Source organism: Anopheles coluzzii, chromosome X (genome assembly GCF_943734685.1).
Source record: "Anopheles coluzzii chromosome X, AcolN3, whole genome shotgun sequence".
Classification (NCBI taxonomy): Eukaryota; Metazoa; Arthropoda; class Insecta; order Diptera; family Culicidae; genus Anopheles; species Anopheles coluzzii.
Window position 1 is genome coordinate 12,289,617 of NC_064669.1, and position 121,896 is coordinate 12,411,512.

Below are 121,896 nucleotides of genomic sequence, written 5' to 3' on the forward strand. Positions count from 1 at the left end.
TATATATATATATATATATATATATATATATATATATATATATATATATATATATATATATATATATATATATATACTTATATATACATTTATTCATATAGTATATAATATTATAATATATATAATATACTATATATAAGTTGTTAATATTATTATTTTTATATCATTATACCAATGGCGGAAACCTTTAATTTTTTCATAAAATTTTAGTAAAAGTTTCTGTTAATTTTGTTTTAAAATATGTGATCTGAATCGTTATGAAATATCCATCACTCATCTTTTCCAAATTCAGTTAGACCATCTCGCTTTGATTTGAATTCTAAGTCAGAATGTATGGGGTGCGCGGTACGGGTAAGAAGAACATAAACGCATCACAACACCAAAGTCTGGGTGAGACGGTGATGGTGTGAAACGCTTCTTGCTTCAAGCTCTTGTGGTAACAGTGTTAAAAGCAACAACAACAACAGAGAATAACGCATCGCGTAGAAACAAACACACCGTTCGTGGGTATGTCAGGGGGGGAAACAACGGGAAAAGCTCAATTCTCTCTCAGCGATGCCGCTTGGGATAGCAAAAAAAAAGCTCATCGTTGGGCGGTGGGGTAAGCTCCGTACGTACCCGCCAAAGAAGGAAGGACTAAATCCTCCCGGCTGTACGCTGCCCGGGGTGCTCGCCCGCTCGGCTGTCTCATAAATTCGTGAAGTTTTCGCTCGGCAAATCCCTACGCCCGGCGACGCCACCGTTGCACACCGGAACGTGGAACCGGACTGGCAGGGACGTTTGGGATAATCTTTTTGCTTCCACCTCACCGCAGTCAGTTCGGCCCCGTCTCGTCCGCACGGTGACGGGCGCTTGTGTAAAGCGGTTCATAATATAATCCGTTTATTATTAAAAAGACGCCGGACAAAAGAGTTGCCACATCGCCCCTGTTTCGGTTACTACTGTTGCCCACGCGAAGCGATCGGGCAGTGGGTGGGGCGTGTCTGTCCCGATCGCTTGCTACTCTTTGCCGTTTCGCCGCAAGTTATTAGTGGCAGATAGAACGGCGCTAAAACGGCGCTCCGTGCGCAGTGCGTGCTGCCGTGCTTGCGATGTTTGTCTTAATATGGTAAGCAGGATTACTGCTGCGTGGATTTGCGAACACTTGTACGCTTAATTTGATGGTAAAACCAATCAACTGGGAAGTGGGATAAAGCATTCTAATGCGAGTAAAAATGATATACGCCTAAAGGTATGCAATGCTGCTCACAAAATGTTCTTATTTTACATTTCCTAAAGCTCAACGGGGCTGAAAGCCACACAGGAAAGGATAACATTGATTGCGTATCGCTCTTCAACTAGTATTCTCTTTCTTTCCCTCCACTTTCAGAACTTCTCCTCCTCGATGGCAGATTTCAGCGCGCGCCAGGATGACTTACTGCCGTTCCTTAGTAAGTAGCTCATGCCTCATCAAACGCATAATCAATATGAATTCGAGCCCCTGCGGAAGGGAAAAAGAATCCACCTTTACCCATCTTGAAATCGCCGCTCGTTACTGATGATTTGCTTGCATGCGAAGAAAACACATACGTCACCGCAAGCTAGGAGCACATTGCTCTCTCGCTTGCCCGAGCTTACATCAGCAGGGAACTGTTTTTATTTTATGTTTCTTATTATGCTTTCCCCTGCCACCCATCATCGGTGCCGGTGGGTGTAGAATGAACCTGCCGGGCCGCACCTTGAACCGGTTTCGCCAGGGGTCATGGTTGAAAAGCGTCAAATTCAGGATAACATCACATCCACCCGCCAGCCGTGAGAACGCCAGAACACGTTAACGCAGAGCCGAAAAGAGTGTCGTTTGATGGTCGCGTCGCGTCCAATCGCTCCAATGGCTGGGCGCGGTGGCCTGGGCGTGCTACCTACCACTCTGCCCGGGAAGCAGTTTTATTTAACCTCGTGTTGCATTAAGGATTAAACCGATCCGTTTTGGCCTGGGAAGCGATACGCGAACATTTACAGCAGGCGAGCAGCAGATTATGCTGCTACATTTTGGTTCGCTGGTTGGCGGCCCGCTCCGCTCTTCCGGATTCCGTGCATGTCTGTGGGTGTGTGTGTGTGTGGGTGGGAGCTTTCGCAGACCCCGGGAATGATTGCTTGTTAAATTCTTTCGCTTGACCGCATTGATCTGTACGACTCTGTTACCTTTTCGGTTCGCTCGTTAATTTGCGGACAGGCTAGGGCGAAAGGGCGAGGCAGCGAGAAGGGCGGTACGCGGAATGTTGGAAGCGTGAGCGGAGGACGGACACAATGTGCGCGAGATGTGTTGCCGTTTGTATTTAACGAAGCAGCAGCAGCAGCAGCAGCTTGGTGGCAGTGCATTCGCACACTTGCCAGCGGTTCATTATGGGCGAACAGTCGGTGGGACATTTTCAGCATAATTAAGTGCATAAAAGTATGCCCGAAATTTCACGTCTTGCACAGTGGCCAGCGGTAGTTAGGCTTGTTAGTTAGGGCCTATCGGAAGGGTCAGCCTAAAGCGCTCGTAAAGTTTTAACGAAGCAGAAGTAATGGGTGTGAGAATGAGGGCACAGAAAAAAGAAGATAAAACAGAATGTGAGAGAACATGAGAGAGAGAGAGACTGAGAGAGAGAGAGAGAGAGAGAGAGAGAGAGTGAAAGAGAGATTCTAAGAAAAAGAAAAAGCACTGTTGATGAACGTTTGCTGACATGCTGATGTCCTCGTATGATTAGGAGTGAAATGTTACACAAATTGCATACATTTCGGCGTTTGCTTTTGCTAAAACAGTGCCAGATGGTTCATTTTCAAAAAAAAAAAACGATATTAGTAGACACAAACACACTACGTAACCGTTGAAAAAAAATTACTCATCTGCGTATGTGTCAGTAGAATCTTTCCCGTCGACTTCGAGCGACTTCCAAGACTTCGCCCTCTGGTTAGCAGGAGATAAGCGGCGTGAGGCACGTGATTCACCTTTTTGCGTCGTTCCCGTTCGTAGCAGCTGGTTTTTTTTTGTTTGAGGGGTGGTTCACTTTTATTGCACCCTCTCATCGCTATTTCATATCGTGGCGCCCCTGGTCGTGAAGCACATGTAGCTGGGTACGTCGTCGCCGCTCCAGGGCCGCGCGAAATATTTAACAGACGAATTGGTGCTGGTGGTGGTAGTTTCTCTGCACACCTAACCCCATCATTCGAGACACACACACACACACACACGGGTCCGGGCGGTACCGGAAGATGCAAGTGAAAATTGCTTCAGCAGCGCGAGACCCGATGATGGACTGGCTGAGGGCGTCTTCCTTGGGCAGGCGGGCATCGGACCCAAAACCGACGGCTCGACGGGACCAAGGACCTGCCGACGTCGCTCGCAACGTACCATTAGGTTTGGGGCCTGCCTCACCATGTGTGTGCCGGTTCCCTTCCCTGGTGCTGACTATATTCCCGGGTAACGGGGTGGCGTGGCAGATTAATCATACCGCCGAGGGTAATATTTTTGATTTATTAAATTCAAATGAAGCCAGCCGTAAATTGTAGCGCAAACAAATAGATTACCGTGTTGTGCTGCCAGAGAGAGAGAGAGAGGAGGGGGGGGGGGGGGAAGAGAGAGAGGGCTTCTCAGGTCTGCAAAAGTGTAGCAATATGTGCATGTGTATCTGTGTAGGTTCCGATCGTAAAGCGAAAGAGCTGCTTGGTGCGCTGTCCCGCTTGCAAAACCGTTGCCACATTGCTATGCTCTTTTCTGCAGCACTCCACATCCCGAGACCCGAGGCTCTAACAGGGCAAAAGGGTGCAAATCTTCTGCCCAGAATGTTTGTGTGTGTGTGTGTGTGTGTGTGTGTGAGAGAGAGTTTTTGCTCTCTTTCTTTCCTCTGACGGCTGACGGTACGCAATTATGATGAGCTAACAATCACGCTGCAGGAAGCATCTATCAAAGCTAAGAAACGCTGCCGGAACGCACACCGGCAGGCGGCGAAGTGGAAAAATACATTCCACCGTGCGTAATGCTATTCATTATTGCCATTGACCCGTTGGCGGCCGGTTTCGGTTCGGTGCCTCCCACCTAGATGGCGCGGTTTGTAACGCTCCGACCGGAACGCGTGTTTGCAGCAATTCAGGCGCTTTTCTTTCTGCCCTTGCCATCAACGGCGTAAAGATGGTTAATCCGTTTCCCTCACACTCTTTTTCTCTCTCTCTCTCTCTCTCTCTCACACACACACACACACGTTTGTTTTGCGTGTTGCTTTGCTCACCGCCTCGGTTTGCCTGTTAGTTTTAATCTCTGCCTTATTATCACTTTTTGCCTACGCGCAAAAAAAAAACCCGTTAGCTACGAGACGACACTGCACTCTGCTTGAAGATTGTCATTTGCAAAAATGTACAGCATCTTGAGGCCTTTTTTTGTCATTCGCTTATTTTTGCGTTGGGACGGTGCAAACATTTTCTTACGTACAAGCTTACGGCCGGCTTGTTCGCAGGCAGTGAACGATTGTCGGATTGTAATCGGAAATGAGCCACCCAACACTTGCTGCAAATCGTTTCCGCTGCCACGGGCCAGCGGCCGGTGGCGGCGGATTCGCTTTTGTAATGCCAACCCGCCTATCAGTTCCCATGGCATGAGCGGGATCGGTCCCATTTGCAACGTAATATTTCATCAGTATCGTTCCACTGTTGTGTCCATTGTCCGTGTGCAAGCTGTACAATAGAGGAGAGAGAGAGAGAGAAAGAGAGAACAAGAATATACTGAAACAAAAGGAAAAAGAGCGCTTAAAAAATCGGGTGTAACGTGCCGTTAAATACATGCTGGCCAGCGCACTGTGCCAGCTCCAGAACGTCCCGGCCCTGCTGGCCACTTCAGTTCCATGCAACAACAAAAAAAAAACTGCAAAACAAAACAACAAATCAACAATTGCCGGCAGACAAAACAATCGAACAAAAACAAAAAAAAGAGTATCTTACATGCTGCACAAAAACACAGCTCGGCAAACAAATCTCACAGCCTAACGCTGCTTGGAAAATGTACTTGTTTTCCTTTTTCTTTTTTTTTGCTTGTATTTGAGCTGGTTTCTGTACGTTTGCACATGATTCCTGCGCGAGATGGCGGACCGGGGAGGGAAGTTTGATGACCGTGGGGAGCACAAACATATTTCCCACGATTGCAACTGGCATCCCCCTGTGGTGCTCGGGATCTGGTGGATATGCAAAAATTGGGAGCGAACAAAAAACAACAGCCACAACAACAACTCCAACACTGCCTAGTACATAGTTCAGCTTTTCGAGAAGCCCTGCCCTTTGCTGGTACATCGCGGGCGGTGAGAGCGGCAGAGTAAATGATGGGGCCCCGTTTGCAACGAAGCACCGGGTAGAAAGCCAAACTGGTCAAGCGGTATTGAACTGTCCATTGTAAAGCTGTTGGTTTCGCTCGACACTCGTCTTTGTTTTGGGCTGTTTTTTTTTCTGTTCGCGGAATTTTCTATCCTTCTACCTACGAACTGAGCAGGGAATACAGGGGCACATAAATTTCGGCTCCATTCCTATGCCACTCTTCCCTGCCAGGAGGCCAGAAGGCTGTGGGTGGGTCTTGCGCAGGGTAACATTTTGTCGAAGAGTAGTGAAGCGTTTTTCTTTCCTGTGCTGTGTTATTTCCCCCTGCTCCCCCCACCCCCCCCCCCCCCCCCCCCTCCCCTGTGTGTTCGTGTGATTGTTTATGCTAGTCAGTGCTTTTTGCTACCGATTATATTCCCTTCCCGCCGTTCCTGTTTGGTTGTTCTGCTACCCCCTTTTTGGGGGGGGGGGGGGGGGGGGTGGCAACGGGACAGTGTAGCTCTCATTACTCTCGCTGGGGACCGGCGCCCGGGCCCGGTACTCGGATGGCAGGTTACTTATTTTAAACGCGCCGGTACACGGTTTTTGTGGAGCTATTGCGTCCGCGTGATGGATTCGACAATTGAACGACCCCGAACCATGCCCACACCGGGCGGCTGCCCGGTTGACATGATAGTTCTGCGAAAGCAAGTCCTTTTTTATGTTTGTTTATTTCATATCAAAATACATCCTTCAAAATAAACATATACAGCATGTGAAGCTGTAAGTGTGACTAGTGTAACAGGTTCAACTGTATTGCAGAATCTACGTCATCCATCAGTGGCTATATAGTTCAAATTACCGGTAAAATTGTAAAATTGAACCCTCGCTGTTTTTTGTCTGCATTGGCTTAGCGACTTGTGAGCTATACATATTTATTTGTTGTGTTTTCTTTTTATTTTTGTGGGCGAATAGTTTTTTTTCCATTTATTATATTTTTTCCACAATTTTATAACTTTTTACATCCAAATCTGTCCTAAAACTGGTGTCAAATTACATATTGCATACTTTTAGGCGTTGTTGTACCTACATTTGCATAAAAATAGACAATTACAAGCACATTGCATACCTTCAGGCGTTTCGCAATAGATAATCTTCGCTTCAAACCTATGAGGCGTCATCCATCAATAACGTAACGCAAAAATTGCAAATTTTCGATCCCCTCCCCCGCTAGTGCAACAAACTGGAACGTTCGAAGAACCCTTCTGCTTTAGAAGTTTATCAACTAATGGCTTGTTAAATTGATTAAAATTAAAATTATTATAAATTTCTCTATGGCGTCACCCACCAATTACGTAACGCAAAAATTGCAAATTTTCGACTCCCCCTCCCCCTCACCTTGGTTTAACAAACTGTAACGTTGGAAGAAACCCTCCCACTCCCACCCCTAAATTACGTAGTAGATGGATCCCACCCCCTCCTACAAAAAATAGTTTATTGTATTAATCCTATGTTTGTTGTTGTGATTTTTTTCTTTTCTACGTTATTCTGGTATATTCACAATTTTTTAATTAACAAAAAAAAGTTACATTATATTTTATATTCAAAAAAGTTGTTCAATGTAGCAATCTTGCAATGTTCATGCATCGCCATCAACAGAAGCGTTTTTCATCCAGCCATCTTCTTGGTCCTTCATAAATATGTTCTTCTTTCAAAAAAAGGTTGTTTCGGTTTTAGCTTTTCCATCATCAGCATATTGATTATTCTATTTCACAGACCATGTGATGTTTTACATGTTACGCATGTATTACAAGTTACGAACAAAGTCGGTAATGTTTGCAAAAGTTTCGGCTGCATTTTCGATGTATTTATAAAATTACGTCCAAATAACGAACTTTTTAGCTGCCTAGTACATAAAAGGTAGAGATAGTGGGCGGCATAGCCGCGTAGGTTGTTAATTTACGAAGAAGAATCCTCGTTTATTACTTATTTGTTATTCTAAAAACAAAAACAAACATTTTATTTTGCGTTACGTCCCCCTCTTCTCCATGTAACAAATCGTAACGTTTGACGACACCCCCTCCCTATCAGCGTAATTACGTATTACGCAATTGATGGATGATGCCTTACTGTGTTGGGATCGGTGATGATAAACAAAATGTAACTGATCCGTCATTGTTTGTGTTTTTTCCCCTATTATGAAGAGTGTTCATTAAATACGGCTGAGGCGAAACATATCCATGCGCGCGATCCTAGTTGCACACCGTGTACCGATCAAGCCATCCACTCGACCAGGTGATTGCGAACCGAGCGCACAACAGTACATTTGCTTCCCATCGTCACTGTACTTTTGTGTCTGGCTGAGGGTTTTTTGTTTTTTTTTTGCTGGAGCTCTTTGCCATTGCTATTACACGGCATCGTCAGAGTATCCACTTTTTATCGTGAGTTTTGCATAGTGTCTACCCCTGCCCCCGGCTCCCCCATTCTGGCTGCCACTCGTAAGTTTAATTTGAAGCCTATTTCCATTTCCACGTACGGTTCTATCGTGTTCAGTTGCACTCGGAGCGCCGGTACGCTGCTACGCTGAGCATACTTTAAGGCGCATCCGTGTGCTCGCACCGGCTTTCAATAGTCGTGCGCGTATCGGGCGAGCGGTTTTTGCCCCTTTTGCCCCTTATCGGCAGCAATCTAATGACCACGGGCTGGACCGTGAGTGGCTATATCGTTTTCCCTCCGCAGCTGGTGAAGTGTGGCTTCGGTTTTGGATTTGAGTTTTATTTTTTTTGCAATTGTTGTTTTTTTTGTTGCTTCTGTGCGCTTTCAGCCGCTGACCAGGACGATCTGCTTGCCAATCGAGTCGGCACCGTCATTGGCGCGTTTGGCAATACGCTCTCCCAGCTGCTGTTCGGCACGAATGACGTCAGCACGGATGTAACGTTCTGGTGTGCAACGACGTAAGTATGCTGCTGCTGCTGCTGCTGCTGCTACTGGTTGGAGGTTTTGACGTTCTCGTTTTCGATGCCGTCCCACCAGCAACCAGCCCGAGTACGTCCAGGCGTACGTGGACGATCCGCGCATCACGCAGAAGCTCGACCCGTCCAAACCGATCGCCTTCCTCACGCACGGCTGGACCGACAACGTGAACCGCACCTGGGTGAAGCAAACCGTCGCCGACTACGTGCGGCTGATCGGTGGCAACATCTGTGCGGTCGACTGGAGCCCGCTGGCGCTGGTCGAGTACAATCTGGCCGCCCGCAACACGCCCAAGGTGGGCCGCTACCTCGGCAAGTTCGTGCAGTTTCTGCTGACGAAGGGCTTCAGCATCAACCAGGTGACGCTGGTCGGGCACAGCATGGGCGCGCACATCTCGGGCATTGCCGGCGCGTACCTGGGCGGCCAGGTGCCGAGCGTGATCGGGCTCGATCCGGCCGGTCCGGCCTTCACCAAGCCGATCCCGGTGTCGACCGACCGGCGGCTCGATCGCACGGACGGCCGGTTCGTGCAGGCGATCCACACGGACAAGAACATCATCGGCACGACGATGAACCTCGGCCACCAGGATTACTACGCGAACAGTGGCGCCAGCCCGCAGCCGGGCTGCGAGTTCCCGCTGGTGAACAACGACACGACCAAGGCGTACCGTAAGTAAACGGAGCAATGCAGGTTGAGCGAAATGGTCCTAAAAAAAAACCGGTGCTTCCCTTTCGCACCCTTGCAGTGCAATTTATTTGCAGCCACTTCAAGGCGGTCGAATACTTCCGCGCATCGCTCGATCGGCAGAACATATTCGAGGGTACGGCCTGCTCCTCCTACTACAGCTACAAGCGGAACGACTGTTCCGCCGGCACCAAAGATGACTTCGGTCTGTTCAATAAGTAAGTGAAGCCGTTTGCAAATCGTTCGCTTGTGCTCTGTGCTCAATTTCCGGTTGTTGTTTTTTTTTTTTTGGTTACAGCAAAACTGCGTCCGGTTCCTTATTTATTGCAATCGACAAAACTGTCTACCCGTACGCACGGACAGTAGCTAGGAGTGCAAGAAAATAAAGCATCTATTTGTTACCGAATACATGTGTTTGTGTGTGTGTGTTTTAATGCAATTTTTCGAAAATATCACCTTTTTCACTGTTGGACCTTAATTTGTCTACTGTGATAAATTGCAGCCCTAATGTATGCAATCCTCTATACATTACTATCTTATTCATGGCATACTTTCTGCTCGAACGACAATTCAGAGGAACCAAACAGTGGAATTGTTTTTTTTTTGCTCATACTTTGCCACGTAAACGCTGTTCTGAAGTTCTGAAGAACTAAGCGTAATTATTTTCCGCTCGATAAACTATCCTTCAAAATGCTTTAACGGGTTTGTTGAAAACATAAGCTTGCATTTTTTTTTCTCTCTCTTTCTCTCTTCTATCAACAGCACTGTTCGGCAGCCCCGCCATTAGATCAAAACTAACTTAGCACGTCATCGTGGGCTGCACCTTCGGCGTCTTAATCCGGCCCGCAAAGCGCCTGCTGCCGGCAGGTCGAATCTGGGTGGTAATTAATTCAATAATTAATTAGTCGTAAAATTAGTGGCCTGATCGTCTGTTGATTTGCGCCCCAACACTACAAGGCGAAGCGACAGTTTTGCTATGGAGTGTACCGGGGAGGGCCGTTACGGGCATGTTTTTGAATGCAGCGGGCACTTTCGGGAAGTTTGGCATCCGGATTGTTCCGGGCAAAGTCAAAGTTTCGTCGTCTGCTTGCTGATATAGGCAGCGGGAGGGAATGGCAGGCAAGGTGCGTCGAGCGATTGGAGCACGCGAATGAACCGGAAAATTTGACCATCGCAGGCACGGGAACGTTTGGCACGAGCGCGGCAACAGCGCGAGCCGGAAAAAGGGAACAGCACGAGCTCGGGTCGCTGCTTTGCGGTTTGCCAATGGTGTGGATGTTACTTCGGCCGTTTAAGGCCCGGGCAGGCTAATGGAAATGAAATGGAAACGATGGGCACGGCGGGGCGGTAAAGGCTGGCCTCCGCGTCCATAAATACTGAAACAGAAGCACTGCGCTGGAGCATCATCCCTCCCTGACTGGTTGGCTGGCGTCGAGGGGATTGGTGCGGCTGACTGTAATGTGCCTATCTTACCGCTTGCCGCGGATCGGATTTTGCCTACCACCAGCCACGTGCACAGCCACGGCGGCGGCAGGATGAAGATTCAATTAAAGGAATGATTAATAATTAGCAGCATCTAATAAGCCTGGGCCACATTCTCCAAGGCGCGCCCGCTAATGGATCGGACTTCGATCGATTCGAGCGTTTTGCACCGTCACCGGTGAGTTGCGGCAGGTAGTGCGGTGCTGCTGATGAGGTAGTAATGCGATTGGTAATTGGTTTCCAGCTGGATGGTGGCAGTGGGCGGCGGGACGGATGGTAAGAAAATGGTGGGGTTTTTTAGGTGTTTCCAATTATCTTTTCAAAACACAACATGTTACTGTTGGTTGGATTCAACAGAGATTTATTTTATTCCCAGAATGTTACATCGTTTTTGAGCTCAAATAAAATATTGTTAGAAACATTTAAACACTGTTTAATCACTAGCAAACGTTTAGTGTTCAACTGCACATTGTTAAACTGCAACTGATTGCTTCGAGTTCGATTTTTATTATGTTTTACTTAAATTCTAATGAAGTTATGTGCTATTGAATTTCTACACGCTTTTATTTCATGATTCAAATAAAATAGATAAATATTTAACAAATTGTTTAAACTATGGAGGGTTTAACGATTCTTGCCAGCTTTTTTGTATAGAAATTGACACTTGACGGCTGAAATCATGTAAACATTTCATTAAAAAAAAACATACCGCAATCACTGATACGTCGCCAGCTTGATAAGGTTAGCTCATAAATGTTTGAATTTGTCTTGCTGGATCATAAATATTTTGCGAAGAAATGTTAAACAATGTTCAAATCGATAATTTTAAATTTCAAAAATGTTCTACAAATTTCAAAAATATATGCACGAAAAGGGGCCGGTCGGTTTTTTTTAAATAAAAATATTTATTACGTGTGTTTAATTATTTAACATTATTTACAACAGACAACAGGATGATGTGGATGATATAGTTGAAAAATATGCGAAGTATTTCACTACAAGTTGCTGCACTTGAACCACTTAACTCAGGAACGTATAGATCTTCGTAGGATAGTTGTCTTATGGGACTGATATTGTTAAGTCGTCTTTGTAAAACTGTTAATGGTGGCCTACACGATTCTAGTAAGTTTTTTGTATGGAGTTTGACAGTTGGAGGCTGAAAACATGTAAACTCTGCATACAAAACCACACACAAAACTAGCCTACAATTTTCAGTCTAGATTATTCTAGCCTCAAAGCTAGAATTAGATTCGAATACCTGCTCGAAAAATGGCAAAACATGGGTGGTGTTTACATTTATCCCAAGTTATGCATCTTCTGCACCAAGAGATCTGGTGATGGAATCTAGAATCAAAGTGTATGTAGTCCAGGTGGTCTCATAGAATGTTTTTCAAATCAAATTTGAATATCACTTTTAGACAGGATGGGTGAAAACTTGTGTTCAAAAAAGCTTTTTGGAAGCTTGACGAATACACAAAACACTCCTCAAATCTTCATTCAGAAACAGACGCGATAAAAATCAGCCTTCGAAACTCATACACCTTGGGAGAAGCTCACCTGTATTATACTCACTTTGATAGCTGCTCAAAAACTGCTATACAATGCAAACAGCTGACAGGCTGAAATTTCAGCCTACGAACTTAAAACGGAAAGGGCCCCCATGCTGGTTTTGATCGGTGACACACCGCGAACTTATGTTTGAGTGTTTCATCCATTGGGCAGTGTGGGCATTTTGGTGATGTAATGCGGTGATGACGAAAAAGATCGGTACATTTTTTTTATTTTATTATTCACCAGCAGATATAGGTGTGATCTTTGTTCAGAATTTAGCTTTCGACTGCTTATGTTATGCCAGAACCCTGCGCCAATTTGTTGTTGGTGTCTCCAAACATACTTTGGGATTGTTTTCAACGATGTTTTCGCTTGTCCTTTCTTTTAAAATAATTCGAATAGCTCATGCAGTTTCGTAACCTTCGAGCCGATCAATGTCTACAACCTAGCCTCAGTGTGCTACTACATAGGTGACCCAAAATTTAATTAATGGGCCCCTTTTCCCTTTTTAGGATCGTAGGTTGAGATTTCAGCCTTTCAGCTGTTTGCATTGTATATCAGTTTTCGAGTAGCTATCAAAGAGAGTATACAGGGTTTCCCACGATTTATTGGTCAGTTCCCATGATTTTTTGGTGCGTTCCCACGATTTTTTGGTCGTATCCCATAGATTTTTGGTTCGTTCCCATAATTTATTGGTATTTACCGATTGGATATCAATACAATTGGACCAAAAAATTCTGGGAAACGACCAAAAAATCGTGGGAACGCACCAAAAAAATATGGGAACCCACCAAAAATTGATGGGAACCAACCAATAAATCGTGGGAAACCCTGTAATATACAGGTGGGCTTATCCCAAAGTGTGTGTATTTAGAAGGTTGGTTTTTATCGCTGCTGTTTCTGAATGAAGATTTAAAAAGTGTTTTGTGTATTCGTCAAGTTACCAGAAAGCCTTTTCACCCGTCCTGTTATAAAGTGACGATCAAATTGGGTTATAAAAAAAAACAGGCTATGAGACCACCTGGTCTAGTCACACTTAGAATTCAGATTACACCACCTGTTCTTTAATGCACATTGGGATAAATGTAAACACGACCTTGTTTTGACAATTTTTTCGAGCCGATACTCGGATCTAGTTCTAGCTTTGAGATTGAAAGAATCTAGGCTGATGGAGTGTTAACATGAGTTCAGCCGCCAACTGGCAAACTCTATAAAAGCTTAGCATCGTGAAAGGCCCCATTGATGTTCGAAAATAATGATCCCAATTGTCTTTGACTTCAAAATTGTCTTGAAATTGCACGCGTCCCAGGCAATCACTAACAGCCTTAATATTCGGCTACGTATCACTGAATAAATCTCGAAAGCCTGTATAGGTCAGCATATCCGTGTTAATTGTTACACCAAATAGAAGAATAAAAGGATATAGCAGAACTGTGCCATTCCCATAGTGTTTTCCTAAACCAAACGGTCCCCTTACGACACCTTTCAATGAGACGTTATTAATATGCATCTTTGTTTTTACACAAATAATGCAATCAAATATGGCGGACTGTAACTGTCAGACGGATACGATCCGGATGATGAATATTGTTCCAGTGCTGAATTGAAATTGTTTTTCTTTCTTGTATAAATTATAGAAGGCGCCTATTTTTTTCTTTTGAACTTTAAAAATCCTTCAAACAAACAAACCAGCTGCGAGGTGTCAATTGTTGAGTTTCATTTGAACAATTTTCAGACAGACATCAGCATTCCAGTTGAGTTGCGAATGGTTACTTACGGTTGAACAGTGTGAACATAATTCTAAAAATTGTTTATTAGCGCTCCAAAACGGTGTAAAACAATTCGAATGAATTGTTTATTATTGCTATAACTACCCCTCATGGCCTGTTCTCATGATAATGAGGTCGCTGTCACTGTAGCATTTTCCAACATTTTTAATACGAAGATGCTTTTCCTAGTATTCCGCGTTGGTCCCCTCAATACTTCCTTTCCCCACAGAACAATATCCCTTTTGGGCGGCTTTGCGTGACAGATGGGAAGAACCTTTACCGATGCGTGCAAGCAAGCGAAACCCACGTTATGCTAATGCGCAACAAAGATCATCCGCTTGCATACATTTAGGCGCACCGTACAGGTAGCCGCGTTGGAGTTGGTACAGCAGAGCAGAGGCAGCGGTAAAAAAGGAAAAAAAAACGCGTGTAGCCGACATGCAGCCTTAATCTGAACAGATGTTACGCTCTCTCTCTCTCTCTCCTTCGTTATCTCTTTTTCCCTTTTTCCCTTTGTAGAATTAAAAAAACTCTAATAAAAGTGGGTTAGAAAAAATAACATGCAAAATTCAGTGCAACCGGCACTCGTGAAAAAAACAACAACTTACTCACACACACACACACACACACACACACACACACACACACACACACGCGCGGTACATTTTATCCTTCCCTTGCCCACCCGCTCCAAACCCTAGCCGAGGCGTTGTGTATTATGTGAAGGGTCGTGGGAAAATTGCGCTACCGAGTACACTCCCACCAACTCCCCCTCCTCCCGTTACGCTCTAGCTGTGCTTTGCGGGATCACGCGGCTCTCTGCCCGTGTCTAGGCGCTTTCCACCAAAACAATACCCCCACCCGGCGGGAGCTTAGGCGGCGAAGGAAGCGGAGCAGATCAAAGTGAGGGAGTGAGCGCTTAGCAGCTGCGTTTTTCCCGCACAAACTTCCCTAACCATGTGGAGCACTGCTGGTGTGGTGGGCTGAGCAGGGGGCTGAGTAGGCGCACAGGGGGGTTTGCCCAAATTATCGTTGAGGGCATTCGACATCCCAATAAAATAATAATCCCTTATGTTTGGGGCGGCTGCGGTAGCTGGGGCAAAGGGCAGCAAACGAGTCGGGAAAGTCGCTCAAAGGTCCATCACGCAGCAGGCGTTGGGAGGTTGGGTTAAGCATGAAGACTGCTGCTCCGAACGATGGCATCAGCATCCCGGAGGGCGAAACTTCTTCTAGCTGCGACGACGGAAAGGGCTACGCGGTTCGGGTTGCGTGAACGATTATTAAAACATTCTTATTATGACAAAACAGCCGGAAGTTTTCCCGGGAAAGTCAGCATTTACGCTTGGCTTGGGAAGGGGCAAGAGGTGTCAATGCTTGTTGATGTTCGTGCGCACTCACACGCCGCACGCAAATGGCGGGTTATCGTTCGGCCTCTGTCGACAGCCTTGCGACGGTCACCAATCAGTGGCCATGTGGGAAAATACAACAGGCAGCGGTAATGGCGCTGAAGGTTCGTCCCGGACGGCTATCAAGTGGGCTATCAAAACAAAAACAAATTAAATAATTGAGTTCCGTAATGAACGATAACGAGCAGTTTTGTAATCGTGAGGAAAATAGATTTACTCCAGTACAGGTTTACTGGAAAAATTATACGAACATGACACGGGCGTTGGACGTAGGGCTGCGGCCGAAATGATGGCAGCACTCGGTACAAAATCACACGCCCAACTTTGCGTAAAGGAAATCTTAGTATCAGTTGAATTTCACGACGCGTAGTTGGAATCATTTATGGGATGTATTTGGGATGTATTACGTAAAACAGTGCTTTACCTAGTGAATTTTTCATACACTGCGCGAAATAAAAACAGCACCACTATGTATTTTCCCCAAAAAATTATGGATCTAACATGCAAGGAAAAGCGGAGCATAATGGGCACCTTCTATTTGGGCATTAATTCACTACACAGATACATTCCAATGCTAAAAATTTATTCATGGGAGTGTTCTATGAACACCATGTAAGTTGTATAACCCTTGAACCGTCTTGTGTACGACCAAAAAACTCTACGTATCCGTACAACCGCCTACCCGGGTAGGCCATACATTTTGTATAGAAGAATGATGTTTTTCGTGGTTAAAAGCGTACCCACGGCTCCGAAGCTGTCACCGCTCCAGCGGCTTCGAAACTGGCTCCGCACCAACGACTCCGCATCCACGGCTCCGAAGCCAATTTTAACAAATTCGCTCAAAAAAAGCCTTTTCAATAAAGTTTCAATCGGAAAGTTCCATAAATAGCTTCTTAAATAATGTTGTAAAGGAATTTACAAAAAAAAATCGATAATTTTTGAATATAGTTCAACAACCATACAACCACATCGGGTGTTAATTTCTACACGTGCGAGAAGATAGATTCGTTTTTTACGCTATCATACAATGCCGTCTCTATTGAAACGTTAGTCCAAAGTCGTTGGTTGAATCGTCGCCGGCTCCGGAGCTGTTAGTGCGGATCCGGCTCCGTTGCCGTGGGTGCGGAGCCGGCTTCGGAGCCATTGGTGCGCTCCGAAACGCCCACCACCATTCGGCAGTAGCACTATAACAAAAGATTAAATGTGTGTGTGCTAATTATCAGCCAGCAAATTCTATTTCGTTTGCTTGTAGCGGTTGGTATCATTCTAAATAGGATGATTTCAGTGTTATTTTCAATATATTGTTACCCAAATTCTTATTTTACTACGATATGTTATAAAACATTATTATGAACCTATAAGATAGTTTTCATTCAAATCTAACAAGTAATTCAAAAGATATACGATTTTAAAAAATATATCATATCAAGAAAAATATCATTCTTCCAAACGAAAGGTATGGCCTACCCAGGTAGGTGGTTGTACATGTGAAGGGTATATAAACTTTAACAATAAAAAAATATTAAACATTTTTGGTGTTTTTGAGTTTTTGCACATGATTAGTAAACATATTTTCTGAGGCATTTTAAAAATTTGATGTCAATACGACTTCCTAATCTAAAGTTATTTTGGATGCGAAGAAAGATGCGAAACCTACCCGGGTAAGCGGTCGACCACATGACGGTTAATAACAAATAACAAAGAAAAATGCGAAATAACATTTAGTACCATATTGATGTAATTTTTCCCACTTCGAAAATAAGCTACGTGGAAGTTGAACGTAGTATGTTTTTAAAGGTATCATATTTGTAGGTAATTTGTTCGAGGAAAGCAAGGCAATTGAATTAGTATTTTTAGTAATATAACAAAAAAATACTTTTGGTGAGGCTATGGTGTTGTATTTGTTCCCACAATAATGCTAACAGGCACAGCTTAAAAAGATTTGATTGCAGAAATGCTTAAAAACTAGTTTTGAATTTTGATAAGATAATTTTGAAAAAAAATTAAGGGCTTTCCTGATCAGCAAAACAAAAAAATGGGAGGATAATACATTTCACGAAACGTGCGCAAAAGCATAGATAAATTACCTAAGCGCCGTTGTTGTGGCCCATATTGCCCCATTGTTTTGACGTTTCCCGTGTTGTTTAGATATGCCAATTTTGCCCCAGGGCTATGCCCATTTTACACCGCGTGTCAAAATAGCTTCTCGTAAAACATCAACGTTTATTTTACACTTGTTTCATGTGTTTAAGTTATTTTCAGGCTATGTGGCAATTTTAAACCATAGATAAATGCTGGAGGAATAGTCAGTAAACTGCTTAACATGCCCATTTGGCCCTGCTTTCTCTTACCCAGAATACCGTGTTTGACACCTTTCAAGCACATTTATTTTATATATTGAAGGGATATTTCTCATTTTTATTGGAATATTACTAAAAAAACAGGTGCACAAAAAATAGAAGATGGACTTATCATACATTTGTGATTGTATCATTTGAAACGTATATTTTAAGTACATAATGAATATTTTATGATGGAATGTACAACTCACGGATACAAATTATATAAATGAATCGCTAATTTATCGACAAAAATATAAATTACAGCGAGTGATACTCGATTTGTTCTAAATGACGACAAATTAGGGGTTTTAGCATGCCTCAACTGCTTTTTTAATAATTTAACAAAAAAAAAAACTCATAAGAGTAACAGAACTATTTTTTTATCGGATGTTGGAGCTAGACAGCAGGGTGATTACTTGATCACTACAATAAGCTTATCAAAAATCCAGCGTTAAGTAATACAGTGCATGCTCGTAACGACATTTTTATACTATAAATCATTTTCCAGGTCTATGTGAGTGTCAAACTGTTTAAACTAGGTAATTTCATGTATTTTGGTTCATTTTCCGACAGCTTGTGCATTTATATCCACTCCAATACATTTTTGTATGATGACAACGTATTCCAAATATTGAATGCTTCGCCATGAACGCGATGTAAGAGCACTGGCTCAATAAAATATAATCGGCTGTTTTCATTTGTAGCAACAGTAGCGTATCACACATAGTATCCAACAACTTTGAGCTTTATTTCTCCCGAAAAAGAGAAAATTTTCACAATATTTCTTAAGGAAAAAAATACTTTTAGGAATATTAATACGATTTAGCACCCCATCATCAATCGTTTACTTTGGAATGAAAGCTGTTGTTTGTTTTGATTGGTTTCCGAATTCGATAAAAACACCATTTTCAACACCGAAAATGGTAATCATGCACGATTTCGATATACTTTTGTTCACTGGTATTTTTTTTCGTACACCATTTGCTGAGATCAGTACAGTAAGTATACCAGTAGGTAGTCTTATACAAAAAAATCAATTTTTGCTTCTTTAAACTCAAAAAGAACTTATATTCTGGTGATTACTAATCCAATCTGAACCAAAACTAAAGCAAAATATTCAAAAATAAAATAAAACTGTATAATTGAGAAATATCCCATCAATATATTAAATAAATTTGCCTGATTATTTTTTTAAATTCGGAAATCAAACATCCTAATCGGTATCCATAATTGCTGTAAAAAACATCGTGCTATTCTAATTTCGTGCAGTGTATAATAAATTGACATCAACAGAAAAATCAAGTAAGAAAATGCATTTGCTTCAACTTGTTTATTTATTTATTTATTTATTTATTTATTTATTTATTCATTCCAGTTGCTCTCCACAAGCGAATGAGGTATTTAATTTTTATTGTATTTATTAATTTGTTAGTGGAGAATCTGTTTTTTTTGTGAGCCGTGATTTGGTGCGTGTGTGTGTGATATTTTAACTACCAGCAAACGCTGCACACACCTGCACACAACCACACTGCACGCTCCACTAATTGATATAGATGCCGATATAATTATTGTAGAAAGTTTTTCACACAAAATTAATTCACGCAGCGGGCGTCCGGACTAGAGGGATTGAGGGTTGGCCCTTTTTCGGTACGGTTCGCGCAGCGCGGTACATTGTTATGACGCGCAGGCTCCAGCGCCAGCGGTAGGGTGGTAAGCGGATGGGGTGTCATTTGGGGGATAGCAAGGGAGGAGGGCGATTGGAAAATGAACAAATAAGTTAAACAGTCAACCGTGGCACTGCTATCACCGCAACCGCCACCACTACACAAGCAGCACGAGGCAGGGGAGGGTGGTGGGGGGGGGGGAGGGGGCGAAGGAGGGGGTGACACATACGACGGATAATTTATGATTGTTCCATAAATTGCAAATTAATCTTCTCGAACATCAATAAGCCGCGCTCGCACATCCGTATTTGCGTACGGCGACCGCTCTAAATGCGTACCACTCTGGGTGGGTTTGGGGGAGGGGAAGGGGGAGGGGGGGGGCGTTCCTTTTTTGTTTTTATTTTTGTTGTTCAATAGTTGTTCAATTCAACAGGATTTGAGGGGATATTGTGTGTTGCGGACAGTAGACGGGTTGCCGTAGCAATGGAACGTCCTTGCATTCCCGAGGTTCTCTTCTATGCCCCAAATACACACACACACACACACACTTCTCCCTTTAACCCTTTCCCGCAAGAGCTAGAGGGTTTTCGTATCATTTTTTTTTTTGAACGGTTGCTAATTCAACTGAACGTTGAATGATTTTCGGTCAATTGGAGGAACACGCGGCTAGGATGGGTTTGCTATTCATTGGGGTTTATTTTTTTCTGCTCATTTTGTTCTTCCCTCTTTCCCCTCGCCAGTAAGCGGCTTGGCAAAATGTTTGTGCGTGAATGGGTAGGCAATGGGTCAGTGTCACTAAGTGCCGATGATTTCCATGAACGATACAGATGTAGCTCAGAAGTGCGCTCATTGCTGGAAGGTTGACAATTATTAGCCAACGATGTGTTCTATTGGATAAATACTGAAAGCGTTATTTGGATTCTTTGAAGTGGCAAAACTAACCATTGGCAATGACATACATCTTCTCAAAGGTTTTGCTTCACTTTTTCGCTAGCAACTACACTGCGTGGAATAAAAATAGCACCATTGTGTGTGTGTTTTTTGTTAATAATATTGGAAACATATCATCATTTGAGATTTTTCACAAACCCAACATTTTTTGTAATGCTCTCAAGTTTAATTTATTTATGGGGAAATTTATGATTAAACTGCAAAAAAAAAAATAGCAGCTGTTGCAATTTTTGTACATATTTTTCTATTCAAAAGATCTGTCTTGCACAGTTATTATGTTGTATGAACATGAAATCAAAATTCATTCAAACAAAATACTTCAACGAATCGCTATTCCAAGCACACATTCTGGTCAATCCGATCCATGTTTGCGCAATAAATTCTAACAAGAATAACCAAAAGTTTGATTGGGTTTAGATGGCCAACATGCTAAATATGTGATGACTGCTGTATGTTTGTCACAAAAGCAGGCTTCAGTAAGCCAACTGATTCTCGCAAAAACAATTTTTGCAATATAATTTTTCTTCTTCTAGGCATATCGTTGTAACACCGTTGTGTTTGAGCTTAATATCTAAATTCAAGCACCCTCGTCAATTGCAGGTTTTATTTATGTTTGCAAAGGAGACATAGCTATCATATAGGATAGCCAGGGATTACTGAAAACATGATTGATAACCATATTATTCAAATGATTTTCTCAAATAATGTTTTTTTCTTTTTTATTAAATATTTTAATAATAAAAGAAATGTTCAAAAATCAAAACAACATATTGAATTAAAAAACAAATTTCCTCAGAAATATATTTTGCAGCCCCAAATATTACTTAAAATATCAACTAAACGTCGACCTACTTTATTTAAATGAATGGTATTTAGGATTCTTGTTATTCAAATAAGAACTGTTATATTTCGTATTTTTTATTAATAAATAACATAAAAGTGTTATATTTCCGATTTTCTGAAAGACAAAACATAAAACGAGGAAATAACAAGACACCAAGCAAAAGAGCATTAACGTTTATTATTTTCATCACTTAGTTTGTTTTTATTCAATGACACTTCCTCGGAGTCCATGGCTATCATATCATATATGATACCCATCAAACATATAAACAAAAAGGGCTTGGCACCTGGAAAACATAAACAAAAAAGGTCTGGCATTTAAAGGGTTAATGTTTAATGAAAGACTTATGAATTTAATACAGTAGAACGTTGATTGCCCGAGCAGATTGGTACGGAACGGTTGCCGGCTAATTGATTTCCGCGGATAATGGTGCAAGAAATGTCAAATTCATAGAAAAAATATAAAATGTACTGGTTTTGCTAACAATCTATCTACTAATCCAGGGGTCTTCAAACTACGGCCCGCGGGCCACATGCGGCCCTCAATAGCCTTTAATGCGGCCCGCGATGACTGGTTGAAGGTTAAATTAAGTAGCTTTCTTTTCTGACTGACCAATCAAAACGTTATTTTTTTAATTCTGGAAGACGAAAATCAAGATTCGATAAAAGAAAGCTCCAGAAAATTTATGTATTTTGCTAGTATTTTCTTATTAAAACAAGATTTGAACTTCCACCCATTCTAAAGGTAGCATCAAAATGGTCCTCAACAAAGTTGATTGTGAAGCAATGCGGCCCGCGAACTGAAAAGTTTGGAGTCCCCTGTACTAATCGATTAGTCGTTAAACATAATATTTCAATCAATAACTATAGGTTTAACAACTGTTTATAAACAAAAATTAAGTTGCGCTGCGATTTACTTATTACTGTTAGTGTATTTTTTTTCTACAAAACTCGAAGATAGATTCTCGACACTGAATGATAACCTAAAATAAAATAGCTTAAATTATTCAAAAAAAATTTGCGTGATTTTTTTCCCCATTTTGAGTTGAAAAATCCTTATCCAGTAAGATAATTCAATGCATTCCTACGAATAAAAGCTACACAGTGCTTCTGTTTTTATTTCGCCCAGTGTCTGCTTGCCAATTGTTTTCCTTTTGCTTCCCACGCCGGACAGTATGCAACCTGCATAACAAAATCATCCTGTTATCAACACCTCGTACAGGGTTGTACAACACCGTATGGGACCCTTGGGTGTTTTCGATCATATTTTACAAAAGGCAAAACAAATTATTTATTGCTCATTGTGTTGCTGTTTACTTCCCATTTAAAACCTGTAAAAAAAAATGTAAACCAGTTCCAGCGGACTTGTACATTTTTGTACTTTTCCGTTTTCTTCCAAAAATCATCAAAAACACAAATAAGCGCAAAAAGAATAATGCCGTAAACGGGTACCAAACTTGTTCCCTGTCCCGCAAAAGTGCAAATGATACCATCCCCTTAGCTGTCGTTGCAGCACCGAGCACGGTGCATCGGAGTGGGAGGGTGCAATTCGTTTTTCCACCATTTTTTTTTGCCACCCAGCATCCCGGCGCAGGGCAAAGAAATGGTCGCCCGGAGTGGTGTTGTGTATTATTTTAAACAAATTTGATACACATTATTGCACATCGCTCAACTTCGGAGCGATAAATTTGTTTTGCCAGCAAATATAAATACGAGCGCGCCCGGCTACCCACACACTGGGCCGCGAGGGTTTCGCTGCCAGCTGTCGAATGATGGCGTTTCGGGGTTTCCTGCTCCCCTCGACGGCCGCCGCCAGCTTCCGCTTCTTATCGTTCGCTCGTTTTGCGTGATGGTTTCGTGGCTTCGTTCGACTGTTGCTGCTGCTACTGCTGCCCGTCTGCGGCCCAGAACGACGGGAAAGTTATCGGGAGGATTTTGTGTGTGTGTGTGTGTTGCTGCTGCTAGTGCTACTCCTGCTCCAAACCTCTGACCCTAGCTGCGATGGCTGCGGGTCAATCCGGATGTCGATATCCGGATGTGACAAGCGAATAACGAGCGCCGGCGTAAAGATTGATAGCCTTTCCGCTCCCGCGGGAACGACAAACATTTGGGTCGGTTTGGGGAGCTGGGGTGGGGTTAAATTTGTACCGATAGTGTAGGCCGGCGAGCCAGGGCATGTGTGATGGCATTTTTTTGTATGTTGGTCCTTTTTGGGAATGTTGTAGCTGTTGTTGTAGTGGTTGTTGCTCGATGACTAGCTGTTCGATGTTTCGTGTGCAGCATGATGAAGTTCGGGAAATGTATTATAAAAAAGAAAAGAAAATGACGTCCCGTCCCTCTCCGAACGCTTTGGTTTGCATTTTTAGTTATTCTCTTGGCATAGCGCTGAGGTAGTGGTTGGAGGCTGATTTTATCGTGCTCATAGTGAGTTAAGCTATTGTCCGAAACATGTACATTGCCAAAGCGGATTACAATTTGAAACCTTAAATACATAGTTTGTTTACAATTAATACAGCTCTGTGTTTGTGCATAGTTTAACGTAATAGCACTGAGCTCATTTTTTCAAAAGCAAGCTTTTGAACGCACAATAAAAGTGTATGGAAATTACTCTATAATAATTTATTGCTCAGTTCTGTTTTCTGGCAAAGGACATTTGAGCGACACATCACATACCTTTAGGCGTTCATGCAACCATGTAGGCTACCTTCAGGCGCCGAAACATACCTTCAGGCGCTCATTAACGCCACTCAACGCTTATTTACACCGCGTGAGACACTAACGTGCAGAGTTAATTGAGGCATTGAAGTGGCCCACGAGCAGCCAATAAACATGCCGCAATAAAAATCGAGCAAATGTGGCAGATTGTGGTTGTGCTAGCCTAGCACAAACCGCAGCCACAATAAGCCAGCCCGACCTGTTCGATGCTATCTTTAAATACTGTATCTCTGTCTCCTTCCCTCCCAGCCTCCCGCTCATCTATTCAAGCTGGGCGTGTGTTGGCGGCTCCATCCTCCACCTCGCTAAAACTCCCACCATCAATCCACGGCACAGATTGATGGATGGATGACTAAATCTGTACAGTTTTAGCTATGCCGCGCTGCTGTCCGTCCATTCTGCCCATTCGTTCGCGCTCGCTTCCGCACCCCCAGTTCCTCCCGTTTCGATTGCAAACGATCCGTGGGGATAGTACGCAGCCCATCCAATGCCCCGGTAGAAACGCAGCATATTTTAAAAACAGGACTGTATAGTGACTCTTTTTATTTTGCTCTTCTGTGTTCTTGCCTTTTCCGGAAGCAAACCCAGAAGAGTGTACCAAAAAAAAAAAAAAAAAGAAGGAAGGAAAAACAAAACACACCGATTTATAACACAAACAAAAAGACGGCAAATCTACCCAATGAAAAGGAGCGTCTGGACCAAGGGGAGGTGAGGCGGGATGAAAACTACATGTTTATTGGATCACAACATCGTCCATCATGGTCAACATGGTAGAGGAGTTTGGTCCTTTTTTTTTTTAATCTTTATTTTTGGTTTTGTTTTGGGCTTCATTTCTACCCCTCACCCACACCACGCCGCAAACTCGAATCGATTGGGCGATACTCAATTTTCTGACTGATGGTTCACAGAACAGTATGTGTGTGTGTGTTTGAGTATGTTTTTTTGTTTTTCTTCTTGTTTGTGTCCCCGTTTCCTCCACTCAATGGGGTTCGTTTGGAGGTGGATCAGATAGAGCGATTTTTTTTAAAAATATTCTAGCCATTGGAACATTGGAACGGAAGAGACACGCGTGCTCCACGTGGATGACGTCTTTATTGAAATCCGACCGTTTCTGCACATATTTTTTTTTTTGTGGAGAGCCTTCCTGGTGTCTGATGCAATACTACTCCACTCATCGCAAAATGAATATTTCGCCCGCTTTGGCAGCGGCACTGCACACAGGGGTTCGTTTCGTATCCCGTTGGTGGGAAGACATTTTGACGCCGAGGTGAAGCGTTTTTTTTTTTTGTTGGACACCGTTGGAAGTAAACAGCAAACACCTTAACATGCACCAAATTGCAACCGACCGGTTTGCAAAACGACCCGGTGAACCCGGGGCTCATTTACAACGGTTCAAAAACCAATTGCACGTTGCACGTTGCAAAAACCAATTGGATGCGGAGTGCGACCCACATGGGAGCGCACCACTTTCGGGTCCGACCGGACCGGGCTTGGTGCGCACCTTCGGGCGCATGTAGTCCGGCTTAATGTACGCTCAGCTGAAGATGCGCATTCTCTTTGTACCGTGCGATGTCACACTGTCGTCAATCAAATGCTCACACACACACATACATACACGTAAACAGGCATCATAGCTCCAGGACGCCAGGACAGTTGCATTGCAATTGCAGAAACGGTAGCTCCCGGTAGGCCCGCATTCGAGTGGGCCCCCTCCCCTAGTCCCTGTGTGCTGCCCGAAAAATATGCACTACACACACACACACACAAACGCGACTGCATCAAACGCACCACCGGTGAACGGGCTGTCGTTAGGGGCTTTTATCATTTGCAGCCCGTCGAGGGGGTAGTGTAACTTCCGCCCCATTCCGGTGCGAGGGCACGAGATCTCGTAAAAACCCGGAGACCGGTCGCCCAGCAGAAAAGGGTGAACAGAAAAACACGGCCAGAGATGCGCGGAGGGGCGGTAGAAAAACACACTGTCCACAAGCAAGTGCCGCTCGGTAGCCGGCAGGGAGGTTTTTCTTTTTTTTTTTTTTGTTGGTGCGGTTTGCCTGAAATGGGGGACTAAATGGCGCAACATCATCGTAAATACAGCAGCGCGCGGGCCTGTGCAGCCGAGCGCACGGCGTCGCTTTCAGAGCGTTTTCGGCAGTTATCCGGCCGCCAGGACAGGCGGAAGGGGGGAGGGGGGGGGGGGAGGCCCATTCGGCCTCGGAAAATATCTTCATTTTCAAAGCGAACGCCTACCGGTGCTTAACGATGTGGGCTTCGCTGAGGGTATCCGCGCGCCACCACCGAGCGCTTCCCACCGAGAGGTGGGAAGATGAAAATAAAATTTTGCAGTAACGCACAACCACACGCATCGAAATGGATGCATGTCAAATTGGAGGGACTTGTGTATCGCTTCACGCAATACGGAAATTGCAATGATAAAGTCCTGAAGCTGACACTCTACAAAACGTAACAGTGCAAACCCAAGGTGCATTTTAAATCTTATCATAGTTTTAACGAGGTTGCTACGGTTATTTTATTAAGCCTTCTTTTTTCATTGAAAAGTCGTGTATGATCTAATAAGACTGAAATAAAACCCACTAAAAACTGATCTATAGAACTCTGATAAGACTAGTAGTTAAAACCATTTCTAGACCATTATGGCATGAGGCCCAAATAAACTATCAAAATTACAGCACATTGCTATTGGTATGTTCTTCAGACGGCAATGAAGCATTTAATATGAACTCATAATATTGGTTGAAAATTTTTAATGTTGTATTGATATTTTTTCTGAGGATTTCACACGCGTATGAGCAGAAATTCATGCCAAGACAATTTCACTGTTGAAAAAAATTCAAACCGCCTCAATAACATGCATCTTTTTAGCTTTAAAAATAAATCATTAAAAAAATACAGATTCGTTTTAAGCGCCCTCAATTCGCACCTAAAGCTGAGCCATAATGAGCATGAGGTGAAGGGCGTTTTGGAAATTGTTATTTTTCTATTTTTCATGTGAACTTTTATGTTTATCAAAATATCAACATGGCTGACACATATTGGACACACAAATGAACAAACATATAAGCAAAAATATAAAAAATAAAACACGTTTTTTAGGCAATTTTATTTTGGTGTTAGCGCATTAAAAACGTGTTTTAATCTTATTTATTTAATGTTTTGTTTTTTTTTTTAATCCAAATACGTTTGATATTTTAAGCCGTAATAATGTGAATCTAAATAAATAAATTACGTTTGACATTTTGTTGAACGGATGGTTAAGGTTTTATGGTAATGGTTACTAAGATCATTTCAAGCACATTGCACCAAATCCAATAAATAGGGACAGAAGACATTCTTCACCATAGCAACGAAAAGGAAAAGTGCATTTGAGAGATTTGGTGAGAATAATGCTCGCAAAACATGGCGATGTGACGAGCATTACATTTTCAAAGCCAACAGTAAGCGACTTCAAATAAAAAACGTGTAAAAAGGAATTTCCACTGGCTTACGATCAGAAGGACTTTCCCGATCACAAGTTCAGTTGATTTGTAGTGCAAGATGTGTGGGTAGGATCTTTTTAAACAGCACATAACTTTAGGAAGGATTTGTGCAGACTAATAAGTTTTAAGACTCTCCGCGAACAGGCAGTGTCAGAGAGGTTTTCTCAGATTTATCCCACGCATAGTTTATTAGAATTAGGCAGATGTCTAATAATCTTTGCAGTGGATAAAACCACCCACTGCAAGCAAAAGGAAAAGGAAATTAAATATTCGAAAAGAAATATTATGGCTGAAAACCGCAAAATACAACGTGCACAGAAGTTAGAAATACTCGGCTTATCCACGTTTTGCGTTAACAGCGTATTTCAGGTACAACCTGTATAGCCTGCTCCAAGTTCCCTTCGTCCAAGACTTAATATGCATTTCATAAGATTGATATTGATACCTTAGTCTCAAACAAGTCTATAAACGTACTTAAGAACACATTTTCAGGTTGATTAAAATCAACCATCAAAACTCCAATTTTAGTTTTAACAGACAGTCTTATAAGCGTCTTCAGGGCGTTTAAAAGGTTTAACAACTTTAAAGACTGTTAAACATCTTCAAAAGACATGTTAAAACTATGTGCCTCAGTAAACTCATAGTAAAGAATGCTTTAAGACATGTTTAAGTGTAAAAGGTATGGGAAATGGTTCTTGGGAATGCAAGAGCAAGAGTCTTTTCTGAGAGCTTTTTGAATTTTGAAATTAAACTTTTTTTTAAATCGTAAAGTCCTAGCCAAGACGTCCAATAATTATTTTCCTTAATGGTACATTCCACGAAGAAATACAATATTCCCTCAATAAAGTTATTATGTAAACCGGATTGCATACCTTTAGGCGGCTATTTTAATTTATATCCATCAAATTGTACTTCTACAACACCGAAACCGGCCGATTGGGATCGTCGCCTCGATGCGAACCACAGTGACAACACGGGCTTGCGTGCACTATCGCACCACTGCTATCCAGACGTTCGATACCATTGCCCGAGCAGCAGTGGAAAATAAGAAGAAAAAAACACCCCAGCTAGGCGGCAATGACGTTTGCGCGCGCGGCGTACGTGTACCAACATTCCCTCCCCGCTCTTAAGTATGCGGAGTAAGGGATCATAATATTGTACGTGCGGCTGGCGCGGGCCGTACCTGGGCCGAATTTTGGGCCCGACTATGTACGCGTGTGCGTCTGTTTTGTCATATGTAGCAGCTCGGGTAGCCACGCCGGCAGCAACGCACGGACACTGTTCGGGCTTTGCCCCGGTTTGGGGATCTGGGGCCCACGCTTGCAGAAGTGCAAATTGAAAGCGTAAAAACGTGCAGAGCCGGCGCGAATAGAAGTGCACATTATTTGCATTCCAGACATTGCTCATGCAATATATAATCCGGGGGGCGAGTCTGCATGCCCTCCTCCCCCCCCCCCCCTGCCTTTTGCCACCGAAACCGGCCGAATGCGTCCATTCTGGTAGGCTGAAAGGGTTCTTTTTTTTTTTTGGCGGTCCGACCCGAGGTGGTCCGGTGGCAAGGATAAAGCAGTTAAAAGTACAGACCGGGGCCGAACCTTTTGCCAAGTTCAACGATCGAACTAAATTCATCGCAATACGCACTTAATACGCCGTACGCCTGTACGCCGGCATCCACGCAACACATGCAAAAGTCATCAGTCCCAGTGCTTCGCACCGCAGGAACCCCCGTCTGCCCGAGCTCCCTTGCCGGAACCCTAGTTGCCGCGTCGCATTAGGGTGTCGGTGATGTTTCTGCTGCTGCTGCTGCTCTGCCAATCGATCCTTGCCAATCGAATTCGAAGTACGCACAAGAAAATTATTGTTTGCGTTGAGTACGGCACCGGCCATCACCCGAACAGTAGCGGGAGTGGGGCAGAGTGGGAGAGAAGGACACGCAGGGGGTGCCTACCGAACAGGGTGGAGAACGTGTCTGAACGCTGTGTTAGGCTCCTCCTCCGCCATCCTGCCTCCCCGCTCGGATGAGCTTCGTTTGAGGGGCAGGCCTTTGCTGGTGCTGGTAAAACAGCATGCGTTTCATTGACCATTTGTCAATTTCGCTCCTGATAAACTCTAATTTGCTACATTAAATGAAAATTGACGCGTCATTTTGATTAGTCCCTCGGGCGTTAATAATTTATTTACCGTTAGACGGAAATGCTATACCCCAGCCGGCCGACAAGCCGAGCGTTTTTTGTTTTTTGTTTTGTTTGTTTTGGTTGGTGTTGTTGCTGCTGCCGTTTCGCAGTGAAGGCCGGAGTGTACACAAATAGCAAATAAGCATACATAGGACGAATTGATCGGTTTTTGGGAAGGGGGATGGGGGGATGGGGGTATGGATGTTGTTTTGGATTTTAATCTGTACTGACCGGGGCACTGACACCGTAACCGACCGGACCTTTGTTTTTTTTTTGGGCAGGTTCAGCTTTGAAACACATTTGAAACAAGGCAATTTTGTTTGGGCGTAGCATAATTTTGGGGCGTTTATGGGGTGGGGGGGGGAGGGGATGGGGAGAAAGAAGAGAATTGCAGTTCAGCTTCGCCCGATGTGCGCCGTAAAGTAGGCAAACTGTAGTGCGAATTAACTTTTAATGGCAAAAGTAAAGCTTAATACTTGCCGGCGTGGCAGAACGCCTAAAAGTATGCAACATGTTAATTGAGTGCAATTTCCTTATTTTGAGTGTGTTTTAAATAACAAGTTTGAAACTTTTACGAGTCAAGATAATAGAAAAAAACAATAAATAAACATTTGCCCGCGAGTTCTTTAGCCGAGGCAAAAAAAAAACAACCGGCCAGGGTTTTAACTCTATTTTCACAACAGAGTTCCGCTTTTAAAGATGAATCAAGCTTGTTTTATTCCCTTAACAAGAGCACTGTTAAGGCGGGCAATGTGTGGTGGATATGATCGTGTTTCTGCCACTTGCCCTGCCAGCCCCGACCGCCTTACGCTTGTACATTTGTATCGAGTAATTGAGCTGTTTGTCGCATTGCCTACATTTAGGCGCACGGAAACAACACTACCGATGCAGATTATTTTAGAACTAGGGGAAAGCGGGGCAAAATGAGGTATTCTAAATAGTTGAATGAATATTCTTTTGGATTTGCCACAGAACCCAATTATTCCTACAATATTCTATGCCTCTATATTTATTGAGTAAAATTAAAATTAAAATTCTATGCGCCATATATCTTTTGATTAAAATTGAAAACATACCCTGAAAATAACGTAAACAAACGAATAAAGTGTAAAATAAATGTTTCACTTGGTGCTATTTTGACACGCGGGGCAAAATGGGCATATGTAAACAAAACGTGAAACGTCAAAACACTGGGTCAGTATAGGCAACAACAACAGGATTTAGGTAATGGTTAAAGATGCTGCGCAAGTTTGATGAAATGTATTCTCTGCCTAGTTTTGGCTTTGATGATCAGGAAAGCTATTGATTTTTTCCGAAAAAAAAATTAACGAATTAAAACACTTTTTACACGTTTTAATTGATGAAGTCGAATCTTTTGAAGCAGTGCCTATTAGCATTATTGTGTAGATAAATAAATCCCCGTAGCCTCATAAGCGCATCTGCCCATTTCGTCACATGTGAACATTTTTTTAATATTTTATATTTAAGAAAACACGTATTTAATTGTATTAATTGATTCTTATAAATTGTAAAGAAATTGGCGATAAGATCTCGGAATCGGACCTACCTGATTCCGATTCCGTGTTAGGATTCGAAACACGGGCCGATTTCCATGTTGGAATTAAATTCGATTCCGGAGCCGATTCTGGATTTGGAGCCTATTCCGGAGTCGATTCCCAATCCGGACTCAAATTCGGAATCTGAATCGGCTCCGGAACCGGCCCCGGTATCAGAATCAACTTCGGAATCGGAATCGACATGGGAATAGCAATTTGCTCCGATTACGGAGTCATTGATCATTGAATTGATTCCAGAATTGGAATTAGCTCCAGAATGGGATGATTCAATGATTCCGTTCTTGAATTGAAATAATGTTTAAAAAAAGAAATAAGAAGCAAAATCAATCCAACAATCTCCATGCGAACGGATCTTTTACAAGTTAATTTGGTTTCTTTGCGACTATCAATTCGTAACATCATTGGACGCATTGGATTCTTATAGAGATGCCGAAACTGACTCCGATTTTGTAGCTGATTCTGATTTCGGAGCCAATTCCTATTCCAGAGTCGATTTCAATTCCGAACCCGATTCCGAAACCGATTATAATTCACGAGCTGGTTTCGAAGTCAATTCCGTAGCCGATTCCGGAATCTATTTAGGAAACTGATTCTGCTACGCGGAATCAATTTCAGAAAACTATGGACCTAACCGGAATCGATACCGACGAAAACTTCATTTTTCCCATCACGAATAGAAGAATCATACCTTTAATATTTTACCATTTTATTACAGGATATAGCACTAAACTGGTGTTTATAGAACACTCCAAGTAATACTTTTTGCGTCTTGGAATTTATACTTGTTGATAAATAATTCTGAAATAAAGGGTGCTCATTTTGTCCCGTTTACCCCTACATGTGCTCCATATAAAACAATACAACACTACACGTGTAGTAAACGAGGACTTGTGCAGATATTGTGCACAGAGTAAAAAAAAAAAACACACACACACACACACACGCTACACATGGTTATTCATGTGAAAGAGGAATCGCTAAGAACGGATGACATCTATTGGGCTCGAAATTAGCAAGCAGCTAGCCTAATCGAAGCTAGCGGTAATCGGTCCCGGTCGGCAAATGGTGGTGCGGCAAAAATGTTGAAGCGTGTCTAAAAATAGTTGTGGAAAAGGTTAGGGTGCAGGCAAAGTCACCCACAGCGGACAGGGATGGGACGTTCGGCAGACAGAGGCGCGCAGCGCGGGGAATGTTATTCGAAATTGGGCACAAGGTACGCCGTTCGGGAACGGTACGGCAATCGGAACCCGGAACCCCGAGCGCCTCATAATCGGCGGCAACCGATTGGCACCTTTTGCATGGCCGTCTGTGTGCTGTGTGGCAAAATACGCACGACAGCCGTAGATAAGGTCGTTTGATGTCTGACGTGTGCTACTACGCACATTTGCCGATCATGGTCCGGGCTAGCGTTCGGCGTACCGCCACCGGGCCGGGGGGTTGTTTGACATGCCGGCCGGAAGGAAGCGTGGCCGCGTGGAGCGTGGTTTTTGGGAAAGAAAACAACCACTATCCATCTTATCCCGGGGAGGAGGCCCGGTTAGCGTGCTGCTTGACATATTCCCAGCTCGTGCACACTAATTCACTCCAGCAAAACGGGCTGCAAAAGGGCTCGGGCGTGTCCTTGCCCTTAAGCGAGCAGGGGGCTGCTTCCAGCTGTCGCTCGTACACCTCGGCCAACCCCCTTTTGCGAAACTTCACACACACACACACACACACACACACACACACACACAAACATGGCCTCAACATCGGGGGAAGAGCAAAGCCCACACTCAATCAAGGCTAATTCGGGAAGGCGGAAAACTAGTAGCGCGTGCTGCCAGTACATGTGTGTGTGTGTATGTGTGTGTGCTTCTCGGAGAGCATGGGGATTGTAGGGATTGCAGGGAGTTTATAATTACATTACAAGCAACATACTGGCAAATGGCAAGCGATTAAATGCCATCATGTCGACAGTGCAAGATTGTGAGAGGATCGTATTCCGGCTACGGGACTACCCACAGTCACACGCAGATATACACCCACAAACATGACAGCTGGAAGTGGGTGTCCCCGTGGGTGGTGCGAGGAACGGTGCCGAAGCCAAAAGGGACGCCAATTATTATCAGCATCCCCGCGTGTGCCGGCGTGAGTGTGTGACAAAAGTCACTGATAGTATCAAATTAGAATTATACACCACCACACAGCAGACCGCCCGGTCTGGGCAGGGTGAGGATGTCAAGTAGGTCGACTTTGTAGCGGCTCTGTCGACTATGTCGACTGAATGGAAAGCAAGCCTGCTCGATAATATTGCGCACATTGGCACGGTTACACCTCAAACACGTTCCCTAAGCGTTACTGTGTGTTGCCTCGAGCGCGCTGTCACTATCGAGGAAGGTGAAAGATAAGTGTCTGAGCTGTAAACCCATCTCATCGTGGACCCCCTTCCACCAGGAAACCCATTACGCACAGGTGACGATATTGTAAACATGCCTGCCGAAGAAACTGCCCGGCCCTTCCCTTTGCCAATTTAGCACGCATTTACATAGTCATAGACACAGATCTTCCGCGCGGAGGTTCAGCGACCGGACGGTCGGCAGACCAGAGGGAAACGGGAGGATTGAAGCGGGCTTTAATGAAGGTTAGCGTGGAATTACAGACTAATTAGCGGCCCCGAACTGTGTAGCCACATAATTTGAGCGAGAAGTGTGTGGGTGTGCGTTTGCTGGAGTGGAATCCGAAGTCAAGTAGCGATGGAACTCAGGTGAATTTAAGGTGAACTGAACTGGCACAAGTGCAAACTACTTTGAAGGAAGATTTGGGAGAAGAGTTGATTAGCGTACTTGTGGATTCCCGAATTATCTTTCTACAACAAATTTTGTTTTGTAGTGAATTTTAACATGTACTAATCCCGTTCATCGCCATAATGTCTCAAATTCCCGATGGTTTCGTGGGCGTGCAGTAGCGTGCGGCGAGCCTTTACCAGCTGGCCGGTAGTGGAATCGCAAAGGTCAAAGTCCAACAAGTACATCCAGTGCGCCCTCATCGCGCACCCACCTTCCGGGTCCGGGGTCGAATGTCGATTATCTGGAATGTTTAACGCACCTTAAATTGTGCCACTCCTTACAGCCCAACAGAAGAAAGAAAAAACAAACCCTAAAGAAGGCAACATTAGAGTTAGCACAAAGTTAAAGCGCACGTTCTTTAAGCTGCCACGGTCGGTTCAGTGCCGTTCGGACGGGTTTGGGTCGACCAGGGTACCGTCAGGAATGAATTCCGTGTTCGCACGGCTTCTACCCCGGTCTATGGGCACGGTTTGGAAGGCGGCTTTGGAACGCAAACATTCACTCCGTTTGCTGCCGGCGGATTCAATCGAGCTGCCGCTCTCCCCTTTCCCCTGCCCGCTAGGCCAGCGTGAAGTGGCCATTTTCTGGCCAGCTCCCGGTCCATCGCGAAGGACCATCGACATCGACGGACTTGCACCAAAGTTGAATTTGCTCGATTTCTCGAGCTTTCTCGTTTAGTTTTGGCACGCCATTATTTCTTCGCCCCCCCCCCCCCCCCCAACGGACCGCCCTTGCATCCTTCTGCCCCAGGCGGAGCGACTATCGACACAGCGTTGAGTCAGCGGCGCGGCCGAGGAATGCTACTTGCCGGTATTTGTTTTTCAAACAGGATACACGCTTCACGAAATTCGCTGCATCGCCGGTTCGTTACAGCTCGCTCGCTGGCTCGTTCCCGGCTGGGGCGTTGATGGTGGTGCGGCGGAATGTGTGCGCTAGTGTGCGCTAGCATTAAATGCGATTCGGACATTCTTCCTCACCACTTTGGGGGCACGATTTGGACGAGCGGTGCGAGCAACTGCTTTTTGAGGTTGATGAAACTGTGGATCTTATCACGTTTGTGACTGTGTTTTTTTATGTCGTTTTTGTTGTTTTTTTCCGGGGATGGTTCGTTAGAAGTGCCACACGACCCACTTTCTAGGACCAATCGTTCCGCATACGGTCGTGGGAAGCACAAAGGGTGAGGCGAATTTATGAGATCAAAATAAACGGTTGCTGGTAATGTTTTATATTGCATTTAGTACTTGAAGAGTTTTTTTTTCTCACGCTGAATTTTAATGTCCACGCCTAAATGTATGCAAGGGTCTTTGTGGGCATGTCATTTGATCTTCTTCTTCTTCTTCTTCTTCTTCTTCTTCTTCTTCTTCTTCTTCTTCTTCTTCTTCTTCTTATTCTTCTTCTTCTTCTTCTTCTTCTTATTCTTCTTCGATATATAAAAATCTCGTGTAAAAATACTAATTTCACACATCAAATGTCGAACTCCAAATAAATTTCCTTTTGGTCGAACTTCAAAAACCATTTTAAATGGTACAACATTGTAGTTTCCAGTTGAAATCAGATCAAATAAATAATTTAATGGATAAAACCTACCCCTTCAAGCAGAATGATACGAATATTTGCTATAATTTGACCGAAAACATCGAAATTCGACTTACGCTAATATTAGAGATAGGCTATTGCCTCCGGTCTGTATTAATAGCGTATATCGGGGAATACCTGTATAAGATTGGAATCTTCAGTTGAAATCAGATCATTAATTTAGTTAAAACCTAATTAAACTAATTTAGTGGTTAAAACTTATCACTTGAAGCAAAAATATAAGAAAATTAGCTATGGAGGCTAATATTCGAGATACGCCATTCCTCCAGTCCGCATCAATAGCATGTATCGGGGAGTACCTGTATATGGTACATGGTATATTGGTCCAATAAACCGTAGTAAACCAAAAACTCAGTGGTATCCAAACGGATTATATGTCATTGCAGATCTTTATTACCTACGGATATTACGACAGATAAGAAGAATCGTAGCTTTGGGATAAAATCATTGAAATCATTGTAATCATTGTTTTTGTACTCTTCGGATTGCATATTCTTCTATTTTTGATGAAAACGAGACATCAATTTTATCCTGTGTGAAACCGGGTAAAAACTTTAGTGTACAATAAATCACTGTACAAATCCTTCACATAAAAATCCTACACTATTTTCTACGCAAAATGTTGCCCCATATCGTTTGTCGACCAGCAGAATCAGTTACACTCATCGGGACTGGAATTGTATCGGTTCTAGTCCTTGAACGGAGCAGGTCCAGATACAGATCCAAGTAAAGAATAAAATTGGGAACTATTTCAAGACTAGTATGAACTCAGAATCAGTTCCAGGACCGACATGAGGTCATGATCAGTTCCTGTACCAGTGTGGCTAATGTAGCGGGGTCAGGACCAGTATAGATTTGGTTGTGGTTGTAGTTTCTGAAGGGGTTGTCATCAATTCCTCTTTCAAAATAAGTTTAGATGCCCAACATTTCGGCATACACTTCAGCGTAAAGGGCATCCTTGAAATATCGTTTCAGACCCCAGTAACATTGCCAAATTAACTAGTTTGATCAAATCCTAAGAATTACTAAAGGACGATTGTAGCCGTTTATCTTCAATCGGTCATAGGCCTCTGATATTTTCAAAATTAGCATAGTTTTGTGTCAACTTTTTTTGCTTTTTGCTTATTGGCTCAACAACCGTTGTCGGTCAAGGCCTGCCTGTACCCACCTGTGGGGATGGCTTTCAGTGACTTTTTTGGATTACCCCCCCCCCCCCCCCCCCCCCATAGAATCAATACATCAAAATAATGGCAATAACTGACATCAACTACTTTGATGGTTTATTAATTAATTTTATTTTTTTTATTTTTTTATGTTGATGTCGGCGTCTTTTTGATTATCAAAATGTTTGTGATGGTGTTGATTGTCAAACGTTGATTAGAAACATGGAGTTATTATTTTCTGATGCTGTCCAAGGTCCATGGATTACTGCAGGGAGGTTCGTCCAGTGTACTTTGACAAATTTTCATCTCAAAGTCGTAGAGTATAAGGTGTCATACAAGTCCTTAGTAACCGATACTCCCTTTTAGCCTATCTCCGTAGAAATCTGCATTCATTGTGGGGACTAAAATCAGGGTCATAAGCCCTGAAAGAAAGCTTGAAATCGTTTGTAACACCCTCAACAGTAAAATCACATGTCAACACAATCTGGTTTTAGCTGACTTCTAAACGATTATAACAAGAAGTACGATGTTCTACGCGGCAACACAAACCTAAAGAGTAGTTTGACCTGATACTTTTCCAAAACAATATGCAAAAAAAGTGTCAGAGAGAAGATAGAGCGAAACTCCAATTAGATTTTGAGATGATGGCTAAGCTGACAATTTTTTCTGAAACCTCAAAACATTACAGGTGTACGGAGTTTTGGCTCAAGAGGACGCGGGGCACACTGAAAGGCCGCCAGTTTGACATGTACGGTTTACACCAATGGTTAGTTAAATGTTTCACAACTTCAACTATTAAACCCCATATGCACGGCATCTTCAAGATCTGCATGAATCACATTTAAAGGACACGATAAGTGATGCACAGTCCTCTTTAATTTGTGCACCCTGTTAAAGCTTAAGCATCTCTTTAGCAATCAACGACATTATCGAAACTGGTTAACAGTACACTGCATTCACCAGCCTTGCCAGGTGTAGACAATGTGACACTGTAAATAATACTGCAGCGCAAAAAAAAAGGAAACGATTCCTATCTCCACTAACAGACACGTGCAGGAGAAGGTTTTCCTCGCTTTAAATGCTCCTCCAGATAGGTAGCTTTTAGCGACGACAAAACGAGGCAAATAAAGCCGTGTAACGAAGCGATTTATTTTGGGAAAGTATATGTCTCCCATCGGAATACGCGAGCGCGATCAGCGACAGTGTTGCCCTTTTTTTTCTCTTGCAAAGCAAAGCGTGTTCTTCGCGGTGCGGGTTCCATCTGACGGGCGGTTTGGGGCGACAGCAAGTTCGTGCTAGTGACGAACCGTGCTAGCGTATGCTTGGGTAAGAAGATTTGTTTCTGCGACGGTGTCTCGGAAACGGCAAAGGTACGTAACAAACTGTAGCACAACAAAAGTCGGCTTTTCGGAACGCCATCTGAAACAGTATGCAATGCAAAGGGGTTGCTCACGTGTACACGACAGTATAGTGTAGCTTATTGTACACCTTTTTTTTGTTCTTCATTTTATCTGCCTTAGCGTGCACACATCACAGGGCACACATTTGAATGTCTCCGCACATATCATCACACTGGCAGCGGCAGCGTTAGGGTTGGATTTAAGTCTGAAGTAAAGCTTTCGACTAAAGACAGCTGTTCAGCTGACTTGCATACGGTGTGTGTGTGTGTGTGTGTGTTTGTGTGTGCTCGTACTTAATTATGAATGGACATGGCTGACGCCAGCCAGAAAGACGGCAGCAGCGAAGGTGTTAACTAAGTGAAAAGCAGCGCATAATCTTATTTCGACTTCTAATTACAACCATTCACTGGAACGTGAGAGTTAAAGATGCGATACACGATCGAATCGTCTATATATGTGTGTATATATATGTGTGTGTGTGCGCGCCATGCTGTGTCTTAGTGTGTCTTTGGCACAACACTCAAACCGACCGAGAAACCGCTCAGATCTGGTAGAGCGTGCGAGCAGTGCAGCGGCATGGCAAAAAGGGGAAGAGAGTAATATTTCACGCAGCCCATACACATCAGTCTCCTTTTTCCAGCGGGGGAGGGGGTGTGGGGGTGGCTCGAAGCGTCACAAACCGGTGCTGCACACACCGGAGCATATAAACCAAATAAGAGCGCCGAGCGTCGAGGAAAACAAATTTCCACCCATAAAGATTGGCCGGATTTTATTCAATTCGGTGCCGGGTGCCGGAGTTCCTTGGCAAGCCCTGCACCGGGAGCTCTTAATCTTCGTCTGCCGTCACCTCCCTCGCGCCAGCGCGGGTACAACGAGCTAAAGCCCTCCCCGAACGGGGCGCATAGGTAGCAGAGGGGACAGGGAAAAGTTTGCTCCCAACCCGCCCAACACAGTGCAGCCCCTCGTTGGAACTCCGTTCCGGCTCGGTGGTTCTCGGGGACGCGCGTACGAGCCCATGTGAGAGGGAGGGGCCGTGTCTTCGGGCCGGGGAAAGTCTCCTCGCGGGGGAATGTTGTTGTTAGTATGGTTTAGAGAGGCTTTGGCTCCTGCGGAGTTCTTTCGCCTCTTTTTCGCGGGGGAATAACACACCGGCAGGCAGTGAATAACTTTGCCTCGAGCTTAGGGCGAGAAGGATCGCTTTGTTGCGGTTGGCCGGCGAAAAGGAATCAAACTATCATCCAACCCGGCCTCGGCGGTTGGGGGCACTGGCGGGGGAAAAGACAAAAACAAATCATCGAAAGCGTGTGAGTGGCTCCCCAAACCAGCACGTGCCTGTGCCGGTTTGGTGCTTGAAGATGAGTAAATAAATATATAAAAATAAAGCACGTTAAAGGGAAGCGCTGCTAGGAGGGCAACCGGGACAGAGCTGGACAGGATGTTTCCTCAATTCCTTACGGCCGGCAATGGTCAACATCAACTTAATTGTGTGACAGTTCCAGCGAGCAGAGGATACCACGGTCGTGCAACGGTAAAGATGGTATTATCGAATTAGGATAAAGTGATAGCGGTAAATGTACCTACCGGGGGGATATTCCAATAGTAATTCTAGAGCAATGAAGCGCGTTCCATACATACAATGGATGAATATTTTAGAAGTAGCTAATTCATTTATGCTTGAATGAAATGTTCGCTGGTATTTTACAAAGGAATTAAAAGTTGAAAAGTGCAATTCAGTATCGTTGCAGCCGCAATATCTATTATTTTGTAAAATGTATCAACATCACTGCCATTGCAGCAAAATTTGTGGAACGTATAAATCTTTAAACGAGATTTAATCGTAGAAACGTATAAATCTGATTGTAATAAGAAAATTCTAACTGAATATACCGTATTGCTTTGAACTACGGACAGTTAACGCATCTTTGGCATTCACTATTTTGTAACTAATTCAATTTTAATCGGTCAAACCTCTTTATAGCTCCCTTTACTACAGCAAACCTTGTAAATTTGAGGAAACAAATATTTCGAATAATTTTACTAGAAACATTGCAAAAAAATCATAAACTTACAACGATAATTTGATTCATATTCCGGACAGTTTCGAGCTCATGTTTCAAATTACGGACCATTTGGCTCAAATTCCGGATAACCTAAACATTTTGTTTATAATTTTCAAATTCACACTCACACTATACCTTTCTAGTTTTTAACTCGTTTAAAGTTCTAGAGACCCCATTCAGAGTGAAAGAGTCCTTCTAAACCGACGGACGGTCCTAAAAACAACGAGGTTTGGGCACTGTATTGCTCTTGTATTCGTAGATGCATACAACCGAAGAACTGCCACGCGTATTGACGAGCTTTCTCGTCACATTCAAATATCGTTGTTTTCTTGTTATTATACAATTAACCACAATTTACTTCGGCTGTCCGGAATAAAAAAAAAAGATTTGAATTCCGAACAGAATTTAATACGTGATTTCAGGAAATTTAGAACACAATATCATAAAACACTGTTTTCACGTTGATAACTACTTTCACAGTGGATCCTGATGCATTTCAATGCACTAGGGCGAAATTAATAAGGATCATCGAAGAAATAACGCTGACGTCGGTTTTTAGCAAAACTGCTAAAAACCCATCTGGCGGTCATCATCAGAACAGAGGGAAAATATCACCATCATTCTAGTACATCATGGCAATTATTAAAAAATAAAAAGCGGTATGACCAGGAACTGGATATCAAAATATTCAATACAAAAATGTCAAATGTCCGGAATTTGAAGCTGTCCGTAATATGATTCACAACGGTATCAAAATTGTACCGTTTTCTATTGTTCAAGCATTATTTTGGACTTAAAATATAAAAATAAGTAACTTGATTAAAATGTCATCATAGCCGCATTAAAGTCTCCAAACTGACGCCTGCGGACTGCCTCTGGCTCTTGAAAGCATATAATGCGGCCTACGGTGGCTTTGTAAAGGTTAAAATAAATAGTATAATAATATTATTTAGACTTTTTTTTATAACAAAAGTGTATTTTTTCCTTTTCTTTGACGAAACTCAAGCTTTAGTAATACGAAACTGTACAAGTCTCGTTAGTATTTTGTTATGAAAACGAGACTTAAACGCTCATTCATCAATCAAAGGTAACGTCCAATGGTCCTCAACACAGTTATATTCGAAGCAATGCGGCCCGTGAGCTGCAAAGTTTGTAGATCCCTGCTCTAAAGCATCAACTGCGTATGAATCTTTACCTTTAACGCACAAACAATCTGCAAGGCTACAAGTGTATACACTGGTAGAAATCATGATTAATTTACAATGTTTTTGAGCAGACTCGTAACAACTTTAAAGTTACAATTCAATGGCTAATACCTGTCTTTTTAAAACAAAACTATTTAATTTTAAAACATATTTAATGGATTGTTTATACCGCTAGCTTCACACTTGATTTTTTTACTCGATTGTTTCCTTCAACATTGGTATGACAATCGTAATATTTTTAATTCTATCGATTGAATTATTATGTTAACTAATGATATAACAAACAGATTCAGTTTGTGCGCACAGTTCTAATTAAATTTGTACAAAGAGTTTGACTTACAGTTCCAAACATGATGCCTTAGAGCCAACATTTGCAGGATAATAATTGGTGGCTTACAGACAAAAAATAGATGAAGATGAGGTCCAATTATGCGACAACGGCTGTATTCTAAATTTCTTAAAATTACATAAGGAAACCCAAGTTGTTTTAACTACGAATTAAAAAGATAACTAAAGAACTAAGAGAAATTGACGTCAGTTGAATCAAAATCAGTTGAGATCATTTTAAATGAAGAATTACTTAAAATTGTGGTAATAAAACAGCAATTCACTCTATTTATATCAGACAAGCGTCCTAACTTAGGTCCATTCCAATTTAATACAGCTCGCAGCAAATTTCTCATGTAGAACAACTGAAAACAGTATTTTAAGGTAAATAAAACAGTTACTGGAAAACCTCCCGAGAGCGGGATGTATTAGAAAGAGCCTCGAAAAATCTTGTAAATACATTAGTCTGTACCACTACAAATTGCAATTATATAGATGCTTTTACTACACTGATGCTGCAGAGGTTTCGTTACGCCTGAAAAGCTGGGAAGATGATTACGATTTTAAGCTATTCCACATTTTCTCTATTAAGTTGTGTATCACTTCGATGGCAATCAATGAAAAGGACACGTACCTACAAAAAAGTTCTAAGTAAGATCCCTGCAAAGCGTATCGCCATTGATAGTCACTTAGTACTTTACATCGGTAAAGACACATGTCAAAGCTGTCTCTGGTTGACGGTTACACCGAACCAACTGTTGTATTCGTATTCATTACGTATGGCTTGTAATCATCGTTTGATTGAAGATGCCATCCCGCGAACCCGAAACCGAAGAGGGAAGCAACAACAAAAAAAAAGAAGACTTGTACACCGCAAAGCTACTGACTTTCGGCGCCTTCCGAAATTGGGCAACATCTTGCCCGTATCCTCCCGCAAAACAACGACCAACCGCGGCCACACTGCTGAGCAGCACTCTGACTGTACGGGCTGTGTATCGAACCATCCGTGCTGTGGGCCCTCGTACTTGTGTGGCTCGGTGCCTCCGAAAAAATGGGGGAAAAAAGATGGAACGGAAGAAAAGCACGAAAACACACGAAAAGACCCCACTGCCCCTTCTGCCAGCAGCACCGCGGCACCGGTGGTGCCGAATAAGCATTTAAATTTTATGTCACGTCTTGTTTGGAGTGTCGGATTTGAGCGAACGGGGCTTCCGATTTTATTTTGATTCTTTCAACTCTCCCCCTTGCACCTTCCACACCGACACACGTACAGTGCACATGGTGGAAGCAGCTTGTACGTCACCGTACGGCACACGGGCGGTTTGGCTTCTTTTTTTCTTTTTTTTTTTTGGTTGTTGCGGAGGCAGGGCGCTCTAGTTGGAATTTTAAAATCGGTACAAACAATCGAGTTCTCGGTCGCTGTGTCAGCGATTCCGTGCAGAAGATGGTGGAAAAATTTTGCCCGCACACCCACATACACACACACACACAGTGATACACCCACAAACAAAGAGCGAAGAGGCTGGAGGATCCGATTGAACCGATGCTCTTGATCCTCGTCCTCAAGCGGTGTGTAGCACGCGCCAGTGGACAATGCAGAGCAGAGACGAGGAAGCAACTCATCTCGAAAGCCCCCGTACGCCACTTGACAGGTTAGGGAAGCAGGAAGTACTACGGCGCAAGATAGCCAACTTGAGGAGATTGTATCGCTTGCTCCCGCGGGCGGCTGTGGGCCGAAATGGGCATGGGCCGGGGGCAGGGTATTGTTCGAGTGGTCTGACAGGGCCTACCGCACCGGCACCGTTCTAGCGCGTGTACGTGACGCGCGTCGGAAAAATGCTTGTGTTTTTTATCGCCAGGTCGATGGACGACGCGGCGTCGGAGTTCCCCAGGGAAGATGACACCGTTCCGAAAGCAAGCAAGTAAAAAAAAAAAGCGAAAACAACCGCACCACCCATCCAAGGCACGCCTCGCGGTCTGACCTTCGCGCACTGAAGACTGGCCCGAGGCGTGATGCTCCGACGCGCACCGTAAGGTGGCATGTAAATGAACTTGGCACTGTTTATCGGTTCAGCAAGTCGAACGGCGCCCATTCCCGGGCGAAGATGCCTGCGGATATGATTGACAGATTTGTTTATGGAAGCCAGTGTTGGATGCCGTACGCCAGCCGACTGCTGGCTGCTGGCTTTCTGCTAAATGTAAAACGAATTCCAATGCCCGATAAAGACGACTGGAAGGCGACTGGAAGATACGGCAAATAGTGCAGCGCATCTCAACCGCAATAGTGCGAGCGTCAATTACCTTTTTATAAGGCAAGTGCCAACCGCGGGACCTGCGTTCGAAGCGGCGAAGACAACGAGAGGCAACAAAAAAAAAAGCTAGAAAGACCGGCAGCATCACAACCGTTTGCCAAGCAGCTCGAATTACCATATTGATGGAAAAAATATCAACTTGATGGCGGTGTTTTGTTGTTGTGATGCTTTGCTGGGGGATTTTTTTTGGAGTACGTTTCTTATGCGATTGCAGTTCTTGCAGGTCCATCTTGTCGCGCTTAGAACCTCGTATGGAATCTCCAGCAAAGCTAAAAAAAGGATTCCAGCAAGAAGCGGGTTTGCGGGTCTACGATCAAATGTCTTCGCATGCGGTTTAGCTGGGCGAGGAGTTAAGAGCAATCAGCAAACCAAACCAATCATTGAGATTGGTTGCAGAAGACACCACGCTTGTCCTTCCCTATTCGTCCGTCAAGAAGCAGGCAAGGGCAAGCGGTGACAATCAATCTTGGCTTGGCAAGCTCACAAAAGCACCGACAAAACCGACTCAATTATAGTGCGGGTGAGAAGGCTAATTCTACCTAGGGTCCCACAAAGCTCGCAAGTTTCCAAATGTCCAATCAGCCGAGATCGATATAACTTTAGCGCTTACTTAAGCACAGATGAGTTTTGCCGTGTACCTCCGGCGACGACTGTTATTTCTCCCTGGAATTGGTCCCCGTGTTTTGGTAAGTATCTCCAATGCCCATGGTGAGCCATTTATCTTCTCTTGGGGGTGGAGGAAGCGGGTGGCCGACAATAATTGGAACAGCTACCTGTGCAGTTACTGCCTGTACAAACAAACTCCAATGTTTTGGGATATGTTTGGGAGCTCCTGGTGGGCTCGCTTGGCAATTTGTGATGACCTCTGGCCCCAAACTTTCCCAACTGGGAGATCTTACGGCTGGAAGCAACAAAAGCAGCAAAAGACATAGTAAATGGACGGAGTTGTGTCTCCCTCGGTTGGCATTTGCTTCCCGTGCGTACCCCGAACAGGGTGGAACCGTTTTGTACCGCAGTTGCCTCAAATCGAACCCGCCTGCCCGTCCTCGCACTCGCTCGGTGGACACTCGCTCGCTCGCTGATGCATATGTCACTTGCCGGGAAATGAACGCAACGAAGTTAGCGAACAATGTTTGTCCCCTCGGTGAGACCTTTTGGTTTTTTTGCCCCCCCCCCCCCCCCCCCCCCCCCCCCCCCGGCACGTTTGCTAAAAACCATGAAATAACACAATGAAACTAAACAAATAGAGCAGTCACATTCGCTCTTTCTCTTTTTCTCTCTCTTTCACACACACACACACACACGCGCGCGCCAATCGCACAGGGAAGCGGAAAAAAGTAGTAAAAGTTTTCCCTTTTCTCAAACAAGCATACACACACACACATACACTCGTAGCCATACAAAAACGTATAGTTTGATGACCGACAATTATCCTTACGCCGGAACACCAGCGCACACGTTCGTTTGGGGCGAAAACCGCGAATTCCGGATCCTAGGGGCTTGGCTTCCGGCACTGCTTGTATCGGACAGGAGAGGGGGGAGGGGGGGAGGGAGTGAGATTTGCTGGTGGACGCGCGTAGATGCGATTTAATCTACGCGAAATGGGTTCACTTCGAAAATAGAGAAAGTTTTTTCCATGATGGCCACGACCATTAAGGACACCCCACTATTCCTTCGGGCTTCGGGGAAAGCAGCCTGGGTTGGGGCGCGGTGGGTACAGAGCGGGGAAGTGAATGAGGTAACGTGAGTTGCGGGCTGAGCGGTGGGTCAGAGATCCCGGTCCGGTCATCATCGGTCCGCAGCGGTGGCACAGCAAACCAATCAAAATTTGCTGCACGGTGACCAAAAGCCAAGAGTTCCATATTGCCATGAGACATAGTGCTGGTGGGGGGAGGAAAAAGAATACAACAGCAAAAAGTGTTTTTTCCCCCTCAAGATCTGGATTCGTTGTATGAGTGCCATGAGGACTGTAGCTTAATGTTTCGGTCTGGTAACGGCTTCAAACTTTAGCTGTTTAGAGTTTAATGGCTCAAGATCATTTTGGTCCTTCGAACACGATCACGATCACTTGCATACAAACTTGAGTTGAGTTTCAGATGTGTGGGGCATTCACATACGCGTGTACAAATTCATCCAAAAGTAAGCGAATTTAAGCAATTACTCCAGTTTTGAATTAGACTGAGCCCGGCTTTAAACCTTTATGCAACAAATAATACTCATTTCACACAACACAATCGGCCCTGAAAGCGTTACCACCCCGTTATTTGCGCTCTCTCGCAAGATCCATCGTAAGAACGTCCTCCATTTTTCGGTTGTGCAATACCGCCGCTCAAAAGGAGTGCGAAAAAATGGTGACTGATTTGGGACCTTAGGGAGCGAACCTGCTTTCGAGCTGCGTCTTGTATGGCCACGGCAATCGGCAAAGGCAGTGTGCTGTCGGCTGTCATTTTCGCGCTGGGCGGAGGATCTTGGATCTTTGAAGTATCTCGTTTCCCTCTCCCCTTCCTATCGCCCGACACACGACCGACAATGCAGCCGAACGCTGGCTGCCAGCGACCGTGACCGAAGCGGAGGACGGCGTGCCGGATAGGCTCTCGGGCTTCGGCAATTTCGCCCGAATCGGCGGCCGCGTACCGCGCCGACTCGTGGCCGCCTGCCGATTCTGGGATAAGGATGCGTGTCGGGCGCGTGCCGTTTGGCTGGAACAGCTGGAACGGCCGAGCCGGACACGAGCACGAGCCCGAGCGGCCTGCTGCAGCCGTGCTGTTAGAACGCTCTGCCGGTCTGTACCTGTATGCACACTTGCTGGCGGTAAACACACGGTCCGGTTTGAGGAGTCAGTTGTCGTTTGACTCCTGCTGTGGCTTCATGCAAGGCCCACCTGGTAGTGAGGGAGTGCGTTTGTTCCGACCGAGCCGTTAGCGTAGCTTCGATGCAGTGCTGAAAGCTAGCGGGATCTAGCATCTATAGCATGTTGCTGCAACCGATGCTGAGCCGCACCGAAGGACAGATCACGGTAGCGAGCGCATAGCCGGCTGTAAAACGCGATTGTGACACGCGATCAAAGCCTGATCGAGAACGCTCAACGGTGCCCCCAAAAGCAGTGCTGAATTGGTCGATCGCTAGTGAACGGTGCGTGAGTGTGGAACCGAAAATGAGGAACGCTATCAGTCAACCAAGCAAGGCTTCGCTCTCGCTCGTGCTAATGATATGAGCGTGATCTTGCTGACAAGTCCTTTCTAAAACCCAACAGAAAAAGGTGATTTCGTAGTGAATACCGCGCAATGTGCTGGTAAAAATATCCCCACCAAGACATATCCGAAACTCGAACGATAACAGCAATCAAACATACCAAGAAAGAGGTGATGTGGTGGTGATCTTTCCACGCCGCTTGTCCTAGCATCACAGCAGGTAGGCAACTGAAGCAGAGATTTGTGAAGAGTGCTGCCCGATACGATCGTAGACGGTGCTGTGAATTAAAAGTGTGACATGTGGCAAGTTTGATTTAAAAGAGTTCAACATTTTGGTATCGCGTAATACCTGTATGAACTGTAGGTATGCCAGCAGTTGCAGTTAAATCTATGCAAGGCTTTTTGTTAGGTTTTTGCGCTCCGGTTGCACAAGTTTAGCCGAGTCATCCCGCACGTGAGCTGTCGCCTGTCGCTTTTGCACGCTGCTGGCAGCATGATTAATGTTTATGTTTCAATTAAAGTAAGCAAGATGCTGCCGTTGCCGGTGGTCCACATGCAGCCAACGGCAAACGTCGTTAGCAGGTTGATCTCACGGGCAGGTGTCAGCTATCTGTCATTACCCTAAGCAATTATGGTTGATTTTGCCAAACATGATGATTTTTTTTTGGTACAATATGCTGAGATTAAATACGTTGGAAGTATGTTTCATATTCATGGATGGTTTGTTGGGAATGAAGTTGGTTAAATTGTTTTTAAATTTACAATTTTTTTAAAGCCAATTTAATTGTGTGGTAGATTATAATTCGATTTTTTATTAGATCTTCACATGACGAGCGCTGGGCAGCTTATTCAAGTAGTAGAGTGCTCAAAGTTATCCAACTTTTTTTTACGTCATTTGTTACAATGGTGATGCAACCGAACGTTTTCTATTGATTTGGGAAAGTTAAATATGTGACTGTTTGATAATTGCACAAAAAAAAATTTTTTATCATGAAGGTAGTATTTGAAACATCTTGCCTCAGCTTCTGCTGTGGTGTATGATGTATTTCGATGTTTTATTTGAATTTAGTGAAGGTACTAATATTAGCGATCAGCCCAAATTCAAACAATGTGATTGTGAAAAATGTGGAAAATGAGTAGTATGTTTCTAATGGTTTACAGGGTTTCCCACGATTTATTGGTTGGTTCTCATCAATTTTTGGTGGGTTCGCATATTTTTTTGGTGCGTTCCCACGATTTTTTGGCCGTTTCCCAGAAATTTTTGGTCCAATTGCATTGATATCCACTCGGAATAAACGAACCAAACCAAACCATGGGATCCAACCAAACCAACCAAACGAACCAAAAATCTATGGCATACGAACAAAAATCGTGGGAACGCACCAAAAAATCATGGAAACTGACCAATCGTGTGACCAAACCCTGTATTACCTCTTTCGATGCCAATTGTTTGAACGAATAAACTCTTGTTAATTATAACTTATTCGAAATAATTTGTTGTGTTGGTTCAAATTTGTTTTTTTCTCCCTAAATAAAAGCTGTTATCAATAAACCACTTTACTTGTATTGCTGTACGGGAGGCATTTGTCGCTCAGTTGTGTTCCTGTTGCATTTTTGAAATTTTGTTACAATTCCTATAGCATTAAAATAATCATAGGATTTTTTAAAGGATTCCAGCGGATTCTGAAGACATCGGATTGTTTGTTTTATTTTATACAATTTTAAAACCTTTTCCAATTTATTGTTGTTTTTTTTAAATTTGGATGAAAATTTAAAAAAAATACTGCTAAAACATATTCTTATTCTGTTGAAATAATTTTTTAAAAGGGGCTTCTATTATATTTACAATGATAAAAAAAACTAAAACAATGCTAGAGGAACAAAATAAAGCAACTAATATCTCCTGTACAGCAATTAAATTAAAGTTCTTTATTTATAATAGGTTGTATTTAAAAAGCTGCTTGTGAAAGCGATTGATGTAATCGCAAGATCCAAAATCAGTCATAAACCAAACATACATCCACTACTTGACTGTTTGTACAAAACGTGCGTAAAGATATTGGTTTTCTGCAGTGAAAATTAAAAACTTAGAGATGAATTGGAATGTAAAGGCTATTGTTTAGAACCTGCAAATTTAAATTCTCTTTATGGAGTGAATAATAGTTTGTTTTTTTTTGTAACGAAAAGTTCCCAGTGAAGGGAAAAGGGTGAAAAGATATTAGAAAAGTTGTTTTTTCTACCATCAATTCCAGTAGTAAGGGTAAGATTGAATGACACGACAATCTTGATTCACTATCCACTGCTCTTAATAACCTGTCAGCTGCCAAACACTTTTAACAAAATAATAATGATACAAAATATGCCTTGATAAAGCATCACTGTCTCATTGAATCTCTCCCCAGTCGATGGGTGAAAAAACTGTGAAAAAGCATATCCCGTGCAATAATTGTAAGCGGGGAAGAAATTTCACAGATCACCGATTGCCCAACGTTGCCTGCATTGCCTCAGTTATGTAATTATGTGGAGCAACTGTATGCAACCGTATGTCTTATTTTGGTCACTACTCACTAGGGATTGGACTGTGTTAGAGGAGGATGAATCGGAAGTACAAAGCAAAATAAAATAAAAAAAAAACAACGAAAACAAAGCAAAACTACCTAACGTAAAAGTAAAACAAAAAAAATCGACAACAAAATACAGAATAAAAAACACACACTAAAAGCCCGTTGTGCTAACCGAAAACACGGGAATACGAGAGCAAGGGAGAAAAAAAGAGGAATGTGCATGCATCGGTTGCCAAGGTATACATGTATGAAAGCATAAATTCCTCGTCCATGTGCAGCTCGTGGCAAATGGTGCTCGCGGGTGCATCATTTCAAGCGATACCAGGCTCGAGGTTTGCCTTATTTTTGTACCCCTTTTCGCTGTCCTCTCTCCTCTCTCTCTCTCTTTCTCTCTCTTTCTCTCGCTATGTTTTACCCCGTTCCTACCAATACTTCAGATCGCTTCAGATAAAGGTACCGCAGGAGAATGAGCGGAGCGCAACAAGGAATGTACTAGGAATCCCACATAATCGATCCCAATCTCCCGTCCCCAGTCCCCATAAAGCAGCCACAATCCACCACCCCTAACAAAAAAAAAAAGAAAATTTCGTACATCCAAAATCGGAATTCGCTAGCGTGAGGCGACCTCCCGTTCCCGGTGCAAGTGTGCAGCCAAGGGTTTAAAAGTGTTTTTCCGCAGACCATTGGTTTCCAATTCCCAAACCTAGGGAACTGGGGATGGGAAATGGGGCCGTTCACCGAAACGAATTAAACCGCAGGGCTAAGGTGTGGGTGTATGTGTGTGTGTGAATGTGTGTTTCCGTGTGTATGTGTGTGTGAGTGTGGGTGGTGTGAGTTGAGGGTGAAGCTGGTGAAACCCCCGCCTCCCGCAGTACGGTGGTGCAGTGGGGTGGGCATCATCCAGAAGTTGTGCTAAAGTTCGTGATTGTGCAAATATGAAGGAATGGAGCGAATGCGAATGAAAGGGCAAGAGGAGGGCAAATTTTCTCTCCCGTGGGGGACTGCCAAACTGCATTGATAGGGTTTAGAGAGGGGTGGGGGTTTTAAGAGAGAGAGAGAGAGAGAGGGAATCGGATATTCGGTAGAAACGGTGGCCCTGTACCGTAGTGACCGGGACGGAAATTAAAGGATATTTTTCGTAGCAGTTGGTTCCATTGCTTTTATGGTTAACCGTAATCCCTGCAAGCGCATTATGCTGATCTCTTCCCGACGATCGTCTTGTGCTGCTTTGGGCAAGCGGTCGAGTTCGTTCGCAACGTTTGATTGGCCGCCGCTGTTTGGGTTTCTGTTTGGGTCCAACAAACCTAGCTTCGGGATAACGCTAATAACTCAGTGAGCAACGTTCCAAAGCATAAATATTGGTTAACTTAAGAAGTTTAGCTTACTCAAGACCAACAATTTGCATGTAAGTTAGTGATGCCAGCTGGCACAAAATCTTGCTTTAAAATTAAGTAAAATTAGGTAAATTGAAATATCCCAAATTCCTCGCGAAGAACTTTGTAGCATGTGTCGTAGTAGTTGATTAGTGACGGCACTCTGAAGTCAAGTTCCTCATATTTTCACCCATTTTTCTGACTTTGAGACATTCCGTAGGGTTCAAAAACCGCGTGTCGAAGTACGACTTTCTTCACTTCATCGATAAGGGTACTCTATAGCTTCTACAAAAAATCAGATCAGATTTAAAAATCTTAAAGCCCTTCCGTTAATTAAATCGTAAAAAAACGAAGTACAATGGAACCTCGCATAACGACTTTATACCATACCAACGCATAACGTCTTACTCCATATAATCGGTATAAAAAGTGGAATAATTGGTTCCAGGACAGCAATTGTGCTGGTAAAAATGACATATACGTCCCTGAATATATGAATAAGTTTTTTGTTAAACTAATAATTGGGATGTTCTCTGATTTTACTATTTCTTCATCATTATTATTGTTCCACTTTCGATTGTTCCTTCTTTTCATGTTTGAAAATACGTTTTTGAACGATGTTTAATGGCTTGTGTCGGTACCTGCATGATTTTTTTTTCCTAAAATACGAAAATTTCGTCTCAATCGAAAAAATATGTATTCAGGTAAAAATTCTTCAGTACGAATAAGGATAAGAAAGATATTCATAAATGTATGTGACATCAAATCTTCAACACCGTATCTGTAGTCAAAGAAACTCCTCCAACTGGTAGCAATTGGCAGAAGAAACTCTCGCCTTCTTTTTTTACAAATACAGCCAAAAAGGCGTGCAAGAGACACTTATCAACATCTTCATATGACACACATTTGAATTTGACAATTTTCCACCAGGAATTAGTCGTATGTGAAAAGCTGCTTATGTCTCGAATCTCTCATTTGCCTGGGCGAAAGTTCAAAACTAAAGCAAATCCTCAATGCTAACCGATCGTGATCTTGATTTCGCATCGGCACCGCAAAAAATACCCAGGGCACAGATTAAACCTATTTTTGTCTTAAAGGCACCAATTTCTGACAGTGAGTCAATCGCTATCTTATCAAAATTTAACGTAATTTATGACACTGTGTGTTTCGGAATTATTGAAATTAAGTTAAGTAGTGAAGGATTTCATTGATATAATTTCAAATGTCTAAGTTGTTGTGTAAATTTTTAATCATGTAATGGAGTGAAACCTACAACATGCCCAACACAACATTTATGTATTTTTAGAGTAAAACTTGATGCGTTCTTTCAAATATTGATGTCTTAACGCCAACATTAGGTAAATAAAGGTGCAAATCATATGAGGTTGAGACTGAACAGAAAGTTGGATAGTCTCTTTTGATTAAAGAAATGGCTACAAATTGGCTGAAATAGAGTGAAAATCATGCGTTATCGTTATCAGTCATTAACATCGTTGAAAGGCTGCACTTGTTTCTCGCGTGTTTATTCGAGCACCTAAGCTAAGAGCACAAGTTCCGATAATTGATAGAATGGTTAGTTTGCCGTGAGTGTTTTAGATTCTGGCCTGATTTTCTTTACTCACATAGTCGAAGAGCATCCTCATCTATGTGTGAAGATGACATACGAGGTTACAGAATTGTTCAGAAATTCTCAAAGTTTGCACATATCCGGAGTAATGCATTCCGAGTTAGGTCCGAGTTAGGTCGACCGCAGCTGAACGTACGGGTAAATATCACTTAACTGCTTTGCTTAGTGTAATTTTATTTCCATGTGTTCTTATTTCCACATAATCAAATATTTATAGTGAAGCATTTAACATGAAAAGATTTGATGGAGGCGACGAAAAAATGTACATTTGATTCTAGGTCCAAGAATATGTCTTTAATATTTTCTTCGATCCAATGAACCATGTGCTGCAGTGAAGTAAATTAGTGCAACAATTGACCAAACAACTAAATATGATTTAAAAACTACAAGAAACCTCCACAACAACCACATTATTCATGGATGATTTTTTTAAAATATTTATAACAAGGCTAGTTTCGAAAACGTTTGAAAACAGAAATACTTAAACTGTGCAAACCTCCTCCCCCTCCCTCTCAATAGCAGACAGCGAGAAACATTTTTAACTGGAATCCGGCCTGCAAACCCAAAACAAGTGTGACATCACTGATCTACACAATCCTTAGAGGTAAATCAGAAACACAGCAGCATGTGTCAGGAGATTGGCTTGGAAAATGATCCAATAGTTTCCTTGTACATCCTTCCTTGTTGGTGTCATTATGAGTTTCGCTGCTGCTGCCCATGCCCGCCCTTGACAGATTTAGGTTACACCGGAGGGAAAAGCAGCCACTGCAAAACTGTCACTTTCAAAAGACAGCTCCGCGCTGAAATTTAAATGAACTCCACCGCCAGACTAAGGCAAACGACGAACCCACCGAGCTTGCCGCCATAATCGATATATCGATACGGAATGTTTTGTTGTTTGATTAAAAAATAGAAGATAAAAAAAACATATCTTTTCTCCTCATTTCCATCGATCAGATTGCACGAAGGATGTCATCCCGTCTCGCTGCAGCCCGCCAGACGCGCGGAAGGTCGTTTTCTTTCATCTGCACGGTCGGTTCTTTTTCGCTCTCCTCTCGCCTTTGCACTAGCATTTGATTTCCCTACGAACGGCGCCGACACAGCAGTGCAGCGCGGGCACAGTTCGAACGCGAGAATGTATAACGACGAATAATCATAAATACATTCGTTATTTGCATTGCATTAGAGATTCAGCCATTTCACAGTCGTTATCGATGCCCCCGTGCAGCTGTGTTGCAATTTGTGTGCCGAAGCATCCAGGAGCCTGTTTCCGACTACCCTGCCGGCGAACCGAGTAAGACGATTGTTGCAGCGATTCGATTTTTCGATTAAACTATCGTTTGCTTTGCGACGGCGACCGGCGACGAGGGGTTCGGAGGGCCGCTATTTTGATGGATGCCTTTGACGGATCGATAGTGACGCTTGCCCGGTCACGTTTACACCCAAAGAGCATTAGGGAAGAGAGGAGCAGGAGGAGAGAGAAAAGAGCGCCCAGGAAGAGGCGAAGATTAGGGTAACGTTTCTTTAAAACATTTCGTTTTCTTGTTGCTCACCCCGCGAAACAACCCGGCGCCGCAAACAAGCTCCCGGGTGAAGGCTAATGAAGCAACAATGATAACTCAACTAACATCGGGAACTGTTTTATCTTCCAATGGAGGAGGGAGCAAAAACAAAAAACAAACTCCCGCACTACTCTGAAACAGATGCACCGGTAAAGATTTTCCATCCACCAGCAGCACTGTGCTCCACTGCCCAGCATTCGGTACCCCGGACGGGCGAACTGTAATTGAGCGAAAAGAGCGAGAAGAAAAGTAAAAATAATAATAAAAAAAACAGAAGCAAAAAGCGCTACTCCCGCTACTACACCGGGAAGAAGCAGGAACAGGTGTGCATCTGCTTGTCCCTATTTATGTTACTACTGCCACATCCCGTCCGGGGTTTCCGGGCGGAGATGGTCGGATCCTTTCAACGCTCACCACGGCCGGGACGGGCAAGATTTTTCTCATTTTCATATTATTATAGAACAAATAATAAATTTCATCCCATTTCTCTTTCGCTCGTGCCCGTGGCACCGTTTGTGGGCTGGTAGACGAAGGCGGGCGGACCTACTCCTTGTCCGATGTCACTTTTCTCTTATTTTCTATATCCTTCTACTACATGGCAAAGCCCAAACGAAGCGATAGGACGAGAGGAGCAAAATTAAAACGTTTGTGTGTGTGTGCGCTCTCTCTCTCTCTGTCTTTCGTGATGATGGTTTTGGATTTTTTCCGAACAAGTTTTCCTCCCCACCACCGCCATGCCATGAGGTATTTGCGTCAAACTCGTGATCCATCAGAGAAGGACAGAAAAAAACAACAAAAACCAACAAACACCGGAAGCTTAGCACCGAACGTCCGGTTCGTTTCGTTTGTTTATGTTTGAGCCGGACCCATTTAACACAGCTGAAATAAAAAAAAAAAAAAACAAATCCACAAAAAAGGAAGCCAACTGTCTGTCTGGCTTTTGCATTGTGTGTCTGTATCCATTCGGTGGCGACCAATTGCCTTGTCTGACGCCCGACTCCCGCGTGCACTGAAACAGTTGACATTCGTATGAAGCCGGTGTGTCGATTGCATACATCCCGGGCGTTGTCCCAATGCTGATGGGCTTGCACATTATGCGAATTGTGTTCAGGCCGAGCTCGAACTCATTTAAGTTGGTCGTTTTGAATTTTGCCGATGGAGCGATGCCGAGGAAATAATAGTGCATTTAGGATAGAGCCGTTCGACGTACGGGTGATTTTGATTACAGCGCCTGAAGGGCAGGCAGTGCGTTACAACAGGTACGTTGATGAGGTTTGCTATGCGTATAGCTCCCGTATGTAGTGACTCACATTGCTGCAAGATCTGGCAGCGAACGTTTGGGCGCACTAAAACTCAAACTTTCTCACGAATTTTGGTATTGTTTTGGAAAACACTCAACCTGCGTGCAATAAACAATTGGCATATGTAACGCCTGAAAATTAGGCAAAGCTCGTAACATGCCGTTCCCATCACTAGCCAATTACATGCTTGTTGCCACGTTTAGATTGTATTACCGAGCAGCGAAAAGTGCTCGTATCATCCTGCAAGACCAAAAAAGCTGCTTGTATTTTGTTTTCCTCTTCTTTTTTTTTTAGCCTCAAGCACAATGTAAACGAGATGAAAACTAAATATTTATCTTTCACACTCTCCCTTTTTTTTGTGCGGTACGGTAACAACACTATCAGCACACAATGAGCCGGTGCAGTTGTGGCACACTCGTCTCGGCGGGGGCAGCTGGGTGGGTAAGACAAATAGATCAACATTTAAATTCTACCTTAGCTAGCACGATTTCAACGATTGTGATGAAAAGCCAAAAACAGAATAATCTAAATGTTCAAGAGATGGAGAGAAAGAAATAGAGAGAGAGAGAGTGAGATAGAATGAGCGAGAGAGAGGGAGATAATCAAAGCAAAAAAGCGTACCTAGAAGTCCATCGTTCTACGATTTATTTTTTCTATTTTTTGTCGTAGTTGGTCTGCATCGGTAACCAACAGGCACAGCGCAGTTCGGTCGCTCTTAAGCAAACTGCTATCATTTTCGTGCCCCGTCCCACGGCTAGTTAAGTCAAAACCCTGATGTGTGTGTGTGTATGTGTGTGTGCAGTTAGGACGTTCCCGGTTCCCGGGATCGGGATGCTGTTTTCAACATTGGCAACAACCCGCAAGGTATGTTTGCTCACCCGGAATAAACGGGTCATACGAGGGAAAAACATACAACTTTCCTTGCTGCGAAAAGCGAAGGCAGGAAAGGGCGAGTGACAGAGAACCAACATCAACTCGATGAACGGTAGTGTATGAACTTTCATCCCTGTTGCCAACAACAAAAAAAGAAAAGAAAAATAAAATAAAAAAAAAGCGTAAGCGCCATCTGTCGGGGAGTCATAGGTAAGGGTAAGAAAATAAACTAGAGCGAAAACTTTCAATTCATTAGCCGGGCGCATTTTAACCTTTGCCCGCCCTGCGAAGGTGTGGAAACATGCCGCGCTGCCAGGATGGAAAGGGAAGCACCGTGGGGGAGCTGGTTTGCTTTCGGTGCTTCAGTTTGTTGCCAAAACTAGGAGGCTGGCGGGGTTCAGTGAACCTGCATTCAACAAATTATTTCCTCATGCTGCACCGTACGCCGACGGTACGAAGTTTGTATTTGTGTTTGCGATCACTGACAGATTGTTTCCGGGGGGCAGATTTTCGGCACCAGGGAGAGAGTTCAGTGTCACGGTGAAACGAACGCTCGGGCTGCCTTGCACACTGCCGCGCCGGGACCTAACGAGTGGCCACGGATAGTGGGAAGCGTCCGCTCTAATCCGGGAATGAGCCTAAACTTATTTGTGCAACATTTTCTGCAAATGAACCGTATCATCAATATTGGTCGTTCTACGCTTCCCATCTTGTGTGAGTGTTTATGTGTGTGTTTTTGTCTTCTCTTCCTCTCCTTACTAACGCTACGCTCTGGGCAAGTAGGAAATTCAAAATTGTCATAAAAGTATTTCTCAAGCAAAACTACTGCTGCTGAAGGGCTGTTCGGAAAACAGGCCCGACAGCCATAGCCACGGTGGCCCGGTGGCTAATCCGCTTAACTTTTGCTTCCGCACAGCTTCACAATGCCTACCCTTACACCTGGACCGCAGCATCCCGCGACCGAAACTCCGGTAGCGTTTAGAGCTTCGATGGCCAGAGCCGAAAAAAAAGGCAAAAAAATCGGCACCATTTTAAAACTACTGCCTTTCGTAGCAGCAGGCAGCAGTGCCTGAGCCACACCAAGCAACTGCGCACAACTGTGACACGGCTGCGATACGTTAATTTCCAAGGCGCTGGCACCACGATACCTTGGCCCGATCCGGTGGCTCAGGGAGTGGTGAGCGGAGGTCGCGCACCGACACTGTTGCCGTATTGTTTTTTTGTTTGCAAGGGGGAGAAAACATTTGCGCGGGTCAACCGGAAAAGCAATCACTAGCACGTGAAGCTGGCACCATGAGCGGAACTAGAAAAAAAACACACACACTAGCATGAGCACTCCTGGACGGAGCAATGGGGCAAAAACACAGCGCTTTTGACAGTTTTCACAATTTTTTTTTGTTATACTTTTTCATCCCGATTGCTTTGCCAAATGTTGTTGATAAGGCGTGGGTTGCAGTGTGTGCCCTGTACCGACCGAATGTACCTTTTCGCGCGACTCGGAACTACTTGAGAGTGTTTCGTGTGCGTTGAAAACTAAGGAGCAAACCAAGGAGACAGGAAAAATAAGGTTGAGGCTATAGTTTAATTCAATCATCTGTATGTATACGACGAGCAGGTTTCCGCAACAAACACAGGCTTGCGCTACAAAATGTCGCCTGAGCGTTTCAGCGCCTGGCCGCCGTAAGTGGCTCAGATTTTCGTAAGTGGCAACGATGCAGCGGGACATCTTAACATCAGCTGGCAAAGCAACTGCTTGGATCGATAGTTTACTTCCAGCCGTGTCACAACTGTAGTTCAAGGGAGATAATCTTCAAACTTTTGCGCGACATTGCCAGGCAACACTCCAAACTACGTCGCTGGTAATAGGACGGGTGGATGAAGACATACGCAGTGACGGATTTAGGGTACCAAGGACCCTCAGGGGGGGGGGGGGATCTCGAGATCCCTCGACTACTGGGCCCCTACAGTTTATTTATTTTTTATTTTTTGTTGTATTTATTTATTAATAATTTAATTTATTTATTTTACTATTCAACACCTAATCCCTAACTTATTTCCCTAACATCTGCTGTAATCCGGTGTCGGCAAAATTTGAAATTAATAAAATATTCTCTTTAGATGCGTTGGTTGTTAAATTAAAATCAATGTGATTAGACCATGTATTGAATTGCCTTGTCATAGCTAGGAATGGCTAGAACGCCTGCTCTCACCAACAAGCAAGTTACGAGAGCGAAGAGGTCTCGAAGGTACGTAGTTGTTGTTCTTCTCTAGTGGACAACGTCTTATTCGTTTTTTTTTTATATTTTAGTAACAAATACACATTGGTTTAACTTAAAACGATGTTCGACCGTCTGTGGGCCAAGCAGAAGGCAACGCGAGCGACAACTTGGCATGGCTGTAGGTACTCTGAATTAGTCACATTATAAAGCAAGTCTTGTAAACTTCCGTTGTATTGCGTCTATTGTGTTAATCATCGTAGTGCAATTCGGGCACCTAAGACTTCACCCACCAGCGCACTAGGCTAGTAAACAACGACATAAGACTTAAGTCATGACTACATTATCGGAATTATCGAAAGATAAAACCTAGCATATCGTATGCCTTGTTAACAGTGTTGTCAACGTGTAAACGGAAATTAAAACTAGAGTCCCGTGTAACGCCTAGATCACAAACTTCCTCATGACGATCTAACACACTGCCTAACAACGAATAATTATACTTGATCATTTTTTAAAGTCTGTGAAACGATGTAAAAAAAAAAAATTCATGAACTAGTTCTAGATCATTTTTAGCCACCAAGTACCAAAAACCAAGTATGAGCCTCTTCGTCCATGGGGCCCTTATTGGGTACAGGAGTTCTAGATGAGACTACTGTACACTGTACACTTAAATCCGCCACTGGATATACGGAAAAGATGGACATTTCTCACAATTCAAGTATAAATGAAATTTTGATAAATGTTTATATTTGAGCATCCTATCCTAATGCTTTTGCATGACATCCGTCACTTTGGGCAAATTTGAGAGCAGTGCATATTTTGAATAAGGCGGCCTGCTTGTGGGTCTACTTTCACTGCTACGGATATTGGGCTCTACAATTGCATTATTTCTATTTACGGCTGCGTTTCTATGTGAATGAGTTGTTGTTAGGTTAGGTCTTGTATTCTGGTAGTTTCTGCCTCATCAAAGTGAGAAAGACGCACACTCTAATATCTATTGTTGAGTAACAGCCAGAGATCACTCTTTAACAGTAGAAAGCATTGAAATCTGTGAGGAACCGACGAAACCAACAGTCACCGTGCCTTGCACGACGCAGATGAGTCACCTCACGACTCACGAGCTATCTTGCCACAACTTGGACTGCCTCATTTTGCGTTCAATCAGGAAGAGGAACTGGTAAGGCACTTGTCATGAATAGATCAGAGACTTTAAGGGATTTCAGATGTCGATGCTTGAAAGCAGGAATTTGGTTTGGATAGAAAATATGGCAAGAGCTTTGGAATTGGACAGTTGAGCAATATCCTAAAGTGAAACTGCGAAATGTCCTTGGGTAAGCATGGATCAGCCCCAGCTGCTGATACATGAAATGTGAATAATGGTTTTGGTTCTGGGTAAGATGAATGAGGTTGTCAATTAAGGCCAGCACAAATTTCAAGTTCACTGTATGTATGTATCTCTATTTTCTACAAATATTCTCCAAAGTTTGTCTTGAGGACGTTACCTGTCTTCACTTACAAGTATGAAGTATGAATCGTTGTAGGAAGTGCAATGCATTCATTTACTGCAGTTATTGGTCTCTCGACTGAAACCTTTCAATCCATTAAACATCATTTCAGAAGTGACTTCACTAAAACAAAATCTTTGAATAAAACTGTATGTAGATTCGATGGAACGTAAAACACTTAACCTTCCATAAATAGACCAAATGCCACCGGGTAGACGTGGGATCTTCAAACAATCCGCTCTAACCCGCTCTTCCCTACGTGCATTCCTCGCCGGCGCATGCGATTAAGCATTTGTGTCCCCCTTCCCTCCATCCTACCTTACATGCTGCATACGCACGGGCCCAACTCTACATCCTCTGCTGCGATGGGTCGTCCACTCTGCCGCTTAAATCCCACGTCCGCCCCCCCCCCCCCTCGGGGGTACCAGCGTCCGACTCGCCTCTCCGGTACATTGGATAATGCGGATGTTGAAGTTGTCTTCGGTGGATCGACCCCAGCAGCACTTCGATTGCGATTTGCCGGTCCAAGTCCGAAATATTATTGCACCCCGCCTTTCCTCTTACCTCACTCTTACTCTTTTGCAAGCGGAAAGGGGAGAAAAAATCGATTGCGATTTCCATCATCACCTTGCGCCCGTTTTGGACCTCAGCTCCAACTCACTCACAGGGGAAACGCAGCACGCAGCTCGATGGTGCAGTGTTAGATGGTAAGCGGATTAGGCGAACTAGAAATGCGTCTCATCGATTGCATCGAACACACAAACACGAACATACTCGGGACTCGGGAAGCGTTTTGCACATCCGGCCAGCGGGGTAAAAACGGAAACGGACAGTCCACGAGCGCATCGGGTGTGTTCTTCTAGCGATTCTTTTTTTTTCTGATTTACTCAGAAAGAACTTCCGGCAGAATCCCAAAATGCTTACCCGCGGAGCTCCAAACAGTTGAGTTGATGGATTGGTTGTTTGTATGTTTTTTTTTTCTTCTTTCTATTCACTCCCTACTGCTGTGGAAATGGTCACCGCACCGGGTGCATCAGCATGCAGTAGGCAGCTTAGCATCATGGGGCGAACCCTGTGTGAGCCATCGCAAAAACTAAGCTAACCATTCAATGCTGGCCCCGGCATGTAAAATTGATGCAGTTTCGACGTTCTACGCGTGTAGTTTTCGGACCAAACCTTCTTGCGAGCCCGCCAGACACAACGTCCTGGTCCGGTCGAGAGTGCACCGTACATCGTTGCAGGGAGCACAGTAACATAATTTTGTTGCTGTACTTACCTATGCTAGATATATATTCTAAACGAGGCAACGCTTAGTGCGGCTTTTGGCGGACGAGCATGCGTTTCGTTGTGGGATGCTCCGAACGGCCGCTTTTGTTTATCCGAAGAAGTCCTCGGGTTGGAGTGTAGCTGCTAAAAGCCATCCTTGTGGCCCGTGGCACTAATCGCGCACATACAAATGGATAAATTGAGGCACAGCTCGCACCAGCAGCACGCACGCACGCGAGTTCCCAGCAGGTACTGAGTTCCGTCTCCGTGTGCACGTGTGCACCAGGGGTAGACAATTCGCTTTAAAAGGTAATAAACTGTCACTTAACCCCAAAACGGAGCTGTCGCAGCAACGCGATGGATGGCAGCACGGTGTAGGACAGATGCAGCGATAATTGGCTGGATCGAGTGCTGATTGGCTTACGGTGGTGGGGGCGCGAGGCGTATGATATCAATCATCGTGAATATTCGGGGCGGGCATCTCCCACCGACGGGACCGCACGACCTCAGACCTCAGCAGACGCACCGGCGGCCTGTGTGATATCATTGTCATTGCCGGCACGAAACGCTGTTGCTGTTGGTCGTTCTACCGGCCCCGAGTCACCGAGCCAACGGGCAAAGTGGCGACATCGTGAGTTTTACATAAAATGCACATCAACATCCTGGCTCCTGGCCGTCACAGTGGCAGTGTCCCTGGACCAGGACCCGCGAACCAGGCAGCCGGGCGCGAAACGGACCGGTGTGTGTGTGTGTGTGTGTGTGTGTGTGTGTGTGTGTGTGTGTGTGTGTGTGTGTGTGTGTGTGTGTGTGTGTGTGTGTGTGTGTGTGTGTGTGTGTGTGTGTGTGTGTGTGTGTGTGTGTGTGTGTGTGTGTGTGTGTGTGTGTGTGTGTGTGTGTGTGTGTGTGTGTGTGTGTGTGTGTGTGTGTGTGTGTGTGTGTGTGTGTGTGTGTGTGTGTGTGTGTGTGTGTGTGTGTGTGTGTGTGTGTGTGTGTGTGTGTGTGTGTGTGTGTGTGTGTGTGTGTGTGTGTGTGTGTGTGTGTGTGTGTGTGTGTGTGTGTGTGTGTGTGTGTGTGTGTGTGTGTGTGTGTGTGTGTGTGTGTGTGTGTGTGTGTGTGTGTGTGTGTGTGTGTGTTCTGCATTTCCGGTCAACCATTGGCTGCGGCCGTAGCAAAATTTTCATGCTGCACTGTTGCTGTGCCCTATCCTGTTTCACAATGGAGAGACACATCTTAGACACCAAACACAACAAAAGGTGTGTTTATTGTTGTTGCTGTTGTTGCATTACAAGCATTCCCAGACACACCAGAATCAGGCACGGTATCGAGCGCAGATAGTAACGGGGAGTACACTATTATTAGCACTAATGGTCGGTATTGCACGTGTATTGCGCTGGAAAAGCTTCAGAATAGAACGTGCAGAAAGGGGAGCTTCCAACTTGAAGTACCTGTATCTGCGCTTGTATGTGTGTGTGTGTGTGTGTTAGTGTCGGGACACGTCGGACGAGCACACTTGAAGCCGACGGGAACAGCGGCGAACTGCGTGTAAAAGACTGAAGTGTTTCGATAGTATCCAGCGCCATCGATATCGGCCGCTGTCGGCCAGAATACACCTTGCCGAGTGCACATAGCAAAAGGCCGCCAGCCCACAGCAGGAGCGCCAGAGTGCCGTCGGGAAAGCGCAAGCGAAATAAAAAAGAAACTCTTTACCGCAGCTCTGTGTGTGTGTGTGTGTGCATGTTTCAGCGACCACCCTACCTCCCCTTTCTCGGGCGCCCCATATCGATAGCAAACTAATCAGCGATGGAAAACAGCACACACAAAATAGTACTATTTCATTTGTAATTGAACTCGAGATAATCGTATTAAATTATCTCTCCGAGAGTCCTCTCCGACCTTTTTTCTTTACTTGTTCCCCCCCTCCCCCCCCCCCCCCCCTCAAACTGCAACTGGTGCACTCTTGGTGCATGGGACGTTCAGCGGCCGTTCCCTCGGGATGGTATGCGAAGGGGAGGCAGCAGTGCACAAAACTTCATCGTTCAACTTTTGCTACTTTTCGATCCGAGCGGCAGCAGCCCGGGCGATTGGTAGCGGCGTTTCGTTCTGGCTTGTTCGATTCCGGGCGAAGGCAAACACGCCAAGCGGTACGGTTGTGCGATTGCCGCTCGGAAACGGTGTGTACACGCGCTGGCATTAGAATGGTGCAGCAAGCCGTAACAGTACGTGTCGTTCGGGGCGGACGGGAGTGAAAGAAGCGCTTATCCCAAGCGCACCACATCCCGCGCTCATCAGCTAACGAGATGCAACGGAGCTTGTGGGCGAGCGGAAAGCAGGAGTTAAGTGAGAATTCGCACACACACACACAGACACACACATACACACACAGACACATATACATTGATAAAAGAATAAGTAGCCGGAACGAATGTTTTATAATTGTCATTCATGCGGTTCGCAACTGTCAAATGAAGCTGACAGACGTTCATTCGTGGTTTGGTGTCTGTTTGTGGGCTATGTTTTTTTTGCTCCTTTGTCTTATTCTTCTTTGGTTTACTCGGGGCCTGTTAGTTTCTGACGTACTTAGGGCATCATACCCGTTAGTGGAATACGATTACGGTCTGATTAGTAAAGATGGGAAGAATTTATTGTCATACAAATAACTGACCATCTTTAAGGATGCAATTTCATACCGTCGAATGCTTCCAATTTAAATTATAGCAATATTGATTCACGAACCAATCATTAAGGGCAATAAAGTGACTCGAATGTTTGATAAAAAGTGTCAAAATGCTGATGTAGTAGTATGATCAGGGATGTACTAAATTAAGTATTTTTACCAAATCCCACCTCATACCCCAACACATGTTTGAGAAGGATGAAAGTGTCTATAAGATAAGTTTACACTAATAGGGGTAATGAGAAAAGAACGAGCAAGTGGTGGCATAGGTACACTCTCAGAGAAACCGTGCGAGTCATACACATACCCAAGGCGACATAGTTCCACCCATCGAATACAATGAAATACCGGCGCACTACTTATCAGAACACGACTGCGACATGCATAAGGCCAGTTTCACTGGTACCAATAATTAGCCTTCCAAAACAGGCCAACTAATGTATCTACAATTGGCCACTTACAATCATCATGTGAGTCCTGTTGTCCCAGACCGTGTACAAACTAGTGACGGGTAAAGTTGGCAAAAATCCGGAGTCCGAGTCATCCGGAGTCGGCCGTAGTCGTCCGGAGTCGTTCGAAGTCGGCCGGAGTCGGCCTTCGAAACATAGGCTTGTATATGATGTGCACGAGCAAAGTGATATAAAAAACACACAGCGAAATGAAATGCTTGATCCCAAGCACATTACACTGCACGGTTCCTGTTGACTCCGACAGACTCCGATTCTGGTCGACTTCGATCGACTCTGAATGGCTCAGGATCTAAACAACTCCGGGTGACTCCAGACGACTCCGAACGACTCCTGACGACCTCGAATGATTTCGGACAACTCCGGAGAACTCGTACTCTGGCTGGAACTAGTGGTTCTCATTTTGCCGGAGTCAGAATCGTACTAACAATAGCTGGAGTCGGATCGGAGACGTGGATGCGCTCCAAAGAGCACATGACTGGTACATACCGTAAATTCCCCCAAATAGATTTGTAATGTCCACTTGTACGCGCGCGTCTCTTAAACCTGTATTGTCTCTTTCTTATATATTTGCATATATATAAACAAAAATCTTATCATTATCATCGTGATGACAACTGCATTCACACGTTACATAATGACATAGGACATTTACATATATTTCACGATACACAGTTTACAGTTAACATAGATCATGCTCTCACGTTTGAAATTCAACAAGTTTCTCGCATTCTTGATTTCTCCAGTTAATATGCTGTACCGTGCTTGATATCTCCAACCAGTGTTGCGAACGGCAATAGTCATCGACGAGCATTTTACATTATGATACTTTTTGAAGCATTGAATTACGAAAAAATGTCATTTGACACGATAATATTTTTCTGATCAAGTGAACTAGATCGTCATCGAAAGTTAGTCCTATTTTCGTGTTTTCACGTGAAATTCTATACTCCTGTAAGTGGAAACCGTTTTTCTAATTGACTGAGTGAAAATATCAAGTGGTCTAATAGCTAAGTATCGGTAAATGCACGATAATGTTTGTTCTGGCGTAACATGAAAAATTTCAAATCATCATTCTACTTATTTTTTGCAATCATGTCATCGATAAAGCGCTGGTTGTTATTACACAAGCGATTGTCCCTCTTCGAAAGTTGTGTCATGGTAACCATGAATATTATGATCGAAAAATGATTTTGACAGCCGCTTACTGCGAATGTAATAAAAACTGTCGACAATTAACAACACTATCTCAAACTGAACATAGGACGACTCACACGACCCTGACCCAAGATCAGAGCAACGGAATGTGTTTTACTTTACGGTTTTACTACTAATATAGTTGATTTATACCACACTAATAGCGAGTAATTGCATTCAACGATTGTCGAACTGAAGCTTAACTTTCCCGTGAGTAATACACTGTTTCTACACGACAATGACATGAACATGTGATGATGGAATCTGAAATTATTTGTGTTTGTACGAATACAACGATTGTCAAAGATTTTTGTTCAACAGGCATCAATTATTAATCTGTATGAAATGGCATTACTTGATTATGTTTCAGCCGTACAAGCCTTTGAGCCAATCCCCATACTATCCAACAAAACAACAAGAATAGTTTTCAATAATATATCGTGTGCAAGGCAATCAAGAAGCGACATTGCTCTTGCTTTGTTGTTTGAACTGATCAAACCTTACCGCACTCTGTTCCCGATCTTTTACTGGTGAATATTTGCAATTGATTTTAATAATAGGAATCTCCAATTTCAAACCTTGGTTGAATGATTGAAATATTCATCAATGTTTTTTTTTTCATTCAGAAAGAAAATTCTATCATTTTATACTGCAATAATTAATGCACACAAAAACTTCATTCTGCTGGCCCGCGGCTCTCGATTATGTACTAAATTTGGTCCTTTATCTCAAAAGCTTGCAGACCGCTGATTTACGGCGATTTTGCTAACTACTTGTTCATTCCACAATTAGTGTAAAAAGCCGTACCTAACTTGCAGCAAACACATTTCATAGGAGCTCAGAAACATAGAGGCACACATTGACACAATGTCATAGGGGAAAATGGAAAGATATTTCCGGCCCCGGGGTAGTAGGCCTACCCGGTGCTGGCAACACTCCCAAATCAAACAAAACCCTGGCGCTTCCCAAGCTGCCCCAAGCCGTCATTATCGGTGTCCTTGGTTTGCCCTATTGCCCAAAATGATAACACACGGCAACATCTACATCTTCTCCGGCGCCGTTGCGAGACTGCCATTTGACACCAGCTCATCGCCAGTTCGTCGAGCTCTCGAGCAGGAAATCAATTATCCACGATATTGATCGGCAACCCGGGTATATCCGGTAGACGGATCCGGTGCACTGAGGCTCGGGCAGATAGTTTACTGTGCCTTGGAGCACGCCATTGAGGTTTTGGCGGGTTGCGACGAGTTGCACGATGAGCAAGCACCACTCAGCTGGGGAGGAGCGGGAGAATTGGCGGTTTTGGGGGCGAAGGGTGAGAGTGTTCGATGCTTGTCAGATCGGTGCGGTGAACCGGTGAATGTTTGCAACTTTCATTCCATTTTTTGTCTTGCTTTCTCTCTTTCTCTCTGTCTCTCTATTCGCGTCTGGACGCGATCGTTCGAAAGTTCGCCGCTCGACGGTAGTGCTGGCTGTCAGTTAGCTTGACACTGTCAAAAAACCGCCGGTGACAGCTCCGCCGAAGAAGCTCTTCTGTGCCGGTTCGGCCAGTGTCGGGCAAAGTTTGAAGTTGGAGCAAATAATTAAGATGGTTGGCTAGGTTGCCGAGCCAGGTTTACATCTGTCCATTGTACGACCACTTTATTGACGGATGCTTGATTAACCTGGAATTGTCATTAAGTTTCACTGGACCCGAGCTGCCCGAGCAAGGGCGTTGATTCTTCTTGCCACACGCACACAAAAAAAAACCCCTACCATCGTGTCAAAATGTCAAAACAATTGTCCCGGACTGGCCTGGGTCTTGCACCGGGCTGCGTTTTCATGCACACTCGAACCCAGCGAGAGGGGACGGACTCCCGGGGTTTTTCATTTCCTTTTGGCACGAAAGATTGATTTCTGGTCCTGGGCAACGTGAAGGGCAAGATTTATGCAAAAGGCCCTCCCGACGGTCGGCAACAGTCGTCAGCCGTGCACCCGCCGGGGAGTTTTCGCTCCTCTCGCAAACGGCTGACGGCTGCAGAGTACAATGAACCTCCTCAATGCAGCCCCAAGCCGTCACGGGCAGGACCAACGGGGCAGTAGTTTTATTTCCGGCCCCGCCGGTACAGCGCCGTACGTCAAACGTCAGCAGGCCACACACTGGGGCCACAGTTGCTGGATCGGTTGTCGTTCGGACGTTGTTTCGGACAACTCGGCGCTCGAACGCAATGGCACACAAAGACATTGTCGAGCGGAGCGTATGGATTTCATATTCTAATCGACACTTAATCTGATTTGGAGCAGTGCGAGCGTAACGAACCGGAAACGAGTTCTTCCCCGTCCCCCGGCGCGTGGGGCAACATTTAAGTGAAAATTCTGCTCCCGAACTGTGCCAGGGACTGCTGCTGGTCGCTCAGAAATTCCCCCAGGAGAAAGGGATGGAGACTGGCACTCGCACAGCGATACGGTTGCAGCTCAAGATTCCGGCTCCGGCTGCAAGACTCCCGTGCTCGAAAGGTCGACTCAATTATATGCTCGACATGCTCGGGGTTGCATTTTATTCATCAGCTTCCACGGGCCGGGTGATGGCAGCAACAAACAGCTCTTATCAAGGGACAAGGAGCTCCGCATAATGGTGCTGTACTGTTTGCTTTTCGCTCGCTTGATCAACGCTCGACATTGGCCGCACAACAAGAAACGAACATCGGACGGTGACAAAAAGATGCACACGCGTGTTCGCCGTCTGTCCGCTCTACGGCGAAAGAGATGGTCAAAATGGATCTTGCCTCAACCCGGAAAAACAAACCTAACCACTGTAACACGCCGCCAGCACATCACGGCGGCCGGCCTGTCGCGCCCCAAAAAGGCCCACCTCAAAGCCAACGGCACCCAAACGTTTGAACGCATCCTTCCCATGCCCATTGATCGCTGATGGATGCAATTTGTGCGCGCTTACATCGTTACAGGAAGTCCGCTCTTTTGTTAATTTTCATTTTTTTGGAGTAGATGTGTGTGTGTGTGTTTTTGTGGCCCAAAACTAAATGGATTTACATTTGAATTGTTTACTTTGCTCTCTCTCTCTCGCTCCCTCTCCTTCATGTGGAATTATAATTGGATTGATTGAAGCACAAACTTTGGCAGACGCGGACAGACGCTGGTAGTTTTGTGGGTACGGGCGCAAGAAAGGATAAAAAAGGATAGTCCCACCACATCTTCACAACGCATTCGTGCTTGATGAAAAGGAGAAAGAGGAGAGAAGAAACAACAACAAAAAAAAAACGCGCAAAAGTGTACTCTGCACATTGTCAGAATGAAGTCACATTCCCGGTCGGGGCGGGTTCATCTTGACGGGCACACAAGCTAGCTGACGTTAGATTTTCACTATTTTCACTATAGAGATGCAATATTTTACAAAATCTCGCTCACAGCTTCTTTTTTTTTTTTTGCTGTTGCGTTTTTACGCTTGTTGCCAGGCACAAAATGAAGCTGAAAAGGGAAAAGCCCGCTCAACGAGATGCACTCTTTACGCGTCCTCATCAATCATACCGGCCATGGATGGCTGGAGTCTGGTAAGCTCGCTGGCCCCGGGATGGCGTGGCGTGGCTGCTCGCGGTGGATAGCATTCATTTTTGCGCCCGGGCGTAGCGTAGTTGCACACTTGAAGTTGACGAAATTGTGCCTTCAAAAGGGCGGTAAGGTACAAGGACTCGATTGCCTGAATAGTGCTCGCGGCTGCGGCCGCTCCCAGCCAGCGACGGTGTGCCATTTTTCATTTCAACTGGATTTTCGGCGCAGCTGAAAGATTTATAAAGCCTCTCGCTGAAAGATTTATAAAAAAAAAAACAGTTTGCGCAACCAATAGACTGACGTGTTTATAAAATATACAGTTTTTTGTTATTTTTCGCAGGGAAAATGTGTTACGAAAATATATATTATCTCTATTGTATTTGCTCCCCGAACAAACCAACCTAAGCTTTGATTGCTCCTAATGAATGCAAGTTAGTAGATTATGCAAAACGCATCTTAAAACAAGCGACAGGCAATGTGCAAGCCAATGCGGTAATATTTCTCTTGAATAGGATCAACTTCTCGAGTTGTCTTGCGGTCGTTTGGTTGAACCGCGTGCGACCGTGGCTCACCTATTTGTCCCTTATTTTTCAACCAAAACTATCAGCTCAAGTATCACTTTCGCTTCGTGACGATGCATGGCATCACGCGCGAGTGCTTGCTCTCTCTCTCTCTCTCTCTCTCTCTCTCTCTCTCTCTCTCTCTCACTCACTCACTCACTGTATCTCTTTGTGTGTCTGCTCGCGTCGTGTGAAATCTGTGTCCGAATTATAGGGGCGCCCGGTACGAAACCAGAACCGTCCCGATTCGTGCGCTGTGCTTCTTGTGTGCCGATTTTCCACGTTTTCAGCAGGAAATAAATGAAAAAGTTTACAGCACTTCCCCGCACCTCCGTGCACGAACGGAACACGGAGCAGAAAGGTGCACGGATAAGGTGAGCTAGCGTTTAGTGCCCCCCCCCCCTACCTGAGCGGAGAGGCAAGATGCACCGAAATGCAGTTTTGCTAGAGTGCTGCTAGCCCGCTGGGCAACGCGCGGTTGCAGGATAATTTATGTTTATTAAATTTTTCCAACTAATCTTTCGTAGCTCGGTGGAAGCTGAGCGAAAGAGAGAGAGAGAGAGAAAGAATGTGAAGAAGAAGTCAATGAAGAAAACCGCAACGGAAAAGGGGCAATCGTATTGCAATTTAATGCAACGGCGCTGTTTGGTGGCACTGGCTCACACATCTCGTCTGGCAAGGAAAGTTGATGATGCACGTCCTTCCTTTCGCTTGCAGAAAGAAAAAAACTCTAAGAGAGAGCAAGATGGGTTGAAATTTATCGACCGAGAAGGTGCCTGCAAAAAGGGGAATGCAACCTGGGTTTGTTAGTTTGAATTAGTTACTGGATCATGCCCAGCTTAAGAAATCCCAAACTTTCTGCATCGCAATTATCCGAAAATAAATATGTATTAATTGATCTGAATCGTGAATCGTTAGCATTCGTTGTTTCTTTGCTCTCTCTCTCTCTCTCTCTCTCTCTCTCTCTCTCTCTCGGGAAAGCATCTTCCCGTGAGTCTAGCAGAAGTGGAAAGTGCAATCAAGACAATTGAGTGGAATTTTACCAAGAACGGACATTTCTAGCATTTCAAGGGTGTAGATGAATTTAGTTTCCCGCTAGCTTAGCATGCGAGCACTACAACAACTACAAACAAAAAATCCTTCGCAGCCCGAAGGTATGCAATCTGCAATTCAAAATCACCTGTTTTAAGTTTCACTTCCTTGTACATTTCGCATGCTCTTCGTACGAAATTCTTCCGGGCAATCTTAACCCATCCTGCCCATCTCCGCATTCACCGCCGCCCAGCACTCCTAACTGCCAGGGCCCGGCATACCAAGAGCGGCCCCTCGCTCCTCCATCCTGAACCGTGCAGGGGGAGGACACGGTAGGCCAAAAAGGACGTATACAATTTCTTCCCCGGCCAACACTGGGCAACATCGAACGGAACCGGTTATTTATCGGCACACACACACACACACACACGCGCCGTGGTCTGACTTCGGGTCCGGCTTTCCGTGCCAGATAGTAATTATTTTCGCCCACCCTGCGACCAACCGACCCTGCCATCTGGGGCAGGATGCGCGCCGGTATAGAAAATGATCGATTAGATAAGGTCGGCTCGCCCGGAACACCCGGCTGTACACTCGCTGCGTTCTGGGCGGGTACAATTTGTTCGAAAATATTGAGTTTCCCAATCGGTGTATCTTCAGCCTAACTAGATCGGCCTGCCATCGACTGAGGAAGGCATCGGCAGGGGCAAACGGTGTTGAAAGCTTTAATGTAATGGTGTTGCTGGTGTGTGTGTGTATTTTTTTTCGTTTTAGCTTTGTTCATGTTAATTGAAAATATAAAAGGCTCAAACGCCACTTGCCAACCGTTTTGAACACGGCGCTAGGCTGAGATTTAAAAAGGTAGATTACAATAAGTAGATGGTTGCCCGGCTAGGAAGCTTACTGCAATAAGCCATTTTTCACTGAAGGAAATAATACGGGGAATACGAATACGGGGGGGAAAACACAAAAAGCTGATTAGTTCGTGAGGATTGCATAGTTGTAGGCGTAATAATATAATGCTTGTTAAAATTAAACAATTACTAATACTAATTCTGAACGTCAGATTATTTTCCGATTAAAGTAGACGGCTTCTAAACAATTAACGATCGCCATAATTAACTGCTCGAAAAGGTATTACATGCGCATTGCTCTAATTGGAAGCCTATTTAGATCCGGCCGCTTGCTCGGCCAGTTAGAACCTCTAAAGCAGTGGTCGGCAACCTGCCATAAAAGAAAGGGACAATCAATTGACACGTATTGTATAAAATAAAGCATTGCAATAATGCATTAGCAATCATAACACTTAAAATAGACAACAAATAAGTCATTAAACGGATGCTCAAAAAGTGTTTGTATACCCAGCCGTTGACTCATCGTACATTATAATTGTTATATGGAGAGCTGAAACGTTATTTTTTCTGACATCAATTGTGTGTCAAACTCTCAGCAAAGCAGCCATTTTTGACCTTCACAACTAACGCTAATGAGCTGTTTATTGTCCAAAAATCCAAAAAATAAACCGACATGTCCGCGTACGACGTTACGCCAAATAGAAGAAGGCTTTATCACACAAGGAAACAAGTTTCACAGAGGCTTTATCACAAGATGGACGGGCTACTATGATGCAGCAACAAAATCGCGTCGAACGATGACACCATGGAGCTAGCAAAATTATGCAATTCGATAGGAAAGGCAAATGAGACATACGTTCTTGCATGTTTTAAGTACTTTGGGTAACAGTTCCGAGGAATTGTACCACATGTTTTAAGTCCAGTCGAGTGGGAGAATATACAGAGCATTTGTCATCTGCCCAAAACACCAAACCAACCGATATCAAACTGGTGAAAACGGCTTTGTAGACTCTTAATAGACGCGCTTGTCAAGTTATCGCGTGGGTCAAGTAGTCACAAATAGTCGTAAATGCGGTTAGGAACCAAATCATTTATTTTATTATTTTTTTTTTTGTTACTATAACCGCCCCATGCCTATTGCGGCCATAATTCGCCATTTCGGCTAGCTGTAGAAAAAAAACTAGGAGAAATAATTTGTTCATGTACATCCTTTGAAAGGTAATTAATTAAGCTTACTTGCACAAATGAATCTTAAACTTTGTGAGTTGCCTTTCGTCAGTTATCCGGAATTTTCACCATGATGGACGAAGGCATCCTAAGTTTTCTAGACAAAATTGTTAAAGTAAAGCTTTTCCATCATGTTGGTCCAGAAAAATTTGATGGAACACATGTGACGGATGTTGTACCAGTTTGCAGACTAGGGTGCCATGCTGAAATTCTGCCGAAATTAACCTAAAATGAACGCATTCAGTTTTGGCGTCATTGGTTGCCGCTGCGAAGCTAGTGTACGCGATTGCTGCTTCCTGAAATGTGTGTTCATGTTTCCCAAGTACTATTTCACTGTTTGGCGGGTTTTATCGATCTCCCGGCCCAGATAACGTAGTAATGTAGCCACTTGTCCTTCCTGTCTTCATTTTTTTTGCATCTTTTGGATCCTTAAAACTGAACCTGGGCTTTCTTTCGATGCTTTGATTGTTGCCTAATAGTGCCAAGATGTTGGCGACCAAAACGCCGAAGCGTTCTAATGCGACGACAGACTTCAGCACGGAGTCCATTTAAGCCGCTACGGGGTGTCATTCGTTGATCGCGCACGCTTCTAAGCTGGTTGGTTCACTTTTTTGGCCATCGTGGTTAGAGTTAGAAGCCGGTCTCGTAGTACAGTCGTCAACTCGTACGACTTAACAACGTGCCCGTCATGGGTTCATGCCCCAAATGGACCGTGCCGCAAACGGTTTATTTGTTTCCACATGAAATTTCAGTTTCAACACATGATTTTCAACACATAACAAAGAACTATCAAACTCAATCCAGTTTGAGACGTGTTGAAAATCATGCTGTAGTAATTAAAAATTATTTTAATGAAAATGAAATGTCAGATAGATGTGGAACAACATTTTGCATGCGGTGAATAATAATGTTTACATTCGAAAGTGACTTGGAAAACCCTGTAAGTCACTAAAATCCAAGCCCACAAGTAGTGGTACAGGCAGGCCTTGACCGACAACGGTTGTTGAGCCAAAAGAAGAAGAAGAAGGTTAGAGTTTGCCTGATAGAGATGTCAAGGTGAAGTGACTGATAGCGGTTGTCTGGTGTCTCATGGGATACTATTATTTAAAGTGCAATTAACGTTTTGTTAGAGCGGGTGAAGATAATCCCATGATAAACCCATGCATTTGTCAATTTTGTTAATGCAATCGTTATGTAATTTTAACATTGTTCCAACACGACAATAAGACATTCGGAATGAAGAAAATCGCATACGAAATTTTATATTGATGAGAAACGCGAAAGCCTGGTTACAATAAATTTATTTAAAGTTTTGCATGTGTAATGACCACTGATTTTACAATGATTAACTGACAGAAGGCAGAAGGCAGATAACTGACGAACTGAAGATGGAAGAACTGAAGGCTAAAGACTTCAAGTGAAACGCTAAAGATATTGCCTAAGCAGCAACCATCCATAGCAGAATGGTTCTTTCTTGTGACACTTCATACGATCGCACAGTTGACATTATTATGGTCATAATCCTTTCGAATAATTTGACACTATGGTCATGTCCGAGGTCAAATTTGCCGGATTTTACACTTTCGAATTTACGATGGGAGAGCATTTAACTTTCTTGATATGCAATATACATGCAATGCAAAATTTTAAATTTAGGGAAATAGCTCTATACGTTTTCACGATATGTTTTTTTTGTTTATTCGTTCTTCTTATTTTCACACAAATCAGTTGGTTTTTTAAAGATCTATTTTAGAGATATTTTCGATTGTATTTGAAAGCAAAAACGTACATTTAAAACCCCCTGTTGTTTTAACGAGAACGACGATACCACACTGTCGCTGTTTACGAGTACAACGATTGTCGAAGTGAAAGTCAACCTGAATGCATGTTTGCTTCAATAATTTTTCATCCGTTGAGACTTTTGTATCATCCCCAGAATAACGTCAATATTTGTTGCGGCGTGGAAGGATGGGGTTATCAATAAGTGATATTGATCCTTTTTTGCTATTAGACTGATCACATTTTTGGCCCTCTATTGCCGATTTTCAAATGATTAAACATTACAATTCGTTGTTAAAGTAGGTATCATCAATTTAGAACCAGGCTTGGGTGATATAATTACAGAAAAACAACAATTATGCCTGAAAAAGTTTCTAAAAGTTGAAAATTTAATAATTTAAGCGCAATAATAAAATAAAGCATTCTCCTGGCCCGCGGTACCCGATCATTTACTAAATTTACTGGTTCTTTGCCTCAAAAGTTTGCCGACCACTGAGCTAGAGGAATACGTGAATTTTTAGACAGATTCAATCCACCCAATGCTTTTTATACATTTATAAACGATCTAGTGAAAATTGTGTACAAAAATGAAGTAGTAACTTAAACACAATTTAATTGTAAACTCACACCATTCCAGAAGCTTAAAATTATTATCTTTCTGAACTGATGTGAGTTTACAATCAATTTGTGTTTAAGTTTCTTGTTTTGAACTGTGTTAGTTTTATGAAAATCCTTTATTTTGGTAAAATTCTACTCCGAAGCAATTTATGTGATTTTTAGTTAAATTATTTTCAACGATGTTGTAGTGTAATTGGAAAAATATTTGGCTTTTTTTCGGTCCTTTTTTCACTAACGACGCAAATGGATGGGCCAAACGTTCAACAATTATTTTACCTGTTCATGAATTATAAGATTGCCCAAATATAGTTCGATTCGTCAGCATTGGTTTGCAGCTACAACCAGGTATTTTATGGTGGATCAGGTAAATCAGGGAATTACTGATCAATAAACATATTCGCCACAACTATTACATTAATGTTTAATCTGATGTGTTGATGAAAAAAGTCAGAAATGTTTATCGTATTTTAACTCACTCCAAATTAATGTTCCTTTCCCTCTCTCTACCATTTCTTCACGCAGCGATGCATGGTTCCCCCTTGCCGCAAAGTGCTTACTGCCTAAGCACGGCCCAGTGTAAAGTGTGACTGCCCGCGACGCGCACCGATCAAACAGCACCAGCACCCCGCAGCTCAACGATCAACACAATACCGAGGCCCCCGGCTGGAGAACCTGCTTCTGGGCGCTCACGCATGTGCCGACCCGAACCGGCCCGTTTTGGTGCAGTTGCAATAGAAGCGAATGCCACTCGGACGCACGGTGTGTGCCAGTGTGCCAGTGTTGTAGTGTAGTGCTGCTCCTTGCTGGGCACGAGAACATTCGCACGTATTCGTGTGTCGGCCGCACTTTACGTGGTCGCCCTAGCACTGGGAAGCTTCTGGCGGCATCGCATCGCATCCCGGCCAAACAAGTCCAGCATTATGGGACTGCTGATTAACGTGAAAGCGCTCACCTTGCTGCTGCTGCTCCAGATACCGGGTAAGTGTTAAATGCCGCCAACCGACACGCAAAAGGAGTCTTCCTCGAGAAGGAGATGGGGGCTGGTTCCGCCCAACATTTACGAGTGGCCGTTTGGTCGTGGCATCCTTTTTTTTTTAGCATTTATGAGCCGCTTCTGCGTGTGCGTTAAAATATGCTTCCTTCTAAACGTGTCGACGGCCCATCAAAAGCGGTGGCGAGGAACGGCTGGTGGGGACCGTAAAAGTACGCCAAACGGTCCCACTTTTCCTGCATCGTAACGCACACTGTTACATGCTTACGCTAACACACATTATCACATAAACATACGCACTTTCCGGTATCCATTTCAGAATGTCCTGAGGAACATGAACAATATAATAAACAATTTATTTAAAGCTCATTTTTTAAATGCCCTAAAAAATACGAAATAGTTTTTGACATCAAAACCAAAATGAATGTTTCTTGGCTGTCCTTTTAGAAATATTGTTATCAACTTTGTTATTAAATTCCTAGGATCGTTTAAGTTAAACATGCATCTAAATGTCTAGTGCGCTGAAAAATTTGTTTACAACAATATTTTTATTATTATTTTTTTTTCTGATGGAGTCACATTATTCTGTATAAAAGAACATTACAATAAATTTGTAATGTTTTTGGCAACGAAAGAGAGAGACAGAGCGAGAGACATAAAGAGAGAGAAAACAGGAGGCCCAGCACTATGTTTTGGTAGCAAGCATCAGAAGCGAGTTTAATTTCTTTTTATAAATCTTCAATCATCAAAATGCAATTCATCTGGAATAGTACTGTACTGCTTCAAATTACGGACACTTAAGGCATTTTTTGCATTTAATATTTTCTTACTAATAGAATTTCAATCAGTCTAACCTCAGTATTACTTACTTTACTACAGCAAACCTGATATTTTTTTGGAAAAAAAATAATATTTCCAATAATTTCACTCGAAACATTGTAAAATATCATGAATCTGCAACGATATTTTGATTCATATTCTGGACAATATTGAGTTCATGTTTAAAATTACGGACGAATTGATTCGAGTTGCGGACAGCCTAGAAATTACTTTTAGAACCTTTAAATTTACGCACTTACTGCACCTTTTTAATTTTCAACTTGTTTCAAGGTCAGGACACTTGATTCTGGATGTCAGAGTCCTCCCAGATCGACAGAACAACGGTCTCAAATACAACGGGGTTTGGATGTTATTTTTCCATCGTGCTCTTGGATGAATGGAATCCAAGAACTGCTACGTGAATTGACGACCTTTCCCGCACGGCCATCAATGCATTTGTCACATACATTTTCAAACATCGTTGTTGAAGCATATTTTTATGCAATAAATCATAATTTATTTCGGCTGTCCGGAATTTCAAACAAGCTAAAAAATCTTGCTTTGTATTCCGGACAGAATTAAATGCGTGTTTTAATGAAATTCAGAACACAATTTGGTAAAACCCTGTTGTTTGAATTAAAACTGCTAAGAATGGCCTCTGGAACGACCGACAAAAAATATTTATTTACTATGACATCAGGGCCTACTAAGGGTCAGTTACATTTTTAATTGATTCTAGTACATCATGGCAATTATTAAAAAATAAAAAGTGGTATGACCAGGAACTGCATGTCAAGATATTTAATAAAAACATGTCAAATGTCCGGAATTTGAAGCTGTCCGTAATTTGAAGCATAACGGTATGAAGGTAAAGGTAAAGACGGACACTGCGGATGAGAAGGACATTTCTCGTAGATGCATGAAAAGGGTAATTTTCGAATAATTCAACAATGCAACATTCAAACTAAAATACAACAACACATTTGAGAACATTATTGGCATAAAATATGCAAAATTGGTTGAATTCACGAACAAAACTAATTTTCAATCGTTTCGCACCCTGGTGGATCTAAGTAGACTACTGCGGATCTTAAGATTTGTTACTTGCATCGTTTTATATTTTCGTAAGTTTTTTTTACATGAATGAGCTGTCGTGATTATTTAGCAAACTGACGGAAAAAACGAGAATGAAAGCAAATCATAATATTGCTTTTTGTTGGTTTATGAATCCTGACACCAAAGCGGGAAAGACGGACACTCTATCGTAGGGAAACATAGACATCAAATTTGTTAATTTATTTTACTTCTTGTATCAATTGGTGGTGAATATATTTCATCAAACACCCTAAATAAGGGTATTCAGACTAAACAAACCATCCAGCAGCAAGAGAAAGCATTTAAATAGGCGAAAGGCACTTCACGAAACCCAATATCTTGCCACGATTTGAACAACTTTAATCAACAAAAAGAGGAAGCACTAATATGAAACCGTTCAGGAATAGATGAGAGATTCTATTAAAAATATTTTCAATGGAAAAAATGGCTTCACCTGTTAACAAGTCCCTCAAATATGATGTGGTCGTGAACATGTCGCGGAGTAAATTCCTAAAGGGAAGTTGTAAACTGTTGATCTGTAAGCTAGTGCATCGTCAGCTGTTAGAGCCCGATATTTCAACAATGCTTTAGATGCTGCATTCTGGGAGGTGTTAGAAGTGGCGCTTACAATTCCTAAATTAACGGCTGAATGAACCTTCGTTGCAATTGGCCAAGAATTGGTTTATGTACGTACCAGGTAGTGGAAATCGATGGGATTTGTTAAAATGCTACTAACCTCTTTAATTTCCAACGGTTTGTACAGGTGCCCGTATCATTCCGATATCAAGTGTCCGTCTTACCCGAACATTTTAAAACTGTAAACACGTTTTTAATTCACGAAAAAAACATCAACATCGATGGAAACTTAAAAGTTTCAACACATTATGCGATAAAACATGAGTTTAAGATGATTTTTGCACATTTTCATGGTCGTTGTATTTATATATTCCTAGCTTTTTTTTACATTTTCCTTAAGGTGTCCGCCTTTAAATACCTTCCCCTACGAAAATTGCATTTCTTTGCAAAACAACATACGACTTGAAAAAAAAAACAAATATATTTCTAAGCCAAAAGTCGCTCCCAAAAAGCAAACATCACTTGAGTCCTCCGCCAGACACTTTCGGGAAGGGAAAACGATTGATGGACGCATAAAAACGCCGAGCGGACATGAAAACGCCCCAGGCCGGTACACACGGTAAAGCGTGCGAGTGGCCACTTTTATGAGGCCCCACCCAGGGCCCCGCCATTACCCAGCGCTCGTGTGCGCTTAAAAACACATGCACAATCGAGCACTTACGAGCGCCAGTGGGGACGCAAAAAGGAAAGGGGAGTGCAAAAAAATTAGTCCATCCCTTTGCACTCATTCCATTAGCCGGCGACCACACACGTCCCGCACCCTCACCACCCCCCCTCCACCTCCCCCCATGGAAAAGCTTGATATAGGCGACGTTTGATGGCCCGATACGTAAAGCGGTCAGCTTCTTACACGCTCGTTAGGACGGTGTCGGATGCTGGAATTGGTTAATTGCACGACAGCGAACGTACCCAAAGCTGCCCGTCAGCAACCGCCTTCCTTACGTACGTGAAATCACACCTCCGGTCTCCACCCCCTGCTGTCCAAAAACCCTTCCCTTTGCATGGCTTTGGTTTTTACAGCACGCCATCACATAAAAATAAACAACTCATCATCCGTTACCTCGGTACATCCGAAAACACCTTCAGCCCCGGAGAAGGACCGAGGACTGACACACGGGGTGCACACACATACACACACAGGGGCTAGTAAACCTAATAAAGCGCTCATAGTTTATGTCACCAAAGGAAATCCTTTTACGGGACTTTGTTTCGTCCTTTCCGGTTGCTTCGTCCTGCGTTCCCCTGCCCTCCCATTTGCTCCGTGCCCTGTTTCTTCCTCCCTCCCCCTCCCCCCTTCCCCCACCAATTTTTGTAGCCCAGCAGCACGGAAGCATAGCGTCCGTGGCCTCTTTTTCAAACTCTCTGAGTGCCTTAGTGAAAGATTTCATAAACACCTGTGCATACACGCCGAGCGCACAAAGGAGCGCCCTGCAGGTGTTTTAACACGGCGGCGGCCCCATTCTTTACAACAGCATCACCTCACACACAAACACACACAAACACACATGGAAATGGCACGGTGCAAATGTACGAGTGAAATTGGAAAAGTAAAAGCACGGGCTAGTGTATGATGATCCTTCTTCGCCTGCTACGGTACACGGCATACCTGCACTCTTTGCCACATCTTCCCCCCCAAAACCCTAGGCATTGGCCAAAAGGGAAAGAAAAAGAGTCGTACGGCGCAAACAAAACAAAAAACACACTGTGTCCTTTAGCCCTCCCCAAACCGTGCGTTTCGTCAAACCCCTGCTGGTTGGCCAAACCGAAATGTGCTGCTGGGAAAATCGTTTGGTTGGCAAGACACCTCGGGTTTCCAGTTGTACAATCCACCCAACTGTTGGGAGCGAACTCAGTGCCTCTCTGATCCCTCCCACCCCTCACACACACACACACACACATCCGCACGGGGCTTTGCAATTGCATCACACGATTATGCAAATCGGTCACTGATGTTGCTCAACCGAGTGTTCTTTCTCACTCTCACACACACAACCACAGGCCCTATCTTCTAGCCGACGTTCATTTTACGGCAAAGTATGACAAAACCTGTGTGGAGAAAAAGTGAAGAGAGAAAAAAAGCCCCAAAACGCATGCACACATCGGTTGCTTGTGGCAGTTGTTAGGTTTTATTTATTTTTTTATTTCTTTGCGTTTACTTCAATCAACAGACTGCCACTTCGTTGAGGTTAGAATGTTTGGTGGGATGTAAGTTGATGATGCTCTTAGAATAATTTGTTGCACGACGGTATGCGCCGTCTGTTGGGCGGCAGTAAATTACCTTTCGATCGTTTGATGTGTGTGTGTATAAATGGTAGTTTGTCTCAAAGCACGGTCATTAGTTTGATTATTAGTATCATTTCACTTTTATATATGTTAATAATTCACACAACAATTAATTCCCCTGTAATCGCTAGTACTAAGTAAAGCAAAACGACCTGACCATTCCACAGTGAGCTGCTTCTGGGATGAAAGTATATTATGAAAGATATTAAAAAGAAATTATCACATTTCTTTAAGCCGAGTGAAACAATATATCAAACTACGAAACATCACGAAATTTCAATATCCCATTCGGATTAATTATGAAAATGTTGTTGTTTGTACAGTTTTGAGAGGCTTTGGATCCAACGGAGTTCTTTCGCCTCTAATAGAAATAAAGATACAGACTCTTAAATTAAAAGGTCCTAGAGAAAATTAACATAATATTTTTTGCTATTTTACCTACTTTGCACCATTGTATTTCCACAAATTTCAACCCAATTTTTGGAAATCTATTTGTTTTGGAAGGTTGCAATTTATTTTCTACAAACATGTGTCGTTTCTGAACATCAAGGAAGCCAGGAAGTCAAGTGTCCTCCTTTCGGTGCCTTATTTTATTTTAAATGTAGTTCATTCAGTGAGGGTCACTGGGCAAAGAAGCTGCTGAAGGGAGTCGACATGAACATGCTCAAAATAGTGCTAGTGCAGCGATGTCAAACTCATTTGACCACGCGAGCAAGTCGTTAGCTGTTCCTTTCATGTCATATTGGAATAGCAGTTAAGTTACAGCGGTAAAAACATTCATGTGAAATACATTTTAATAAATCTAAGAAACGTATTATACAAAGATATTGATAGCAGATTATTTCCATTGGCCAAAGGCCTCTGATGTTTTTTTTAAATATTTTTTAACTTTCATAATTTTGTGACAACTAAAAAAATATAGTGCGCAAAAATAATGGCAATAACTTGCTATGAATAGCTTGGTTGGTTTATCCATGGTAGAATAGTAAATTTTATGTTAAAATTGGTGCCATTTTTATAATCTAAATCATTGTGTGTCTATAGAATGTAGACAGCATTTATGTACATTAGAAACAGTGATTTTTTTTTATTTTCTCATGCAGTCTAAGGTCTGTGGATTACTACAAATCTGGTTCGTGTCCAGATGGTCCAGTGTACCTACACAAATATTCATTTGATAGTCGGAAAGTGCATGGTGTCATACTACTCCTTAGTAACGGTTACTACCTTTCTGCTGGCCTCCATAGAAAATCATATTCTTCAACATCAGAGCGATAAGCCCATCTGTAGTCTATCTAGTTACCTTGGGGTCGCCCCATAGAAATGTTCAAATTGTTCGTAACATCCTGTCCAAAGTAGCACATATTTGTGCTGACATCTAATTATAACTGATTTGTATACGGTTATGCAGAAGTATATTCTAGGCTGCAAAATATGCCTAAAGAGGGTTTTGACCGGATATTTTCCCAACACAATATACTAATAAAGTATCAGAGGTTGCGTTTTTGATTCCAGTTGGATTTTAGTGAGTTTTTTTTCCTACAGAAATCGCTCCTTACGTCAGTAAATCCTCTAATTGAATGCTTCAAAATGAAATAAAAGTATTTTATCAAAACCACATACAGTTATTAATACAGGAATTAAATGGTTGATTCCGGACGATAACGATTTTGAGTAAAGTTTGAAGCTAAAATGCCTGAAGTTACTTAAAAAAAAGGTCAAACAAAAAAATTGTTTTATTCTATTTTATTCACCAGAAAATGTTTAAACTGAGAATGAAAGTTTTTCATTAATTTGGAACCATTTCACCAAAGAAAAACCAAGTGTTTAGCAAAATACAAGTTTTGGCTTTTTCATCTATAACTCGAACAATTTTTAGAATTCTTCTCGTTATTGTGCATGCATGCATAGAGAAAAGGTAGAGGAAAACGATGATGAGATTTTACGACGATGGATGGTCTGACAACTAGTAGAGAAATCTACCAAGTTGACAATCTTTTCATATTGCAGGTGTTTGAAACTGTACCGCTGTAAAAAGTTGCACGATTAAAATGTACTGTTAGAAGCAGAAATACAAAATAAATTTTGAATCAAGCGTTATGCACAAGAAATCAAGCATCAAATGAAAATAACGCTTGTCCAAATGTTTGCTCTTAAGTGTTCACTGTGCATGCCTTCTGACCAAACAAATTAAATAAACAATAAATATTTGTCTCTTCCAATTGCAACCGACACGCTTTATACTGTGGCGCAACAATGGCAGTAGTGACCGTTGTTTGTCGTGCTGATGATTATTGAGCCTCTTACACTTAATTAAATTACAATAAAACAATTAGATCTCACTGACATTAACCCACACACACACACACACCCACAGTACTGTGCCTTTATAATCGCTGTTAACACTAAGTACACCTTTAACCTTATCCGGGACAGGTGTGGGGAGCAAGGGAGCCTTGCCCTTTACTTCTGCAAACAACCGCCCAAACAAACATCGCCAACTTGCCGCCCGAAACCTCTCTTTTATGGTGCAATTTTCTCGCTTGCTCCCACTCCCACTCCTTGAATACATCACTGTGCAATGTTTCGTCCTTTGCTCTTGCGCCTGCACCCCCCCCCCCCCCCCCAACAACATTCCAAGCAATCAGGTCAAGTGGCAAGCGTTGTTTCGGGCCTGTGCCTCGGAAAATCCCGCTTGGCCGTCTAATTACAGTCATTTGATACAGGTTGCTGCAGGGAACTTCTCCTTCCGGGTGCTGCGTTTCTGGCCCGCCATTGCAGTTTTTGCTACAGCGGTGTGGCCCGGTGTGTGTGTGTGAGTGTGTGTGTGTATAGGTTGGTGAGAAGAAAATGTGATGCGAAAGCAGCATTTCACACCCCGCTGGGAGTCGTTAGTCGCCCCGACGAGTTGTTGTTGCCTGTCTGGGCCGGTTGCGCTGGGAGTGCGAGGATATGCTGTGGGAGAGTTACAGCTTTCCCGGCTGGGCTCCTGCCGACTGCAATATTAGTTGGTCAGTCGGTGGCGAAATTAAGGGGTAGGTTAGACAGAGCTAAGGAACCAACCGGAACCGGAGACCGACCGGACCTTAAGGGATGTCGTGTAGTGGTGAACACGGCTGGAGAATTGTTCGAACCATGGCAGCAGTACAAGTCCCTATCCTCTGGTGTATTGCCAGCAAACTTGTTCCAGCTAGCGTATCGTTTTACTCGAGCGGAAGGACACGTGGAGCATCTTTGCTCATTTAGCTCATTAAAATTTCTTTTTTTTGTTGTTTCTAGCAAATGTTGTTTTAATTTCCTGACTTCTCCGACGATGCGATCGTTTCTTTTGTCCTCTACTTCACGATTATTTATGATGATTTCCCATCAAAGAAATCACCTGCCCGTGGGGAGAGGAGCAAAGAGTTGCATGTTGTTTGGAGGTTATACACACTCCAACTCGTTGCTGTAACGAACGAAAAATACACACACACACACACACAAACACTCGTATTGCCACACAATAATTCATTTGAAATGACGAAAATAGTACACAAACACTCTCCCCGCCAAACGAGACACTCCTTTGTTTGCTCAAGCGACTAGCCCTCGAGCAAGCGGGAAGAAAATATGCGCAAGGTTAGACGCAACATGATCGTAACCGCGAAATACCGCGCGCGAACTGTTGGCTACCCATGCCCGGGGACGGACGGTCGCGGGGTGGAGGTTAAATTTTATTTCATCCACTCAAGCTCACTCCGCCCGCAAACTGCTTCGCACCCAGCGCAAACATTTTCGTCCGAGGGCCGGCTACCAACCACTACTTTCGGTGGCAAAAGAAGTTGAAACAAAACTAAAAAAAAAAAACAAAAATGTGAGGGCAAAGCATAAGGCCACTCCTTGCGGGCACCGCGGGCTAGAATTTATGCTGACCGGAAGCGACATCGTTCGCGCGCACTGCACCCCTTTTTTATCGATGAGTTTGATGCGCACCGGATACCGGTTGAACCGTCCCGGCCAACCGTTTCTGTCCCTTTGGATGGAGCGTACCGATACGCAGCAAGCAGGCTACGTTCGCGGCTGCCGATTTACACTAATCAGGCTGGAAATGTTGCTGATGCTACGTGTTTACTAGGTGTTTTTTTTGTATTACAGTTCATTGAACGATTGTGTAAGTGTGGTTAAACGTTTTTCATTTAGTCGTATTTGCTTAACGATTTACTACATCGTGCGTTTAAAGAACTGATCGACTAAGGATGGTTTGCATACCTTCAGGCGGTGCACATCGCTTTTAAAACAGTTTATTACATTTTTTTTATTACGTCGCTTACTGTTGGCTTTGAAAATGTAATGCTCGTCACATCGCCGTATTTTGTGAGCCTTATTCTAACCAGCTCTCTCAAATGCACCTTGCGCTCTAGATTGCGCCGAAATACTAATCGGAATATGGTTCTTCGTACACAAAAAACAAATGAAATTTGAGTTCACAATTATTGAGAGTTTAAAACATGATAAAATAGTGAATGGAATCTCTGAGTGGAGCGAAATGCATGTCAAATTGTTTTGATCAAGTGAAAGCTGTTAAATTTTCTATTGCACTTTCCGATTTCCGAGACAAAACACTCTTCGGAAACATATTTCACTGTGAAAAAAGTCAACGACTACAAACCTTATGATTCAACGAGAGCTTTCTTAAATTATTTTTAAGCAAATCAATATAAACTGAATAATCATATATGTTACTTCAGGATTTGATATAAATATTGAAGATATTATTCATTATAATTAATTTTATTATAGAATAAATTGTTATTTTTTATCGATATTTTTGGGGGGATTTTGGCTCAATGACAACTGTGTTGGTAACATTAGAATAGGCTAAGCACTATACCATTGATGTTCTATCAGAGAAATATTAAATTTAGCAGTATTCCTATACAGCTTGGACCGTTGTGTAGGTGATCCTTTGAACTGAATTTCAGTGTAATAATTAATAAGATTTTGGCTTGCCATCAAATGGTCTATTTATGTTCGTGAAATTACATAACAAGAACAGCGATTGTGGACGATCATTTCTAAGTCACTTTCGATTGAAAGCTCCACGCATATGATTATTTGATAATTTTCTCGAAAAATACAGTTAATAAGTTTCTACTCTTCTCCTAATTCGGTCGGTCTAGGCCTGCATTTACCACAAATGATCCTATGTAAGGGTGGCTTGGTCCTAACGGGTCTTGTTTAATTTTCGGTATTTGTTTACTTTGATTTAAGCTTTAATGTCTCACCGACAGAGCGACTGAATTCGCTAGATTGAAATGTAAATAATAACATCAACATTGCAACAAGGAGATTTCACGTTCACGTTCACTTCGACTGTTACGCGGGCTTGAGACGTACGTATCATATTTCCTATTGCTGTAGTGGTGTTAAGAGCGGGTCTTTTTGAAGATCAGTTCAGTTCCGGTCCATTCATAAAGATGATCCGGATCATTTGATCGGAACAATCATTCAATCGTTCGTTGTCTGCTCAGCCAGTCACTTTATGCCAAAATCTGCAGTCAAAGAGAATTGAGAACATCTCAGGACTCAACCAGGGTTTATTGGTTGTTTCCCAAAAAAAAAAAATTGGATGGTTCCCATAGTTTTTTAGCTCGTTCCCACGATTCATTGAGCGCTATCCATTTTTTAATTGGATTGTATGGATGTATGGAGGACGATACCAAAATTATGAGGAAAGCATACAAAAATGTATAGGAAACGGTGAACAATTCGTGACAACAATTCCTCTTTACATTTACTGATCCGAATTATTTGAATGAATCTGGATCTGATCGTACATCACTATATTGCTGTTCATCTTTCTCTCTTCACGTTGTATTTTGCGCATTGCTAAGGAAATGATCCAAGTAAACATGTTCAGTAAGCCTTAAATAGGACAATGTCATAAACGGTACAGTGTCTGGTAATACGTATAGTAGGATGAGTCTGATTAATAAAAATCTAACGTCAAAAATAAAAATTTAAGACACGTTCAATGCACTTATACCAAAACAAAAATGCCTTCAAAATTTGATTTAATTTTTTAATTTAGTTTTTATTATTTTCACTCCAAAAGTGCGCTCCAAATTAAACCCAAGCTTTATCCAGCAGAGCAAGGACAATTAGTTAAAGTTATTTGCAAAACAAGAGTAAAAAACGTGGTATTTTGACCTCTCGTGCGGCAAACGGCTCACATTTGCGCTCGTTAGTGTTGGCGGCATTAACCCGCCACCACTGCACGGGTTTTCGGGCTGATCGGGCTCGTGGTGCACTATCGGAGCAGTAAGATAACTATAGCCAACGGGTTCCTCCTCCACCCCGCAAAACCCTACCCCCCCCCCCCCTCCCTTGCCATCATTAATTGCGTCGCGCTAATGGGAAAATCATTAAATCTTTCACACCCATTTCCCAGCCTCGAGTCTGCGAGGGCTCGGGAAGGGTTTCTGGTGCAGTGCTGAAGCTAATTGGCTTCCTGTGTTTTTTTTTTGCTTGCTTGCCTGCTTGCCTGCTTGCCTGCTTGCTGTTTCTACCGCGTCGTCGTCTTCGTCTTGTCCGGGCGAATATCTTTGCTTAATTTTTATTGCAACTAAAGAGGTGGGGCAGTGTTTAGAAAACTGGGCAAGGAAATGCAAGAAGCGCACGGAAAACACACCTAGCAGTAATTGGATAACTAGCACAATAACACACCGATCGACCCTCCCGTGTGGGTTGGGTTTGCAATATGACGCTGTAGTAAGTTTCGATTTATTAGCGCAAGGAACGATCAATCGGGGTTCTTCAGGTTCTTTACATCGATTTTCGAAGCGTCTGCGTCAAGGTGCTGCGAAAAGTGTACGCACTACACCACTGAACCCGAAACTCCGGCAACGTGGGGTTCGTCACCTCTTACACGGTCGTCTTTGCTGAACTCGTGACTCGAGCGAGCCAAAACCGCCTTACCGAAGGTTTAGAGCGCGATAAAGCGAACCGACTGTGCCCGGAAGTCGCTATCAGATGTTTTTTTTTTGTCTGAGCCGGGAAGTCTTCGGGCCACTTTTCCACAAATTTCACTCCCTACACACAAACACACACACGGACACACGGACACACAAAATGTTTCCCAAAGTAACTGCAGCCGGAGACCACGCGCGGACCGGCAACCGGAAGAGCGTACTTTGCATAAACGCCAGGTGTTGAACGAAAGTGTTATTTCTCGCTTCTTGCTTCCTCGAGACGTTTTCCACCGCTTAAGTGTGTGTGTGTGTGTGTGTGTGTGTGTGTGTGTGTTTTTTCCTTCCTCCGCTTTCCCGCAGGAAGCTTTGGCAGACCTCCGTTTCGCAGCTTAGACACGATCGCTGAAAGGGAACCAACACTACTCCCTGAACCCTGGCGAAATGCGCCGCGTCTGTCCGGCCACAGCAAAGCATCCTGTTTGCGAAAGCTTTACCGTTGGTTCGGAAAGCACCTCAAAACGCTCTGCAACATCCCAACCGGCCCAGTTCCTATCGGTTGAGGTGACGAATTAGGGACTCGGAATCGACTGCTCTCTCGCTCTCGCTCTCACTCTCTCTCTCTCTCTCTCGCTCCATAATTGTATGGTCGTCCGGTTGTAGAGCGAGCGAGCGGTCCGGCGGACGCTAAAAGTGTAACTAATAACGCAACTTCTTCTACTGGGACGGGGAGCTCTACTTTACGATGTCCAGCGCGGAACAGCTCCCTGGATCCAGATATGCTTCCTTGCGCCCCGAATCTGCAACGTGGCGCGGGTGGTGGGCAAACCTAAGGCAGGAAAACGGGTGCGTGGACGAGGTGGACCGAACGCGGGAAGGAAACACCGTCCCCGCCTGGGAGAACGGTTAGCTCGGATGGACGGCCGAGACAGGCGGATGCCGGGCTGGAGATTTATGGCGGCGCTGCATCCGTGCTACCTAGCAGCCCGAGCTGCCGAGTGGACTGAGCGTGAAAATATGGGCTTAGATCGATATTGTGCAAGTAGAGAGCAGCAAGAGTAATGGTTACGTTTTTTTTTTACCCAACCCCCCCCCCCCCCTTTCCCCCTCCCTCCCACTTTGGCGACTGTTCACATATTAATTCTGGGTGCAATTTTTCAATACCGTCCGAATGCTGGCTGTGTGTTCGCTATGATGATGATTATGGGTCATCATGATGAATAGTTCTAGTGCAAGATACATTTCAAATAAGATTTTTTTTTGCATTTGTGCTGGTAGCAATCTCGTAAGACCTATACTGACTCTTGGCAAACACTTCGTTTCGTTGCCACGCGGTTAGCTGATACAATTGTTTGCCACGATCAACCCATGGGGCATGGGTTTGCAGGGGAACATGGGGCACAGCGGGCATGCTAGGTAGACTAATCATTTTTAAAACTATAAACAAAACATATTATACACTATTAACGTTACATTTAAATAAAGATCTTTTTCATCTGTCTGTAGAAAAAACACACAGCAAGATCATTTCTTTCCATGAATCGAGTTTACTTGCAAAAATAAATCTTCGACCTTGCGAGCTGCCTTTCGTCAATTTATCGCCATGACGGTCCTTCGATTTTTATCAATTTCTCCACAGTATTAGCAAGACAGTATTGTTGGAGTAGAGCTTTTGCATCATGTTGGTTCTGAAGCTCTCGATGGAACGCAGTTGGGGGATTTTGGCCCGGTTCGCGTACTTGAGTGTCATATCGCAAATTGAGTTTTGGCGTCACTGTTTGCCGCTGCGTTTGTTCATGTTTCCCAGGAACTATTTAGCTATCTTTTCCTCCAGACCAAGCGAACCGATGGAGCGGCTTTTCTCTCGGTCACGATTTTCCAGCATCATTTGACGCTTCTTGTCGCTCTGGGTCGGAATAGGGGTTTCTTTGGGACTGGGATGCTCTGATAGTTGTCTAGCAGCTCCAAGCGGTTGTAGATGCCGGAGCAGGCTTATACGACGCCCACAAACTGCCTCACGGCGTCTGTTTTAGACGCGACGGAGTGCCGTTGTTTGATCGCGCACGCTCTTAAACGAAGTTGATTCACTTTTTTGACCATCACGACTCGAGTTTGACTGATAGAGATGTCAAACCCATGACAAATCTACAATTGTTGTCCGTTTTTTTAAGGTAAACGTTATGTGTCTTCACTGTTTATCTTTAATTTAAAATTATCATACATCTTCTAGACAATGATTTAATATGATAGAACTATCACCAAAACACAAAAACTGAAGATGAATCCAGGTATATCTGAGGCAATATTTTTTTAAAGATTCACTAGTGAGCGAATAATATCAGCAACTCCTCTTCGTCTGCATAATGCTGCAAACACATGGAAGGGACAACTAACATATATTCCGCCTCTGGTATACAACAACATCAGTACATAGAGTTTGTAGCATAGACACTGTAGAATAATGTCTTAGTAAATTAAATCTCAACTTAATCTGCTCTCTTAGTTCAACATCAATCTATCGTGATATTCTGAACAGATCAGAATGATGATCTAAATAAACTAGGTTTTAGGACAAATAATTAAGCCTAGCAAAGTATTGTTTTGTTGTAGTTAGCAGTGTAGTTTAAGTTTTTAAAACATTTTCCCTCTCGAGTTTTGAAATTACCAATATCGTAAAGAATTTAAACACAGCAAAGCTACCACATTTTCTAAATAATGAGGCAAGATCAAGTATGTGTCTGTTATTCTTTTGTAGCGTTGGCTGCTATCTTTTGTACATTATGATATTTCATTTATCAAATCTATGACAATTAAAAAGTCAATGTGTCACGTGTTGGTAAATAGCAATGCATGACAAAACGGGTATATATAGCAACAAAATATAAAATGTGAAAACATTGGGTTGAATGGACCACAACAGGAGCGTTTAGATAGGTTAACGTCGGGCTAATAGGTCGTACTGTATAACCTATGGTTTCTTCATAAAGCAATACATAAAAAAGAACATCTGCATGATGCTCTATTCTTCGTCAGATTCAAGAATTTGCGAGAGTTCAGCGATTGAAAATAATCTATACACATGTATCAAGACACATTGTATTGTTTCGATAGATATCAGTATTTCAGTAGAACGTTACATTTTTTCTTACGATTGAATACTGTTTAAATTCAGCATTTCTATGTTTATTCGGCCTCTAAAAAGGAATATTATTTGTTTAAACCGTAGTCTAGCCAAATTCTTCTCATTTTTAATTGGCAAACATCACTTTTGAAACACAGTACAGCTAAGCTTCAAATTATTGATGTTTAGTTTGCATAAACAAACGTAGAAAGAAATTTATTTTATCCAATATATTTCAATAAAAACCACAAAATGCCTGTGGGTCTGTAATCATGCTTAAACTAGTCTCCATGCACTCCTTTACGGGGCTTTAGCTGGGACCATAACCTTCTCACGGATGTTGATGCCTATTTTACAATATTTTTTGAAGTGTTGTCTTTTGGTGTACGTCCATTTTGCCCCAACCAATGGCTATGTTGATTTTAATTTCTCAGTTTATAAGCGGAAATTATTTATTTTAGAGTCAGCTGTTGGTTGTATGCCGTACATAAACTGGAACAGCATCAATTTTAGTCTAATCATAAGTTTAAAAGTTCCTTGATATATTCCTAGCGTTCCATTAACTGTTATGAAAAATATTGCATTGTTCACAATAATCATCCATTTTAAAATTCCAACTCCCTTTCAATGCCATTGTTTTGCCAGTGAAACAGTGCTTCAATCAAAGGTGCCTATTTTGCACCGCATGTCGTTATTGACTCCCTGCTCCTTTACAGACATGTCAACACTCAGTCAAAAATCGCCAGTCAGTTGTTTCAACCTCCAAACAACTACCAGTGCGAAAGTGATGTTTATGTCAGCTACCACACCTTTAAACTCCCGTAACATAAGACATCAACAGCTTAAAACAGCGATTGGTCCTTCATTCTACTACTGCTCACTGGCATCGCACGCATTTCCTAGCGAGGGGAGAGTCTTAAACAAATCAAAAACAGCCAAATGTACCAGCAAACCCTCACCGCGGTCATGAGATGTCTTACTGTCTCTGCCCGACAGTGTGTGAAGAGTCAAATGCAGCGGTCAGTGGAAGCACTGACAGGCGCGTCTTCATTTGTGTGGGTGTGTGTGTGTGTGTGTTCTTGTTCCCTTCCTGTTGCTTCCCTTCCTACATCCCCCACCCCCCTTGGTACACTAAAAAACAACAATCAATGTAAATACTGGCTACAGGGAGCTTACCGCTTATCGATTTTCGATCCCGGAACCGACTGCTGACAGCTCATCCCATCGCGATTGCTCATCCAGCCCGCACATCAAAGAGGGCGAACACTGCGGCGGACAGGTTGGCACGGGCTGGCGACAAGACATGCGGAAAAAGAAAAGCGACACGGAGCAACACGGATGATAAGTTGCCCCCTTTGTTTACTGCCTTGTCAAAGGGAGTGGCTTTGGGCCCGGCGCCCATCGAGTGAATGATTTTTTGAGAGTTGTTTCACTGACCCCCCCCCCCCCCTGTAATTTCCGCCCGCGGGGTTGCTTTCTAAATTCTCATCCGCAGCTTAGGGAGCGTCTTGGCGAGGACGTTTTACGACCCTGCTACTCCGCACCCTACTGGCAGCGTACCGCGTTCCCCCAGGGACCGCCGATCGTCGGCTGGGTGAGCAGCGTTTGATTTTGCCGTTGCCCACCCGCGCTCCTGATGCAATATTCCGAGCACGGGCACTGGGCTGACTTCTGCTTTTTTTTCTGCTTCTTTTTCTTGCAAAGCTAAGGGATTTGGCTCCCTCCGAATGGAAAATGGAAACAGTTTAAGTGATTTTTGGGGAAGCGCAGGGAAAACAAAATCAAACGTACATACGTGCCGGTGGTGTAGCATATTTTCTTTCCTGTTTCTTGGTTGGTGATGTGTGTGTGTGTTCTTTTTTAGTTTTTATTCTGGCAAAAGAAGCTCCAACCGTTCCGGGCCGCAGCGTGTGTGTGTGTGTATGTTTTGAAGCTCACGCACGCACACCAATCGACTGCAAAGTGAACGCTCTGCTGATCCATTTCGAGCGGTAATTACAAGCTTTTAACCGACGCTATTATAGGTTTTATAGCCCGCAAGCAACACGGCCCGGGTGAATCTTTATGTTTTATATTTTTCGGCAGCCCACAGCATCTAGCGATATTGGGGACCGAATTTTGCAAAGAAAATGTTATGTTTAAAAAAAACAACAACAAAAAAACTATTTCGCACGGGAAAGCCTCAGCAAAAGCGCACTGCACACAATTTCAAACGCCTCCGGTTGACAAGTTCGAAACGTGTCCGGGGGAAAGCCGAAGCCATTTTTCGATTCGATTGGGCCCCGCCGCCCGCTAGATCAAGCACGCGGGCACGCAATCATTAAACGCTAACGAACAAATCCTGGGCACACATCCTTTTCGGCGTGCGTGAAATATTTGTGCGCGCTCAATTTACGCCTCGATTCATTCCACCTACGTGATGGGATTAAATTGACGCTCCTTCGTGTCCGGCGGGCGGGTGGGACTACCTCCTCCTGCTTGGCTGACCTAGGAAGTTCCAGTAACCGTGTGTTAGCTGGTTCGGGCTGGAAGTGGAAGCGGTCGTAGGCCTCTTCGGGCTGCGTGCAAAAAAAAAAAGCTTTGCCGAACCCATAATTGCGCTCATTATCATAATTTTAAGCACCCTTCCCTCCCGCAGTCCAGCTTGCTCCCCTCTTCTCCCAATACGTCGACCCAGCAAACAGCGAAACAAAGCAAAAAATCAACACCCGCCGCTTTAATTTGTTTCTTTTCAATCACGCCTCATCTCGTTTCGTGATCGCGATTATCGCGCAAAGGGGTGGGTGGGGAAGCCCGCAACCGCACCAGGCGGGGACAGTTTGCAACGGCGGCGGCAGCGGGGAGAATGACTGTTTTTGTATATGAGCTTCCTGTGCATGACTGCGTGATTTTATACAAATTTCACATTCGTTTGGCGCGATGAGTGCATTGTTCCTCGGCAAAGCGGTTCCGGCTTCCGGGGGAGAGCATTCTGTGCGAAGATTTCGTGTGATTGTGTGTTTTCCCCCCCCCCCTTTCCAAAAAGCTGCATTCCGGGAGTTTCGGGATCGATGTTTGGAGAAAGAAGAAAGAAGAAAAAAAAAACATCACGTCACATTGTTTGACATCGGCAATTGGTAGCCGATTTTCCGTTTGGTTGTACGGTGGAGTGGAGCGTTGGCGGGGCATTTGGCATTTGTGAAGGCACAGGGTGCATGCAGCGGCACTAGCACTGTTGCGACATGACAAAAGAATGTTTAAATGAAGCTACTGCCACGTGCTTTTCGGAGGAAGGGACACACACACACACACCCAAAACGGAACAGATCGCGCATTTGTTTGTTTTCTTCTTCTTCTTCTTCTTCTTCTTCTTCTTCTTTTTCTTCGTTTTCCTCGATTTGTTCGCCTCCATTGCGAGAGTTTTGATTTTGTGCCCGCCCAAAAACCAGTTAATTGGCTCGGCAAATCCTGTCCATCTGTCACCCGGTTTCCGTGGCGATCAACTCTGATTGGCAGGCTGATCGATGGAACGGCAGTTGCTTGATGGCATGGCATTAGCAGCAGCAGCAGCAGCAGCAGCAGGTTCACCTTTTTACGTGTTCATTGGCGCCTAAAGTAAGGCCTATGTTCACGCATTTGGTACAATGGAATGGCGCGATTGCACAGGGCTATTTATTTTTATTATTATTTTTTTTTTTAAGACTTTGAGCCAAATGACCTCATTCGCCTCATCTGAGAAGATCACGTAGGGTTTGTCTCTGCACATGGGATCCTTTAACATAACGAGGTTTTATTAATTGTGACTCGCTGTTTCTATGCAGCTGAACAGTAGCTGAACACTGAATACTGAGCAAACCCTTCGAATGTGTGAAATCTGTGACCGTTACCCAGAGGCAGGCCCGTATCGTAGTATGTATAGGCCAAGTTACCAAAGGCGCCAGACCTTTCGAGGCGCCAACATGAAGAAATCGTCATAATACAATCGCGCAGTAAAACATCATTCAGGGAACCTCGGGCCTCTCTTTTAAAGGAATTTCGTTATTACTTGATTGTTACCAAAGGATGTTTTGTGTGTTTCCCAATTTCTTTTTGGGTTTTTCCCACAAGCTTATGAGCGTTTGTAATCATTTATTTCAAAAATGTTGGAATGATAAAAACTAATCTTGTTATTTAGTAGATTTTTAGTTGTAAATTTGATGGTTTATTGACTGTTCTTCTTCTTCATTAGCACAACAACCGTTGTCGGTCAAGGCCTGCCTGTACCCACTAGTGAAGTGAGCTTGGCTTTCAGTGACTTATTGTTACCATAGCAGGATAGTCAGTCCTACGTATGGGAGCACGGTCTATTCGGGGCTAGAACCCATGACGGGCATGTTGTTAAGTCGTGCAAGTTGACGACTGTACCACCAGACCGGCCCCATTATTGACATTTAATCTATGTTGAAAGGCCCCATTTAATCTATGTTCTTCTATCTATATATGTAGCATTTTTCTGAACTGCAGTAAAATACATTTCTGTGTAGCATCTGTTGCGTTGCAAGAATCAACAGAAGTAATCAGGAACTGTTATTAAGAAAACTATAAGATATAAACATGCATGCAGGAAGACTGAGATATTGGTTATTAAAACTTGACAAAAGTGAAGTCGACTTGGAAAAAAGTGTGGTACCTGATGTTGTTCAATAGTGCACCTGTGCACAAATGTGCTTTTTGTAGTAGCATGTGAAAGAGTGGATTTATTTATAAATTGCTAATATGATCATTCGCTTTTAATTATTTATTTTAAGATACGATTTGAAATCAGTTAAAAAAGATACTTATGGACAAACAATAACGGAGATGGGGGTGGTTCCGTGACATAGTCATCAATTTGTGCGGCTTAATAACATGTCCGTCATAAGTTCAAGTCTGGAATAGACCGTCCCCCCGTAGCAAGGACTAATTATCCATCTGCGTGATGCTCAATAAGTCCCTAAATCCTGTATAGGATATATATTTTTGTCGAGGGCGTCAGGATATCGCGCTACAACTTTTCCCAGAGGCGATCCCTTGTTCCCTTAAAAGTCAACAAAATAAAGCAATATCAACAACTATTACACTGTGTGAATTTTTACGAGAATTTTTTAACGAATACTGAATAAAGTACAGGCGGTCCCCGAGATACACGGTTCATTAGACATCAAATAAATTATTTGATATGTTTCCACTGAATTGAACAGTTTTAATCCTTTTGAAACGGAATTTTACATTCGACCAATATGGAAATTATTTGGTATTCCACAATGGATTTGTCAAATCAGTAGAATTTGCTCAAAGAGCTGTCCCTTCACGATTCTAGTCAGTTTTTTGTATGTAGTTTGACAGTTGGAAGCTGAAATCATGTAAACACTCCATACAAAACCACACACAAAACTAGCATGCAATTTTCAGTCTAGATTATTCTAGCCTCAAAGCTAGAATTAGATTCAAGTACCTGCTCGAAAATGGCAAAACAAGGTGGTGTTTACGTCTATCCCAAGGTGCATTAAAGAGATCAGGTGGTGGAATCTAGAATTAAACTGTATGTGGATTCCTCAAAGTGAATGCGGATGTGATCTCATAGCATGTTTTTTAAAACCAAATTTGAATATCACTTTTTGACAGGATGGGTGAAAACTTTTGCTCAAACAGGCATTTTGGTAGCTTGACGAATACACAAAACACTCTTAAAAGCTTCATGCAGAATCAGAAGCGATAAAAATCGGCCTTTGAAACACATACAAAGCTGCTCAAAAACTGCTATACAATGCAAACAGCTGACAGGCTGAAATTTCAGCCTACGGACTTAAACCGGAAAGGACCCCAAATTTGGAATACTGCGTATCTCCGAATCCGCGTATAAGAGGTTCCGTGTACCTCGGAGACCGCATGTGTTAATTTTCTACTATTATTTTGTACAATAGTTATATATTATTTTAAAGTTTACGTGAAATCAGGCTTCAATTTTTTGCATATTTTTAGGTTGTCCATCAACGGTGTTTCCAGTAGTGCCAAAACTATTATCAAATACTGGCCAGTATTTGGTGTAAGATTTTTTAAAATATTTTTTAAAGAACTCTTTCAAAACAAATAGGCATTTGGTCGTCTGTGTATGATAAGAGTCTTTTGTATTTGTAAAGAAGAATTTGCTATTAATTTGTTTGCTCAATCATGATACTATTAGAGGAGAAAGCCAAAAAAGTCGGAAATCCAAGTGTCCGATAATGATTATTCTGTACTTGCGTATTTGTAGACTTGTCGTCCTTGCCATCGAGACCAACTTCGAAGTTCTTTAAAATTTCAATTTAACGTCCCATGAGCTTCTTCATGCTTTATTGTCCATTGCTTCCATTGCTTGTATGGAAGAGTGCGAATGTATGACGAGTTTGTCTAGGCCTTCGAAAATTATCTTCAAAGTTCGTAGAAATCTTTGATTGCTGAAAACGCCATCACCGCATTCGAAACACTTACTTGTAAGAATGTATTACTTTGAGATGGCTTCAGTTTTCTGTTCATATGTGCATTAATAAAAAAATCAATCTCTTTTAAAAGCAAACTGACATGTGGAGGTTTAGGAAGGGGCCCCCTATAGGTCGGGATTCTCCGCGGCCGCTCAGTCCGCTTAGGAGGAAAATCCGCCTCTGCCGTTTCCCAAACAACGCGAGCGGTTATGTAACCGCGATGCCCAATCGCCTCAACCCCTCCCCAAACACCTGAGCAGCCGACGGACACCTATGCCGATGCAACAACACGCAGCATCGCAACGATGCTGCACATTCCAGCAGCTACATTTTATAGGTTTGCCAAAATATTCGGGCCTGAGAGAGCGCGCACCGTTCATCTATGCAATCCGTTGCGCATTCCCATCCATGCCGATGGCCCGTGCTACCCTTTTCCGTGTTCCCGTGGGGAATTCGAAACAAAAACCACTCCGATACTGTTCCTGATTCGGTGCAGAGCGGACAGGGTAGGCCAGAATGGGGGATAAACAGAGAGAACTAGATTGAAATAGTGTGCGGGTGAGAGCGGGAGTTTAGGTGCGCCGCCTCCGCCGCAGCAACAGCAGCTGGCCACTGGGTGAATGAAATTATTCGGATCATGCGAAAAATGCCCCGTTACCGACGATGGGGAAGATTACACGCCCGTAATACGGGAGAAAATGGAAGCTCCCAGGATCGTAGGTTTGTCGGGCAAATATAATTGAAAAGCATCTCTCTACACTCGTTGCTCACCGTGCCAGCAGCATCCTTGAGCAGCCTTGGCCCCTTACTGTCGGCAGTTTCCAATCATGCAATGCCGGAACTTGAACGGTACCGGTGGGGACGGCGGTTTGTAATTGAATCTAAGCTTCTCTAGCCTATCCTTCGCCCGGCTGGTGGATCGTTTTTCGGGAGTTTTGTGGTTGCACCATCGAATGCCTTCCCACCTGCTCCTCCCCCCCCCTCCCTCTCTCACGGGGGTTTACTTTTCAACGCGTCTTCAAGAGTTTGGCCTCTTGATATCTTATGCTCGACAAAACAGTGCCAGTGGGTTTCGGAGCGGATCTGTCGAGTGGCTGGGATGGGTTGTATCTTGTTTTGCTCACCTTCACCGCCGTCCCGGAAAAGATTGCTGGTGGAAAGTGCGCCCATGCATACCCCTTCACCTCCTATCGCTCAAGAGCCCTGTCAGCTAGCAGTAGGTAAGAGGGACCAAACAGAGCAGAGGGTTGAACCTATTTTATGCTTTTGCAGAAACAGGCTGGAGGTAAACCATTGACGCCATTCGGGTCACCTTTCTATCGGTTTTTTTGTTCTTTCCCGCCTTGATAAGAAGTTGGGGCATGATTCGGACAAGGCAAATAAGAATCTAGACTGTTCCAAAGCAGGGAGCAAGTAAAACAACACGTTTCTCAAAGCTATGGTGGAATCACATCTGCCAAGTCTCTAGTGGATCACAAGATGGTGAGTGTTTGAAAGAGTGGGAGCAACGACACTCACCTCCAGATTTAGTGATGCGCGTTCCGGAGCACATCTAGCAGACGCGTTCCGTTCCTCAATCTGAACGATCTAGGAACTGGGTTCAACATTTTGAACTCAATAGGTACGGGCGTGATCTAGGAACTGGATTCCAAATTTTGAACCAGATAGGTATAGTCTGAACGTAGAAACGATTTGAGTGGTCGCAACGGTCGGGACAAGGTTCATAGTACTGACTTAAGTAGGTTCGGTTGGTACGATCTAGGAACTAGGTTCAACATTTTGAACCTGGTGAGTTCGATCGATGCGTTCCACAAACGCTAAATGCGGCTCCAAATTATGAACCTGGCAGGTTCAATCGGAACGGAAAGACCGATCCTTCCGGAATGGTCGAAACCTAGGTTCAAAATTTTGAACCTTGTGAATTATGCAGAAACAATTCGAGTGGTCGAAACGGTCGGAACAAGGTACATAACACTGAACTAAGTAGGTTCGGACGTAGCAACCTAGGATCTAGCTTGAACATTTCAAATTCAATAGGTTTGTTCGGAACGATCTAGGATCTAGACTCCAAAGGCTCAATCGGAATGGTCGGAACGATCAAAATTGTTGGAAAGATATTAACGGTCAGTACGGCTGGAACTAGGTTGGAACATTTTGCACTCAGTAGATTCTGTAGAAACGATCCGAGTGACAAGAACGGTCAGAACTAAGTCCATAATATTGAACTAAGTAGGTTTGGACGTATCAACGTATCAGGAACTAGGTTCAATTTTTTTTGAAATTTTGAACCTGGTAAATTCGGTCGGAACAATCGGAACTGTTGGAACTAGGTTCAAAATGTTAGAACTTTTAGTTGGAATGGTTGCAATGATCAGTACAGTTGGAACTAATAGGAGTAGTTGGAATTATTGGAACTATCGGAACGGTCAAAACAGTCAGAATCAACATGATTGATCGTTACGGTCCGAACAATCAGAACATTCGGTACTAGTGTGTCCGGTCGGAATGGTCGGATCCGTTTCCGTTCCTTTTTTTTCAAATGAACCTAGTTCCGTCTCGTTGCTAAAATTTCAAACATTCTCCCAACACTAAACACCGGACCCACTTGTGCAGAAATCGACACCGTCTTGTCCGAGAAAACTGGCCTCCATGCATTCCTCCCTCACACACACACACACATACACCACTCATACACGCGGTGTAAAAAAAAACAGTCTGACTATTTCGATAATAGGATTTTCCACCCTTTTGCTCGAACTGGGTTCGTCCTAATCAGGACACACACACACACCCTGAACGTCGAAACAGAGCCCGAGCCACTGCCGAGATGCACTCCACAGCGGCGCTGGCACCCTACACTCAACCGACCCAAAGCATACGCTGCTCTAGGATTTTCCCTGTCAGAACCGTTTTTCCCTAAGTGAAACTCCCTGTGATTATGTACTATTATCGTTTTGGGCTTTACCAGGTGCAGGCCAGGGCCGCCGGATGCTTGTGAGGCTCCCGAGTTTGTAAAAGCCGGCACCGAATAGAGAGAGAGAGAGAGAGAGAGACAGAGAGAGAGGGGGGGAAAACCAATGGGAAGAAAAAGAGACCAGGCTCTCGTTGTTTGCGTTTCACAGCCAAACGCCTGATACACATATCAGTATGAGTGCTGGTGTTTCTATGTGTGTGTGTGTGCGTGCCCTTTGTTACTGGACACAACAGTTGCACCCGGCTACAGACAGCGCTTTGTGTTGGCGCCGCGAGCAAAGGTGTGCCTGCAAATCCTGCAAGGGAGCAGGTTTAAAATGTGTAATCCGTTAACAGTAATGCTAGAACCGGCGTACCTAAGGGCAAATGTTTCGTGTTCACCACTCCCCCTACACTGCATGTGTGTGTGTGTGTACGTCCGCACAATGAATGCTACTGGAAAGGTGCAAATTGTACAAACGTGCGTTAAGGGCACGAAGAAATCAAGCCAAAGATTCAAGCCGATGGAAAATATCTTCCAACTACGTGTCGGGCTAGCCTTCCTGCAGACCGGCAGACCCTGACCTCGTTTGCCCACCGACGCTGCCTGCGCTGCCCCGGGGTGTCAAGAAAGATCTCAGGTTAATTAACGGCACGATCTCAACACGGGACCGAGCCCCCTTCCAGCACCGAAACAGCACATCTCGACACATCCATCATCCGACCGGCTGGCGGCAGAGCAAATCGGAGCCCGACAAACCAAACTTTTGCACAAACGGCCGTTTCCTTCCGGACCTGCTGCCCCGTGTCCGCTTAAAGCCCAATTTCGCCGAACTGCCGACCGACAAATTGGCGAGAATAAATTGACCGGATTTATAATCAAACCGACCACGGCCGCGTCCGCGTAGAGCGAGAAGTTTTTGCCATTTGTGCAAACTTTGGGCGTGAGTGGGGCGGCCTGACTGACTGATTGACTCGGTTTGGATGTGTTTTTATGTGTGTGTGTATGTGCGTGTGCAGGCTGGCTGTCGCGCGTAACCCAACTCTCCATCCTCCGTCATGATCGTAGCTGGTACGCGCGCAATCGAGTGGTGAAGCACTTTACATCACTTACCGTTTAATTTTGCTACTTTTCCGGAAATTATGTTCGAGCAACTTGTCGAGCAACTTACATGTGTGTGTGTGTGTTTGTAGGGTATGTATTGCACACAAACTGTACTACCGTCGGGGCTGGTTTGCTTGCTGTCGATGCTGGGTTTTTTGGGAGTTGCAGGAAAATCAAAACGTCATCCATCCATCGAACCCCAGGTATCGATGCCGACCGGGAAATGTCAAGGGGATGCAGGGAGTGAGCAAAGTATCGTGTTGATGCTTCTAAATTCGTTGCAACAATTTTGGCTCGGCTGCAGCTCAAGTTTCGCACATGCCCCAGGGCTTGACAGAACGATTTGATTGTATTTTTAAACTCGCGCATACTTGGTGCAGCCGAGAGGGGGCGGAACATGTTTGCAAATGGGATTTTTCACCGTTGAACAAACCTAATTAGGCCGTTTGCATAGTTTGTATCGCCTGCTTGTGTTCTGAATTCAGTAGCGTAAATAATCAAGGAAATGGCAATTCGGCATACTGATATACAATTTAGCACAATTTGATGGTTTAATCCAAAAAGTATGAAATTTGGAGCTTGTCAGTAGAAATGTATTCATCATCCGAACTATACTTTCATACTCGTATGTTAACCAAAATAGATTTTAAGAATTGTTGGAATGAAATGGACTAAAAAACCCAGTAAATCGTGAGATCCTTAAAAACAGTTGTGGAAAGCAAGCAGTAAAGCATTGAGACGATAAAAAAAAATCGTGAAGCGTGAATTCTAGGCATCCTTTGTCAATAGATAATGATAATCCACCGGGCGAATCAATGTGCGATATATGCCACATTTCGTGCGGACTCGAAGTCTACTGGATCTCAGCAGTCAGTGAAGCCTGTAGTATGCATAATTCCCATGCACAATGCGTATCGGTATTTCGCTGCTGATGTCGTTATCCGAAGTAACGAGCGTCCCAAGATAGCAGAATTCCTTTACCAACTAGAGATCCCAGTTGGTCTGGGCCTCCGACAAGCAGATACTTAATTTTCGTCACATTGATCCTCAATCCAATTATTGCTGATTCGCGTTTGTATCGGGTGTACGCCTCACACGCCTTCGCTGTTGTTCTACCGATGATGTCGATGTCATCCGCGAATACAACAATTTGTAGAGACTGGTAGAGGATCGTGTCACGGATGTCTCTACACTATTGCACTACACCCCGTTCATGGTGACCTCTAACAGCCAGATCAACTTCCCAGGGAAGTGGTACCGCTGCATGATGTTCCATAGCTCATTCCAGGCTATGGTGTCGTTGGCCGCCCTGAAGTCGATGAACAGATGGTGCGTAGAGATCTGGCGCTAAAGTGTAAAGTGTAAAGCCGTAAAGTGATTTGCCTCCAACAAACCCAGCTTGGTAGCTGCCGACGAAATTTGTAGCAAGGGGCGCAAGTCTGCAGCACCGGGGAATCCGTGTTGAATGTTTATTTAACTATAAAATTGTATTTCCAGCTATTTTTAACCCTTGTTCCAAATATGTCACAAGGACAGTATGCGTTTTTATCAATTCTTCCTTTTGTTATGTTTACTTACACCAGAATCTTGCTCTCTCTCTCTTTCTCTCTGCCTCCCACTTTTCTGTCTCGCGTTAGACATAAACGTTGACCATTTCATTCGATACTGAAACCGCTGCCAAATTTATTCGTTCCGCTTGCTTTCGGTTAAACTAATTCCTACACAGCTCACTATCACGATCTCATTCTCGCCTTCCCACTCCTTTTTCTTTCTATTTCAGCAATATCTGCGGTCAGCTGGGAGGAATGGTGGACGTACGATGGCATCTCGGGTAAGTGTGTTTCGTTTGCTTATTATTCACAACAAAACTTACCTTTGCTCCATTTTGCAAACGAAACCGAAAACTCCGTTTGCTCCGCTGTTGACAGCCGTTTGCGTTCTCAGTGTGTGTGTGTGTGTGTGTGTGTGTGTTCCAGACACGGTTTTCTATCCTTGACGCTGCGACGGAAGAAGAAGTCTGCCGGAGCCGTTCAAATGTTCGGCATGTGATTGTTTTCTCACAATTAATTTTAATAATGAATAGGATAAGCTCATCGCTGCTGAACGGTTTGTGGACGGTGACGGGTGGGCCAAGGGTAAGCCAAGCCTGCACACAGCACCGCCAGGGCTGGTTGGTTGCCATTTATCCATTAAATCCAGCACAGCAGGCAGCTCGTTTAGCTGTTTCCGTGCCCCGAAGATAGCCCGTGGTTCGAATGGTAGCTTTGGCTAGTTATTCAATAAGCAGCTATCGGTGTGCGCTTTTAATGTAGGGTTTAAGATGCCATGCCAGCATTCAGTACAAGATTGTGCTAAGTAGAATATGCTACAGAGAAGCACCGGTTGAATTGTGTAAAGTAAACAAAATTGATGGCATACAATTGTCCTGCTCCGATGGTTGGCAAAGTCCGGCCAGCGAGCTACATCTATCTAGCATGCATGGCCATTTGATTGGGATGTGACTAGATTCAAAACAGGATAAGCTTTGAGAAACAAAATACAGAACATAAAGGATTGAACGAAACTGTTATACAGGCATTTCCCACGTTTTGTTGTAATGTGTATATTTAATTTCAATGCGAACTGGATATGTTTTGCGTATGCGTTAAATTGATTGTTGAATACTTGTCCATCGATTAATTGTTGCAGTTTTGACCCAATAGTTTTAAAATGTCTTCACTTGGTACAGAGTGATTTCTCACTTGTTGCTCAATAATCCTGTTATTGACAAAATTGAGATATATATTTGATGTGGCTTTAAATGGCTATACCATATTGGAGCACTTAAGAAGGTCAAGAGGATTGATTGATGCTTTTTAAACGTATTTCTGAACGTGTTATCGTAAGTGGTTCTGGTTGATTTAACAGTCTGAAAAAAATTCTAGCGGAACACAATTCTAAGCTAATTTTGTGCTCCGTATTTTGGTTAAAATCCATTGAAAACCATAGTTTTAATGGAATATTTTGTCACTTATTCAACGGATGTTTTAGGAATGGAATTACAAAATTTACACGTTGACATTGATTTATGTTGAAGTTATTGAAGTTTTGGTTAAAATCCATTGAAAACCATAGTTTTAATGGAATATTTTGTCACTTATTCAACGGATGTTTTAGGAATGGAATTACAAAATTTACACGTTGACATTGATTTATGTTGAAGTTATGCAGAAATATATTTAGTTGTTATGACAAAAGATCTGCAATTTCGTAGTTTTGGCACCGTATTTACAGCGTTAACAAAATATTCCTTAGGAAATGCTTAGGATTTCGGATAATATTGATACATGTAACAAATTAGTCATGTCTTTTCGACTTCATTTAACAGTAACAACTAAAGTGCTTCACAAATAACATTATAAAATTGGATTTTCACATAGAATGAATAGCTGTCGAACCGATACACACACTACCAACACACTTTAACACGTTTACCGTGAATAGCTAATACAACTGATCGGAGAACAGAACTGCTTCTCATTCAAATTCTGTTGCTCATAAACCATTTTCTGAGGCACTTATCGATCAGCTCACCTTTGATCCAGCGTGAAGCCAACATTGCTGCTCGGGGGCACTTTGCATCCATCGGCACTCTGATATACTGCCCGCCTTACAGATCACATCAAACGACTTCTTAATAGACCCGGCTGCAATCCAACGCAATTATCGCAGCCGATTGCAATCGGAAAGAATGATTATTTTCCACTTCCAGTCCCCGTTTGGTTCGGCGCCTTTCCCGCGACAGGTGTATGCGCCCGCCAGAAGAATGCGCAAAGGTTGCTCATTTTAATGACAAAATTCTTTTCATTGCAACCACACCTCCCTCTCCGCCTCCCACGAACGTCCCGAGGCTTGCGCGGCCCGTGACTTTTCGGCACACCCGACTTTTTGTCAGGAATCAATTTCATCCGGCCTGGCAACGATCGGAGCAATAAATGACGCTGCCCCTCGTTCGGGCGCTCGGGCGCGCGGCGCTGCCGTTTAAGGCGACGTTCTGCCACTCGTCTTAATCACTGAGCGTGTGGGACTGGAGCAAACCTCCCCACAGCACGGTGAAGCATCCGAACAGTGGCGATGACCAGGAGTCTGGGAGCATTAATTTTTATGAAAACGTGCTGCGAGCGCGATACGGCGGTGGGCTAACCGCCCCTCGCCATGCTTTCACCTTTTTGCGGAAGGTGGATAATAAAACCGGTAGTTTCTTGAGCTCAGCGTTACCTCACGAGGGGTAGGAAGGTGTGTGTGTGTGTGTGAGTGTGTGTGCCAATAAAAGCCTTCGGAACAGCCGGACGAAAACAATCTACTTCCTTTTTTATTCTTTGCTTTTCCGCGTTGTTGTTGACTACCTTTTTTTCGTTTTCTGGCCCACTTTCGGCTTCGACAGGGGATGAAATTCTTCCTTTATGAGCTTCAATTCCGCGGACCGTTCATTTGCGCTTTTTTCCCCATCCTCGGTGGTGATGGTGGCGGGCAGAGCAGTAAAATTTGCATTTCAATCATTTCGAATCATCTCGCCTGCTCGAATCGATGGGTATCGGCTTCATTTTTTTTTTTTTTTGTTGTGTTGCTGGGTTTTCATCAAACCTCGCAAACTTATATTGGGTCGCCTGGGTACGCTCGGGAATACTGCTTTCACCTTTCTCCAAAGCGCTCGTTGGTGCCGGCTGCGATAGGTGCCGGCCGATGCTTGCCGCACTACGTTTTTATAACCCGCCAGCACCGAAACAGCGCCGGAATGAAAAGTACTGCGTAAAATAAAATGTAGATTCTAATCAAATTAATTCTTAACCCGTACCGCGCTCAGCGTGATTAGGGGTTTCCATAAGAAGAACGTTGTTCGTTGTGCATTGGGACACGAAGACGTCGAGGTGGCCTGCACCAAGCTTAAGAAGGTAGCCAATCCATCAGCCTTTTCAGAAAACAACAAAACAGCACCACGGCTCACATTGAAAAACAATTCGGACCGAAGGACCGAAAGCTTCGGAACGGGTAATGGGTAAACCTTTTATCCAAACATCGCGCAGCCGGGCGAGTGAAGGAAATGAATTGTTTCTTTTCTGTGTGGATTCGGGATTCTTACAGCGTCGAGATCAACGGTAATGATGTGTTCCATTAGATTGCCTCGAATAGTGCTGACTAATTGCAATCAATAACAGGACGGTTGCAATAATTCCAACGGTTGAGATTAATGGCACGCTGCGCCGTTTATTTGGTAAAGTTTACCGGCGGAACAATGTGAAAGAAACAAAACTCTGGCACGGTCCCAGTAGTGGGAGCAGATAATGTAAAATTAAACTAAACGTTGCAATCACATTGCTGGTGCTGTTAGATAAAGTTTACTACAAGACACCAGAACAACAAAAACGATAGCAAAGGAAATAGAAGATTTCATGGCGAAATGCATGTCGGTTGGATGGTTTTTTTTAATTAAAACAATACAATTCAGCTTAAAACTATGTCTCTTGCGTTACCTAGATCTACCGTTTGTAGCACTGTTGTTTTTTGATTGCTCTTAAATTTTTTTGATATTAATACGTTCATTTTGATTTTCATAAAAGTTGCTGTATACATTATTCAAATGTTTTTTTCCCAAGTTTTGATTAGAAGCAGGAAAGATTTAATTTTAGGTTTAGCAGTCTTTATCCACCGTGTCGTTTAATAATGTCGTTTTTGTTTTGTCCAGTTCATCCATTCGTCTTTAAATTCATTTTTTTCTACTTCATTAACTTCATTAATAGTCATTGTTTTTTAGGTTTATTGATATGTACATTCTATCTAAGTGTGAGGCTGAATTATGAATATAGTATGTAATAGTGATGGGAGCTCCAGATTGAATTCGTGAATACACTCCGACATTTTTTAATCCGGATACGACTCCAAAATAAATATCGCTTCGACTCCGGGTGCTCCGAACGAATACAGATTCAATTGGCTCCGATTTAATCCGGATTACTCCGATCGAATCCAGATGGCTCGTTTTGAATCCGTATCAATACCGTGCTTAATTTGTAGTGCAAAATACTTGCACTACTCAAGTAAGCTTACAAGCAACCCTGCTAGCTAACATTGCAGTCTTCATAGCCTGGCAAAAAATCGTATGCTGGGATTTCCATAGTTTTCTGGTAGTTTCCAGATTTTTGTTTTGATAAATTTCGTGACCTATAGCTTGCTTCTGTAATACTTTTGGATTCTTTCAAAGATTTCAAAGACCTATAGTTTCCCGTAAATGTTTTACCCGTTCCCGTTATTAGTTGGCATTATCTAGATATTTTTCAGACAAATAACTCAAATACTTTAGAGCAACGCTCAAAAACTTGTTCAACAGTTCAAAAATATTAATTGAATCAAAATTATTTATGGAAGCTATCAATAAATCGTGTGTGTCTGATAGATAAATCACAGTTCACGGGAAACTTATAGTTTGTAGTTAAGTGGATATACAAAGTATAGTGTCACAGTATAGTGCAGATACACGAATTTGAATTAGGCAGTATAGTTATGAGTTAATTGTTATGCATAATTATATAAGGATGGTGTGATTTACCCAATTACTTAAAAAGGCTGCACATTATTCCATCTCAAACATTTGATTTTGATTCCATCTCTTGACATTTGATGCATTTGATCTGTTGACTTATTACTTATACACCAATTAGAACACTTAGACATCAAGCGATTTTTTTTTAGAATGCGTTAGACCTCAATACTCGTTTGTGAATCACACAAACTATTGCACCAAAGTTCATATAAGACACAAATCGATGCATAGTACTTTTTTGCTCTAACACAAAGATCTTGGGTTTAACAGTTATCTCGTGTATTTTTACACGCACACACGAAAGCTCAAAGTAAACGAGGCGTTAATTTGGCGACATTGTTTACTTATGTTGGTGTTCTGTTCGAGTATCTTGAATCATCTTAAAGAAGTTCTCCCAGCGACAATTCACTTAAAATACAAGGGTTTTACGGATTTGATAATTCGATAATAAATCAATTATATCTTCACTTGATAAATCACCAAGCAATACCGTTTTAAGCAGGCATTGAAAACAACACAAAAACAAGAATTGCATGTCGCATTTCACACATAATGTAAAACAAAACACTGGAAGAGGTAAATGTCAAGGCTTCCTCTCTTTACTTTCATTTGTCAAGGGATGCATCGTCCTTTACCCTATATAAACTGACATTGTGCAGCCGGGCTATGTTCGGATGTCTCAGGCGATTGATCTGGGATGCGTCCAGATAGCTTGGTTTCTAGTTGGTTTCTTTACTTACATTTTGTTTCTTTAACTATCCCTAGCACTAATACTAGGGTAAGTGTACCAATAGTGGTGCAATTTGTAGTGCTCCAGATTTGTAGTTTTAATGGATTTATATTGTCAGGAAGGTCGATTTGTGAATATTTTAACACATAGCAATTGGAATATGTTTTATCTTGCAAGGATTTATGTATGAATAGCAAGGACTGCTGCCATAATACTGATATCTTGCGTAAACTGATCGTAAAAAATGTATACATTTGGTTGATGAAACTATTGACTAAAGTACTGCATCACACCTGTCGTCAACCCACACCCGGAACAGAAAGCTTGATTTGAGTTCGATTTTTCATTCAGCGAAATAAGCGAATTTTGGCCTTTTTTGGTAAATTACCTACATAAAACTCATTTCTGTTGCTTATTTTTGTGAAAACAGTACGACATGTCAAAAATATCATCGAAAAAATCTAAAACGACCTGTTTTTATTGATTTTATAACTATAACCACTACAGGAACATGCCTGTTTTGTGTACCTATAATAGCACTATATGAGTTTCGTTATGAAATCCCAAGGATTTTGGAAAAATGTTGACACATTATTTTGTGAATAATGGATTTTTCGGTCACTAGGTAGCGGAATGGTCCCATTTATCTTTTAAATTCTTTGTAAAGAACATTTCACACTGACGTAAATAACTTAATTACTTTTAATTTGCCGTATGTACTGCATTTTAGTGCAATACCACCACCATTGGTACTACCACCACTATAGGTACATTTACCCTACTATCGCTAATTTCTTATTGATCTAGATCATTTGATGGACTTACAGAATGCATACATTTAGGCACAAACAGACTAGTTGGTGTGCAGTCGAGTGTGCCGGATGGAACCCAGACTATTTCCTGGCTTTATAATGCGGAAGATCTAGAGACGTGCACGTCGATTATGCATTGGCCAATAGTTCAATATTACATGCGTTAAGTAGGTGCTTCAGGAGTAGGTTAAACAGGAGTAGGTTAAAAGTCGAAAACTGGTGCCTACGCCTGGAGAATTCAACAATATTCTCTACCCACCTTTAACCTCGTTGCCCGTTGTCCTGGTTTGGGTTTGGAATGGTGTAGTAGGTATCATCAGCTCGTCAAGGATGCTAACAGTCTTCTCGTTGACTGATAGTGTTGTCACCAATTTGATGTGTGCCTGAAGAATTAGGATAGATAAAAATATTATGCAGAGAAACGGCATCCTAATCGAAATAGATGTTGTCTTGGTTTGCTCACACGTTAGCCCTTGATAGTCATTAGAGAGGTGAATGAGGCCAATTGGCTCAAAGTCTCTATAAAAAGATAAAGAAAAAAGATAGTCATTAGCTTGAACTCTTCGAGCAATCATTTCTCTAGTACATGTTTTATTCTTCTTGAATGTTAAAATAGCAGCTTAAAAAAGTGGCCTCGCTAGCTCGTCTGTAATTAGAGCACACGTCTACAAAACCCATTCCCGCCACATATTCTTTGATTGCAGGGTTGGTCGGTCGTTTGTTGCGACTACCGGTAAAATCCTTGTCTTACATCGAACATCACGGAATGATGTGTTGCCATTTTGTTTACACTGTAAACTATTCCCAACCTATAGCAAGCCGGGATAAATAACCACCGTCAGTGTAGGAGTGCTGTGTGCAGCAAGCACCCAATAATTTCGTTATCCCAATCAACGGTTGGCCCCCGAGAGCGTTGGTGAAGTGGAGGGCGAAGCATTTCAAGCGACCGAAAAACACACAAAAGGTACTACAAGCTTTGCGCCACTCTACGGGCGCACGTGTGTGTGTGAGCGTGGTAGATACAGGGAACGTTTGACCACTACGGCGGCAAAATTGATGGTAGTGTGGTAGTATCGCGCGAACCTGTAGACAAGTACTCGCTTTTGTTACTTTTCAACTTTGCAGCTTCCTCTGCAGCTCCAAACTGGCCACCGGTTTCCCTGCGGTGTTGTGTGTGGGCCACCGCCTTCCACAGTAATGGAGACAACGGCGGGCAAACAAAACATCTAACAAAAAAAAGAGGAAGAGGAAGCATCAAACCAACGTAAAGAATATATGTATATATATATCAGAAAACATGGCTTGAGCCCGGGTCAGGTGATATGGACTTTTAGGGAAGTCATCCTTCCTGCCGGGTAGCCTACGGGCACTCGTCGCTCTCGCCGGCTTTGAAAGGAAGGTTCCAATGAATAGGGCCATCGACTGAGTGTGCCCGCTGTGTCGCTTCCCCTGTGTTCTGAAGTTTTTCTACTATTTTTTTTTTTCTTGCCGACAATGGGTTTATCATGACAAATGATCGTATCGTCGAACACAGCATCAACAGTCACCGAGCGGAGTGTGTGTGCGGAAGTGGTTCTGGGAGTTTGGGGGACGGGAAAACAGTAGGAACATATCCTTCCTGCACTGCCCTGCCCTGTGCCAGGTGTGCCAGCTGTACTTTTCTGGTTAAATAAACGTCCAGCGCTGTACGTTTTAGGGCAAAACTCCTTGGAGATATTTGCTGGCCTTTTATCCTGCGTTCCGTTGGATAGTTTTATCATCGTTACGTGAAAGTCTGGGTTTTTTCCCCCTTTTCCTTACTTCCGTGTTTGGATGTGGCTTGCACAAGCCACAGTACGGAGAAATAGGGCCTGGGATCACTAACACTCTCGGGTAGAATAATGGTGCAAGCCAACCTCTAAAAAAAGAAAACATTGGTGCCACTCTGCACATTGTTGTGCAAACTCTTCCGAGCGCTGAACCATGACCGTTCTTTATGACATTTAATTTCTAAGACATTCCCGTTCAAGTCTTGAGGAAAATGTTGTGCCACCGGATGTGAGCTGCAATTGGTTCCACCAACCTCCCGCCTTTCCAGCCAGAGCCATCTCCAAATATCCATTTTTCGGGCAGCTCCGGCGCACCGAAAGGGATAAATACATAAAAAAAAAGAATAAGATCGGCCAAGTTCACGCCTTGGAGAGGGAAAACACATCAATATATTTCATGCCTGCTCATTGCGAGCAATAACCCCGGTCATATTCGACAACCTATGGTCACGTAAGCGCCCCGACGTGAGTCAGCGCACTGTATCATTGCAGCATCACTTTTCCCAAAACGAGGCACCAAGGACCGAACGAGCGGTGAGTGATGTGGGTAACTTCTTGCTATCACATTCAAGAGAAAGGTTGGGGGAGGGGGGGAGCCGTGGAATCGGGTCGGGAGTGGAAATGGAAAAAAGTGACCCGACGGCAATGAAAGGTAAACATTGACCGAAACCATTACGCTCGGGTCAGCATTTTGTTTCTTCGCTTATCGTATGATCTATTTTTCGGCTTTGCGAGCTACGATTGCGACTGCGATGGAGGTAGGGATGGGATAGGGCAATGAGCTGGAGCCAATCTAACGGCCTTCACCTTTATGGCAGAAGCGGCCGCAGCTGCTAAGCGTGGAGGCAAGGAGGGGCAAAAAGTGGCAGCCACTACCGGCAGCCACCGAAGTGCACAGATAAACGATTTATCAAATATTCATGAACTAGCCCAGTCCAAGGTGCTCGAAACATTGAGTGAGAAACGGCCCGGGGAGGGAAGGGGGGAGGAAGGTGCCAGGGAGGTCGTTTGGTGCATTCTTTCCCAGCAGCGTAAAGTGCTCGTTTAACCGCACGATTACTTCATCACCTGCTGAACCGTTTCACGGGCTGTTCCTGGTTTGAATGGTTTGTTGTGCGATGTTGTGTGGAGCAGACATCGAAGCACTAGACAGGTAGTCTCTTTACATGGTCTTGCTCACGTTGCAGGCTGTCTTTGGCGATGTACCTTAGCCCTATCAAATGGCAGTAAAACCGTGCAGCAGTTTACAGTTCGTTTTGCTGTCGGAATGGTGTTAGCTAGATTAGGGTTTCCCTATCAACCTGGGACTGGGAAGATACGTAAAAGAAAGAGAGAGAGAGAGAGAGAGAGAGAGAGAGCTTAACTGTTTCAACTAGATCTCGTTCTGTTTTGACACACTCACAGGTCCTGCCTTTTGGGGATTAATCAACCCAGAATGGTCCCTGTGCAACAAAGGACGCCGACAGTCACCCGTCAACTTGGAGCCGCAGCGGCTACTGTTCGATCCAAATCTTCGTATTCTGCACATAGACAAACATCGGGTAGGTACCAATCGGCAGGTCGTCTATTCTCGTGATGCAAGAAAAGCAATAACCTCACACCTTCCATTGCCGTCTCAACCTAGATCAGCGGAACGATCACCAACACAGGCCACAGCGTGATCTTTACCGCGGACAACGAGACGTCTTCTGCGTACGGTACGCCCCAGATACCGGTCAACCTGACCGGCGGTCCACTCTCCTACCGGTATCGATTTCACGAGATACACGTACACTACGGACTGCACGATCAGTTCGGCTCGGAGCACAGCGTCGAAGGCTACACGTTCCCGGCGGAGGCAAGACACGCTACCGCACACTGTTTTGTGCAACTCGTACCTAACACGTTTCCCCTCCATTCAACAGATACAAATCTTTGGCTACAACTCGCAGCTGTACGCCAACTTTAGCGACGCACTGTACCGTGCGCAGGGCATCGTGGGCGTCGCCATCCTGCTGCAGCTGGGCGATCTGTCCAACCCGGAGCTGCGCATGCTGACCGACCAGCTCGAGCGGATCCGATACGGTGGGGACGAGGCGCCGGTGCGCCGGATTTCCGTCCGCGACCTCCTGCCCGACACCGAGCACTACATGACGTACGAGGGTTCGACGACGGCACCGGCCTGCTACGAAACCGTCACCTGGATCGTGATGAACAAACCGATCTACATCACGAAGCAGCAGGTAATGACGTCGGTTACCCTACCGTCGGTTGCCCTCCGCCAGTCTAAGGATATCTTCAAACCTCGTGGGTTTTTTTTTTGCTCGTTTTTGTTTTATTCACAGCTTCACGCACTGCGAAGGTTAATGCAGGGTGGTCCCGACCATCCGAAGGCACCGCTGGGCAACAACTTCCGGCCGCCCCAGCCACTGCTGCATCGTCCCGTGCGGACGAACATTGACTTTCGAAATAAACTGGAAAAAGGGGGAAAAATATGTGCAACTATGTACAAGGACGTTCACTATAAAGGTAGGAGGGGTTGGGTAATGTGGGGGAAAAAAGAAAATATACAATGACGCTTATATTGCGGCATGAAATTAAATTATAGGGAATGGTAGGTAAAGACGGACGCGGACTATCGAATAATTGAATTTTTCAGCATCCAAACTGAAAGTTTGGAAAACAAAAAAAACAACACATTTGAAAACATTTTTGGTATAATATATGCAAAAATGGTTAAATTCACGCTCAACACAAATCGTCCACCGTGCAGCCCCTTGTGAATCTATAACTTGCATTGTTTATATTTTCTTCAGTTTTATTATGAGTTGCATGAGTTGTCATAATTTTACACAAAAAAAAAACTAGCGGAAGAACGAGCGCTAAAGCAACACAAAATATTCTGACACCAAATCAGAAAAGAAGAACACTCGAAGGAAAATATGGACATCGAATTTGTTGATCTATTTAATTCTTTTATAAATTGAAGCTGAATAGATTACATCAAATACCTTAAATAAGGATATTTCGAAGGTATAAACCATCTAGCAACTAGAAAGAGCATTGAAATAAAAGAGAATGCTATACGCTCCATGCTGATTAGGCATTTCCCAGGACCCAATATCTTCCCACGACTTGGACTACTTTAATCAACAAAAAGAAGAGACATTGATACGACATCATTCAGCAATGGATAAGATATTCTATGGGATTACAAATATCAAAAAGTTGATTTCCAACTTGATGAAATAATGACCAGAAGAACCTTTTTGCAAATCCACTTAACTTTCTGGGGTCGTGGACTTTAGTAATTTTCTAATAGGAAGTCCTGGAATGTTATTTTGTAAGCTACTGCAACATTAAATTAAAGTTCTCGACATTTCAATAATACCTTAGATTGTGTATTCAAAATTGAGCTTGAAGCGGCGCTTACAATTCCTAAATTCACGGCTGAATGGACTGTCGTTGTATTTGGCCAAGAATTATTTTATGTACGTTCCAGGACGTGGAAAATAATAGGTAATGTTAGAATATATAAAACTACTTATATTTTCAACATTTTCTATAAGTGTCCACTTTACCCTGCCCATCTTTCCCATATCAGGTGTCCGTCTTACCCGAATATTTCAAAAATGCACATAAATAATCATAAAATTCGATAGAAACTTGAAAGTTTCAACACATTTTGCGATAAAACATGAGGATTTTGTAAAAAAAATACAGTCGTTGCCACAAAATTTTGGCTATAACTTACCTATTTTTATCTTAAAGGCACCAATATTTGACAGCATGTCACAATTTTTGCCTCCAACTCATCATATTTTGTTTCTAAGGCTGTGATTGTGGACTGTAAGTCGATCGCTTTATTTACCAAAAGTAACGTTATGATGAATCTGTTTGTTCCAAAAAATTTCAATTTAAGTTACGTGCTTATTAATTATCTTAATATTATTGAAAATATAACCATGCCTTTTTTGAAAGATGTAATCCAATGAATAATGTTGGCATGAATTTCCAGGCGTGAACAATGGTTTTATAATTCATGAAATTTTAGTTTTTTTTTCTAAAACACAATCCAAATTACACGGTTTATGAAGTGTTAAATAAAAAGATCATGATTCCTACAAGAAACATTGAAACTGTAAAACATCGTTGACTAAGAGACAAAAATAGGTGCGTTAGTGTAAAAAATTGATGCGCTCTGTCAAAAATTGATACCTTAGTGCCGAAATTTGAGCCAACAACTGTACCGCCCAAAAGTATGCAATATGCATCTCCTTTAACCACTAATACCAGCGTTTTGTAGTGGTTTCAAACAATTTTTTTTTGTTTTCTTGTACCTCTCTTCGCACACAGCTAATAGCTGGAAACACAACTGAACGGGGGCAGCGCAACGAGGACGAAACGGACGAGCACGATGATACTAGCTTGATCGTGTTCGAACCCTGAAACCTCCTGCCCGGGTTCGGCGTGGATTGCAGCGGGGTTTGCGTGTCCAGGTGTGCTGCGAGTGGATGCTGACTGTCCGCTGCCCGAACTGGTTGTCTGGACGGTGGACGACTGCCACGGCGAGGGTTCAACAGATGATGGCGTATACGGAGCGGGCAAGACGAAACAGTGAGCCGTGCATCAAACAACCACACACACACGCACACATACACAAAACGGAAACAAAATATCGTTAGATATCACTAATTAAGAGGCTTGTAGATTGGTGGACTATGTGCGAAGAAACAATTGCATGGAATACGCATATCGACGGGGAAAGTGAGTGTGTAAGAAAGAGATGTAGAAGGAGAGAGAGAGAGAAAGATAGCGGCTGAGAGAAAGAATTGAAGAGTGTGAAGACGGAAATGTACTAAAGGTGTAACTGTATACTGTAACCATATCTAGCATTTGTTTAGTATTTTGATGAAATAGTTTTACGCATACGGATGATCCGTTTGCTCCGTGGCAATAGTGGCTGAGTGTCTTGCCTTTAACAAGCCACGGGCAGCTACTAGCGAAAACGACGAGGATTGACTGAATTTCCCAACCCAAAACCCGCTCCAACACACAATCTAACGTTCATCTGATAATGGGGGTTCCACTTCATTCACGCAGGAGGTAATGTGCTTCGCCTGATATCTAATTTCGACACGGTTCCACAACACAGAGTGCAACCAGTAGGGGCAGTTTGCAAGGGGTCTAGAGGTTCCCTGGAATTTGTAGTCACCGCACTCCGAACTACGCGACCCCATTCTTGCGTGAGTTCATTTGGCTTGATCGGCATCGAGGGCATAGCGAGCTCTCTCTCTAATGGGCAATTCATCGCGAAAGTCATCTCTACATGTGGTCATGGTTCCTGTGTGTCTGTGGTGGGAGAGGGAACAAGGAAGGTGGTAGCATTGCATTGTAAACACGTCTACAACCGCACGGAGCTACCATCATTACCGCCAGTGCCAAAAGACTTCCCTCTGTCTCTCAATTTTCCTGACGCCACTTTATTTGTTTGCAGGTGATGCACCTCGTGCACAGTCACCCGTGTACACACGCTGGATGCAACTGGTTACGGGTTTTGTGGCGGTTGAGGTTCTCTTTTTTTGCATAAAACTAGCCCGCAATTACCAGAAGTTTGTCACACACCGGGTACGATTCGACGTATGTGCGACGCTCTGTGTGCAGATCAACCGTTCTGAAAACTTGTTTCAAAATTTGATAGAGCCCACGAAAGCAGTCCCACACACACACAGGCGGTTTCGGGAAATGTAAGATTCACTGGCACTGATAAGAAACGGTAATGGTGTTGGGTGTTGGAAGTACTCTCTCAGGTCCACTCCTCCCCAAAACGTTAGTAAAGATGCCCAAACCCCCCCGATTTCCCATTTTCTTCTGCCTCGGACTGGACGCATTGATGCTAGAGTTTGGCTGGACGGAGGTCACCCACGCGACAGGCAGTTGGTGCCGGGAGTGGTGCCGGGATAGCGTAACCAACGTGAGCACAAAACTACATTTCCCGTCGGGAGGGGGGGGGGGGGGGGAAAGGAGCCGGAGTAAGAAACATATACCACAAAAAAAAACAACTCCAGCATCCCAACCCCGAGTGAACAGTGTGGACGCCCCGGAGAACTGAAACTCTATTAAAAGTTTCGAATAATTTGTAAATAATATTAATACAAGCTGCACGCGTCGGTAACAACACACACACACACCCACACGACCACACCGCCATTGCGGAGAGACTTCCGCGCCAGCGGAGGCAACTGATAGCCTCGGTACCCGGTGGTAATGGTGTGCTTTCTTCGTTTTCGCTACCTTTTTTTTTACGCCCAACGTCCTCCGGTTTTGCTGCGACCACTTCCTTTCTGCACGCTGTCGTGGTATAAGGTTTGTGTGTGTGTGTCTGTGTGTGCCTCGCAACAGGCAACACAGCAAGGTCTCGGGGTTGTTTCGCTACCGGCACCACTAAATTTAAAGCTGCCAAGAGTTGACTATAAACATTAAATATAAATTAAAATCGGAAAAGGAATAGCTGGCACTATCGGACTGGTAAAGCGAATGCGGCAAGTTGTGTGAACCGCTTTGGCCAGGGTATACAGAGGGAAATGGGCTGTGGGTAGCGAGACGCGAGAGAAAGAGAAAAAAAAAGATGGCTTAATAAATTCTGTAAAAAAGTAGAAGAAGAAAGAAGAAGAAAGAACTAGCAACAAATAGATGGAACGCTCCCTCCCGGTCGCAGGACGGTGCAACACTGTTGTCTAGGATGGTGATGGTGGTGATCCGAGTGCAGAAAGCGGAATTGTGTGGAAAACATGAGGCAAGGTCTATGTGTGTGTGTGTATGTGTGTGTTTTCTTATACTTCGATGTTTTACTCACTCACCATCGTAAGCAAAACTCTGGCAGCAACACCTTCCGAATATGGAACGGGAGGTTGCTAACGTGCGCGCGAGGTGCATTTTTAAAGTAATTTTTTTTTTCATTTTTTTTTTTGCATGCTTCGAGCATGAGCCTGGGGGCTTGGAGGATGTGCCGAAACACGAGGATCGAGTGGTCGTAGGACGCAGAAACTTGTTACGCCCGAAGTTCATCTATCGCTCGGTCGGAAGAGTTGCTGTGACCGCCCCGTGGCCCTCGTTTCGGGCGATGCGCTCCCTTCTCCTGTGCGTCGGGCGGGGGCGACGACTGAGAGACAGCGTAAAAATATGAAGAAAAAATAAAATATATGTACACATAGAAATGCCGAGTGGAATAAACCTCAAATCACTGGCAATGGGATGTGCGATTATGATGATGCTTTAAAACGAGACTGCTCTGCGCACTTGCAAGCGGGGAACGTTTATTTTGCGCTCTCGGGTTATATTTTTGATTAATTGTGCTACCGACTGTCGTAGTGAGAGATGAATGCCCACTGTCAAAATGTCTGTCAGCGGGGCGCCTGACAGTATGTGTATTATTCGTTACTTCATTTCATTTTCTTTAGCTTTCATGAAATATGTACTACATTTTTGTGGGTGTTAATTGATTCTACTCTGCAATGGCAACCAACTTTCCCCGTTTTAGCCAATCAAAATCGGGCACAATCTTTTCACTCTCACACACACGTCCATACAAGAAATCGGTTTAAAGGGAAGCCATACCATCGAAGAATGAAATGCCGGGAGGTAAACCAACATCCATTCTTCCCTCAGCACCCATAAATCATGACCCCGTGACACGTTTGCTATTTTAGTACTTCTCCTACCGGCACCCTCCCCTCGCACAGCGGTGCCAACAGTGGCCCATAGACTGCACCACTTTCTGCGCACAAGCATGCCCCACTGCTTCAAAGGGCGGAAGCAAACGGAAGGGATAAGGAATGGCTGGCTTCTGCAAACAGAGTTAATGAATTTCAATCATCTGACTCACCCATCGGTGGGGTGGGTGTGCTGGATTCGTTCATTCCCGAATTGTTTCACCCATTCTTTGGGTCGCCTTTCGCTCTGCTCGTGTTATCACATTTTCTTTATTTGAGAAGAAGCTTTTTTTTTGTCTTTGGTTTTGTCTGCGCGAGTGTGCTCATTTCTATCGCCGTGCTGCCGTGCACAAACGTGGTGGGATGCCGAACAATTCAGGTTATCAGTCAGGTGCATCAATCAAACGCTCCAGCAGCTTTTGCCAGCGGCCTGTGGGAGATGGGAACGGTGCGAACAGCATGCCAGAGTATTCCGGAGTACAATACAGCTCGCGAATCCAACCGTACCGCGACAGAGTTTGCACCACGGTTCGGGCTTTTGTCGGCGAATGGACAGCGTCATGTTGAAATTATTATCAATAAAGCTATGGAAACCCCATTATCAGATAGTTGTACCCGGTCGATGGCGCTACCTAAGCGGTGAGGAATCCAGGAAGGTCTTAATCTATCAGTGCCCGGATGAACAAAACCCTGCTGAACCGCACTAGTACGAAGATAGTTTTTGTCCATTTTAAACTGAACACATGCAAATATTTCAAGCTTTAAATTTGATGAAAAAGTAGCAAAAATTCATAAAATGATTTTTTTGTTTCTCCGAAAATTCAAATTTCTGAGCACTCATAGATTGATGGCGAACTTTTGCTGCTACGGTTGCATACTGGCAGGCGTTCTGCAATCTAATGACTGGTTGAGCTGACAAGCTCATCAAGCACGCCCTAAAGTATGCAATCGTACAGCGAGCGCCACCGCATCCTTTTGTCCAACCCGTTTACGCAGCGTTTGCTCGACGGGAACCGTTACTACAGCTTATCAAACACAGAGCAGAATTACAACAACAACAACAACAACAAGAACAAAGAAATAAATCAAATGCGCTTGGCCACTGGGCGAAGGAGACTTTCGTCAATTGCTTGCCCTCGTCAATAATCTGCTTACTGTACAATATGGAGCACACCAGAAGGTACCATGGGATGGAAAACATACAAACACGCACACTCACAGCCCCAGCATACCCGATGCATGAGTGCAAATCTTATGACAGAAGAGATGGAGAGCGAGCGTCCTGTAATGAGAGTGATGTAATATATTGAACCGTGGCGTGGCTGTGCTGGTCTTGCTTTGGAATATGGCTGAGGTAAAGCAAACGATGCCATTAACACAGAAGGAACTGCGTGTGTGTGTGTGTATGTGTGTGTGTGTGTGTGTGTGTGTGTGCTTGGGTGTGTAAATGTAAATATAGAATATCGTCATATCTCTGTGCGCAGCGTGGTGCGAGCGGTGACCAAACGAAATCTGTAAGAGACTCTAGACTAGCAGTACAATAAAAATGGAACGCTCCGATGGTAGACCAGGCAGGTATGCGATAGTAGTAGTACGCCGTAATCATAAAACGTTCAGCATTGAAGAGAACATTGCAGACTAACCGTCGCACGGATACGAGTGATTTACACACACTCATACTCAATACGCTCCCGGCGCAACCAGACTATCCAAAACTATTGGCCACACTTACGCTTAGCAGCTGGGCAAACAGACGCACACGGCGGGCACACTCCCTCCTGCATCACGCTCGATGCTGAGCTCGATCCTGCGGATAGGGCGGCAGGGAGAGTAAGGAAGTAACTAGGTATGGATGGTACGATATCGATATGTTTACCTCTGCCCGCAATGAGTGTGATATCAACATATAAACATATGCAGCAAGCACAAACATTAAAGGCAAAAACCAAAAAATAAAAAAGCTAACTCAAACATCCACATAAGATCCTTCCACTTCAACTAGCTGGAATCTAACCTAACCCGTCGAAGCGTGAAGGTGACAAACCATGAGTGAGCTTTTTTCGAGCATCGAGTCGTGTCGTTGCCATAGGGCGAAATAATTGACGCGCTTGGGTCAAGCTTGAATCAAAACATATCCCCGACAATAGAGCCGTCAATAAATTCTGTCAATTTCCTTCCCCTCTTCGATGCGAGACACACAACCGTCATCCTTCTTATCAAAAAAAAAAAAACAAACAAACCAACAAAACCATTACGAATGCGTTGGGCCGACGGGAACACCCATACTAAAGCCTTGCCGTACTTAGGATATCAATCAATTACACGCCTAATTCTGTAAGTATTACACGAGTAACGCTCTATGCTAGCTTCCCGTTTCCCCGCCGCCGCCGTTCCAAACCATTACCCGTTGCGTGTTTGTTGGCAGCGCGGTGAAGATGTCGGCGAGCGTTGCAAGAAGTGTTGGACAGTGGTGACACGCAAATAGATCTTTGTTTTTTTTTTTCAATTTTACCGGACGTATTCGGACGAGATGCTATTGCCGAACGAAGAGGGCGATCAGAGCTAATGCCATATCCTACTGAATGCAGTAAACCCACACAACCCAAACAGGACGGAATAAATTTGGCG

At 43.6% G+C, this 121,896-nt stretch overlaps 2 protein-coding genes across 6 annotated transcripts in view; both read left to right on the plus strand.

Moving 5' to 3' along the window:
• The window catches only part of LOC120956208 (phospholipase A1 3), a 22,451-nt gene extending 13,088 nt beyond the window's left edge, over positions 1-9,363 (plus strand). For all 5 annotated transcript variants that reach the window (XM_040377594.2, XM_049605706.1, XM_040377581.2 and 2 more), the window contains exons 4-8: positions 1,370-1,430; positions 8,123-8,252; positions 8,332-8,939; positions 9,017-9,173; positions 9,254-9,363. In XM_040377594.2, the coding sequence (XP_040233528.1) occupies positions 1,370-1,430; positions 8,123-8,252; positions 8,332-8,939; positions 9,017-9,173; positions 9,254-9,341 (1,044 nt within the window). In that variant the 3' untranslated portion in view covers positions 9,342-9,363. The remainder of the gene's footprint in view (positions 1-1,369; positions 1,431-8,122; positions 8,253-8,331; positions 8,940-9,016; positions 9,174-9,253) is intronic.
• A 37,202-nt stretch (positions 9,364-46,565) lies between these two features.
• LOC120955222 (carbonic anhydrase-related protein 10) lies at positions 46,566-117,564 on the plus strand. The gene is made up of 8 exons (XM_040375869.2): positions 46,566-47,222; positions 75,766-76,221; positions 103,431-103,481; positions 112,982-113,118; positions 113,202-113,414; positions 113,482-113,799; positions 113,902-114,085; positions 115,913-117,564. Exons 2-8 carry the CDS (start codon positions 76,164-76,166, stop codon positions 115,933-115,935), a joined length of 984 nt encoding a protein of 327 aa, XP_040231803.1. The 5' UTR covers positions 46,566-47,222; positions 75,766-76,163; the 3' UTR covers positions 115,936-117,564.
• The last annotated feature ends 4,332 nt before the right edge of the window (positions 117,565-121,896 follow it).

Bases quoted from the DNA above. Each gene is read 5' to 3' on its own strand.
- LOC120955222 (XM_040375869.2), top strand. From the start codon at position 76,164: ATGGGACTGCTGATTAACGTGAAAGCGCTCACCTTGCTGCTGCTGCTC. The intron at 76,222-103,430 runs GTAAGTGTTAAA...TTTCTATTTCAG, and splicing joins GCTGCTGCTCCAGATACCGG to CAATATCTGCGGTCAGCTGG. The intron at 113,415-113,481 runs GCAAGACACGCT...TCCATTCAACAG, and splicing joins GCTACACGTTCCCGGCGGAG to ATACAAATCTTTGGCTACAA.